The 144,179-nt window shown below is 36.7% G+C and overlaps 6 protein-coding genes across 7 annotated transcripts in view; 3 read left to right on the top strand and 3 right to left on the bottom strand.

The window, feature by feature from the left end:
* LOC306872723 (uncharacterized protein) overlaps positions 1-2,359 on the top strand; it is a 2,388-nt gene extending 29 nt beyond the window's left edge. The window contains exons 1-6 of one of the 2 annotated variants that reach the window (XM_079421477.1): positions 1-47; positions 228-578; positions 745-774; positions 939-1,091; positions 1,230-1,267; positions 1,681-2,359. The exon at positions 1-47 is cut by the window's left edge and continues 29 nt beyond it. In XM_079421477.1, coding sequence (XP_079277603.1) covers positions 5-47; positions 228-578; positions 745-774; positions 939-1,091; positions 1,230-1,267; positions 1,681-1,788 — 723 coding nt within the window. In that variant the 5' untranslated portion in view covers positions 1-4 and the 3' untranslated portion in view covers positions 1,789-2,359. Of the gene's footprint in view, positions 48-227; positions 579-657; positions 775-938; positions 1,092-1,229; positions 1,268-1,680 lie in introns of both variants that reach the window. The other variant, XM_079421476.1, reaches the window with a different exon arrangement.
* A 149-nt stretch (positions 2,360-2,508) lies between these two features.
* Positions 2,509-5,245, top strand: LOC306872829 (uncharacterized protein). The gene is made up of 6 exons (XM_079421694.1): positions 2,509-2,666; positions 2,840-3,190; positions 3,363-3,410; positions 3,510-3,653; positions 3,777-3,829; positions 4,964-5,245. Exons 1-6 carry the CDS (start codon positions 2,624-2,626, stop codon positions 5,069-5,071), a joined length of 747 nt encoding a protein of 248 aa, XP_079277820.1. The 5' UTR covers positions 2,509-2,623; the 3' UTR covers positions 5,072-5,245.
* Positions 5,246-31,214: 25,969 nt separating this feature from the next.
* LOC306869747 (sodium- and chloride-dependent glycine transporter 2-like) lies at positions 31,215-40,034 on the bottom strand (the record flags this gene model as incomplete). The annotated part of the gene is made up of 16 exons (XM_079416644.1): positions 31,215-31,373; positions 32,189-32,356; positions 32,487-32,587; positions 32,784-32,883; positions 33,178-33,309; positions 33,426-33,538; positions 33,729-33,853; positions 34,114-34,217; positions 34,340-34,474; positions 35,798-35,930; positions 36,034-36,181; positions 37,300-37,473; positions 37,627-37,758; positions 38,213-38,357; positions 39,402-39,836; positions 39,972-40,034. 16 exons carry the CDS (start codon positions 40,032-40,034, stop codon positions 31,215-31,217), a joined length of 2,367 nt encoding a protein of 788 aa, XP_079272770.1.
* Positions 40,035-43,077: 3,043 nt separating this feature from the next.
* LOC306887395 (protein arginine N-methyltransferase 3-like) lies at positions 43,078-102,639 on the bottom strand. Its single transcript, XM_079445081.1, has 16 exons — positions 102,362-102,639; positions 102,024-102,144; positions 99,758-99,840; positions 99,631-99,680; positions 99,445-99,550; positions 98,901-99,057; positions 96,921-97,065; positions 94,960-95,025; positions 94,311-94,432; positions 90,151-90,250; positions 72,581-72,659; positions 63,789-63,976; positions 61,039-61,125; positions 52,289-52,339; positions 50,666-50,753; positions 43,078-43,569 (listed from the first exon to the last, which is right to left on the bottom strand). Exons 1-16 carry the CDS (start codon positions 102,627-102,629, stop codon positions 43,460-43,462), a joined length of 1,821 nt encoding a protein of 606 aa, XP_079301207.1. The 5' UTR covers positions 102,630-102,639; the 3' UTR covers positions 43,078-43,459.
* Positions 102,640-103,742: 1,103 nt separating this feature from the next.
* On the bottom strand, positions 103,743-124,300 carry LOC306869739 (oxidoreductase HTATIP2-like; the record flags this gene model as incomplete). The annotated part of the gene is made up of 4 exons (XM_079416634.1): positions 103,743-103,959; positions 104,517-104,539; positions 104,582-104,719; positions 124,214-124,300. The coding sequence occupies 4 exons, from the start codon at positions 124,298-124,300 to the stop codon at positions 103,743-103,745; spliced, it is 465 nt and encodes a 154-aa protein (XP_079272760.1).
* A 15,800-nt stretch (positions 124,301-140,100) lies between these two features.
* On the top strand, positions 140,101-142,618 carry LOC306872715 (homeobox protein DBX1-A-like; the record flags this gene model as incomplete). The annotated part of the gene is made up of 4 exons (XM_079421469.1): positions 140,101-140,449; positions 140,541-140,642; positions 141,910-142,112; positions 142,328-142,618. 4 exons carry the CDS (start codon positions 140,101-140,103, stop codon positions 142,616-142,618), a joined length of 945 nt encoding a protein of 314 aa, XP_079277595.1.
* Between the last annotated feature and the right edge of the window lie 1,561 nt (positions 142,619-144,179).

Here is a 144,179-nt window from a genome sequence, read left to right as displayed (position 1 = left end):
AGAAATGTTACATATTTCAGCTGCAGCTTTATTGCTCTTTGAGACGGGTAAGAATATTTTTTATTTATTTTACTGTAAATTACAATTCTATGATTAGAGACACGTAATAAAATCGTTGTAGAGTTTAAAATGGGAAGATACAGATTAAAATGGGGAGACATTTTAACATAGAATATGTTGTTTTGTGGTGTGTTATGGTTTTATTTTTCTTGTTTAATGGCTTTCAGGTTTTCTCCAAGTTATGTTTTCAATAGCAACTATACAGGCTGATCCAGGAAAAAGTGTCACAATGTGGTGTCCACACAATATTCATGTTTCTGGAAATCTGTACTGGTTCAAACAAACAGATGGTGATGTGCCTATTACTATTGTGTCCATGTTATACACTGAAAGTCTTCAGAAGGTTGAGCCAAATTATTTCAACAATTTCACAAAAGACCACCTAGTCATGCATCAATTCAGCAAAAGCACCACCCTAACAATTAAGCATGTGGAAATTTGGGATTCTGGCTTCTACTTTTGTGGAGCTGGGGATTATGATATGAAATTTGGCAATGGAGCCAGACTTGAAGTGAAAGGTAATCTTTTTTATACTCTCTCACTATACTCTAATTTTATACTGCTTATAGCTCTTTTTTCTCACCTTGTTATTAAAAGCACATGTTGAAAAACAACTCAATTTGAAAACCACTGTAAATGCCACAATGGTAAATGACTTATCCTCACCAACTGTTTTCATATCAGAGAAAAATTACACAGGAACCTCAAAAAAGGGTATGTCATTTTACTTTCATTATCAAAATTAAAACTGCAGGGGTTTGATATATGAATGTTCTTGTTTAATCTATTAATTCAAATTATGGGGGGGAAAAATCATAAAATGTGTTCTTGGTGGCGTCACTTAAAATGTATTTGAAATGATATCCACTCTTTTACAGATCATGAGCAATCATCCGTGTCTATTGAGGAGTGTTCTGGAGACATCTATTTTAAACTGACCCTCCTATTTGGTGGAATAATTTTTTTTGCATGCATTGTTCCTCTTATTTTGGCGATTATCAGGGAACACAGAAAGCAGAAGCATAAAAAAGGTAAACTCTTTACACATGGTTAAAAAGATCAAGTTAAATCACAAATGTAGAACGAATATTTAAAAAAAGGCTTTAGAAATAATTGGAATTCTCTCAATATTTTAATAGCAACTGATTGTCTTTTTCTGTGCTTTGTAGCGGTCGCTGAATGTCAAGCACAACAGCTTAATGACAAGGTAAACTCCACAGACTTATATAACTCTAATGGCTAAGTAAAAACAATTTAAAAACAATCCCAGTTTCACCATATGAACACAAGCAAAGCTTTGTTTTCTTCCAGAGCGTGCTATATATATATTGTATTTTCAACAACATGTGTTATACTTTAAAAGCATTAAGCATAAATCTAATTCAATTTTTTTGTGTAGGTTTTGTGTTTGCGTGTGTGTGTTATTAATTATCATATTCACAATATTATTTCTAATTCTGTTTTGCTGTTAAGGATGTGAATGGTTGCATTTACTACTTTTTGCTGTATCATTTTTTTGGAGGCTATAGAAAAGGAAAACGGTACCCAAAGGCTATAGAATAAAATCAAAGACATGATCACCCGGATTAGAATCTTGAAATACATGTTTGTACTTTTCAGGAAAATGATTCAGTAGAATATGCTGCTGTGTATTTCTCAAACAAGAGACCCAAAACAGGAGGACGACATACTGAGGATACAACTGCTGTATACACTGATACTACCTGAAACATGAAACTTACTAAAACATATTATTAATTTATTAATTATGGTTTATTTTTAACAGCTAAATATTATCACTGTTTTACTTATTTTCAATTATTGAGGTGATCAGATATCTGTCTTTTCTATGCATTACTGTACATATTGGTTAAGTTTATTAACATTGCATTGTAATTTACTTGACTCCTCGTATTAATTTAATCTGAATCTAGTCCTAATCTGAGCCCTTGAATTTATATTCCAATCTTCAGTGTTTTAGGTTGCGTCTCAATTTGGATGTGGTCCTAAAGTGTCAAGCTAGCATGAATCTCACTTTCCCAAATACCAGTTTTGATCAGTCATAGACTGTAGAGTTTTAAGTTTGCTTGGTCACGACTAAATAGTTCTGCTAAATCACTTTCATACATTTGAAGTCAAACGGTTAGACAGAAAGATACGGTTCCAACTCAGTGTTGCATGCTCCTTTAAAGCCTGGGCCTTCAGAGGTTAAAGTTTAGTTTAAAGTTTAACTATTTGTGGGCCAGGTAAAATGTTTATCAATAATATAATTCAGGAAGGATCAATAAAAGACATATTCAAAGATACATTTGTCATTCTTGCTTCTAGTTCTTCGTAAAGCTACTTTGAAACAATTTATTGTCAAAAGTGCTATGGAGAAACTATGAGGTGCTAAAGCAGTAAAGAAAGCATCACAACATTATCAATATATCTGATCAATAATGAATCTTCTTATATTGAACTAGTCGCTCGTAAGCATAGGCCACACCCCCTCACATGAAAAAAGCACATTGATTTCCTCATCTTAATTTCCTCGTTGGTTCTAGTCTGATTCAGTACTGCAATGGGGCATATAATAATTTCAGCGCTGGTGATCTGTGGCACAGGTAAGCATTACTGCACTGTAATTACTTCACTCATGCATGATAGGAATGATTCATTCAAAACTGATTAGTAAACATTATGTTTAAGAGAGTTCTATACACAGCATTTCTTGTGTGTTAATGTTCTAAATATTATTATGTTTTAAAGTTATTTGTTATTCCTCTGTTGGATTTAGGTTTTCTCACAGCTAAAGCATCGCAGTCAACAAATATCACAGCTCAGTCAGGAGATAACGTGACTATTTGGTGTAAACACACCTCAAATATTGGAAAGTACATACACTGGTTCAAGCAAACAAACAGTGCTGTCCCTATTAGCATTGTATACAAGATGTTACCCTACGAGCTTGAAGTAAAGCCAACATATTTAAATGATTTTCAACCAGACCATCTTGTGATGTCTCTGAACAGCAAAAACACATACCTAAGAATTTTAAATGTGGAAATTTCTGATTCTGGTCTGTACTACTGTGGTTGGCAAAACTGGGTGATGACATTTGGTGATGGAACACAGCTAGACGTTAAAGGTAATCATTTTTCAACAGCACATTTGTTGAATAGCTTGCACACAATATGTACAGTAGAAAATCCTTATCCATCCTTATGATTTCCAAAATGCTTCTGTGATGTTGTGTGGATAAGAAGCGGTGTTGATTTGCTAAATGACTACTACATTTCAAGTTTTCATTTCTTATGCAGAGAGGAGTGATACACCACTGCAAAATGAAACAGAAATAACAAATGATGGTATTTATCATCTGCCTTTCTTTAATGCTTGTACTATTCATATACAATAATGCTTTTATGATGGTGTGTTAGAGTAAAATGTGATTTACTTTTTAACAGATCTGAAAAAGAGTCCGATTTCTACAAGAGACTGTTCTGAAAACATCTTTTATAAGCTGACCTTTATTTTTGGTGGTGTTATTGTTATTCTCATCATCGTCATTCTGCTCACCATGCTCATCAATAAGATACAGGACAGAAAAGGTAACAGTACATCTATTATTTTCAAAAGATTTACTTACATCGCTGTATGGATATCATTTGAAAACAACTGTGTAGTGAAATAATTGTAAATAATAAAAAAAACCCTCTTTTTTTTTTTTTTAGTTTCCGTTTCTGTTGCCGCAGATGCTGATCGCCATGAAAAACAACATCATGAGGTAAGCTAATTATTAGAATAAAAATGTCCATTCTCTGAATGTGGAATAAATACATTTGAATTTTTAACCAAACAGTAAAGTTTTTGGGGTTTTTTTTTACTGAGAATTAATGTAAGATCTGCAAGATGTATTGACAAAAATTATTGTACAGTTGAAATTAAAGACTGGGTCGACTGGTGTACAAAAAGATTATAAATACGCAAGTCTCTGCTATTGAAAGGAGTTACAGACAATGGCTGTAAAATAACTTTTCTAATATCAGTGTTTTTCAATATTATATTTATGCTGAAAATTCTTTAGTTGAAATAAAGTATGTGTTTTGAGATTGTTTTTCATACAGCCTGCGATCCTGCTTCACTTTTCTGTTTAGCTTTAACCATGTCTTTAAAAAGGACAGCATGGCTGAAATCTTTTTTGTGAGAACCCAGCTCTTGAGCAGAATATTGCTCTGTCTTGAGGAAATTTAATATGGTTAATTTTTAAAAGGAAAAATAAGGCAAAAAAAAAATTAAAAGTGATAAAATAAAGCTTGGGTAAAAAGTATCTTGCATTTTGTATGTATGGGGTACAAACAGCAACAATATCAGTTAATTTTTTTTTTTTTAAATCACATTTCCTCACTATTTCCTAACTGTCCCCAACATCATAATTAGCAATTAATTATAATTCTAACACCAGAGAATGTATTTGGATACAAATAAGTCTATAGATGTGTGTGTGTGTGTGTGTGTGTGTGTGCATGTGCATGTTTATGTGGTTTATGAGGACACAAATTTGTATAATGACATGGGTATGACAGAGGTATTACAATATGAAGGTGGTTTATGAGGACACTGCCTATGTCCCCATAATTCAAAAGGCTTAAAAAAAATACTAAATGGTGTTTTTTTGAACATCTAAAAATGCACAAAGTCTCCTGTGAGGGCTAAGTTTAGGTGTAGGGTTGGTGTAGGGCAATAGCACACACAGTTTGTTCAGTATAAAAACCATTACGCCTATGGAGAGTCCCCATAAACCACAAAAACCAACATCTGTGTGTGTGTGTGTGTGTGTGTGTGTGTGTGCGTGTGTGCGTGTGTGTTTTAATTAAAATAAATTAAAATGACGTTAAAATCATCTTTCAATCTGTTGCAGGAGCCTCATTCATCAGTTTATGCTGCTCTACAATTCTCAAAACACAAATCCAGAAGAGAAGCCAGAAATACAGAAGATACAGATTTTGTGTATTCTGCCACTAGATAGTCTAACAGTAGCACAGAGTCAAATATTGTAGCCTATACTCTAATGTTAAAAAGCCATATGATCACCAAGACTCTAATGTTGAAACACTATTACTAATGCCATACATTTCAAGTGAATATGAGCTCTGCAATGTTCAGTATTTTCAATGCAATAAAAGTTGTAAAGATCAAATGCATTTGAAGTTCTAAGAAGTTTAATTTATATCTGTTTAGGTTCTCTGTAATTAAGATATAAGCAGGCCCTTTGTCAAGAGGCAGGGGGTTGTGAATGACATCATTTCCTAAACAGACCCTGACAGGAAGAAGCTGTTCAGTGTAGAATGAGACGTGCTGAGGGGAATTTCAGCGGACCAGATTACAAAACTGTAAATATACACACCAAAACATAGCTGTACAAATTATTAAAACTATTATTAACTATGAACACATTTCACAAAAATGTACTTTGTGAGCAGCAGAAGTATAGCCTGACCTTTATGAATAAACTCGTGACAATTTAAAGAAAATGCACATTATTTAAATCTATTTTAAATGTGTGTAAACTGTTTTTTTTTTAAACACATAAAGGCTTTCTTAAATGTCTGCGTGCCAGTGTGCGCACATGAGAGCATAAGATTTTGACTGTTTTCCACCCACCAGACTGACCCCACGCTCATTTCTCAACCACACAAACACCATCACACTACATGCCTTTCACACTACTTTCCATAACCACAGAAAAAATACCCCTTGTTTTTATATGAGGTGTTAAGTCACAGATGACAAGGACTTAAAAAATGCACTTTTATTATGAAACAGCCATGAAAATAAACTTTAAATTTAAAATATTTATCCTTGTCAGAAATGAAAATTCCTAAATTCCCATATTTTTTATGCATATAGTAATTTTTAAATGATGGTACTGATGGCACTAATAAAAAAGAAGTGAAATTAAAAGCTAAATTCAAGACCATAGTATTTAAAAATGTATTTGTTGTCTTTAAAAGAATGTAATCGTTGTGTGCAGATGCTGCATTCTCTTAAATGGATGTCTTTTTTATTTTTGGAAAAAATAAAAAATAAATAAAAACAGACATTATAGAACAAACAAATGAATAAATGCACCTTTCAAAAGTAGAACTTTCCAGGCCAGGCTCATTAATAAATATAAATAAATAAAAACTTTACTCTTATTTAATATGATGCATGTGTACCACATGTTAGTTCCTTTCACACATTGACTAATGGTTTCGGAAACAGACTTATGCCATAAATACATATAAGTCAATGAATTTGTTGCACAGCGCTCAGGGTGCGGTCAACTTTTGTTTCTGAAAGTAACAGATTAAACAAGTGAACTTAAGCGTGCTTAGATCTCTGTGGGTAAAAGTTTCCATACATCATCTTAATGCAGTGAAACACAAGCATTAAAGCGAAGTGCAGACAGCTGTGATCTGGCTATATTTACCAAGCAACACTACATAAATCGTGATTATTCACTTTTATGCAACTCTTCAATATAAATCACCATGATTTTTTTTTTTTGCAGTGGTTCAAAATTTGACACATGCTAATTAGATATGGTACTTTAACCTGCTAACAGATAATTTAACTAGATGCTCTTTACCTGAAAGCGCAAGTAAGTTAAAACAAATGTGAAGTTCATTCCATCACATACAGTCAGGTCCATAAATATTGGGACATCGACACAATTCTAACATTTTTGGCTGTATACACCACCACAATGGATTTCAAATGCAACGAACAGATGGACAATGACCCAAAGCATACTGCAAAAGCAACCAAAGAGTTTTTGAAGGGAAAGAAGTGGACCGTTATGCAATGGCCAAGTCAATCACCTGACCTGAATCCGATTGAGCATGCATTTCACTTGCTGAAGACAAAACTGAAGGGAAAATGCCCCAAGAACAAGCAGGAACTGAAGACGGTTGCCGTAGAGGCCTGGCAGAGCATCACCAGGGATGAAACCCAGCGTCTAGTGATGTCTATGCGTTCTAGACTTCAGGCTGTAATTGACTGCAAAGGATTTGCAACCAAGTATTAAAAAGTGAAAGTTTGATTTATGATTATTATTCTGTCCCATTACTTTTGGTCCCTTAACAAGTGGGAGGCACATATGCAAACTGTTGTAATTCCTACACCGTTCACCTGATTTGGATGTAAATACCCTCAAATTAAAGCTGACAGTCTGCAGTTAAAGCACATCTAGTTCGTTTCATTTGAAATCCATTGTGGTGGTGTATAGAGCCAAAAATGTTAAAATTGTGTCGATGTCCCAATATTTATGGACCTGACTGTATTTCTCAAGCAAAAGATCTTGCCCATTTGTTATATCATATGTTAAAGGAGTCATATGATGTGATTTCAAGTTTTCCTTTCTCTTTGGAGTGTTACAAGCTGTTTGTGCATAGATAAGATCCCTGAAGTTGCAAAGACTAAAGTCTCAAAACCAAAGAGATATTCTTTATTAAAGTTAAGACTCTGCCATGCCCCCCTAAAACAGCGCATTCAAACACACCCCCACATGTCTACGTAACGATGTGGAAATATTTGCGTAATGCCGCCCAAATGTTCACGCAAGGAAAGAAGGCGTGGTTTCAGTAATCGCAGTAGTGTTGATGCAGCCAGGGAGAGGGAGACGCTGTGTGTTTCTATGTCAAAGCAAAAGCACTTTATTTGGCCTTCCGAAAGTAGATGCATTTAAGAGTCATTAAGATTACTTACAACAGAACAGCACAACCCAGATGTTGTCACAAGGCATTTTATGGACGAACGTTTCGTGAACCTAGGAAAGGAGGTAATTCTGACTTTGCTATGACAATCTGTCGCTTCTGAATCAGCGACTGTAAGTAGGCTACAGTGGGGCAAATAAGTATTTGATACACTGTCGATTTTTCAAGTTTTCCCACTTACAAAGAATGGAGAGATCTGTCATTTTCACCTCAACGACAGAATATAAAAAATAAAAAAAATCCAGAAAATCACATTGTATCACAGAAAATCACACTGCAGCAGGGATTTTGGCCCACTCCTCCATACAGGTCTTCTCCAGATCTTTCAGGTTTTGGGGCTATCGCTGGGCAACACGGAGTTTCAGCTCCCTCCATAGATTTTCTATTGGGTTCAGGTCTGGAGACTGGCTAGGCCACTCCAGGACCTTGAAATGCTTCTTACGGAGCCACTCCTTAGTTGCCCTTGCTGTGTGTTTGGGGTCATTGTCATGCTGGAAGACCCAGCCATGACCCATCTTCAATGCTCTTACTGAGGTAAGGAGGTTGTTGCCCAAAATCTCACGATACATAGCCCCATCCATCCTCCCCTCAATACGGTGCAGTCGTCCTGTTCCCGTTGCAGAAAAGCATGAAATGGTGTGATGTTTCCACCCCCATGTTTCACGGTTGGGATGGTGTTCTTGGGATTGTACTCATCCCTCTTCTTCCTCCAAACACGGCGAGTGGAGTTTATACCAAAAAGTTATATTTTGGTCTCATCTGACCACATGACCTTCTCCCATGCCTCCTCTGGATTATCCAGATGGTCTTTGTCAAACTTCAGACGGGTCTGGACATGTGCTGGCTTGAGCAGGGGGACCTTGCGCGCGCTGCAGGATTTTAATCCATGACGGTGTAGTGTGTTACTAATAGTAACCGTTGAGACTGTGGTCCCAGCTATCTTCAGGTCATTGAGCAGGTCCTCCCGTGTAGTTCTAGGCTGATCCCTCACCTTTCTCAGGATCATTGATACTCCACGAGGCGAGATCTTGCATGGAGCCCCAGTCCGAGGGAGATTGACAGTCATCTTGAATTTCTTCCATTTTCTAATAATTGTGCCAACAGTTGTTGCCTTCTCACCAAGCTGTTTGCCTATTGTCCTGTAGCCCATCCCAGCCTGGTGCAGGTCTACAATTTTGTTCCTAGTGTCCTTAGACAGCTCTTTGGTCTTGCCCATAGTGGAGAGGTTGGAGTCTGATTGACTGAGTGTGTGAACAGGTGTCTTTTACATAGGAGGGCTTCTTAAAGACAAACTAACAGGTCTGTGAGAGCCAGAATTCTTGCTGGTTGGTAGGTGATCAAATACTTATTTCATGCAATAAAATGGAAATTAATTATTCAAAAATCATACAATGCGATTTTCTTGATTTTTTTTTTTTATATTCTGTCTCTCACAGTTGAGGTGTACCTACAATGAAAATTACAGATCTCTCCATTCTTTGTAAGTGGGAAAACTTGAAAAATTGGCAGTGAATCAAATACTTATTTGCCTCACTGTATGTTATCAGTTTAAGTATTTGCTATTGACTGTTCAAATGCGAGTTTTGCGCGCGCGTGTGTGTGAGAGAGAGAGAGATAGAGACTGGGTCACATCACAGTGGAGTCAGCTTTCTTTCTGCCCATCAACAATTCAGCTGGACTGTTGCCATTTGCAAGTGGCGTTGAGCGATATGCAAGCAAGGCTTTGAACGGATCTGATGTTTTCCCCAGGAGCTTTTTGACCGTTTGTACTGCTCTTTCGGCTTCACCGTTCCGTTGAGGGTGCCGTGGGCTGCTTGATATGTGCTTCAAATCATACTCCCTCGAAAACTCCTGGAAGTCGGCACTGATGTACTGTGGCCCGTTGTCTGATATTAGAATCTCGGGCACACCATTTCGTGAAAACACAGCTTTTAGATGTTCTATTATGGCTGCTGAGGTGGTTGATGACAATTTTGCCATGTCTGTCTCTTGAATAGTAGTCGACAGTTAGAAGATATTTATGTCCTTTTAGTTCAAACAAGTCTGTAGCAGCTCTCTGCCATGGATAAGATGGGAAGTCTGAAGGTTGTAGTGGTTCTGCCGCCCTAGTGGAAGCTTTTCTACATTCATCACATTGCTGCACCACTGTTCGCAATTGTGAACTCAGGCCGGACCACCACACAGACTGTCTTGCTCTTTGGCGGCATTTCTCAAGTCCTTGGTGTGCCTGATGAATGTTTTTCAGAATTGATCTTTAGAGTGAGGCAGGGATTATCAACCTTGTTCCATGTAGAAGCTGTCATGAGTCCGGGCCCTGCGCTTCTCCCTGTCGCCACCAGAGGTCACCATCTCCCTTCCTCCCGGACTCATCTCACGTAATAACATACACCTGCCACATCACATACACCTGCTTAACCACACACACCTGTACACTGTACACCCGCAGCTGTTCCCCATTGCCACGGACTATATAGTCTCCCCTCTCCCACCACTCTGCCTGGGTTCGTTAATTGATGTTTGTATATGTATGGTAAAAGTGAGTTTCTAGTGTTGGTTTTTGGTCTGGGATACATGCACTGCGTTGCCGTTTGTATCCCAGTCATTTTCTGTATTGGTTTTTGTGCCGTGTTGGCCTTTTTGTTTCGATTAAAGCACCTCACCTGCACTTGGCCCCTGACCTCGTCTTTTCGCGACGCTCCTCTTAGCGTTCCGTGACAGAAGCAGTCCGTCGAGGATGGAAATCATTTCTCTTTCCAGCCAGAAAGGTCTGAGTTTGTCATCAGCCTGTACTGTTCTTGGCCACCCGTGTTCGTGGAACCTCATTATTTGGCTGCATAAAGAGTCTTTCTTTAACTCTTGTCGAATCTCCTCCAATCGACTCTTTGAAGCTGGAAAGGTTTCTCTTATTTGGGCAAGGTAGATATTTGTGTCTTCCATGAGAGCTGTTTCAGCATCTGTTGCATTGTCCGTACAGGGCATCCTGGACAGCGTGCGAGGAGTAACGAATTGTTTCCCTGGAACATGGTAGCAACTGAAACATTCTCATTCCCAGACAAGAGCCAGGGTCTCCTTCTCTATCTGGGCATACCTCTGCTCAGTTGGATTTAACGCTCTAGATGCGTATGCTATGGGTTTCCATGCATCACTGAACTTTTGACAGATCACTCCTCCCAGACCAAAAGACGTCGCATCTGCTGCGACTTTAGTGTCCTTGCTTGGATAGATGTCTTTCTCTATATTTTTTTTAATTTTTGGAAATGGTGGCAGAAAATACCCCTTTGACATCTAGAACATGCCTCCCTGGTCCCATCAGTGTTTTCCGTGTTTTCCTTAGGCCAGTGCTTTTATTTGCGGTTAGTAGTGTGAAGATTGATTCCGGTATCACTGTGACATCTGCCCCCATGTCCATTTTCACTTTTACTGGCTACTCCAAGATCTGAACAGTCGTGCACCAGTCTTGTGTATTTGAATCTATGGCTCCAAGGAAGGCTTGCCCTTTGTCTGAATCACAGTCCTCATTAACCTCATGAAGCACAGTCTTTGAATGGCATTGGCTCATATAATTGCCTGTTCTGGTGACGCACAGCATCTTTGGCTGGGCACAGATCATTTACATTATATGATGTTTTTCCACATCTTATGCAGTGTGATTTCTTTGATTTATCTTTACGTTTTTTTCTGGAAACTTGGCCAATTTCTTCCCTTTTCTGACTTATTTGGCTTTTTGGACGAATCCTGTCTGCATTTCTCTTTGTGTACTGCCTCTATTTTTAGGTCTTCATCCTCCTCCTGCCTAAGTTCAGCCTGCTGTTTTCTCACCGTTTCACTCCAATGTTAGGTTTGCATGCAGTTGAAGACGCTCTGACAGTTTGGTGTCTTTTAATCCGATGACAAATCTGTCTCTAATAAATTCATCTCTCAGAGTTTCAAAAGCACAGCGTTCTGATAATGAATACAGTGCAGTAATAAAATCATTAATTGGTTCATATGGCTCTTGCTTTCTGGAGTTAAACTTTGCTCTCTCTTATAGATCACATTTATCTTGCCAGTGAAGTATTCTTTGAATTTGTTCTGCACAGTTTCGTAGTTTCCACGCTGTTCTGTAGTCATGGCCAATCCACACGAAATGTCATCAACTTTGTCTCCCATACAGTAAATCAGTGTGTTAATTTGGTGCAAATCAGATGCTTGTGCCAGGTTGCTTGCAACTCTGAACCTTTCAAATCGTCTGAGCCATCTTTCAAAGTCATTTGGCTTATCAAATCTGACCGCCTGACCCATTTGAATTTACAATGACGAAACGGGTGCTGGTGATTCATCCATTTGCTTTTTGGGGGGGTTGGCGTTTTAATCAGTCTCTGAATTCATAATATGCTTCTGTGAACGCCTCACTGCCGAACCTCAGTTAAACTGATGCTGAGCCTGGGACTTATTACTGCGCTGTGGTCATGTGTGGAGAGATTCTGTTTGGAAATGTAAGTAGGCTTGAAACGGGAGGTGAGAAAAATGCATATGATAGATCAAATCCCATTTTAATTGCAATTTTAAATATTTTGACTTTTTTAATTTTAGAACCAATTTCTGAGTTCGTCTGGAATGACTTAAAGGTCCCAGTTTTGGTAGCAACAAATATCTTTTGGTTGGTGATCATAGCTATCCTTCTATGTAAGAGAGTACAAAAACGACAAAAAGCATTTTCTGGTAAGCTATTTTCATATCATATCAAGAATATTAACTGATAATCATATTGTATGATATCTTGATTATTAGAGCATTACCGACAGTGGTTTTAATGAAGATGAAATTAAATCCACCTTAATTTTAAAATTTTTCTATTGTAAAATATGATGAATTCTGATTTTATCATTGAGATATGATTGAGAGAAGTTTGATTATTTTGGAGCACACACTGCAAAATATACATGTACATATTAACATATCTAAAAGTGTAAATATTAAAATTGTATATACTTTTCAAATATATCTTTAAAAACACACTGATTACTGCAACTGAAAAGGTTCATAATCTTTCCAGACACCCAGCCATTGCAAACAACACATTCCTCATCTCCTGTACAATTTAAATAAACAATATTTCTATATTCATTATATTTTATGTTTTATTTATGTATGGAGTACATTGCTGTTGGTTTTATGGTGTAGAGGAGGAGTTGAGCTATGCAGTAGTACTTTTCTCTGGAAGAAACTCAAGCAGACACGAGACTGAAAGAAGCTCATACTCACACGTTGTATATTCCACTGCTAGATGCTCTAGTATTAAATAACAATTCTGTGATATAACATGATAAACTAATACTGTCCTATGTGTACTAGTTATATTTGATGTGTCCGAGTGTTATGAGTGCTAATAAAAAGAATGCCATTGTTTCACCAAAACGTGTGTCTTTTTTAGTATTTATAGTAATTTAAAAAGTAAAACATAAGGTAAAAGACATTTAAATCCATTGGTGGAAAAAACATTTTATGAAAAAGTCCTTTTAAGTTGTTGACAGCCTTATTCTTTCACTAAGAGATTTCTTATCTTATTGATCAGTGAACCAAAACTGATATATTGCAAAATATACAACAATATAATACTTGTATGCCTGGGGACAACATACAACAGGAGCTAAACATCTTCAGTGCTCATACCCCTAATAAAAAGAAATCTGCCCTTTTTGCTCATTGGCACATGTTATCACCTGAACCTATATATGCACATAAAACACTAAATAATAATAATAATACATGTCAAATGTAAGCAGTTTAAGCGAACCTTAGTTAAATTAAGGTTTATAACATAAATAACCCTATCTGAGCCAGCTGAAGCAGAGTTTCACCGGAGTGTACAGTTTGGCTATTCAACTCCCCCTGTTGTTGAGAATTGAAATTGCAAAGGTGAAGCAGTTAGTCTCAAAATGAAAATCAAGAACTGAAATGTTTTCAATCCAGCTTCATGTATACTAAATTTCAAGTTTGTACTAGAGGTCCTGAGATCAAGTGAGCATGAGACAACCTTTGGTGAACTTAGAAATCTGGTGTTACTGACAATTGGTGGCCAGTTAAGGAATCTTTCGGTGAGGCTGATACAATATTGATCAAACCAATAAATGATAGCATAACTTTTTACATTTATTGATAATTGAGCTCACATATACGCAACTTATCCCGTCTGCTGTTAATGCAGGTTTAGCAGATGGATACTGTGGGTTGTTTGAGCCTTATCTATTCAAGTTAGATGGTATTGAAGTTGCACGCACCGTTACAATAGCGGAAAATGGTCAAACTGTAGTGCGGCTCATGAATCCAACTAACAGCCCTTTTGTTTTGCAACCAGGTATGCAACTGGGGGAGTTCACTCCAATAAGCTCAGATGTTGTTGTTGAGAACTCTGATGTTGTATATAATGTGTGTACCCCTTCTACACAGGTGTCACCTCTTCAATTTGAAGTTCAAAAGGGGGGTCTCTCTGATTCTCAGGTGAACAAACTGCATTCATTGTTGCATGAGTCAAAAATGACCGCATTCATTGGAAAAATATGAAAATACAGAGAATTATTTTGTGTGTACGATCTACAAATCATTCACAATGCAGAAGAAGAGTGCATAGCAATAAGGGGGTGACACTCTACAATATCAAGAGTGCAAAATAGACACACTCCACCCACCCCCCAGACACACATATATCAGAATCAGAATTAGCTTTATTGCCAGGTATGTTTGCACATACGAGGAATTTGTTTTAGTGACAGTAGCTCCACAGTGCGACAATGACAGCAACAGGACAGGACATAGTAAAAAAAAATTAATTAAATTAAATTTAAAATAAAAATAAAATAATATACAAATATACAAAAATGGACAATGTGCCAAATAGCACAAACACAATATACAAAATAGACAATTCAGTATGTACAGGTATGGTAGGAGCAAATTTGAAATGTAATAAGTATGTGTGTAAAATAAACATAAAACATATGATAGTGTTGTATGCTTCATGTTTATTGATAAGAGTTCAAGTGTTCATGAGATGGATTGCCTAAGGGAAGAAACTGTTCATATGTCTGGTCATTCTGGCGCTCAGAGCTCTGTAGCATCGACCAGACGGTAACAGTTCAAAGAGGGAGTGTGCTGGGTGTGAGGGGTCCAGAGTGATTTTATCAGCCCTTTTGCTCACTCTGGATGAGTACAGTTCTTGGAGACTGGGGAGGGTTGTACCAATGATTCGCTCAGCAGTCCGGGCTACCCTCTGTAGTCTTCTGAGGTCAGATTTGGTAGCTGAGCTGAACCAGACAGTTATTGAAGTGCAGAGGATGGATTCAATGATGGCAGAGGAGAACTGTTTCAGCAAGTCCTGTGGCAGATTGAACTTCTTCAACTGGAGAAGGAAGTAAAACCTCTGCTGGGCCTTTTTCACAATAGAGTCAATGTGAATGTCCCACTTCATGTTCTCAGAAATTGTGGAGCCCAGGAACCTGAATGACTCCACTGCAGTCACAGTGCTGTTCATGATGGTGAGTGGGGGGAGAGCAAGGGGGTTTCTCCTGAAGTCCACGATCATCTCCACAGTTTTGAGTGTGTTGAGCTCCAGGTTGTTAAGACTGCACCAGACAGCCAGCTCCTTAACCTCCTGTCTGTAAGCAGACCCGTCACCATCCTGAATGAGGCCGATCAGTGTGGTGTCGTCTGCAAACTTCAGGAGCTTGACAGAGGGGTCTTTAGATGTTCAGTCGTTCGTGTAGAGGGAGAAGAGCAGTGGAGAGAGAACGCAGCCCTGAGGAGCTCCAGTGCTGATGGTACGGGTGCTGGATGTGTATTTTCCCAGCCTCACTAGCTGCTGCCTGTCTGTCAGGAAGCTGTTCTGTTGATCCACTGACAGACAGAGGTGGGGATGGAGAGCTGAGTTAGTTTGGGCAGGAGGAGGTCTGGAATGATAGTGTTAAAGGCCGAGCTGAAGTCCACAAACAGGATCCTCACATAAGTCCCTGGTCTGTCCAGGTGTTGCAGTGTGTAATGCAGTCCCATGTTGACTGCATCATCCACAGACCTGTTTGCTCTGTAGGCAAACTGCAGGGGGTCCAGTAAGGGTCCAGTGATGTCCTTCAGATAAGCCAAAACCAGTTTTTCAAATGATTTCATGACCACAGATGATAGAGCCACAGGTCTGTAGTCGTTTAGTCCTGTAATCTTGGGTTTCTTTGGGATGGGGATTATGGTGGAGCATTTGAAGCATGAGGGGACTTCACAAAGCTCCAGTGATCTGTTGGAAGATATGTGTGAAGATGGGGGCCAGCTGGTCAGCACATGATTTCAAGTCAAGTCAAGTCAAGTCACCTTTATTTATATAGCACTTTTAACAATGCAAGTTGTGTCAACTGCACAATATCAAAAAAGGAAAATAGTGTGTCAATAATGTAAAATGAGAAGATTAAAAAAAAGATTTTCAGTTAAAGGCATTTCATTATTGAATTCAGTGATGTCATCATCCAGCTCAGTTCAGTTTAAATAGTGTCTTTGCAATCAGGTCGACAATATCGCTGGAAATGAAGTGTCCCCAACTAAGAGGCGACAGCGGCAAGGAAACAAAACTCCATCGGTAACAGAATGGAGAAAAAAACCTTGGGAGAAACCAGGCTCAGTCGGGGGGCCAGTTCTCCTCCGGCCAAACGAACCAGCAGTTCCATTCCAACTGCAGCAAAATCAGATTGTAAAGGGCTCTACTGGTTCCAGTGGTCTTTCCCGATGGCTGTCTAAGTGGCGGGGTCCTCACTGGGGATCTGTCTCTGGCACTCATCTCGGTGTCCTGGTCTCCGCTGACGTTCAGGGCTGTAGAGGTCGTCTCTGGGTGCTGATCCACCATCTGATCTGGATACGGACTGGATCTGGTGACTGCAGTGACAATCTGGGCTGGATACGGACCGGATCGGGTGGCTACGGTGACTGGGGATATGTCCTCAGGGCTTATCCAGGTGTCCGGCCTCTGCCGACGATCAGGGCCACATACATCATCTCCCGGCACCGATCCACCATCTGATCCGGACACGGATTGAGAAACAGAATAGAAACAGACAAATATTAGCGTAGATGCCATTCTTCTTATGATGTAACGAGTACATCATGTTTTATGGGGAGTGTTCCCGGTTCCGGTTGATCTAATTAATGCAGCCTAACAATCCTTTAACGGATTTGAATAATAGAAGTCTATTAGTGTGTTATGTGTAAGCCAGGAGAAATGTGTCTTTAATCTAGATTTAAACTGACAGTGTGCCTGCCTCCTGAACAGTATTAGGTAGCTTGTTAATCTATACACTACCTTTAACCACCTAAGACCTGAGCTTTGGTTTGGCTTGCATTTAGTTCCCTTCCAGGAACTTCGAGCTGCGTCCGAAAACGCTATGGGGAACGCCATCACCGTTACCACGCTCTGAATCACCTGTGCAATCAGTCCAATGAAAGGGCGAGGCGTCACGGGCGGGGTGACGTCACGACCAGGAAGTATATAAGCACGTGCGGCGGAGCCCGCGTCAGCTTTTTGTCATTCAGCAAGCGCTCTGTGTGTTGTCAGTCCTATCTATTTGTGAGTCTTATTTAGTGTTGTCTGTCCTTAGAATAGCGACATGCCTAAAGCTAAGACTAAGACAGGGGCGATTTTGGATCGTGTTTCAGATCGTGTGTTACTCCCTGCCCACGTTTTATTACGAGTGGGGACACACAGTGCGTGGTCTGCCTGGGTGCGGAGCATGCGGCAGCGGCTCTCGAGGGACCTGAATGCCTGCATTGTGAGCGGCTCTCGCTGCGCACACTCCGCTCCAGAAGGGCTCTCTTTGAGGAGGGAGCCTTCGTGAGCACCCCACGTGGCGCTGGTCCCGCTTTTGCCGAGGTAGAGCGGCGGCTGCACTCGTGGGGCTCACAGGCTGATCTGGCTGGCGAGAGTGAGACGGGCATATCTCTATCTCCTCCCGTATCCACCAGATCTGGTGTCCTGTCTCTCGGGGAAGCGGTTCCTTCCTCCCGAGACGAGGACTCAGCGCTTCGTCTCTCTTCCTCCGAGGAGGTTGACGTGACGAGCGTTGACGAGGTTTCGCCGGCTCTCTCGTCCCAGTATGAGGAGCTCTTAGAGATGGTTACTCGGGCTGTGGCCAAACTCTTATGACATCTCTGAGCTCAGGAGGACTGCTGATCTTGCCCTCCGTGCCACCAAGGAGTCGGCCCGTGCTATGGTGGCGGCAGAGAGGCATCTATGGCTGACCCTGTCAGACATTAAGGAGAAAGACAGGGTCTGCCTTTTGGACGCCCCGCTTCAGCCTTCTGGCCTGTTCGGCGACGCAGTCAGCGCTGTTGTCGACAGGTTTCAGGAGGCTCGTAAGCAAGCGGAGGCTTTCCGGCGGTTCCTCCCCCGCCGCTCTCTAACTCTGGGGGCTGCTGGGCGGGAGCAGCCTCCTCCGCATACCAGCTCCTCACACAGGGCTGCGCAGAAACAGAGCGTCGCCTCTCGTGCTCCCCCGTGGCGGAGCCGAGAGCGGCGACGCTCTGCGGCGAGGGCTGCTAGGTCGAAGACAGACCTGAGGGATGTCTTGGCGGCCAAGCGGTCCTCGACGGAGAAGTCCTGATGGACGAGCCCCAGGACTACGGAGGGCAACCCCTACTGGGGTGGAGCGGCTTACACCGCGGTACTCGGTGACCGGCTCCCCTCGGTGCCCTCCGGGGACCTGTCTACCAACCCTGCCGTTGTTCCAGGGTAGACAGGTCCCCGGAGGGCACCGAGGGGAGCGGGTCCCAGTGAGTATTTTCCTCAGGTTTTTCCGCCTGTGATTTCAGCGGGCCTGAGGCACTCGCTTCATCCCCCAGATCATGCGTCTCCTGTCGGTGCACCGCAGCGAGGCAGCGGTCTGGCAGCTTCTCTGACACCAGAGGTCAGTCTCGAGAGACTGATTCCCTTAGTAGATCGTTTGGCAGCCTGGCAGCGACTGCCGAATGTGTCTCCTTGGGTCCTGCAAACCATAGCGAATGGATATCGCATTCAGTTCGACGGGTCATCCCCGCCGTTCAACGGGGTCGTTGTGACTGCAGTCCGCCCCGAGCAGGCTCTGGTACTGGAACAGGAAGTCGAGACTTTGCTGAGGAAGGAAGCCATCGAGTTGGTTCCTCCTCACGAAGTTCACATCGGCTTCTACAGCCGGTACTTCATTGTTCCGAAGAAGGATGGGGGGCTGAGGCCCATACTGGACTTGCGTCTGCTGAACCGCTCAGTCAGAAAACTGAAGTTCAAAATGCTCACTGTCAAGCAGGTCGTGTCACAAATCAGGTCCGAGGACTGATTTGTCACAATAGACCTCAAAGACGCCTATTTCTGTGTTTCCATTCTTCCCTCTCACAGGACGTTCCTGAGGTTCGCTTTTGGGGGCAAAGCGTACCAGTATCGGGTTCTTCCCTTCGGCCTAGCACTCTCACCCCGCACTTTCACCAAGTGTGTGGATGCGGCACTGGTCCCGTTGCGACTGCAGGGCATCCGCATGGTTGATCCTCGCTCAATCAGAGCGGTTGGCGGTTCGGCATCGAGATGTCGTTCTCACCCACATGAAAGACTTGGGGTTAAGACTAAATGCCAGCTCAGAGAACCACTTATCTAAGCGTGGTGTGGGATTCGACCACGATGCAGGCGCGGTTATCCCCTGCTCGGATCGAGTCGATCCTCGCGGCAGTCGAGAGAGTGCGAGAGGGCCAGCCATTCACTGTCAAGCGGTTTCAGAGGCTGCTTGGGCTTATGGCAGCTGCGTCCAACGTGATTCCGTTCGGCCTGCTGTACATGAGACCCCTACAGTGGTGGCTCAAGACCAGGGGGGTCTCCCTGAGGGGAAACTCGCTCCGCGCTGTCAAAGTGTCACGCCGTTGTGTCCGTGCCTTAGACATGTGGAGGGATCCTTGGTTCTTGCCCCAGGGCCCGGTGCTGGGAGCTCCTGGTCGCTGCATTTCGCTTGCGACAGACGCCTCCCTCACCGGTTGGGGTGCGGTCATGAGTGGCCATTTCATTTCGGTCTGTGAAATGGTCGCCACTTGACGTGGCATATCAACCAGCTAGAGATCCTAGCTGTGTTCCGTGCGCTCAAGCACTTCCTCCCGGACCTGAGAGGTCACCACGTGCTGGTCTGCACCGACAGCACGGCAGTGGTCTCTTATATCAACCACCAAGGAGGTCTGCGATCGCGCCCCTTGTACAAGCTGGCACACCAGACCCTTGTGTGGTCCCAGGGCAAGCTCCTATCACTGAGAGCTGTGCACGTTCCTGGGAATCTCAATGTGGGAGCGGACGTCCTGTCGAGACAGGGGCTGAGGCCCGGGGAATGGATGCTTCACCCCGAGGTGGTCAAGCAGATCTGGAAGGTTTTTGGCCAGGCACAGGTGGACCTGTTTGCGACTCGAGAGTCGGCTCAATGTCCCCTCTGGTTCTCTCTAGCTCCTCCAGCGCCTCTGGGACTGGATGCTATGGTACAGACCTGGCCGAGGCTTCGTCTGTACGCCTTCCCCCCGATCGCTCTGCTCCCGGGAGTTCTGGCGAGAGTGCGCCGGGACGAGGTCAGCCTACTGTTAGTAGCGCCGTTCTGGCCGGCTCAAGTATGGTTCTCGGACCTGATTTCTCTCCTCGACGGCACTCCGTGGAAAGTGCCCGTCAGGAGGGATCTCCTCTCACAGTTGTGGAAGCTGTGGGTATGGCCTCTGAGGGGGTGCAACTCATAGCTTCCGGTCTGTCAACCGAGGTTATCGAGACCATCCTCCAATCCAGAGCTCCCTCCACGAGGAAACTGTACGCCTTGAAGTGGAGGCTCTTCACTTCTTGGTGCGGGGACCGCCAGCTCGACCCAGTCAACTGCCCCACTCGCACAGTTCTGGAGTTCCTGCAGGCCCGCTTCTCCGCAGGGTTAACCCACTCCACGATCAAGGTCTACGTGGCAGCTATTTCGTCATACCATGCCCTTATCGATGGCCAGTCAGTGGGTAGACACCCCCTAGTTACACGTTTCCTCTGCGGTGCGCTGAGGCTGAGGCCGCCAGTATGCTCCCGCGTCCCTACGTGGGACCTGGCTGTGGTCCTGGAGGCTCTGTGCAAGGCACCCTTCGAGCCCATTGAGAAGATAACTGACAGGCTCCTCACCATCAAGACCGTCTTCTTGTTGGCCATCACTTCTCTGAGGAGAGTGGGTGACCTTCAGGCCCTGTCTACGGCCTCTATCGACTTTGCGCCCGGTATGGCGAAAGTATTCCTCAACCCTCGCGTAGGGTATGTACCCAAGGTTCCGACGGTCGTACCACAGCCGGTCATACTCCAGGCCTTCTGTCCTCCTCCCTTCAGGGAGCCTGACCAGGAGAAGCACAATTGTATGTGTCCAGTGCGAGCACTGGGCACGTACATCCACAGAGCTGCCCTGTGGAGGAAGTCGGACCAATTGCTCGTGTGCTTTGGTCCGCCTAAGAGGGGTCTTCCTGCTACGAAGCCCACTCTTAGTAGGTGGATAGAGGATGCCATCAATCTGGCATACGAGGTCTCTGAGCTTCCCCCGCCGTTGGGAATCAGAGCACACTCGACCCGAGGTGTGGCGGCCTCCAAGACCTTCTTGGCAGGTGTCCCGGTTCAGGACATCTGCAACGCTGCTGGGTGGTCCACGCCCCTGACATTTGCCAGGTTCTATAACCTGGACGTCCGAGCCACTCCAGGCTCCTCTGTCCTTTCGTCCTGACATCAGGCAGGGACTTGTCAGTCTGGCTGCGTTGGTATATCGTTCCCCATAGCGTTTTCGGACGCAGCTCGAAGTTCCTGGAAGGGAACGTACCAGGTTATGTATGTAATCCAGGTTCCCTGATGGGGACGAGAGCTGCGTCTCGTGGCCACAATTCTGGCATCCCTGCCAGCGCTTGCTTCATGACTTGAAGCTGACGCGGGCTCCATCGCACGTGCTTATATACTTCCTGGTCGTGACGTCACCCCGCCCGTGACACCTCGCCCTTTCATTGGACTGATTGCACAGGTGATTCAGAACGTGGTAACGCTGATGGCGTTCCCCATAGCGTTTTCGGACGCAGCTCTCGTTCCCTTCAGGGAACCTGGGTTACATACGTAACCTGGCACGATTTCTTCTAGCTATTTGGGCTTAGGAGGAACCAATAAATATAATAACCAAATATTATCTTTGAACATGAAGCTCTTTTTGAAAAAAATGATGTCCACGTATGTGGATACTGGGTCTGTACCAGAAAACAATCAATACACCATTGTGTAACAAAGTGCAAATCTCTTTCATTTACAGCCTGAGTACTGTGCCTGAACATTTTTCATTGTTACACCATATATAACATTTCAACTTCTTCAAATTCTTCCCAAACTACGTTTTCACATTTGTTGCTAACATTTTTACATTTTTCAACAAATAAAAATCAATGTAAAGTTGTTTATCAGACATGCAATTTATACTGTTGTAAACTATTGTAAATTTATGTTTTCTAACAAAAAGTGCAAAGAGGATAAGATCACCTTTTGCCACAGCACCAGGAGCCATGAAGATGGAGTTTAGATGTTCAAGATGTCAAAAAAAAAAAAAAAAAAACTTCCTGTAGTGTAAAATGCAAAATTGTGTGATCCTTCTGTCCAAGTTTTAATATGTAAATTAATATGTTTTTATTAAAAATTCTAGGCATTTCTTTTTAGCTGCTTTCCTAAAAGAAATGCCTAGAATCAACTATACTTTGATATCTATGATGACAATTCAAGAGAGTGCAGAATTCAGCCATCTAGCCTGTGCACTGAACAGAACTGTTGCATTTCAGCGATGACTAATCTGAATGCCTCTGATTGGACATTGCATTCAAAAACTCAGCGGAATAACATGTGATTGGTTATAATGCTAAATGCTTTAAAAAAGCATAGACATATGATACAGCATGAGCAGATTTAATTTAATGCTGCAATCAACACTTTTCATTTCATTTTCACTTTATTCACAACAACCGTAATATATTTATTTCAGCTATGGAATTTAATTTTTGTCCAGTTTGGTGGAATTTTTACCTCAAGTCCCTGTTCATTTTAGCCTGTGGCCAGGGGAAGGCTATAAACCTTGCCCAGTCTTACACAAATCTGCCTCTGCTGCTGTGAACCATCTTTGAGCCCATATTCTTTTCTCAAAAAAAACAAACCACGAATGAGCATTTAAGAGACGGCACAGAAAGATAAGATCAAAGCTGTCACATTTCAATTCATGTGAAGGAGTGTATGCGCACAGCACCTCAAACATGTCTAGATTATTATACTTCATATGTCTTGGCCTTAAACAGTGTAAGTACACACAGATTTTAACCTGTTATTCCTTTTAAATGTACTTTAATTACTATTACTATTAACTACAATAAAAAAAAAAAAAAAAAAAACTTATATTTTTAAAAGTGGTGATGATATTAAAAGACTCCTAGAGTTGAATAGGAACAAACTGTTACCATTTCAAATACTTAAAAGTTGATTCAGATTCATTTCAGGTGCATTTGCTGTGTTTTTACTGCATGTGTCTCAACCAGAATCAGCGTTGAGAGTTCAGCCTGGACACTCCACAACTCTTCACTGCTTCACACCAGACGAAGGACACTATAAAGCGTTCTGGTTAAAATTACAAAGCAGTTCTGCTCCAGACCTTGTGGCTTTGGCTGAATCAGACAAAACTGGCATAATAGCAGGAGAAAAATTCAGGACCCCTCAAAGTATAGATTAACATGGAACCAGCTCAGCTTCAATCTCTCAGTACTGAACACTGAGCAAACAGACATCGCTATGTACTACTGTGAGATTATTATTTATAATAGGATGTTTTTTGGAAATGGAACAAGACTGATGTTTGAAGAGCATTTAAATGGTAAGCATTGATATTGGGATGGACCCAGCATTATTTAATGCACCTTAAGTGTGAGAAGAAATACTTTGCAAATAGTCTTAGTTTCATGATTTTGTTACTTTCAGATATTGCGTTATACATTGTGACGTATTATAATATGAAATTTTGTTTATAGGAACGGAAATATTTAAGGAAAAGAAAGACCGCTGCGGTAGGTCCACTTTGATATTCATTAGAAGATAAATAAGATCTCAATTAATATAGCTGAATAGCAAAGAGACTAAAAAGGATGAAATCAAATATTTTAAAACATTCAAAAATGTGTTTTACACACTGAAAATAACTAGTGCAAGATTCACTTTGAAATTATTTTCACTCAGAAATTGCTAGTAAATTTCACAAATAATTACAAGGAAATGGCAAATAGCACATTGAATTAAACATCATATTTTGAAGTAGAATTACTTAGTATTAATTAGAATGACTTAATTAGTATTTTCTTAAACATATTCCAATTTGTTTTATTTACAATTTTGAAAAAAATATATATATATAATTTACAGTGTACTTTTACAGTTGTTGTAATAATTTAAAAGAATAATGGTAACATTATTAATCTTAATAATAATTACAATATTTACTCATTTCGCATTAATTTAAATTCAGTGTTGTTAATTAGTTAAAGCATGTATAGCATGAACAATTAACTTTTTTATTAAACTAATATTAACACAGTATTTGTAGTAACATAGTAATTGTATGTTTATTAAACTAACGTTAACATAGATTAATAAAGTAAAACTTTTTTTATTAAATTGTTTGTTAATGCTAGCAAATGCAACTCGTGTTAACAAATGAGTCATTAATTTAAGATAATGTCAACATACTCTGTATTTCATCTTATAGGGAAACAGTCTGACTATGTTCGACCAACACTGATGACAATCATTGTGGCGTCGATACTTCTCAACGTCATTCTGTGTTACATCTTAAAGAAACATAGAGCAGGTAATATTTATTTGCTGCCTATACTGGTATTTTCAAAGTATGCCCAGTCATTGTTTTTCTAGTCTCACTTTTGTCCATTTTTTGCAGGCATGTCACAAATGTCAGAAGTTTTTAACATATTCTGCATGATTTGGTGCTTTAAAATATTTAATAGCTGTTCAATGTCATAATCTATCTTTTAATTTTTTTGTTTTGTTTTGTTTTAGTCAAAAACGGAGGTGAACTATGCATTATATTAACTATTAACTATTAACATTTGCTCACAATCAGAGGAAAACTAAACAGAGATCGAAAGAAGATCAAGAGCCCCAGGTAATATATGGAGCTTTGAGACATCAAGAGAATTAGTGGATTTGAAATGATCATTTAAAATAACTTAATCTTGCATGGAAATGACCTACAATATAACTAATTGTTAGAATTTTTTTTCTAACAATTAAAATGCTATATGCCAGTTTTGACCTGTATAATTTGTGCAGTGTAGTAAATATGCAGTTTACTAGAACAATCTGCAATGTCATGCCCATATTTCTGTTGTTTAATGCATAAGTGACATAAAGGATTAAATGTAACTAGTTTTTCGATCGAGTTCTTGTGTGCTAATGTTTCACATGCATGAAAAACACTCAAGAGCAGGAGGGTAAAGTACACTGAAAAAAATGGGTGTAGGATTTACTTTGAAACAATTTTCACACACAAACTGCCACTAATTTTCACAAATAATTAGAAAGTACACATTGAATTAAATGAGACATTTTGAAATAGAATGACTGAAATAGCATTTTCTTTTAAAACATACTCTGTTTTATTAACAACTTTGAAAAAAGAAAAATGCAGACACTTCTGTTAATATTTTTTCTTGATATGATATTTCTTTTCTTTTTTTTTTGTCTGTTTTATATCCCCCAGTGTGAAGCTTGTGTAGGTTTGTACAGTATGTGTGCACATGTGTTTTTGAACAAAATATTACTCAAAACACCTCAGGCATATAAGAACACAACTGGAGTTGAAAACATTAACATTTATTTATTGATTAAGAGGTTATACATTTTATGATAAATATGGTCTTTTATTGTATTATTGGCAAAGATACTATGATTCAAATTGCATTTCTATACATAAATACAAAATCTGAGGTAGGGCCTCAAGGATTAATGACATTTAAAATAAATTATGCCTTTTCATATATGTTTATTTTCTCATTTTTATATGTTTTGCTTTTCTATGTCTGGCACAGGATTCAAAATCTAGATATTTTTCATATTTATATTCTACAATTCAACTCAAATGATGCCATGATCTGTTAGAGGTACATATCTGTATCCATAGGCAGATTTCCCTCATGTAAAACACACAGAAATATATGACATTACCCAAGTAATAAGAAATTTTACCTATGCTCTGATAGGTCCACAGTAAAGTGCCAAATGACACGACATACATTACAATATAGACTGACCACATAATGACTGATTGGAAGCTACTCTGTATCATTATTCTGAAACACACATAATAGTTTATTACCAGAGGACATCTATAAGGCCAAAGGTTACCTGAAGATGTCATATAACATATTGACACACATCAATAATGACCACTAAATGAAGGATGAGTGGCAGTATCACAGAGTAATATATTTCATTTCTTCATATAGGCTATTTGTATATATATATATATATATATATATATATATATATATATATATATATATACGTATATATATATATAAGAATATATGTTCTCTTTTAAGCTTTTTTTTCAGAACCCTTTGAGAAGTTCTTCTTTGGTTGCCTACTGCCCAGTGTCGCCCTGTAGGTAGGAAGAGGTGATAAACTCAGCTGCAGCTGCTAAGCGAGGGACACATTCGAGAAAAGGAGTGTAAAGGGAAAGCATACATGGACAAATAACCCACAGCAACACAAACAGCACATGCAAGACTGTTACCTATTATTTTTTTCCCATAGAATATTTGTTACATGAAAGGGCTTGTAACAATAGCTTTCGGACAGACGTACAGCAACACAAGGACTAACAGAAACTCCAGAACCTTAAATATTACAACAATCGCAGCAGCCGTCTACTATTTGTGTGCTTTGTATACTGTTTGTTGTGCTACATAACCCAGAGCTTCTATTCCAGTAAAATGAGCTCTTGCAGATAAAACAATGCAATGAATAGAAAAACCTCAAACTGACTGTCAGGCTGCATTTGACCATATCTGGATGGTTGGATAAGTATAAATCTAAACATTAAGTACTGCATATTATTCCACACATTCAAACACACATATACTACACATAGAGTAAGATTAAACATGTATCAGAAAAAGCATCTCTTTTGTGACGCTAATATACTGAGGAATACCTTTTTTCTTTTTATGTTTTATAAATGCTTTATATTCAAGGTTATTAGTCTAGTATCTGCATATTACATAGCTTTTGAAACCTTATCATGCCCAGGCAAAGTCTCAGTGTTATTACTTGCATTGCGTGGGCAGTGTGGCTCTTTTTACTAACTAAATCATATCCACAGTACTAATCATTTAGGTATACATTCTGAACTAAAAAAATAAAAGTAGTACTTTTTTTTAAATCTAGGCTTTTTTATCACTGTGGTGGTCGAGAATAACCACTTATTTTTACGTGACATTTACTCAAAAGTGCTTTTTGTAGTGCTGCGACTGATCAGCACAACAACTAACCAATATATAATGTATATATATATATATATATATATATATATGTATATGTATATATAATAATTCTAATTTACTCAACTCTAAATAACATAAAACTGCTGCCTAAAGCAATACTATGAAAGTATTTAATCTGTAACCATATTTACAGTCCAGAAGCTGGAAATGATATATAAGGATTCAAATGATCAACATATGGCATAATATTCTGAAAATGTCCACTTTCATAAATCGTATAGAGAATCGGTTATATGTAGGGCTGCACGATAATGGTTAAACGGTTCATTTCTTTTATATACAGTGCCCTCCAAAAGTATTGGAACAGTAAAGACAAAATTGCTCTGTTGGCTGTGGAGTCAAGACGTTTACAAATATGATTAAAAGATGAATATGAGACAAAACTACAGAATGTCACATTTTATTATTGGGTGATTCAACACATAGATGTTTTACCAGCTAAGAAGTTCAGCACTTTTAGAGTTTCATCCCTCTATCTGATGTGAGCATAAGTATTGGGACAGTTGCCTCACAGGTCTTTCTAAGTGATCAGCTGTGTCTTGTTGCATTAATTCTTCAGATATTAAAAGCAGGGAATGTGTCGTATTAGTTATATCCATTACTTCTTGCATTCGATGATGACACACACAAACCAGGATGAAGATGAGGGAGCTGACTTTGAGAGAAAAGCAAGCAATTTGGATGCTAAAAGAAAAGAGGAAGTCAATTAGAGCTCTAGCAAAAACAAAGGGCATGGAGAAATCAAGAGTTGGAAACCACCAGCAACCAACTACGACCTGATCGGCTGAGAAAATAACAGTAGTTGATGACAGACAAATCATAAAAGCTGTGAAAATGAATCCTAAAAGACATGTCTGTAAAATCACCAACAACTTCCTGAAAGCTGGGGTGATGCTCTGACAATTTACTGTCCTCAGGAGACTTTGACACAGAATTACAGATGCTACACAGCAAGATGCAAACCTCTGACCAGCACCAAAAATAGAAAGGCAATATTAGAGTTTGCAAAAAAGCATAAAGGTGAGCCAGAATAGTTTTGGAACTGTGTTTATGGACCGATGGGACAAAGATGAACCTTTATCTAAGTGATGGGAAAGCAAAAATGTGGAGAAAAAAAGGAACTGCAAAGATCCCAAGCATACAGCCTCATCTGTAAAGCATGGTGGAGGTGGTGTCATGGCATGGGCATGCATGGCTGTCTCTGGAACAGGCCCTCGCAACTTTACTGATGACTTAATGCATGACGACAGTAGCAGAATGAATTTGGAAGGGTACAAAACCATCTTGCCTACCAATATTCAAGAAAATGCCACCAGATTCATTGGGAAGTGCTTCATATTGCATCAGGACAATGGCCCAAACACCCTGTCAGTTCAGTCAAGGAATTTATAAGGGCAAAGAAATGGAAAGTCTTAGATTGCTCAAGTCAATCTCCAGATTTAAATCCGACTGAACATGAATTTCACCAGCTGGAGAGGAGAGTAAAGGCAGAAACTCCCCAAAACAAGCAACAATTGGAATTGGCTGCATTAAAGGCTGGGAAAAGCATTTCAAAGGATGAGACCAAGAGTCTGGTGATGTCTATGGGTCACAGATTCACTGCTGTGATTGTGCGCAAGGGATCTGCAACTAAATAATAGCTTTTAATCTTTTATATCTGCCTTATGTTCAACTGTCCCAATACTTATGCTCACATCAATGAGTGGGATGAACTCTAAAAGTGCTGTTCTTTTTATTTGGTAAAACATGTATGTGTTGAAACTGCTAATAATAAAATGTGACATTCTGTAGTTTTGTCTCATATTCATCTTTTAATCATATTTGCAAATGTCTTGACTCCACAGCCAACAGAGCAATTTTGTCTTTACTGTTCCAATACTTATGGAGGGCACTGTGTATATATATTTTTAATTTCATCCGAAATATTGCACTTTCACATAAACACAAAATAAGAGAAAGTCAACTCACATGGTTTGCTCGCAGATTCAATTGGTTAGGAAGATTAAAGGGATAGTTCACCCAAAAATGAAAATTCTGTAATCATTTACTCACTCAAGTAGTTCTAAACCTGTACAAATGTCTTTGTACTGTTGAACTCAAAGGAAGATATTCTGAAGAATGTGGGAAACAGAGCAATTCTGGGGCACCATTGACTTCCATAGTATGTATTTTTAAGTTGTTTTCCTACTATGGAAGTCAATGGTGCCCCAAAACAGCCTTGTTACAAACTTTCTTCAAAATATCTTCCTTTGTGTTCGGCAGAATAAAGAAATTCATACAGGTTTAGAACTACTTGAGGGTGAGTAAATGATGACAGGATTTTCATTTTTGGGTGAACTATCCCTTTAAGTAAACCATGTATCGATTTATGAAAAAAATACTCTGATTGGGGTATTTAACCTCTTGAAATCTGGCAACAGCAACCATGAACGGAAGCTTGTTACTTGTGCAAGATAATGCAAATGCTAAATTAAATAGAAAGCGAGCAATTATCACAGGCGATTATGCTTAATAAATCGAGAGAAGCAGAAATCATGATCACGATTAAAATACGACTCATTGTGCAGCCCTAGTTGTATGTGAATCACATCAAGTTTCCACAAATATGTTCAATTCTAATCCAACATCTAATAAGGTTGATGGAATTGAGTAATACCTGAGACCCTGTTTCATGAAAGCGAACAGACAAACAGATGAAAAACATTTTAAAAAAGGAATGTGGTCCCCAAGCACAGGATTTCAGATGAAAACATTTTTTTTTCTAATCAACATATCCTCTGCAAGCAATTGTTAAAAATATTGTGTAAACTAGTTGAAGTTTCTAAAATATACAGTTTTTATGAGACGATTGGTTTGCCACACATACCACACTCCTTGTTTTTCCTCTATTTTTCTTTTGTGCACTCCACTATAACTGCGTACTGCATAAGAATAGGAGGATTCAAAAAGTCTATGAACAGATCACGACACAAACTCCAAAGCATACTCTATAATATTAGTATACATACATAACTGCTAGTTGGCTGTTGAGTACTACTCTAAACAACATTGAAAGGTATTATTACAGTTTTGCATGGCTATGTTTTCTTGAAGACAGGGATGGATCTATACAACTGGAGCCTACACTATGAGTTTGGCTTCTATAACATTGTAGCTTATAATTCACAGAGACTGAAATGTGCTCACTTCCCTCCATAATGTAGTACGATTGGTTTAATTAGCACTATACTATGCGGTATTTTATAAACAGAGGAAGTCTGAGGCACAAGGTATGGCTATAAGTGGAGAGCGATAATACAATACCAGAAAAGAGTTTGAGTTCACTGTGCACTACTCAGCAGTTTATCTCATTATGTTTGCTACATTTAAGAGATGACAAGCAAATGGACAAGAAATATAAATGTTATTCTCTTCATTATTTTCTTTTTAACATCAGCAGTCACTTTGAAATGAAAAAAATAATCAAAAACAACCACTGCATGATGCACGATCAGTCAAATATTGCCTCAACAGTTGCAACTGCATCATTATATTGCCTCTGAGAAAAAGGTTCCGCTGGGATCGGTGTATCAGAATGTGTGCGAAAGACTCACGCTCAGACTGACTACGAATAATTATTCAGAAAACTAAAAATTCATAGGGAGTTGTCTGTGCTTTCCACCTGAAAAACCCCTCTAAGTGTCAGAAGAGGGGGAATATGGCTGAAAGAGAACGCCATGGAAAAGAGGGGAGATTGAATAGGGAAAGAGTTTGACGTGAGTGCAGGTCTCACCCTCAGAGGCCTCGGGGAGTTTCACACTCACAGGGAATTGAGGAGGATTATTGATATTGGGCTGATAGCTGGAAATCTTTGGGGGGAAGTTTGAGGCCAAGGGAGTTGGTGCCCAGAGGGTCGATCATGTTCTTGTAGCGTTCCCCGCGGTGTTTCATCAGGAATGGACCCCAGTCGGGTTGAGGAGAGCACACCAACTTCAGACGCTGCAGAGAACGAGAAGGGGCATCTAAATTGTATGCTGGGTGCTTGGTTTGCATCCTACATATTGATTAATTTATTATGTTTGTTTGATCTTTTTCAAAAATAAAATTTAATAGAATTAAGTCTCACTTTGATTCGTTATTTTGATGTTAACATTGTTCATGTGTATAAAACATGCTGTTTTATTATCCATGAGATTTCGATAATTATTTATAATTATTATGCATGCAAAAATTGCGTTCTTACCAGGGTTATTTGTTATACTAAAAATAAAAATAAAACCATAAAATACATTTTTAATTACTTGCAATAAATATTAACTGAAATAAAATACAACTTCTAAAAATTTCTAATTTTCTAAAAAAAAACTAATTTCAGCTAGTTGCCAAGGAAATATTTCTTATTTTCATTCAGTTAAACTGAAATAAAAATGAATAAACTATACAGACATATAATTAAAAAAAAACACTAAACTAAAAAAATGGACAAAAACAGTACAATTTCTAAACTTTAACTACAATGAAAACAAAACATTTAAAAGTAAAAACTAATTCAAAATATTAGTAAAACTATAATAGTATCTCAATGAAATGAAATTACACTGGCTCTCACACCACAGGACTTGATACAATGAACAAACAATAGCATAAAGTGATTAAAATATGGGAAAACTTTGGGGGGAAAAAAGAGGAAAGGACCTGAAATTAAACACTTTTCCTAAAATGTTAATAAACTAGCCATCTACTTATAGAAAAGCAATACTGAACATTTTTTAGTAACACTGAAATAGAAAACAACCCAAACATCTCTCACTTACTTCAATTAACGATCCAGGTGCAAGGTGCATCTTAATAACAAACATGATAGGAATCCATATGACAGAACAGATGACCATAAGCCAGCCCATAACCATAGACCAGGTCGGATAAGTGTAATCCTCATATGTCATCACCTTCCAATTGTACAGACTAAGTGCCAAGATAAACTAGAGAGACAGAGAGAGACGAAGGGTCAGTGGCAGCAATAACCAAAACTAATCGTGCGGATGAATTCGTGCATGCAACTACACTGCATGTGTGTCAAGAATGGTCATATAAGGTATAAGGTGAACATACTGTGAGAATAGTTGGTGTGACAAAGGCCCAGCAGATTCTCCAAAACTTGTTTGGCTGGAACCCAATCATCATCTCAATGTCCTCACAGAACCGTTGTAGTCCTGCACCACAAATACAGGAAGGAAGAAAGTCAATTGGGCATTAAGATTTTAGTACTTGAACCTATTCATTGTTGCCTGCTTGTTTAATTATTTTAAATTTTCTTTTTCAATACCTAAAAATCGGATCCCTGCTGTGCACTAAAATAAATGACTGGAGTAAGTCTAAAGATAAATGATCATAATTTTGTAAACTCACCATAAATGTATGACACTCCAATCAGTTCAAATATGGCAATGATGACCAGAGAATAAGAGGCTGCATAAGTGTCCACCAGCTGAAGCATGTACATTCCACTCTGTGCATGAAAACACACACACACACACACACACGCACACATATGCACATTTAAAATAACAATAAATTAGACCTAATCTAAAAATCACCCAGTGAATCACTTTAATTAAAAAAACATACAAACAAACTAACATTAATTCCAGACCTTTCCAATTATCTGCTTCAGGAATTCCATTCCAGTCTATTTACTTTCCTGTTTACTTGTTTTTTGTATTGTTTACCAGAGAGCTGCTTTAATTAAAGTGTACTATATAGGTAAAGTTCTTGCAGATGGGAATAAGAGTAAATGTCCTACCTCAGTGATCATGGGGAAACCCAGCACAAAAAAGGACAAACAGCAAATCAAAGTGAATTGAGGCTTGTGTTTGCGCAGGTACTTGGGGAACTCATCAGAAACAGATGTCACTATAGTTTCTATGGTGGCAAACTGGAGAAGAATAAACGTGTGAAAGAAAAGCCATTTAGTTATTGATTGCATTTTATTCTGTGATCACATTACAACTGAAGAAAACTGTAAATCATACAATTTATGATTTCCATTACCATAGTATCCAGGCCAAGTGTAAGCAGCATGAGGAAGAAGATGATGGCCCAGAATGGTGACAAGGGCAACCTAGTCAGAGCCTCTGGATAGACCACAAAAGCAATCCCTGGACCTACACAAAAAAAGAACATACTTACAGACCAGACAGTTCAAATGACTTTTAGGTCAGAGGAAAGTGAAAACAATGACGATATGATGAGTTTTGCATATTTAGAAAAAAAAAAAAGAACACAGCAACCAGACATCTGATCATAGTTAATCATAGCTCACCAGCCACAAACACATGCATTCATACTACCTACCTTCATCTGCCACACTTTCAATTGGGACTTTGAGCTCATGAGCCATGAAGCCAATAACTGAAAAAATGACAAAACCAGCAAAAATACTTGTGGCACTGTTAGTACACGCCACAATGAGAGTATCCCTGAAAAACAAAGAGACAGAGCACACTGTGTAATCTTACATCATAAATAATCAACCATAATGCATACTTTGAACAAATGTGTCTACTGAATGTGTACAATGTGTAATCTTTTGTGACATTATACATGTCTTTACTGTCACTTTTGACCAACATATCCAGAAAAAAACTATTAATGACTTTCAAATAAATTAAAAAATAATATATCTTACTGACCCTAACATTTAAACAGTAGTGTATTCTAAAGTGACAGAGCTGGCTACCTGTAACAGTTGTTATGGAACTTATTGTAGGACGAGAGGGTTATAAGACCACCCCATGCTGCAGACAGAGAGAAGAAAATCTGTGTAGCAGCATCCTTCCACACCTAAAGTGAAAAAGAGCAAAAGAAAGAAAGAAAGACCAATGGAGGAGAGAAATAAGAAGCATTCTGGAAAGGATATGTACCATCAAATATAATAAATAAAAATGCACCATTCTTTTTATTACCTTGGCATCACTGAGTTTTTCCCATTTGGGTGTTATGAAGTAAAGGATCCCAGAACCAGCTCCGGGCAGAGTGACTCCTCGGAACAAGAGGATGACCAACACCACATAGGGGAACGTGGCAGTGAAATACACCACCTGAAAACAAGGTACATGTACATCACAACTATGTAGGTACAAACAATGTGTTTGTGAAATATAAAAGACTTTTACTGACCAAAATTCAGAAAGTAAAACACATATACAATATTTCGACAATCTTTTGCTTTTCTTACAAGCTTAGAAATCATTATTAACCTACACTCTAAAAAATGGTGCTAAATAGCACTAAAAGTGGTTATTTGGCTTATAATCATAGGGGAACCACTTTTGGTGCTGTATAGCACCATATCTTGGTGCTTCAGTGGTTCTTCAGCAGTTCTTCGCCGGTTCTTTGGCATGACTGAGGTGCTATATAGCACCTCTACCATATACAGAACCTGTTAAGCTCCTGTATGGTTCTTCAGTGGTTCTTTGGGGTGATTAAGGTGCTATATAGCACCACTGTCATACAAAGAACCTGTTAAGCCCCTTTAAAGGTTCATTATGAGCCAAGGAACCACTGTTGGTGCTGTTTAGCACCATTTTTGTTGAAGAAATACAATGCAATATGGCACCTCTTATGGTTCTACATAGTACCATTTGACAAAGGTGCTGTGTAGCACCTTTAAAGATATGGTGCTATATAGCACCAAACGTGGTTCCCCATATGATTACGAGCCAAGAACCGCTTTTAGTGCTATATAGCACCATTTTTTTTCTTTTAGAGTGTATCTAATATTTCGTAAGCCAAATTAGTAAACACACATTTACTCTGCGATACTGGGAATATTTCTATTTAGCTGCTAATCACTTACAGTTTTGTCTGATGTTCCTGCCAAATGATAATAATGTCACAAAGGCTTACTTTTAACCTATTCTATTTGAGGAAAACTTTCCAAGAAAGAAACTCTGCTAATAAATATAATAAATTACCAAACCTGACTTTAGAAGCATAATTACTTGTCTTGACACCCACATTCACCAATACAACATCCAGAACTTCAATAACATAATATGTTTATGTAAAACACTTGTATTCAGCAAATAAGCCTTAAACTGATTAAAAGTGACAGAAAAACAATTATAATTTTTCAAAGATCTCTATTGCAAATAAACATTGTTCTTTTTCATTTTCAATTAATCAAAGGATTCTTAAAAATGTGTGATTTTAAGAAAAACTATAAGCAGCACAACTGTTTACAATAAATATTTCTTGAGCAACATATCAGCATATTAGAATGATTCAGTGACACTGAAGACTGAAATAAGGAAGTCATCTGAATGAAGTAATCTTTTCACTGGTCCCGAATGAGGCCTGCTGTGCTTCTACAGTACATAGAGGAGAAATAAGGAGAGAAAATAGTCAACCTGTGTTCTTACCTTCCCTGAGGACTTGATCCCTTTAGCCAAAGAGGCATAAACAATAAGCCAGGCCAGAAACAGACAAGCAGCCAAAGGCCAACGGATATCACCTGGGTATTCAATACCCTTGGAAATATGCAACACATTATACCTGTCAAGAAATCAGGGCGATTAGTATCCAGTTCATCTGAAAAATTACACACAGAACACCTCTAAATACTCAGACAGACGGATAGACAGAAAAGCACACTTACTTGAAATACTCCTCACTAGGGCTGACATAGGTTTTATTGTCCATTGTGATATTTAACAGTTTACTTAAATTCCCAACAGCATTTGCAGATAAACAGAATGTGGTATTCTTGACTGATGTGATGTTTCTGTCCCTTAGTATACAGGAGTCTGGCCAGAAGAAACAATGACAACTTGGAGTGAACGTGGAAGAAAGTTCCTGTTTTCCATCGTCATTCACTGCCTAATTGAAAAACAGTCTTAAACCAAATCAAGTCAACAGAATTAATCAAACGACGCACAAATAGGCCTACACAGTTCACACACAACTGTAATACTGTACAATACTGTACAATGTCTTCGATTCATGCAAATTTTGTGGCGCTACTCAAACACAGTGAATGTGATTTCACCAAATACAACATGTTCCTGGATCAACATCCTTGTTGATCCTGGAACAACATTCCAATCAACCAATCAGAATGAATTAAGGGATAACTTTTGAGGAAATGTCAGTTTTAGGCTTACAATTAGGGTTAGGTGCTTCTACACGCTTGTTAATCAACTATCATTTCTCTCTGACTTCAGGAATAAATTATGGGTAGGTTTAGGGGTAGGGATTGGATTAAGTCTATATTTTTGGACAGCAATGTTGATCCAGGAACATGTGGATGACAAAACCTATTCAAACAGGCCACGAGGTGGCAATGCATCTCACTGCAGCACTGCACCAACTCTTACAGTAAATTTGTCAAGCAAGCAGATTTTCTGCTGAATTCACCAAAAGCACGACATTGAGAAAAGCGTTTTAAAACGAATTAAAACGTAAAAATGTCAGAAAATTAAATTAAACGCATAATGAAACACCAGAAATTTTATTCAAATTAGATTTTAAGCAAAACTCATTCTGATAAGCTTAGCAAACAGCATTTATTTCACTAATCACACTTTTCAATTTGACACATTTCTAAATAAAATAAAAACACAAAATCTATTCATATTGCATGATGGTACTAAAATGAAAAAGCACTTGATTTTACAGTTTCTGTAGCTGACAAAAAAAATCTGTAAAGTCATCAAAAAAGAACTTTTGACGCAATTTGGGAGAGATTAAAAAAAGCAGGATGACACTGACTAACCTAAATTGAGTGGTAGACTACTTAATTCCTGAAATACAGGTTGCGCATTGCGCATTTTAGTTAGAAAAAAAGGGGTGCTGGGGGGTGGACTCACAGGGAGAGAGAGAGAGAGAGAGAGAGAGAGAGAGAGAGAGAGACGCTCATCATTACCCAAAAGCAGCATGTCTTTGTCTTTGCACTCGACGGTGTTCCAGTCATTTTTACAGGTGGCCCATGGCAGTGTCTCCTTCAACGAAGCGAACAGGTAGTACAATGTCCAGCACATAATAATATTATAGTATATGGCTATCAAGACAGATATTATCAACATGGCAATCCCGCAACCTATAATAACGAAATGAAACCAGATAATAGAAATTACACTTAAAGCAGTCGGAAAGTCGATTACCAGTTCACTGGAAACACTAATATGACACATTAGCACAAACAAACATTGCTCATAAGGGAGCATCAATTAATAAAGTATCGTCAGTTTACCTTGTAGAGCTGGGATCGCTTTCCATACTGACACCGGGCCTTGGCTGGCGAACTGACCCAAAGACACCTCCAACAAAAATATAGGAATACCGGCGAGGCCTAACATGATCAGGTAAGGTATCAAAAACGCACCTATAAGAGAGAACAGCTGCTATTGAAAAAGTCATGACTCAGGAGTCTTAAATAAAATAAAATAAACCAACAATGAGCATATTAAAGTTGTAATTTTAGATTTTCTTATATTTTTAATTAAAATAAACATATAATATATAACAATACTATTATTTTATAATATTATAATAAGATAGGCTAATGAATAATAAACACAATACAATAACACATATACACTATTAATGTGTACAAATAATACCTAATAATAATCGTTCGTTGCCCTTATAATTCGCACATTAAAATAAAATCTGTGCAATTATAAAACGAATTTTTAGTTTTGTAACAGAAAATAAAATCGCCTCTAACGAAAGTTTATATGTGTGTTTACTACGCATTGACAACTCATTTTCGATAAAAATCGGTCTGTAGTAAACTAAAATATTTCCTAATATGATACCCCTTGATTGTTTCTCACCTCCACCATTCTGGAAAGCAAGATATGGGAACCTCCACACATTCCCCAAACCCACGGCATACCCCACCATGGACAGAATAAAATCCAGTTTGTTGGACCAGTTGCCCCGGGCCTTATTCTCATCTCCTTCGTCATCATCCTCCTCCTGGAAGAACAGTCCACTAAGTATTTATGATCAGATATTGGTTACTATACACATTTTAATAGATATTCCATTTTTCACGGCAATCATCAGATTATGGGTCAATATAATTAAAGAGGCATCAACATTAAAAAAAAAAAAAAAAAAAAAAAATGTTCCCCCCAATTTTTTTGCCTCGTTTCCGCGACCTGGGAATAAAGGGGTCGGCCTAGGCTCTAATGAAACACCCCAAAGGGAATTGTACCATAAGCAGATTCTTATGTAACACATGATCCTGCAACACAACCAGTCTCTGAGGACAATAAACCTCACATACATGCAGAGCTCATACTCATTTCCAATCATAAAGCAACAGATTTCACTTTTGAGAGACTACAGAACAATGTCCTTTTGTCCGAAACACTTTTATGACTAATATAAGAGCCTTATATCACAAATGACGTCTTTGGTTTTTACTCCTGAAGCACATTGCATAACATAACCGAAACTACACCGTTATTTTACTCAGTGAAAGGTTCGAAGGTCTTAAATTAGACTACATATTTATATAAGTACATATGTGTTTTAAACATTTCAGTAACGGTAAAAATCCTACGAAAAACTAAAAGTTAGTCACAGCGCATTTTCGCCAAAGACTCCAGCGAATAGATTTTGTCTGAGAGGTAACCATAGCAACAGCACGCCGCTACAAATAACCGTCACTACTCATCGCTAAGCTTAAATTCAGATATCACAATAAAACACTATATATTTTTAAAGGATAATAGTGCTTGTGACGGCGCCAAATTACATTTTCGTTTGAGTGAGACGAACCTCTAGAAACTTCAACCTTATCCTCATCATTTTATATTTTTTTTTACAAACGTAAGTGGGTCAAATAAAGGTCTCGCGAGCTAAATTCAAACTGTAACGGTCGTAACGGACGAAGCTGCAGCTGGATCCCTTTGCTACGGCACTTCAAATATCTAGCTTTTGTTTTTGCTCAAGACTCTCCCCGTTTGAAAGCTTTAGGGGTGATTGAAATGAAACGTTCCGGCACGCACTTACCCCGGTCACGGTGCCAGGCAGAACAGATGTATTGCCATCTGTGCCCAGGATGATGGTGGTCTGGCTCATGGGGGTCCAGTCACCGGTGGTGTTGTTATGCTCCGCCGCGATCCTCACAGCACTTTGATTGTTAGACATGAAGTCCGGCGTGGCTTTACCGGTCGAACCATCCATACCGACGGAAGAATTAACGGGAGCAAACGTGGGTCCAGGCGCGGCGTTTTTAAACGTCCCGTATGCTTTATTGGCTTCCATTTCGCACGGTTTATTTTCCGAAGGACAAAAAGTTTTCCGTTCGTTTACAGGCGGCGGTTGGGGCACCGGGTTCCCGTTCTCCGGTTTGTTAGTAGTTGTAGCTCCAGCCGCTCCCCCAGACGGCTGGGGCGGGATACTGTTTGACGGTTGTCTCAACATTTCCCCGTGCTCAGAAAAATCCTGCAACGTTAAATACACATTAGACAGGATCAGTATAATTAACGCAGCCTAATAATTAACTGCTATTTCACACCAAGTGACCCAGCAGAAACCTACCCAAAAATGTTCACTTCTGCTATTTATTTTCTGCTAGACCGTTTCTGGACATGTCTGCTCCACTTCTTTGATTTTCAGCTGTTTGCTTCTTGCTTTTACCATTTGAGAAAGATTCTTTAATTTTACGCCTCATTTACCTCCTGTCATTCAACCCCGGCACATCCCCTGGTTTTATGGGCAATAGACAAGCTGCCGGGCTCGGCCGAGGCTTCCCCCGCTGCGGCAGGCACCAGTCCCGGTGTAAGTGTGCAAACATGGAACATTACACCAACAATTACATCGCACCATAGGAGACCACTGTCCTAAAACCCTTTAAAATGTGCTCAAATATTCTGCTTTTCTAAATAATAAAAGAAAGAAAAAATAAAATAAATAGGCTGTCATATGAATACTAGCTCTTACTACCAAGGTTATACATTTGTAATTATTTATTTTTAACGTGATATACATAACTAATTCCTTCCGTTGAAAAGGTGTAAAAACGCATGCTATAAAGTTTCAGCACCGTGGATAGCGACACTTCGTTTATTAGTGCACTTACAAATAATACTTTTCTCCCCCCAAGACTGCTCTAAATCAGTAAACTGTTCACAGCAAAAACACGTAAAGCGTAAAGTAATGAATGTGCTGTACTTACCATTTGTGCAGAGTCAACAAATGTGGGTTAATAGCAGAAAACGGCTGGAAAGACGGCAGGCAGACTGAGTTTGGCTGTGCAAAGTGCAAAGCTTTCTATATCTCCGTGGGAATGATCGGGTTTGCGTCAGTGCATGGCAAGGTACCCTTCGCATGACATTTTCTTGATAATAGGGCTTTAATAAATCATTGGCCTTCAATTCTGATTTTTAAAGGGGCGACAAGCGAAGACTTGAGCTCGTGACACACACAAGGCAGCGCGAGACTATGTTTGGGGACGGACTGGCTCGTGACTGATTAATAAACTTGTCCCTCAGGACTATGTAAAGATGTTCATCTGACGCACGGAGAACATTCTGCAGACGCAGGCATCGTGGAGACTGCATAGTCCTATACATACAGATAAATCTAATGACTTTTCATCATGCAATATTATTAAAAACAGATAACAGGCCCATTTTAAGTTTTCTAATTACATCTTATCAAGTTTAGGTTACTTACATCCAATGCACAGACCTGCATCAAGCCTGGCTTTTTTATTTAGATAAGGCCATGGAAATATGATATTTGAACGAAGTTGCTTATATTTTACATGAATGACTATGTCTGCAACCAAACAGTTGAAAATTATGAAACACTACTATAAAAACTTTTATAGCATATTTTCTATAGTATTTGAGTAATGGATCTCATGCTTCATAGGTCACACGTCATGAGTCACCGGCACACATTGTTGAAGTGAAAAGTGGGCGAGGTTTTCAGAGGAGTGGAGGCACTCATTTGTTAAACTTTTACGCAAGACAAAGGAGTAATTTTCTATTTTTAGCTTCGATGTAACCACACTGCATTGAGCATTCAAGCATCATGCCCCGGAGTAGCCTACCATTTCATTTATTTTTTCAACAGAGAAGCACTGAATTGAATATAGCATCTTTATGAATAATAATTATTATTGGGAAGAATAACTTGCATGAATAACTTGAAGACACTATATACAATATATATATATAGATATATATACACTATAGACAATATATAGAATAACAGATAATATATAGCCTAGGCTATTTAAATCGATTCATATTTGACTGTAATGAGCTGTTAAAGATTATATTTTAACGGCTTTTGATTAAAGTTATTATAAAGTGCCCAACCAGTTAAACAAGTAATATAATAACATCGGTAAGTTATTATTCAGTCTTCGGTCTTGATATCCCTCTATACATGCACACTGCTGCAGTGGCCATCATAAATCTGCGGCCGCCTGTGATAAGCCTCATACGGCTGGATTAGCTCTTCGCTCTGGGTTTAATTGCTTTGTCAACAGAGAATAATTGTAATTGATTTCTGCTTCTCTTTCCGTGTCACCTTTATACGTGCTCTTTAAAACGCGTTAAAGAGAAACACGGCACGCCTGGAGTAGAGAGAGCCAACAAAAATATGCAGTCTTTCAGTGGTCTACAACCAGCTAACCATTTACCTAATGAACAATTCAGTTTCTAAGGCTGTTTATTACAGTTTCAAATTTGTAATTGTCTTGTGTCGAATACAATTTTTATATCTTGGCATTTTCCGAACTTGTTTTTGCTTTGCTAAAAATGACACAATGGGTCTAATAAGAGATAAATTACGTTGAAACTAAGTATGCTAGTTCTCTCCACTTTCTTTCACCCTGTAATTAATTGCATAAAATAAGATTGTGCATCAGCCGATGGTCATTTGACTTGTTAGTATTTGTTGTTAAAACAGCACAAAACGTGCCGGTAAGATATGGAATATTAAAGGCCCTTAAATGAAATGTTTCTCCAACGATTATCAGTTTCTCTTCTGTGGACATTTTTAAAATTGAACGCTACTGTATTAATAAAAGATGGTTTCATATTAGCATGATTGATTTTTTTAAGACCTGGGTCAGTCTCGCACCCCTACTCTAAAGCGTGCACGTGCACGTTAAGGGCAAGACTGCAAGTGTGGATACTGGAACATCTAGAAGTGCCATATATTAAAAAGAAAAATCATATCTGAGGCAAAACTGTCACGTCTCTTTAAAAAAAAACACACACAAAAAACTGTTTTGTTATGTCATGCCTATATTATCAGCTTTTTCCACACAAAAGCAGTTTATTTAGCGTGAGGCATCACTGACTGCTATTCCAACAAGGTTTTGTTGGCCGCCAAGTGCACGTTTTTAAGCTAATTAAGCTAATATTTGAGGCTCCCCCTAGTGGACAGGTTCTGTTCTTACACGAATCCCTGAAAACTTTATTCTGATTGGACAATTGTGGCATTCAGGTGATATTTCTTTATGACAGTTGTCAATGTAACTGAGTGCTTAAAGGCAACCAATCTTATAAAATATTGTCGTAATTAATTTGTCTGCTATCACTATGTGAATGCTCGGTCTTCATTGGCTAAGTTTCTAGACTTATGCAAATTGACGTCATTGTGTGATTGAGTAAGATAACTTGACCTCTAATCTTTGTGAAACAAAAAGCACTCAGGAGGCTTTAGTGTTACATTTATGGTAAATATAAAACCTTTTTATAAAAGAACATAGAAACCGAGTAGGCTACTTAGATTTCATGGTAGCTTTTACTTTATTCGCTCAAGTAGGAAATGAGATTTCTTCCACTGCTTTACATGAAAAGTCAAAGTGGCCCAAATATATGGGCATTATGAGGTTTAAAACAAAGACTGACTTTCATTAGTTGCCCAAGTTGTTGACAAAGATTGGAGTGTATGGTCCTGTTGTTTGTTACAGAGAGAACAACATTCACTCTATATACAACTCATGAATGATTAACATTTGATAGAAACACTTTTAATAGAATGTTTCAGTTATTAAACACTGCATTGTTCAAACTGTGTGTTTCCCCCCTAATAAAACTTCTTCACTGGAGACTGTAGGTTTGCTTCCGGCCTGCGATGTCAAGTGTGATCAGCAGCGCTCTGGGGTCCTTTCTGTTCTTATGCACTGCGATTTGACCTGGAAGTTCCTCTCCTGCACAAAGAAAAATAAAGAGTGGAAAACAGGATTTGACACAGATCAATCTCCATGGTGACATGCCTTCACACCAGCTAGAAATGTAAGATATTTTAGCTTTCCTGGCATGCATTTACATGCAAGAGTAAATATTCACTTTTTATTACCATATAGCTCAGCCACAACTGACACTTTTCTGTCAAAACTCGGAGCTGTGTATTACCAAAAGTGGGAATATCTACTGCCTCTCATTGAACAAAACTGAAACTAGCTGAGAAGAGAAAGATGTGATTAAAATGCATGCAGGAGGATGACATGCAGCTTGGATCCAGATGGCAGAGAAAGCTGCTTCTCGCTATAGTACGACTACAGTAGGAATACAGGCGGCACGGTTTATCGGCAAGGCCTGAAGACAATGACGATGATTACACCAGATAATCACTTTGATTAACTTCACGCTTCACTGCCAGACGTAAATAAATGTTTACCCATTTGGCAAACAAGCCCTCCACCCCCCATCATTTCTTTCTTTGCTGCAGGTTACATGAGATAAAAATATGCTGACATGAGGAGATAGGGAGAAGTCAGATGTGACCGTCACAGTGCGCTGCAACTGTCACATTGGTTTTCTTGAACCTTTTACTGTCAAATGATCCCCTTAAAAGAACATTAAAAATTTATCTTTTCGCAATTCACTTTTCCTTAACCCAAAAAAAGTTATTTTTGGATACAAGTACAAGACTGCTGAGGCCTGTTCACACCAAGGACGAAAATTATAAAGTTTAAAGAATCCTTCTAATTCTATGAGAATAGGGAAGTCTATAGCACAACTATAATGATAACACCACAGAGGAATATATGGAAGCTTCAGCATGCGCTTACAAGGTTAGGGACCAAGAAAGGTACTTATCACTGATCTATAATAGAGAATATTTATATAGATCAGTGGTTCTTATACAGAACCAATTCTGCTTTCTGAAAAATACCAGAACTGTGCAAAATTCATAACTTTCGGTTTTAAAAATAATGCACTGGGAGCATTACCAGAACGCAGAAAACACGGATGAAATTGTCAGAAGTCAGAAAGAACTTTATTGGCAAGTACTGTATGTTTGCACATACAAGGAATTTGTACACATGTATACACATGTATAAATAAACAAAATTGACTATTTTTTGCGGTCATAAAAATGTAATTGACTGAATAGAAATGGAATAGTTTAATAGTTAATGGAATCGGAATTGGAATCATAGGCAGAACCGGAACTGTATAATTTCTTACAATTCCCAACCCTACGTGCTTATAATACACAGAACATTATTTATGTGAATGCTAATGTAGTTATCGTTATCATTCTTGGTGTGAACGGGGCCTTTAGAAACTACTTGGCAAACAAATCATGCACTAATGCATCAGGAATAGAAATCATCAAAAGGTTTGTTCAATAGCAAAAAAGCACAAATAAAAAGCTGAAGCCTAATTTTTTTGTAAAACAATTGATCTAGCAAGAAATCCTTTAATTAAACTCAGCTGTGCAGTGAAAACTTGACAGATCGCATATTGCCTACCAAAAGTAAAAAGCACGAACAGTGGGTTTTCTCTTGACCAGTATGAGCACAAATGATAGAAAGATCTATTAAACTTCAGCGCCCTGCAGAAAATGGCTGTGTGCATCACACTGGTGTGTGTCTGCACTTCATAACAAACACTTGCCCAGTTACTGCCAATGGGCTTTGATACACAGAGGTCTGTAGAGAGAACCAAGAGACAGAGAGTGAAATTACTTGACCCTACAATTCCTGGTTAAATCTCAGAGTAAAGCAGTTTGGAATATAGTTACTGCAAGATTTTATTCTGAGTCTACAGAGACGAGGAAAAGATTGGCGATCTGTGTGAAAGAAGCTGTTGGTGCACGTTAATTAAATGAGGGAGACAAGGCTGCTTCCAGAGCCGTCGTACATCACCGTGCCATTTGCATTAAACATGCCAATGCAACCAAGGGTGACGGAGGCTTAAACAAGAAATGAATGAGACAACGTAAAACATCTTGATGTATTCCTTGATAATGTGACTGCTAATCAACAAGCTGGTGTGTATATGTACAGAACAAGCATCATAGTCTACGCTACATATTAATTTAAAGGAATGGTTCAACTAAAAAATCATCCAAGATGTAGATGGGTTTGTTTCTGCTTCTGAACAGATTTGGAGAAATTTCCTCTTGAAGTGAATGGGTGCCGTCAGAAGAAGAGTCCAAACAGCTGATAAATACATCACAATGATCCACACCACTCCAGTCCATTAATTAATATCTTGTGTAGAAAAAAGCTGCACGTTTGTAATAACATTTTTAGCTTAAACTTTTACTAGGCTGCTATCCATAATATTGCTTTCTCCAGTGAAAAATTCATCTAGTCTGAATCAGAAGAGAAATATGCACAAATCAAGTTTCTGTTTACAAGAAAGAACAGTCCAAAACAGTTCTAAACAAATATGTGACCCTGGACCACAAAACCAGTCATAAGGGTCAATTTTTCGAAAATTGAGATTTATACATCATCCAAAAGCTGAATAAATAAGCTTTCCATTGATTTATGGTTTGCTATGATAGGACAATATTTGGCTGAGATACAACTATTTGAAAATCTTTAATTTGAGGGTGCAAAAAACCCCCGAAATACTGAGAAAATTGCCTTTAAATTTATCCAAATGAAGTTCTTAGCAATGCATATTACTAATAAAAAATTAAAAGTTTGGATAAATTTACAGTAGGAAATTTACAAAATATCTTCATGGAACATGATCTTTATTTAATGTCCTAATGATTTTTGACATAAAAGAAAAATCTATAATTTTGACCCATACAATGTATTTTTGGCTATTGCTACAAATATACCCCAGCGACTTAAGACTGGTTTTGAGGTCCAGGGTCTCGTATGTCAGTGGATTTTGATGTGAAAAGTCGACAGGGGACGGAGGTTTTCACTGGAGGAAGCGTTATTATGGATAATAGACTATTATGGATTATAATATAGAAGCAAATGTGCAACTTTTGACGTTAATTGATGAACTGGAGTCATGTGGATTACTTGTGGATTATTGTGATGTTTTTATCAGCTGTTTGGACTCTCATTCTGATGGCACCCATTCACTGCAGAACAAATTGGTGAGCAACTGATGTAATGATACATTTCTTCTGCACAACACAAATTGTTTTTGTCCATATAATGCAAGTCAGTGGGGTCCAAAACAAAACTGGACCTTAAAAAAACAAAACAAATCTGATACAGATTTGGAGTTAAATGATGACAGAATTTTCATTATTGGGTGAACTATTTAACCCTTTTGCAAGCAGTTTTCAGGAAAAAAAAGCCTTCCCAAACACTGCAGCACAAGATACAAAAGCTGCATTATAAAACTTCTCTCTCGCTCTGCAGCGGATAACCTCATAAATCTGCGGCCCCTGTAAAGGAGATGCATAAAACAGGCCTTCGGAATCACCAGCTCACCACGGTGCCCCCGTCTATCAAATAATCCCACCTCCCCCTAAAGGAACTTTGCTCTGACACCTCAAGGATCTTTTCACACTGCAGACGGACTGCACTTCCTATGAGTTTAAACTACTTTAAAGTACTACACAAAGCATTGGATGGTTGATTCAATAAGCAGCCTTGTTCTTCAAGTCTATTACCAATATATTGGCTTTTGAACACTTATTTGGAGAGCAGACGTGACGTGCAATACACTTTCTACCCTCAAAATGTCCCAAGACCACTCAACACAGGGTGACCTCTTTCAATCGAGCTCAATGGTTGGTTGCATGACAAATGAAGCTTTAAGGAAATGTTCTCATCTTTTCCTTTTAATGATCAGCAAAACCAACTAAATCGTGACAAATGAAGGATGCCTTGATTGATGTGACAGCATCTGAAGGCGTTTCTGAGGGCGTTTTGCATTTCCGTTGAATATTCTACCTCCCCTCTCATCACATCGCTGAAAAGTAATTAGCCTACTAAACTAACACAAACAGGAGAAGAATCCACGCAACCTGAGCGTGAGTGGACAGGAATGCATTTTCCTTCTAACAATCATTTTTCTCTCGATTTCTTTTATGCAAATGACAGCTTGGCGATATACAATACAAAACACATTACTGTTATTGTTTGGAAACGAAATCCAATTTAAATTCACAAGTTACAAATCACGTATTAAATAAAGTGAGAAGAATGTCAAATGTAATTCCTAATATTATTTGAAAAGATTCATATTTTTGTCAGACACATTACAGGAAAGTGTGGTTCTTATGTTTTCATTTTAATCAATAAAAATGAATCATGACATATAAAGTTTCAGTTTTTTTTAAAGGTGCCAAATTAAGTTAAAAAATAACATTTAGATGTGTGTTTCAAGTTTTGCATCATCTGTGAACGACTCCTTACTCATGCTCACAGTAAGTGCGGTTTTGGCAGGTCATGATTAAATGCATTCTTTTTTTTATAATAACTGTACTCAATCAATAAGATATACTACTTTAACACATACATGCAACTAAAAAATGAGTATAAACTGAACAAGGGAAAAATTACTAATTTCACAAAAAGAAGAGACATAAATAGTTACCAGAGCAGACAAAAAAAGTACTGTGGCAATATATTGTACATTGATATATATACACTTGTGGTTTTGGGATTTTTTTTTTTTTTTTTTCGCAGTTACCGCAGTTTTTATTTTTTACTCACCAAGTCTATAATATTATGAAATATAATTATAATTTAAAATAACTTTTATATTTTCATTCACACAGACACACACACGCATATATGTATATATATATATATATATATATATATATATTCTTTTTTGTGATTGCAAAGTTTGAATTTTCAGCAGGTGACTTTGCTGTTTTGTATTACTGATTTGATGCTTAAGAAACATTTCTTATTAGAAATGTTTAAAACAGTTGTGCTGCTAATATTCTTTTTTAATTATTATTATTTAATTTTAAAAAAAAAAACATTGTGTAAGCCGATATAATTTTTTGCCGTATTCTTTGACGAATATTTTCTATCAACCTAATGTATTTGCTAAATAAAAGTATTAATAAAAATAAAAAAAACTGACCCCAAACATCTGAACAGTGATGTACCATGGTACTGAATGATAAAATACCATTTTATAATTTTGTAATTCTTATAGGATGTTAAACAAATCTATACATGGTACTCTAAAGTATAATCATGGTACATGCCCAACAACACTTGTTTCCCCCAAACATGTTTGTCTTATACAATTTTTTCCCTTATCTTTTCAGTACACACATTTGTACATATGGTTTTGACAAACAGCAAAGCAAACAGAAAACGAAAACTCTAAACCCATATGGTGCCAATCCAGAGGCAACAGACTTATCACAGAGATAGGTGAGTGTGCATTACTGCAAAATGGTCAAATATGCCATACAATATAATCGCACAACTGTGCCTTCTGATTACAAGCTGACGCTGGTATCAGCAATGCAGAAGTAGCATTAGCAGACCTTCAAGTGGACGGCACCCTTATCATTGAACAGCTCCTGCAGGGACTGTCCGTGGTAATGCCCGTGGACAGCTACAGTCATTTATAATAGTGTGCTGTATCAGAGAAACTGGCTAAAGCACCTTCATCCATCTACGCATCAGATGACATTTCTCCGATTCCCATTATGATAAGACACACTTCATCTGTTAGCACGGCCGGGACGCTGTCTCGCCATCTACGGACATACAGAGCCTTGATCTAAGTGGAGATGGCCTGCGTTGCTCTTATACCTAAACATGAGGCAATGTGATTTTTTATAAAGACTTTCAGATTCTGATTCACTTCCCTCTCATCAGTTATATTGTTTCCTTCCCATTATTTGCTTCTTTTAAACAATAGAATGCTGATATGCTTGCACTTTTGCATTAGCCAGTTAAAAATAAGTAATATAAAGATAAATCAATATTAAAATAATATAACACAGAAATGTACATATAAATGAATCAAGTTTCTGGCTGATATTAATGATGTTGTGTTATGGTGTTTTTACACTTGAATCCTCTTTACAGGAACCAAACCATTTTATATGGGCAAAAAGCACTACTATTATTATATTTGTATTATTTGTCAATTAATATAACCGTAGCACCATTACAATTACATTAATGTTATTATTAATAAGTGGCATAACTAAAAGCAAAAGCCTTTTAAAACTTAAAATATAACACATATAAAACTTTTTTACATTTTATAATTTAAAACAATCCGTAATAAACAAATAATTATTTATTTAAAAGTTTTTAATTATATATATATATATATATATATATATATATATATATATATATATATATATATATATATATATATATATATATATATATATATGATTCTATTTAAACAGCTTTAAATAAAAAAAAAAATGAAAAGAAAATTTCTGTTTAATTTTCTAATATTTAATCTTCAGTGGTGACACTAATTGTCATATAACAACAAAATAAATCTCTTATCCGTTTGCATTGTTAAATGCTTTGTAAGCATATTTAAAAATGGGTTAATTGGTAAAAATGCTTAGGGCTCACAATAAATCAATGGATTATTGGTTCTATGTAAAAATACCATGTAATCAGATCACACACGACCTCAATTGGCCATATGATTTTGTGTTAGAACAACATAAAACATGGGGATCACAAAAACAATGCCCCTAAATAAATCAGTCTACAAACCTGATGTGTTGTGTCATCTCAAAACCCTGTTGGAATGATTCTCAAGACACAATATATATCATCATGTATATACAGAACAAACTGCATGGTTTATGTGGACGGGCTCTAGAACTGCTCAATCATGAGTCTATCTCTCAATGACTGACGGATAACCTGTGTCACCGTCTAAGAATCAATTGTCAGAGTAAAGAAAGATAAGATACACCTCCCTGTGACACACATCTTTTTTGGTGTTTTAAAGAAAGGTGATGGCTGCATATGTACTAGCCAGATCTCATCACAGTTTAAAGACAGACACAAGTACATGCAAACACTGGTGTGAAGACAGGTAAAACAAATAGGAAGCATGTGTGAATGAGGTACAAACCGGTTTTGACAGGGATGGGGCTTTCTAGTAAGAACACCGTCTGTTTCCAGTGAGTCTTAGTGCAGTCTGGAGCAGTGGAGAACATGACCTAAATTAAAACACAGCTGTATTAAAAACCAGTTTATGTTAAGATAAACAGGAAAATGCTCTTGCCCTGCTTGACTTAAATGACTAATAAGAAAGAAAACTGATTGATTCTGTAAGTGAATAAGTGGAAATACTCAGTTTTGGTGTCAAACTTGATGACTAAAGAGGATTCATGCAAATAAATATTTACAAATAATATTTGTGTAATTTTTATTTTTTTTTCATTACAAAAATATTTACACCTAAAAGTCAAAGGAGATGTTTTATTCTACATAGTCATGGCGACTGCCATGATGAGATCACATGACCAAACAATACTCACTTCATCCCAGTATTTTTGCCATGGAATATAGAATAAAAAAGGTAACTATAACCTTAATTCTGACTTTTTCTAGCAATTCTAAATTATATCTAAAATCTAAGATACATTTAAAAAAAAATAAAAAATTCTCGCAATTGCAAGATATAAACCCCAAATTGTGGGATATTAAGTAAAAATTGTAAGACAAACTCCCAATGTTGAAAAAAATGTCTGAATTGTCAGATAGTCACAATTACCTTTTTAATTTTTATTTTAACAAATAAAACAGAATAGCGAGACATTTAGTTCTATGAAGAAAATCTAAATTGTGAGATGCAAACTCAGGTCTGTATGGTGAAATCTAAACTCACAACTGAGAAAAGAGAATAATTGTGAGAGTAAAGTCGAAATTCACTTTATTATTTATAAAAACAACAACAACAACAACAGAATTGCAAGATGTAAAGTCTGAATTATGAGGAAAAACGTCTGAATGCAGGATGTAAATTTGCAGGTATAACTTTTTAACTTGTGATTGTTAGATAAAACTTGCACATTGTGGGATATTAAGTCAGAATTATAAGAACTCACAAGTGTAAAAGATAAAAGATAAAAAGTCTCAATTACCTTTATTTTTTACACCGGAATATTGGAAATAAGCTTCCATACATCCAGGTCAATAGGTGGCAGTATAACGTTCAATGAAAAAAATGTAGTGCAAATTATTGCATTACAAATTCATTACAAGGTGACAACAGAGAATTAATTTAGGGAAACTGAATTAGAGAGAAGTGTGAAGACAGAAAATGGGCCAAAATAAAATGCAAAATAAAATTTCCCATGTCAGAAAACAAAATAATTGCTCCTTTAAACTGAATGAAGCCAAAGCAAACATAATTGCTGTGGTTAACCACCAGATCATTAACACAAATTCAGATGCTGCAGTTCAAACAATGTGTTCAAACATCAAAAACAGGACAAAAAGACAAGACCCCTCCACATCCTCCTGCTTAAACTCCCATTATCAGAACCCAGCGCACGATCACTCTCCCAGTGCCTGATGGGTTTAGCTTATTTCATTGCCTGTTCCAGCTGGCCACTGGAGGAAGGCAAATGCTTATTTCAGCATTTAGGTATGAGAGGCTGGCGATTGAATTGCGATTGCCTCGGGCCTAAAAGACGGCAAGGCGTGACCGCAATTGCTCGCTGTTAAACAGCACAGCACTATTGCTTACCTTGTTTCCACAGCTCTTGTCGAAGAAAATGTCAAAATAGCCCACGATGGCCTGGAATGAAATATGAGAGAGAGGTTAGAACATGACATTTTCGTAAACGCACATGTTCGGGCCAGCAGGAAGTAATTAGCAAAACAGGGTAAAAACGTTGACAAGTCATTAAAAAAAAGCACAGTGTTGTGGAAACGCTCCATCTAAAATGATCATCTTTTTATTTAATAAAGTCTAGTGATGAATAATAATCCTTTTTGTTTGTTTTTGTGGTAATGCACACAGTGTGTAAAATACCCAATATTATGGAAATGAAAACTACCCTTTTTGTCCCAACCTGCCCCCAATGACAGTGGAGCAACTCTATCAATCTCAGGAGCATACTTGTAGTGGCAATGATGCAGAACTAATAGCTTTTAATCCTGACGCAGCTGACAACACGAGGGTCTGCTCGCTCACACAAAGAGCGCAATCAATGAGAAGAGAAAGAGAGAGAGAGAGAGAGTACACCGATAAAGAGAAAACAGGGCATAAAGAGAGAGGTAAGCAAGACAACAATGGAAAAAAAGAGTGGGAAGGAAAAGAAGTTTAAGCAAGATGTTTACTGCAGCTGCTCTTTTCTTTAACCAAATCTGGAGAAATTTCAACTTGAATTAAAATTAAATTAAAAAAAAACAAACAAACAAAAAATCTGACACACCTTACAAATTTACTAAATATCTTAAAATGACTAATCATTTTAAACCTGCTTTATTAGATTAATTTAAATTAAATTATAAACTAGCTTTCTGTTCCAGGCTGCTTTAGTGAATCTAAATGTGACAAACAGACTTCGAAAAACAGGGCAGAAATAGAGATGTAAGCATGGCAATGGCACAATGAACAGGGAAACACTAAAAAGAGCGGGAAGAAAAAGTAGCAGTGATTAAATTTGAAATAAGATGGGGTTTTTTATATTTCATTAACTACATTGGGAGTAGCATTTTCAGTTTTCACTCTTTTGAAATTAAATTTTGTTTATAAAGCATCCTTGATAAATACTATAAAACAAAATAAATGTTGCACACAACTTACAAAATACCTTAAAACTTTTGACTTATTAAATCATACATTATTTTAAAGTTACTTCATTAAGTTAAATTAGACATTTTTAAAAACGTATAATCTTTCTGTCCAATTCACTATTTATAGGAAACGACAGTTGAGATCTAGAGATGTTACCAATAGAAAAATAAAACAAAATAGCCATTTAAAGATCTACCCACAACGCACAATTTACAAAATATCTTAAAATAACTGGTGAAATCACGCATTATTTTAAAGTTGCTTTATTAAGGTAAATTACATAAATTAACTTTTTGTCCCAGACTGCTTTGGTAGATCTTAAATATGTAGACAGTCACTGAATCAGAATTATTTTACACTCTTAAAAATAAAGGTTCAATGGGTTTTATCTGCAGTGATGACCATTTTGGGTTCCCCAAAGAACCTTTCAGTGAATAGTTCTTAAAAGAACCATTTTTTTCTTAGTGTGAAGAACATTTTAATAATCTGAATACTATAAAGAACCTTTTGTGCAATAGAAAGATTCCATGGATGTTAAAGGATCTTCACGGAACCACAGAAGCCAGTAAAGATCCTTTATTCTTAGGAGTGTACAACAAACAATTCTCATATCCAAGCAAATCACTTTTTATCGGAAATGACAGTTAAGATCAAGAGACATCACTGAAGGTGTGATAGAAAAAAAAGTCAGGTCAGTGTAATTATGGATTGTAATGAACATTATCAGACATTATGTGGAGCAATAATTACCAAATCAGGGCTAATTGCTCATTGAATGCGTTAGGAAGAGAGGATTTGCGAGTCATTTGGCACGCCAGAGATGAACTTTGTCATCGCTGATGACAACAGCTCATAAATATGATTGATTGGGGACAAACAATTCATAACTTTCTCTTTTGATGACTCACATTGTTTCCAAGTACAATATTTCCCATATGCAACTGTTCGCAATTAGCAAAACACGGAAAGGAGTAATTTATATTTCTGAAGTATATATTTAGTCATGAAATGTGTAAATTGAGGAGGATTTCCCTGAATGAAAGGTTGAGCTGTGTCACGGCACACACTTTCTCACAGATGGACACACACACACACACACACACACACACACACACACACAGAAAACAGAGCGCAGTCACCCTGTGAACTCCCAGGGGACACTGCAGTGATAATGTGAGCCATTCTGCCTGAAGTATCCTAGGGACCTTGTGGGGAGAAATACAGCTCTGGCTTAATGCCTGTGTCTCTCTCTCTCTCACTCTCCCTCCCCAGAACACCCAACTATTAATCCTCCTCTTCTTCTGTTAAAATAGCTTCTCAAATACATTTTACTTTCACTTACAGTCTTCCTATAATTTTCTATAATTAATCATAATTATAAAAAAAAAAAAAAAATAATTATGTTTTAAATTTTTTTTCCCTTATTTTGAGTCATTTATTTAAAACAAAAATTTCTGCATCTCCAAACTGCTTTCCTTTAAACGGGTTCATCCTTTTTGTCAGCGTAAATTGCCCAGAAATGTCAACAGAAACCGAGACCCGACAAAAGAGGACTGAAAGCACGGGGGTCAGAGCCAAATAACTCCCTGCCAGAAATAAAACAAAATAAAACCACCCCCGTTAACGCACCGGGGCGGAGTGAAAGAGCAGACACAATAGCTCGAGTTGCGTGGGGAAAAGGGGGACAAATGGTGGAAACGGAGGCTTTTTATTCTCATCAAAGTGTTCAGCCTTCACACCCGGGGAATGTCGGAGATAAGTGATGGGTGCGAGCTGTTTCCCGGCCCAGGTGGCGGCACACGGTGCCGCTCAGCGAGGCTACCTGGAGAACAGGTCGGGGGAAAATTAATAATTATCATCATCGCTAACACCAACGGGGAGCAATTCATCATCAAGCCCTTTCCAGCGCTATCATGTCGGAGCAGAGCGTGGTGCAGCCAGATACAATTATGCGGCGAGCTGCGGAGGAGGGAGAGCTAATGCGCTTTTGATGGGGTTTATTCACGCGTGCAAGGCGTCACACTCGACCACCTCGAGCTCTCTACCCAACCCCCCCCCCCCCCTTCTCCACCCGGTGTCTCCCCTTATTCTGTGCACAACACACACCAATGCCAACGAAACTCCCATTCCTGTTATTCTGCTTTTCCCTCAGAGTTTGACGTTCTGCCGCACTGGAAACAAATATACAGGGTTTAATTAGAGGGGAAGGACATTAATGCAGGAACACTCACAGTCGCCTACATAAAGTCAACCGGAGTACAGAGAGAGGCAGAAATGCTGTAGAAAAGTGGTAGCCTATCATTAGTTAAAACAGAACAAATATAGCCTTTCTTGCTTCTCTTAGGAGATGATGACAACACCTTTTGTCTTAAAACATAACTTCATACTGTTTTAGGTAATTTGTAGAAATAAGTAGCTAAAATTGAGCCTCCCATTATATTCAAAACTGTTAATGAACAATGGAAGAATCGCTGGTTATTCAAGGTTTTATTCGTCATATAAACAATTATACAGAGTATAACCAGCAGTGAAATGTATAATGGTGCTATATGCTCTCCATTTACATTTTCTGATCTAAAAATGTATAATAAAAACATTTGAACTAAAATAGATAGTCCAGACAATAAATGTACTGTAAAATCCAGGACTGGATTAGCCATATGGGCGCTTGGGCACATGCACACCTTCCTTTAGCTTGGTAAAATCAACGGTGCATGCTTTAACACTGATGTGGTGAGTGGGTTTGTACACTACTGACTCTAGTTTGACACTCTGCTGGAACTAGTGTTATTAAAATAGCCTCACATTAGAGTAATTATAAGTCTCCCTCACATAGCAAAGCACAGTCATCCATGCAACAGAATAATTTATGAGCACATTACAATGCAAAACAACTGTATGCATCATGTACATGATTATTTATGACCCCGGACCACAACAATTTGAAATTTGAATTTGAATTTAAAACCAGTCATAATTGACGTATGGTTTGTTATGATAGGACAATATTTGGCTGAAATACAACTATTTGAAAATCTGGAATCTGAGGGTGCAAAAAAAAATCTAAATATTGAGGAAAATCACCTTTAAAGTTGTCCAATTTAAGTTCTTAGCAATGCATATTACTAATCAAAAATTAAGTTTTGATATATTTACAGAAGGAAACTTACAAAATATCTTCATGTAACATGATCTTTACTTAATATCCTAATGATTTTTGGCATAAAAGAAAAATCTATAATTTTGACCCATAGAATGTATTGTTGGCTATTGCTACAAATATACCCCAGCGACTTAAGACTGGTTTTGTGCTCCAGGGTCACATTTGTGTACATGATACATCACACATGTCATTTGGGATGGCAAGGACATGGTTAAACTTGATTCTACAGCCACTTTTCCAAAAACATAGTATCTTTCTCCAAAAATCTTTGTTTCTGAAACATTTCTCTCAATTATATTTTAGGCCATCCTGCACATAGTGTTCTGTTAAAACAAGTGGGTTTTATCATGTCAGTAAAAGTCTTAATGTGGCCCCCAGAGAGGCAGCAACAAAAATAGAGTAAGAATTGCACAATTGTTTGTACTCAAACTTCACTTCCCTGCTGATAAACTATCAAGCATATACAGTATAGCCTCTTTTTGATTACTTTGGCGTATTTTTAATTATAAGAAAGTAAAAAATAGGCTTGATTAGATTCAGAGTTTAATTAGGCAAGTCACTTTAAATGAATGCATTTGCTGGATTACTACTACTTTACGACAACTACTGGAGGTCAAGAACAAAGAGTAACTTGTATGTACAAAGGAAGTTTTATTTGCATAAATTGAACATTTACTGTACCACACTGATGATCTATACTGAAACTCTACTGATTTGATTTCACCTAATGGGTCTCAGCAGCTCCCTAGTCCAGGGATTTGGGATATCTAAAGATGTCCCATTGTCAACATTCACTGGAAATGTCGAGTCAGAAATGCAGAAAAGTCATCAGAAATGCAGGATGAGCGCATTTCAAGATGTCACTGCGCTTTTTAACAGAAATAATATGCATGATGCTTACAATGAATCATAACAGATGGATAATGGAAAGGGTGAGTAATACAGTGATGTTGTTAATAACTAACGTTTTATTGCACAACCACCTACACTTTCATTTAAAAGATTTGTAAATGTTTTTCAAAGACACTTTTGCCCAACAAGGCTGCATTTATTTGATCAAAAATACACTAAAATCAGTAATAATGTGAAATAATACTGCAATTTAAAATAATTGTCTTCTACTCTAACATATTTTCAAATGTAATGGCAAAGCTGAATTTTCAGCATCTCCAGTCTTCAGTGTCACATCTTCAGAAATCAATCTAATATACTGATTTGGTGCTCAAGAATCATTTCTTATTATTATCAACATTAAAATCAGTTGTGCTGCTTATATTTTTGTGGAAACTGATACTTTTTGTTTTTGCTAGATTCTTGAATAGAAGTTCAAAAGTACATCAAAACAGCATTAATTTGACATTTTAATATTTAATAACACTGTAAAGTTGCACCATTTAAACATCCAATCATAACTTCCAATTATAAGTTAGGCACATTTTTAAAAGAATTTAGGATTTGCTAATTACAGCTAATACTTACACTCCTAATAACTAACTTCTACCCATTCCTGTCTCCACTGACATTTTACAAATATGGAGAAAACAAGTATTATGCCTCTTTACCCCCCACCCCCCACACCCCACACACACACATACTGTATGATCATTACCAGTATTGTTCTTGTCACAGCTTGATGTAACGAAGTGTCCTTAAGGCAAATCACCACTGACGCAAACATTATGCACAACCATGAACATTTTATACCTAATATACAAACTCAAGGACATCAATGTTAGCTGCCTTTTTCTAACAAACATATTATCTTGAAAGGAACAGTTCACACAGAAATGAATTTACTAATTCTCATGTTGGTCTAAACCTGTATGATGTTATTTTTTAATGAAGCACAAAAGAAGAAACTCTCATGAATGTTTTCACTGCTCTGCTGCCTACAACATAGGCTGTTCAAGGTCCAATAAAACCAAAAAACACTAAAGAAATAGTACAGATGACCTTTTTAAAAGCATAAGGCACTGGTTCTTGCATGTATAAAATTGCTGCATTGCACCAGATCAATTAAGCTTAATTGACATTGTATTCTACAAATGAAGATTAATTTTAGTGACTATTGACACAAAGCTATTGTACGGTTTCAAAGGACTTACTGTTCAAAAGTTTGAGGTTAGTAAGTTTTTGAAAGAATTCTCTTATGCTTACCAAATCTGCATTTATTCGATCAAAAATACAGTAAAACATTTGTGAAATATTAAACAGTTATAGTGAAATATAACTCTATAAAAATTTGCATTATGTTATTTACATATGAATTATAATAAAAAACTTTTCTTTTTAATATATATAAAAATTTATTTGTGACACAAAGCTGAATTTTCAGCATCATTACTCAAATTTTTAGTGTCACATGATCCTTCAGAAATCATTCTAATATGCTAAATTTCTGCTCAAGAAATGTTTAGCTGCTTAATATTTTTGTGAAAACCGATAATTTTTTCAGGATTCTTTAATGAATTAAAAGTTCGAAGGAACGGCATTTATTTATACAGTCTTTACGGTCACTTTTGATCAGTTTAATGCACTCTTATGTCATTTGAACATAAGTTTTGTCATATGACATATTTTGAAATACCCTAAAGCTGCTTGATATAACGGGCATAACAAAAATATAAATTCTCTTAAAGCAAACTTATCCATCCACACATGAAATAATGTGTATTGTGAAACTGATCCTGAATTTGAAATATAATTTCAGATAGTTTTATTCAGATTTATTCTTAATTTTAATTCCAAGAAAGGAACTAAAGTAAACAAGCAGCACAGCTTACCCACTAACTACTACTTTGGCCAAAAGTGAGCTTAAAGATACATATTGAATTTATTAAATAAATCTGACACATTTAGGAGTGATAATTATTTTTCTGGTGAGAGTTGAAAGAGAACGCAGTGGAGATACTGAGAGAGAGAGTAAAGAGAGACTGTCGTCCCTGTGGACAACGTGAGCCGAGGACCAGTGCAACTGTAAGAGCGAGCGTTATTTGTCTTCCGCCGGCCGAGCACGAGAGCGCAGAGTAGCGCTGTTCATTTAATGCAAGGTTAGGCAGCCTGATGTGATGAATGGACTGTCGGCAGGAGAATAAATCCATGCACTCAGTCATGGGGATGACAGCATTTTACCTCCGTTTTTGGGGTTCCTCCATAATTACATGACAAAGCAGTGCAAAATATGGTGCTGAATCCCATCTATGACTATAAATGGAATTTTCCTCATTAAATTCAAGGATATATAAAAAACGGCAAATTGCTTGTACATGCCTTCTATCTAAAAATAGAAGTTTTTAAACAGGGAGGAAATCGGGATGTGCTTTTCCATTACTGGAGAGCGGCAGAAAAATTAGATGATGTTTACAAACTCCATTAAATCCAGAGTAACTCGGAGAGGGGAAGGGAGATAATAATGCAGTATTGATTAATCCATAAAAGCTATAACAAAGAAGCAGGAACAATAATGCTGGGACAAAACTGGGAGACAAAAAAAAAAAAAGACACTTGAAATTTCAGTTGATTTTTGGCCCGTCTCTCACCAAATCTCATTCTTTCCCTGACAAACACACACACATACTCTCTCTCACCAGAAAATACACCATGACGAACTAGCACACACAATATAGCTAGAAAGAAAGGAACATATTGTCTTGAAAGGAATAGTTCACACAGAAATGGATTTACTCACCCTCATGTTGTTCTAAACCTGTATAATGTTATTTTTTCAATGAAGCACAAAAGAAGAAACTCTCAAGAATGTTCATGCTGCTCTGCTTCCTACAACAGGCTGTTCAAGATGCAATAAAACCAAAAAACACTCTATAAAAATAGTCCAAATGACTCGTTAAAACCAAAAGGCATTAGTTCTCGCATGTGTCATAAATGACTGTATGGCACCAGCTTGATTAAGATGAATCGACAACTGTATTTTTCAAATGATGTATATTAAAAAGATGAATTTCAATGACTATTGACAAAAATATATTGTATGGCTTCAGAGGAATATAGCCTACTTTGAATATATACTACCATTCAAAAAGTTAGGTGTTGGTAAGATTTTGTTGAAAGAAGTCTCTTATGCTCACCAAAGCAGCATTTGTTTGATTAAACTATAATCTACTTTTTTTCAGAAGTTTTATGGCATTTTTTTGGAGCTTGACAGACATGACAACAATGAAAAGTTCCTGAAACAGAGCATGACAATTCTACATTTACACAAGGGTGAGTAAATAATGACAGATTTTTGTATCAGATGTTCCTTTAATAACCTCCCACCTTATTTGATCTCACACATGGAGACATGCGGTTGAATTTAGGCCATGACAAAGTAAACCTTTCACTGCCTTCGCCTGTAAAAAAAACTTGTCTGTCCATCAAACCAGACTGATGTCTGAGCTCCCTGACCCATCCCAGCCAATCAAATGGCCAATCCATCTTCCCACCCCTAATTAATCTTCACACCTGACAACCTTGATTAGCTCTGAAGATTGAAGTGTGTGCAAGAGTTGTGTTAGAAGTTGGATCTACTCACTGTACAGAAGGTGCTGGCCGTTATCTTCAGACTGAAGTCTACAGTGAACTCCAGCTCAGACACAGTCACAGAGCCACAGTCAACAGTCTAGAGAGGGAAACACACACACACACACAAAACGTTTTCAAACATAATGTTGCTGAATAAAAAGTTGGGAGCAGTAGAGGTAAAAAATATATTTGTTTCATAAAAAACATTATGGCCATCCCATTACATTTTACATAATTATGAAACCCTACAGTCAACTTTGTCGTTTGCTTCAAGGAACAGTTCATCCAAAAATGAAAATTTGCTGAAAATGAATTCACCCTCAAGCCATCCTAGATGTAGATGAGTTTGTTTCTTTATCGGAACAGATTTTAAAAAATGTAGCATTACAACTTGCTCACTAATGGATCCTCTGCAGTGAATGGGTGCCGTCAGAATGAGAGTCCAAACAGATCATGACTCCAGTCCATTAATTAACATTGAGAAGTGAAAAGCTGCATGTTTGTAATAAATCCAAAATCATTCCAAAATTGATAATAATGCTTCCTCCAGTGAAAATGTCCACTTACATCAAAATCCACCGATATAGTTGTTTAGAACTGGCATCGCATTTTGGATGGCCTGAGGGTGAGTAAATTTTAACAAATTTTTATTTTTGTTCAACTATTCCTTACAGCGAATGAATGTTAAACATTCATGTAAGGGACAGTTAAACCTGGATTTCAATTTTTTTATTAATAATAAATCGTTGAATTTAAAATTATTACATGTATATCTGCATGATAAAATGATAAAAAAGAAGGGAATGTGGCAAGTTTAAGAGGAAGATTATTAAACGTTGTAAGAGAATTCCACGCTAGAGTGTGTTAATTTAATGGAACTCTGACCACCGTTAAATGGCGTTATTGGGGTGGGTCAGTGAGATAATGGAAGTAAGATGTGCAATGTTTCTGCACAGACAGGAAAAGATTGATTTGTGCATTGAATTTTCATCATTGCTTATGTCTGAACCATTTTATGATCAAGGTCAGGGAATATAATGAAATTCAGTTCCCAAGGTTGAACGTGGGTAAAAATGTATACATTTTTCTGATAAGAAACGGTATACTGCAAATGAAAGTAATCGCAAAAAAAAATATATATATATTACACTTGTGTTCAGTCTAGTCAAAACATGTACAGTATCTACTAGTTAATCACATAAACTAATGCTAGCATATAGCTTTCTTGGAAACATAAAATATCAGATTCATTCATGATATCTTCCTCTTAAATATTTTTTGAAACAAAACTTTAAGATAGTGATATACTTGACACTAAAGCATGTAAATAAGGAAAAACTCCATTAAGCAGCATTAAACAAACACAGCATTAAGCATGTGTGTGTGTGTTTGTAAGTGGACCAAGGCCATGACAGTGGTAAGTAATGAAATTTACTAAAGAGGATGTTAAACAAGTATTAGAATAATCAATCAGCCATTCTGTCACAGACACTCTCTGAGGCTTTACTTCCTCTCTCACGTCTCTCACTCACAATCTGTCATTTTCTTCATCTTCTGCCTTGATCCTACCTACATTCCTTCCGCTCCTCCCTCATCTCAAAGCAAGGCCACAACACAGAAAATTGCCTTTCTGTCCAGCCCAGACTCAATTAATTAGGGATTCAGGTGATTTAATGATTTGCACCAAATCCAATAAGACAGAAACCATTATATAGTTAAAAAGAGGGGATTAGTAACACGATTAGTCAAATGTGTAGGGATAGTTCACCCAAATATGAAAGCATCATGGTATAAATCATCATCCACTTTTGTTTTATGAAAAAGAGCAGCTTGGACATTTTCCAAAAACTCCTTGTTGGTGTTCAATGGAAATTCAGAAAGGTTTCAAATAACATAAGGATCAGTAAATTATGACAATTTTCATTTTTGGGTAAACTATCATTTTAATATCTAGAATTAAGATACACTGTCACTACCATTCAAAAGTTTGGGCTCGGTTTTATTTTTTTTTAAGTTTCTGAAAGTCGTCTCTTGTGCTCACTCAGGCTGCATTTATTGGATCCAAAATACTGTAAAAACAGTAATATTGTGAAATATTATTACAATTTTAAATAACCGTTTACTATTTTAATATATTTTAGAATGTAATTTATTCCTGTGATGCAAAGCTGAATTTCCAGCAGCCATTGCTCCAGGCTTCAGTGTCTCGTGATTCTTCAGAAATCATTTTAACATGCTGATTTGGTACTCAAGGGATATTTATTATTATCAAATGTAGAAAAAAATTGCCCACCTTAATATTTTTGTGGAAACTATGATACATTTTCATTCCGGATTCTTTGAGGACTAGAAAGTTCAAAAGAACAGCATTTGTTTAAAATAGAAATAATAAATGTCTTTAATGTCACAATTTAATGCATGCTTGTGAATAAAAGTATTAATTTCTTAAAAAAAAAAAAAACAGATCCAAAACTTTTGAACAGTAGTGTATGGAGCCCTACTCATCTAGACTTCGGTGCTGTGAAATTATTTTAAATAAATATATACATTTACATTTTCTTGCATGGTTTTATCCAATTTGATTTGAGGAACATCATAAGCACAAAAGACAATATGTTTTACCTGAAGACACATTATTAAATCTTGATAGATGACACATTGCTTCGCTCCCCAAGGGGAGATTCAGAATTAACTAATCATTTCGCTGATAATTCCCTTCAGAATTTTCTAGAAAAACCCTACTATGGTCTCTCATCTTACCTCGATCACTGCAGGCTCTGAAATGACCGTCTCAGGCTTCAACACCTCCACTACCGCCTCTGGTATCACAGCCTTCTTCATACATGCCATCTTGAAGCCATACACATCTTCCCAGAATGCAATGCGGTCACTGTGTTTCTCAGTGTCCCCCACCGCCGCCAGGCTGATATTGCAGCGGTCTGGATAGACTGAGAAGAAAGATGATACATGAAAGTGAGCAAAAGACATAAACTGCAGGGCTTACACATGATATATGTACAAAATCAAATGAAGCCCTCGTGAGTCAATACTTCACATGACAACAACATTCATTTAACAGACACATTCTTATCCAAAGTGACTCGCGGTACATATTTTACTACAGTCATCCCGAATTGAGCTGCTGAATCGCACCTTCTGGGGTTTGAACCCACAAGCTTTGGCGTACCGGTCCACAACTTCAACCACTAAGCCATGTCACATCCATTAAAAGATTTATGTGCAGCTTTTCAGATCTCTGGTGGAGTGGTTCACTCATATGATCTTGACATATCTGAGCCATACTGCTCCCAGGGATGCTGGTTCAAGTCCATTAAACTCGAAATGACTTCAATTAAATGTCCTACATTTGTAAACTTTGACTGCATATTAACCTGTTGTCATTAAATATACAGTTTGAATGCACCACAATTATGACAAGGCATAAGGAAGATTAATGCAACAATCAAAACACTTTACAAACAAGTACAATTTAACAGTAAATGTGTTCAAGATACACAGATGAAAAGCCAACCAAACTAAAGACCATTTAAATTAAAGCTGAATCAGGATAACAACTAAAAACAAAAAATATAACTAGTTTATGTAATTGAAAGCTAAAGCATAACAGACGGCTGGTCACTGTGTGGGCGTATTAGACCTCATCCTTTACACAAATGTGCAATAATGAGCACATCTATCATGAAATGGTAAACCACAGCCTTGACGGTCTTTTTCAGTAATGTTTCAGTCGTTTCCAGCACTCGTAAATGTCCCTGTGTGAAGATGGTAATGGTTACCATGCACATGCTTCTGGCAAAAAAAAAAAAAATTCAGCTGATGGTCATAATCGTAAAAACTCTGCATTCATCAGTTCTTAATGTCTATTACGTTTGGCCATCATGCACAAACTCAAAGCTGCTGTGCATTTATTTCACATTCCAGGAGAAAGCAGATGCCACTAATATCTATAGGAGATCATGAAAGTGCGAATCCTTGTTTTCCTTTTTAATCATTTCAACTGTATGAGTATTGGAGGAGATCAGGGTAATTGTGACACTAAATAAATTATTACAAATTACAAACAAGCTACACGTTTATGCTGTATGCATGATAACATTCTCTCTGTGCTTGAGAAAAAGGAAGTGATTGCATCAATGACAAATGGTTGTAGCACTAGTTAAAAAAAGTAGTAGTTATTTTATCTATTAACAGCCAAACAATTAATTAAATAAAGAGAATTGAACTCTTTTTAAAGAATTATAATTTAGGTCCCAACTAAATGCATAAATATTTCTGTCAGCTAAAAAAAAAAACAAATAGTATCATATAAAGGTATACACAATATTAATAAAAAAGCTATAAACTCTATTAACTAAAAAAATGCATTAAAATGTAAATATGAATTTAATTTTGAGTGAAAGAGTTAAAGTGACTTACCTGGTTAAACAAAGCTAAAAATAATAGAGTAAGTAATATTTTGTAAAGAAATGAATACCCTTATTAAAAGGAACACTCCACTTTTTTTGGAAATAGGCTCATTTTCCAACATCCCTAGAGTAATACAGATGTGTATTACCGTTTTTGAATCCATTCAGCCGATCGCGGGGTCTGGCGGTCCCAAAATTAGCATAGCTTAGCATAAATCATTGAATCCGATTAGACCATTAGCATCTCATTATAAAATGACTAAAGAGTTTCGATATTTTTCCTATTTAAAACTTGACTCTTCTGTAGTTGCATCGTGTACTAAGACTGGCGGAAAATGAAAAGTTGTGATTTTCTAGGCTGATATGGCTAGGAACTATGCTCTCATTCCGGCGTAATAATCAAGGAATTTTGCTGCCGTACCACGGGTGCAGCAGGCGCAATGATATTACGCAGCGCCTGAAAGAAGTCCCCATCTAGGTAACTTTCAAAGTCACCGGCACTATGTTTGTGTAGTAGAAATAGCACATCATGAATATAAGTTTGAAAATGCATACTGACAGTACGCATTCTATATCTTGCAGTCATGCATTGTAATGATTGCAGAAATCACTTACTCTAGCGACAGCTGTCCGTCAGGTCCACTCGGCATGGGACGTTTTTTCCAGTTTATTTTGTCAAACCGGAAAAAAAATTCGACCACTGCAGGATGCAGCATTACTAAGAGGTCCTCGGATGTTGCGATACATACCACTTCCTCATCAGGTAGATCAACCCTTGCCATCGATGGCAACACCTGGTCCCACTCGCTACAGCACAGGCACTCACTTTCGGTCGGCATGGGCTGGCAAGCCCCACACTTGCACCACCAGTTCGAATCAGCTCTCCGCCTCTCTTCTGCCATAGACTGTTCAGCTACACTTTCCAAACTTTCCTGTCTTTCATGCTGTAAAAGTTCGTCTTCTGTGTATTCAGGTTCAAACAGATATGGTTCAGGTTCTGTACCAAAGGAAATGTTTTCTAAATCGTCTCTTACTAATGTCTCCATGGTTGCAAGGCACGCTCCCTGTGCAAACAGGTGGTCACGTTATACTATTAGCAGGCGCTGCGTAATATCATTGCGCCTGCTGCACCCGTGGTACGGCAGCAAAATTCCTTGATTATTACGCCGGAATGACAGTATAGTTCCTAGACATATCAGCCTAGAAAATCACAACTTTGCATTTTCCGCCAGTCTTAGTACACGATGCAACTACAGAAGAGTCGAGTTTTAAATAGAAAAAATATCGAAACTCTTTAGTCATTTTATAATGAGATGCTAATGGTCTAATCGGATTCAATGATTTATGCTAAGCTATGCTAATTTTGGGACCGCCAGACCCCGCGATCGGCTGAATGGATTCAAAAACGGTAAAACACATCTGTATTACTCTAGGGATGTTGGAAAATGAGCCTATTTCCAAAAAAAGTGGAGTGTTCCTTTAATACTTTTACTCAGTAATGGATGCACAAAATAATAATGTAAATATTTTATTATATCTTTTCATGTGACAACACTGAAGAAATGACACTTTGCTACAATATAAAGTAGTGAGTGTACAGCTTGTATAACAGTGTAAATTTGCTGTCCCCGCAAAATAACTCAACACACAGCCATTAATGTCTAAACCGCTGGCCACAAAAGTGAGTACACCCCTAAGTGAAAATGTCCAAATTGGGCCCAATTAGCCATTTTCTCTCCCCGGTGTCATGTGGCTCGTTAGTGTTACAAGGTCTCATGTGCAAATGGGGAGCAGGTGTGTTAAATTTGGTGTTATCACTCTCACTCTCTCATACTGGTCGTTCAACATGGCACCTCATGGCAAAGAACTCTCTGAGGATCTGAAAAAAATTATTGTTGCTCTACATAAAGATGGTGTAGGCTATAAGAAGATTGCCAAGACCCTGAAACTGAGCTGCAGCACGGTGGCCAAGACCATACAGCGGTTTAACAGGACAGGTTCCACTCAGAACAGGCCTCGCCATGATCGACCAAAGAAGTTGAGTGCACGTGCTCAGCGTCATATCCAGAGGTTGTGTTTGGGAAATAGACGTATGAGTGCTGCCAGCATTGCTGCAGAGGTAGATGGGGTGGGGGGTCAGCCTGTCAGTTCTCAGACCATACACCGCACACTGCATTAAATTGGTCTGCATGGCTGTTGTCCCAGGAGGAAGCCTCTTCTAAAGATGATGCACAAGAAAGCCCACAAACAGTTTGCTGAAGACAAGCAGACTAAGGACATGGATTACTGGAACCATGTCCTGTGGTCTGATGAGACCAAGATAAACTTATTTGATTCAGATGGTGTCTAGCATGTGTGGCGGCAACCAGGTGAGGAGTACAAAGACAAGTGTGTCTTGCCTACATTCAAGCATGGTGGTGGGAGTGTCATGGTCTGGGGCTGCCGGCACTGGGGAGCTACAGTTCATTGAGGGAACCATGAATGCCAACATGTACTGTGACATAATGAAGCAGAGACTGGGCTGCAGGGCAGTATTCCAACATGATAACGACCCCAAACACACCTACAAGACAACCACTGCCTTGCTAAAGAAGCTGATGGTAAAGATGATGGACTGGCCAAGCATGCTTCCAGACCTAAACCCTATTGAGCATCTGTGGGGCATCCTCAAACAGAAGGTGGAAGAGCGCAAGGTCTCTAACATCCAACAGCTCTGTGATGTCGTCATGGAGGAGTGGAAGAGGTCTCCAGTGGCAACCTGTGAAGCTCTGATGAACTCCATGCCCAAGAGGGTTAAGGCAGTGCTGGAAAATAATGGTGGCCCCACAAAATATTGACACTTTGGGCCCAATTTGGACATTTTCACTTAGGGGTGTACTCACTTTTGTGGCCAGCGGTTTAGACATTAATGGCTGTGTGTTGAGTTATTTTGAGGGGACAGCAAATTTACACTGTTATACAAGCTGTACACTCACTACTTTACATTGTAGGAAAGTGTCATTTCTTCAGTGTTGTTACATGAAAAGGTATAATAAAATATTGACAAAAATGTGAGGGGTGTACTCACTTCTGTGATATAGTATATTTCAAATAAATGCTGTTCTTTAACTTTTTTTAATTTGTCAAAGAGTGCTAAAAAGACATTTTCACAACAATATTGTGAATGAAACTGTTTTCAACATTTATAATGATCTGAAATATTTCTTAAGCATTAAATCAGCTTATTAGAATGATTTCTGAAGGATCATGTGACAATAAAGACTGGAGAAACGATGCTGAAAATTCAGCATGGTATCACAGGAATAAATTACATTTATAATTCTATTAAAAATTAAAATTCTTATTTTCAATTCTAATAATATTTCGCAATATTAATGTTTTTACTGTATTTTTGATCAAATAAATGCAGCCTCGGTGATCACACTTTATTTTTGTTTCAAAAATAAAACAAAAAAATCATGAATGGTATGTGAAATGTAATATTTTATAATATTACATTTTCTATTTGATGATATTACATAATAGAACACAGACAAGGAAAACTTACTTTTTTGTAATTAGATGTTATAGGTTCAGCAGTGAGACCTATACAAAACCAAAAACAGCTTTTTCAGATCGGACAGTACCATTAACTCTGTCCAAGACAAGCTCCAAGAGACAGAAATCCATGATGAACTCTATCTCACTAACTTTGTCTGACCTATAATCAAGGGTTAAGGGTGCACATTCACTCTCACATGCCATAATAAAGTGTGTGCCATCAAAATCTCGTCACCCATGTGACAGGGTCGTGACTGGCGAGTTATAACCTCCAGCCCATTCCTTAAAGCCTTCGCTGTGACCCTGCGTGACACAACACACACGCACACACCTGGAATGGATTTGTCACCTCATTTTCTCTGATTAGTAGAGCTATGAGTGATTGTCTTGGGAGATGCAGGTGAGCGCTGATTGGGTGCTACACGGGACCGTCCCGCACCTGAGCAGGGAGCAGAGGCTAGAGAGAGAGAGAGAGAGAGAGAGAGAGACGAGGGGGAGGCAGTGTCCCAAGATTCATGGCTTTGACATCTGCGTCCTTCTCGACTCGGTGCTCATGGCCCGTTTGTCAAGCATCCCCCCTCCGGTTCCTCTTGAGGTCAGCCGTGAAGAAGAAGAGAGTAGTGGGAACAGGGGGTGGAAAAAAAAGCATCCAGTGACAAGAGATCGAAAACGCGGGCCACGCCACGGAGATGAAAGAAGAGAGAGAGGGAGAAACGAGGTTATAGTGGCAGGGGAAAGTAATGTTGATCTGACACTAAGCAGAGCTGCCACATGATGGGCCATTATATCAATCTGCTTCACACCAGGTATACATGGCTGCGGGCTTTCTGAATGAGCGGAAAAATAGAAACATGCTGCCTCACTGGACGACACAGTGCAGCTCAGCCTTTGCCTCTCCGTTTCTGGATTTCCTAGCAGATATATGGATTTAAAATGTTCAACATTTGTTTTCCTGGAAAAATGTGGATGGTTTATCCTACATGCAACATATTTTTGAGACAAAAATAAAATATAAATAAATATAATATAAATATAAAATGACAATGTACCTCCCCCTAATACAACATGCGTTTATTGCAAGTTTAAAGAGTTCATGGCTGTGACGTAAATAAAACCTATTGCCTTTTTTTTAATTTCCTGCTAAAATAGAAAATATGATAACACAGGAACGAAAAGTAGTCTTGCAAGCAATTTCTTGTAGTGCAGCTAACTATTTTATTTAAATAAGTCACAACAGTCTGGAAAAGTCTTGAAGTAGTTTAAAAACTTGAAATCATCTTTATAATACTTAAACTGTCAAAAATATTTAAATAATAAAAATATTCAGCAAAAATATTAAATACAACGTTGCTATTAATGAAAATTAAATTTACATAAATTAGCTATTATATAGAAATGATCCAAATATTAGAGTAATGAAAATGCTGCCATCACAGGAATAAATGACACATTAATACAATTTAAAATTTGAACAAAATTTCTATTTTAATTTATTTTAAAATTTCACAATATTAGTGTCTTACTGTATTTTGTATCAATTAATGAATCTATCTATCTATCTATCTATCTATCTATCTATCTATCTATCTATCTATCTATCTATCTAGACAGACAGTATAGAATCAAGAGTCTTTAAGTAGTTTAAATACTTTACAGGATCTTTAAAATTCTTAAATTACTATCTCTAATTACTAAATTTTTTAAGAAATTAATCCATTTATTAAGTAAGAATATAATGTATACTATTACAAACGATTTATATTTCAAAATAAATACTATTCTTTTGTAAAAATGTATCATGATTTCCACAAAAATATCAATGTTGAAAACAGCTGTGCTGCATAAAACTAATATGAAATGTTTCTTGAGCAACAAATCAGCATATTAGCATGATTTCTAAAGGATCATGTGACACTGAAGACTGGGGTAAATTACATTTTAAAATACATTAAAATAGAAAACAGCTATTTAAAATTGTAACAATAATATTTCACTTTTACTGTATTTTGATCAAATAAAAACATCTATATCTCTATATAAATACATACTACTTAGGATCAATTATTTGGAGCTCCTTGAAAAGTGCAAAAAGAACCGTTAGTAGAATAAAAAAAGACTGGAGTCATTAAGTGGAATCATAATCATAACTAGAACCGTTAAATTCCCAACCCTACCCATCCTCAATCCCATGATGCCGTAAAGATCAGGAGAGTGTAACATCTCCTGTGTCAGGATCCTTGAAGTTATAATTCATCCAGTCAGCGTGTGCACAGTGCTGTGTACCACGAACCTCCTCAGCATCTGTTCACTTAAACCTCCACAGTGGACAAGAAAATGACGCAGAGCCACAAGACTCGTGCAGAACATCAACTTCCACTCTATCCACGACCTTTGGCAGACTTTAGTTTCCCGAACAATGAAAGAAAAACATGTTTGTTTTATGGTATCTCGAAGGTGACTGCCCAAGGACTGTTTAGCTATTCAGCACTTAGTTTAATTTATGTTTTATTGACGCAAATCAATATGTAGTAAAAGGCAGAGTAGCATGCAGGGTGTGAGATAAGAAACACCTGGAAAACACACAGAGCATTATGCTGTAAAGTACGCAAGTGTGAAAGGTAATTCTACAAAACTGTCATGGTGGCACGACTTTTACAAATATAAAAGGCCTAAACTGCACTAAACTATAGTTAACTACTAAGTTATATCATAGATAGATAGATAGATAGATAGATAGATAGATAGATAGATAGATAGATAGATAGATAGATAGATAGATAGATAGATAGATAGATAGATAGATAGATAGATAGATAGATAGATAGATAGATAGATAGATAGATAGATAGATAGATGTAGCAAAAATACTATTTACTATATTTGTGATGATTAATCTAAATTTTAAAAATCTTGAATTACCTGATTAACAAAAGTTTTGCTGCAATAAATGCTATTTAAAAATATCTATATTTTTGTAAAAAACATGTAACAATATTCAGGACATCAAAGGTTTGTTTTGATGCCACCTTTTTGAAACCAATGTAAAATATACTTACAGTACATAAAATAAATAATATAAAAATAATCTTTAATATGTAAAAAAAACCCCAGACCAACTAATGCCATCCATGAATATTTATTAATTATATATAGAATCCTGAAAAATATATCATTCCTATATTTGTTTTTTTATTTGTTTTTTTTATTTATTTATTAAGGCACATTAATACGTCTCCACGTTTTCACTGGTCATGGTCAGGATAAAAGGGGAGGCAAAACAATGTTCAACACTACACCATTTTCATAATAACACCTCCTTAAAATGTCCCTGCAGGGGAAACAAACACACAAGCTGACTCATCTTTCATCGTTTCGGACAGCCCTGATTCAGCCTGTATGAAATTCTCCTATTAAAATAAATTAAGTCTGTTTGATAGCCCTTGAAAATAAAAGCCCACTATGAGAGATGGGCTCACTGTGTTCCATCAGTAAAAAACTATAGGTAGGTCTGGCCAAGGACCTCCCAGATACCCCTAATCTCACAATGAGAAGGTAAAAAGGCTGAAACATGTGCATGTGACTTACCCAAACCATCTTCTGCAAGGTACCGATCCCTGGCGTACAGCACAGAGTCCAGCATTGACTCAAACAGCAGGAAGTAGCCCTATAAATGACCAAATTTGGGGTTAAACTTTTTAATATTTAAAGATACACATATAGAAGGCCAGAGATTGCATTCAGGTACACTGTAAAAAATCATTGTGATTTTAGCAGTAAAAGACTATAAAAGTGTTACAGTAAAAACCAACTGGTAACTGGTTAACAGTAAGTTCCTGTACTATATACGGTGAATAATTGTAATAGATCTAACCTTTCATTTAATGTAATTTTAACGTAAAATTTTGTTTTTTGGAAGTGAAAAAGAACAAGTCACTGTATAATGATCCATCACATTTGATATTTGAAATAACTGTTTCTTTAGTTTTTCTTATCAGTTTTATCTTACATCTAATGTTGTTAAATTAATGTTTATTGCATTATTTTAGTATCATGTTACCATGATGGTGTTTAGTCTTTGTGTGAATGACACTATGCACCTTTTATATATTAGTATTTAGCTTCTCAGCTTGTGGAAAAGCTGCTTATGATAAGGAATAGTACAGCAATGGTACAAAACAGATATTAGTACTTCAGTAAGTTGGTATATTAACATTATATCAATTAATAAAATGTGCAGGGCTTTTTTTTTTTGTACTGTAAACGTAAGTTAAATCTGTAAAACCTAAAATGTTGCTACCATATTATTATGCTAAATGTCAGTTTTCTTTTTCTTCTTTTTTTTTTTTTATAGTGTACATGTAATATTGCAGCATTGAAATACGTTCACAAGCATTTTACAACTTAATGCTTTAGACCTGCATGATACCTGAAGTTATAAAATCTTGCAGTTTATCGAGGAGAGATTTAAAATATTTGTTTTTAACAATGTGTACATATATGTACATTTAAAACAAATGCTAAAAAACTATTTATAGATAACTTTTGTTTTTATTATTTTATGTTTAGAATAAATATATTTTAAGTTACAATTTGTTAATACATTTATTTATTTATCAAGTCATCATTCAAAGTGTTGATGAACCTTAGTTTTCAAGTAAAAATCTGATTTATTGGGATTACATGAATTTAACATGTTCTCATTTCAATACTGAATGATGTTCAATGGGATAAAATTACTATTTTATTTGAAATTGTTTTTGTGATATTCTTGCTAAAATTAAATATGAAAATAGGATAGAAACAAGCTCTTTTGACTTGGGACAGTAAGCAACTACCTAGAACTGCCTATCAACCACCCATGAGCAAACTCCGCTAGCAACATCTTTCAAATAGCTCTCACACATTTCCAAACAAGCATCCACAAACACAGCCAAACCGATATCAATCACGAGACCTCTGGATTTATGAGACCTTCACACTGCACCCTGTTTAAACCTATGCATGGCATTCACTGCACTGACCCCTCACTGACACCGGTTTTGCACGAGTAGTTGACACGTCACCTTCTGAATTATTCTATTACCGCTCAACTGCAGCTCGACCGCATCTCACTGGCCTCAATCTGGACAGCGGCACAGACAGCCATGAGTGAAACAAGGCTACTTCATGCTTGCATGACAGAAGGCATAATCAATTACAGAAGACAGACATGATGGATGTACCTAGAATTCTTCATCAACGTGGTCTTCTGCTGTTTAGTTGGTGCAAAGGTTGCATGGAAGTCAAAGCGAATAAGAACAACAAGATGTTCTTTATCACCAAAGTGTACATGCGTCTTGCATAATGTGTATATTAGTGAGGAAACAATGCACATAAAACACTTTCCTCTAGAAATTTAGTTCTGGTATATTGGTTCAAAAAAATAAATAATGCTAAGTTTCCTCTCATGATGTTGTATTGAGAAGTCTGTTGCTGTAAAAGGTCACATAGGCACTTCTGTGCTCGTAGGCTGAGGTCAATTGACCCAGCACCCTTAAAAGCCACGCTGTGACAGCGACTGTACTGGATCTCTCTGGGTCGTTTTTAAACAGACTTAGCATTAGAGTGATGGCTAAGCTTGTCCATGGTGTAATTTAGAACCCAATTTCACAGGCGGCTGCCTCCGCTGCAGTGTGAGAGAGAGAGAGAGAGAGACAATAAGGGGAGATGTCGTATACACATTATCATTCATAATACTGGGGTCAGCAAGATTTTTTTCAATAAACTGATACTTTTATTCAGCAAAAGATGCATTAAATTATCAAAAAATTTCAGTAAAGACTTTTTTAAATTCTGTTCTTTTGAATCTTCTAATATATAAAATCATTCTAAAAAAAAGTTTTCAGATTTCCATGAAAAAATTTAAGCAGCACAACAGTATCGTTTTCAACACTGATAATAAGGTTGATTTGTTTTCTTCAAATATGTGACCCTGGACAACAAAACCAGTCATAAGTCACACGGGTATATTTGTAGCAATAGCCAAAAATACACTGTATGGGTCATATTTATCGTTTTTTTTTTAATGCCAAAAATCATTAGGATATTAAGTAAAGATCATGTTCCATGAAGATATTTTGTCAATTTCCTACCGTAAATATATCAAAACTTAATTTTTGATTAGTAATATGCATTGCTAAGGACTTCATTTGGACAACTTTAATGGCGATTTTTTTTTGCACCCTCAGATTTTCAAATAGATGTATCTCAGCCAAATGTCCTATCCTAACAAACCATACATCAATCTTATACATCAACTTTCAGATGATGTATCTATCTATCTCCAAGCTACTACAATAAGTAGCTACATATAACTACATTAAAGCTATAAGGGAAAATATTTTTAGAATAGCTGTAGTTATTTTAAATATAATCTATACCAGAACTAAAAACTAGAATAAATAGAAATGTTTATACCAAAAAAAAGAAGAAAAAAGTAAATGCCACTGTAGCATTTGAACATGCTACACACTATTTATTAAATAAAAGTACTTGTTACTAGAGCTACAATGTTTTGAATGCAGTTGAGATTCTATTATAGCATATACAGTCATAAGATTTTCTGCTTTCAGATAGAAGCACCCCAACACTGCTCTGTAATCCTAAAATCAAGTTATTTTTCTTTTCTCCCACCAAGCATTTAAACATTTATTAGTAGTGAAAGAATTAATCTGTGGAAGTGTAACAGACGCAGGCAAGTGTGCTGGTGCGTGTAAACCTCACTCCCTTGAACTCAAAGAAGTGGCGCTCTAGCGACTGACGCTAGAGGCCGTGGCCTTTAGCCTCCTCGTTAGAGCGCCCGCCTCCCGCACCGGAGACCGCGGTTCGAATCCCGCTCGGAGCGAGGCGAAGTAGAACCGGTTACACAATTGCCAGCCTCCTTCATGGTGTGAGGATCCATTGTTCCAATTATTGTTTCCTGAAAAATAGCCTAAACACTGCTTTCTGAAACATTTTTTTTTAAGAAATACTTTTATAAGCTGACATCCCACAACTTCTAGTCCAACAAGCAAAATGTGAGTATTACAGGAACATAATCTGTGCACAACTAGGTAAATACCACAGAGAGAAGATCCAATAACACACACTGGTGGTAAAGAGAGTCATTGTAACATTAATGGCTGAATGTGGCCAAAATGCAGATCGATTCATTAAGCCATGTGGAGCTGGGGCAGAATTACGTGAATGCAACTAATGAAATGCTAATGAAAATTGGACAGCAGCATTCATGCACATTTAAAAAATTGTCAGGTCAATTAAGCCAAGAGTCTGTTTTAGATCATGCTGCTGTAATTTGCTTCTTGTGAACATCAGAGAATTGTGTTCGTCTGGCCCAGAGTGGCCATCTCTGCTCTATAAACACCTGACATCAGCACTATTCAACCTCTGCCAACGTCATGAGCATTCAATGAACAATCCTCTCAATTACAGTACAACAATATCAATCCAGCTCCTAGGGGCTGTGTAATCTAGTTCTCACTCACTGAATTCCACAAATCCAAAGCCAGAGACACTAAACTGATAAATGTTTCAAACTACACAATATAATGAATTTAATGTCTGAATACTCAACTAATCATGTATATATAAATGCTGTCAAAGATGGTGCAGTCCGATGTTCTGAAATATATTTTTCAAAATATATACTGTATGTGTGTGCATTTATATATACATAATAAATATACACAGTATACACACATATATTATGTAAACAAAAACTTTTATTTTGGATGCGATTAATCGTTTGAAAGCACTAATATATATATATATACACACACACACATACACATATATACACACATATATATATATATATATATATATATATATATACATATATATATATATATATATATATATATACACACATATACGTATATATATATATATACATATATATATAGATATGTGTGTGTGTGTGTGTGTATATATATATATATATATATATATGTGTGTGTGTGTGTGTGTATATATATATATATATATATATGTGTGTGTGTGTGTGTGTGTGTGTGTGTGTGTGTGTGTGTGTGTATATATATATATATATATATATATATATATATATATATATATATATATATATATATATATGTGTGTATATATGTGTATGTGTGTGTTCAGCTGATGAAAAATGGGGGCAAAAACAAAAGTGTTGCGTTTATAATTTTGTTCAGTATATATATATATATATATAAATATATATATATATATATGGATATTTATGGCTTTTCATATATTTGGCAAAGTAACAGTAATATTGTGAAATATTATTACAAATATTACACTATTTAATATATTTCCAAAATATATTCTTCAGTGTCACATGATCCTTCAGAAATATGTTGATTTGATCAAAAAAAACAAACAAACAACAACAACCTGATCATCAGTGTTAGAACAATGTTCTTGTGCTGCTTTAATATTTTTGTAGACACTTTGTGGATACTTTTTTAGGATTGTTTTACCAATAGAAAGTTAAAAATAACTACCTTTTTATTATTTAACCCCATACGAACATTTTCTCATTAATTGCGCTGTGCCTTAAAGATCATGTCAGAGTAAGGAGGGCAAAGCTGTGTGCGTTCAGCCGAAAATAATAAGTTAAAGGGGACCTATTACGCAAAAATCACTTTTATAAGGTGTTTGAACACAGTTGTGTGGCCACAGAGTGTGAAAACAACCAGCCTATACTGTCAAAAATCCACCAACTCATTTTTTTTATAAAACCAATAAATCATAAACAGTCTCTCCAAACATTTCAGATTCTCCCTCTGTGCACGTCACTGAGGGGGAAAAGTCCCGCCCATTTGTTACACACTCTGCCCTATTAGCATAAATACAACCCTGAGTGAGAAGCTACTTTCTGCCATTACTGGAGATATATACAATGTCAGCACCAAAGAGGCTTTACAAGCGTTTTGTTTTGGGATGCACTAATGAACATAGGAGTCGCCATAACCTCCTCCCATCAGAGCCGAGGACACTGTGGTTAAATTTCATTTTCAAAGGAAATATCCCGGAAAAAACGGTAACGTCCCCTAAATGTTTAGGAATTAATACCAACGCTTCATGCACGAACGTCAGCTCCAGAAAAAGTATCACGCTTTGTTTTCCAAATTGCCTTTCTGAAAGAACTTCTTGTCACTCTGTAAGGCTTATTGCTAAAGCGATCATTGTCTCTTGTGTTTTCACTGATGCTGCCTTCAAGTGCTACCAGAATGATTGTGAATAGGAATGTGGTAGTTAAAAGTTGCATAATGCAATGTGAGTCGATCGCTTGAAGTTGTCCAGCTTATAATTAGAAGTGGGACTTCTAAAGTTTGTGATAGCATGAGACCAGCTATGTTGTTATTTTTATCCCGCCATGCTTCCTGTCTGTGTAATTCATAAACGCGAATTTATTATGCACAGTATAATCAGATGACTGACTTTGAACCCGAGTAGTTTTCTGTAAAGATAACAGGCTTGTATTAATAGTGGAATGTTTATTTGCAAAGGCTAGCACTGCTAATGCCGGAGCTGGAGCTCTTGAAGCTCCGCCCTCTACTCCAGGAGCAACAGCTCACTCGCGTTTAAAGCAACACACTCAAAACAGCGAGTTTTGGCTCACACCCTAAAAGTGGCAATTTTAACAAGCTATAAAAATTTATCTGTGGGGTATATTGAGCTAAAACTTCACATAAACACTCTGGGGACATCAGAGACTTGTAAAAAGGGGCATAATAGGTCCCCTTTAACATGACTACTTGATAATATTGCTAATTTATCAGTTATCATGTATAAAATGTAAATAATAATCAGTCTGAATTCTAATATTGGTGCATCCCTAATTAATACCAAAGTGTGCAATCTTGCTGATGCTTTATGAAAAATCCAGTCAGCTCTGTGTTACAGCTTGACGAGAGCACAAGACAAATAAAACCAACAGTCTGTGCTTAATTAAAAAGTTTCTACCTCTCCATCTAAAGGAAAAAATTAAAGGCAAACAAAAAGATGTGTTGTGTGCGGGCATCCATTAAAAGACATTAAGATAAATGACAATAACACTACACTAAACGCTTTTGTTAATAAAGCATAGTTTGTGAAATAAATCAAAACACTAGGGGCAAAACTGTTTGCTCGGTGTGGATCAAGTGTGAAAAAGCCTGATTTACATTTGAATGCAGACGAGTAGTAAATGTACCATATTGTGCAGGCATATTCAAATGAGGCAAGCCCCATATTTACACGATTCATTTTAGAGGGACAATAGATGCTTGAAAGCTTCATTGTCGGTTGGTGACAGACCCAGGTAAGCACTGTGGGAAACACAAGTTAAATATATCATGGTGTAACACAGAAGAAAAGGGAAACCATAATGGAGTCAAAATCTGGGAATATCAGGAAACGAACAATCCTTTTGCTAAAAGAGCAAGTTTCCTTCCAATTGACCTCAGCACAACATTCATTTATCTGTGCTTAATACATATTGCTTAAACAGCAAGAGTATCTTCAGAGTATGTGTATGTTTGTGTGTGTGTGTGTGTGTGTGTGTGTATGTGTGTGTGGGGTAGGCAGCTGTAGGCTGTGGGCGGAGTGAGTGATTGCAGCTGTCCTCTTCTGCGATAGGTAAGACTGCTATCAAGAGATAATGAGGCCCAAGATGGGATCTTCCATTAATTAAACTTGACCATCACCACACACAGTAGCTCATCACTTCCCAAATGTCCTAAATATCAAAATATACCTCAAATCAACCTTAAGTTCAAATTTCAAAACGCTATGTTAATTTCGGGGCACCGAACCAGATAAACGGCGACATGAACACGTCATTTAGGATGTTGGGATGATGTAAACAGCTGCTGAGCAAGTTAAAGTTTGTACTACTAACATTAACATCTGCAGTCTACCATATCAGTGTTGGGTGACTTTAGTTAAAAAGACACATTTACACAACGTCATGTCATTACAAACCAGTTCAACAGTTGGGTTCTGAAAGTAAAAACACATTTTCTCTATACGGGAAATAGATTATTTAAATAAGAAAACCTTTAAAAATAGACCTACCGTGAGCACCAAATTTGTTAATCGATGGTATATGCCTTTGTTTATGCCATCTGTTCGCATTATTCACATTGACTTGATTTTAAAATAATCTTAGTGGTGGAAAAACTACATTACCCATGATGCCATACAGACAATTCCACCAAGTTTCTGAGCCTTTGTGAGCAAATAGCACCAAATATACAGTCAGGTCCATAAATATTGGGACATCGACACAATTCTAACATCTATACACCACCACAATGCATTTCAAATTAAACGAACAAGATGTGCTTTAACTGCAGACTGTCAGTTTTAATTTGAGGGTATTTACATCCAAATCAGGTGAACGGTGTAGGAATTACAACAGTTTGCATATGTGCCTCCCACTTGTTAAGGGACCAAAAGTAATGGGACAATTGGCTTCTCAGCTGTTCCATGGCCAGGTGTGTGTTATTCCCTCATTATCCCAATTACAATGAGCAGATAAAAGGTCCAGAGTTCATTTCAAGTGTGCTATTTGCATTTGGAATCTGTTGCTGTCAACTGTCAAGATGAGATCCAAAGAGCTGTCACTATCAGTGAAGCAAGCCATCATTAGGCTGAAAAAAACAAAACAAACCCATCAGAGAGATAGCAAAAACATTAGGCGTGGCCAAAACAACTGTTTGGAACATTCTTAAAAAGAAGGAATGCACCGGTGAGCTCAGCAACACCAAAAGACCTGGAAGACCACGGAAAACAACTGTGGTGGATGACCGAAGAATTCTTTCCCTGGTGAAGAAAACACCCTTCACAACAGTTGGCCAGATCAAGAACACTCTCCAGGAGGTAGGTGTACTCTCTTTGGTGTGAGAGACCCGGGTTCGAATCCACTGTTAGACACCAATGTGTCCCTGAGCAAGACACTTAACCCCTAGTTGCTCCAGAGGCGTGCGACCTCTGAGATATATAGCAATTGTAAGTCGCTTTGGATAAAAGCGTCAGCTAAATGAATAAATGTAAATGTAAATGTATGTGTGTCAAAGTCAACAATCAAGAGAAGACTTCACCAGAGTGAATACAGAGGGTTCACCACAAGATGTAAACCATTGGTGAGCCTCAAAAACAGGAAGGCCAGATTAGAGTTTGCCAAACGACATCTAAAAAAGCCTTCACAGTTCTGGAACAACATCCTATGGACAGATGAGACCAAGATCAATTTGTACCAGAGTGATGGGAAGAGAGCAGTATGGAGAAGGAAAGGAACTGCTCATGATCCTAAGCATACCACCTCATCAGTGAAGCATGGTGGTGGTAGTGTCATGGCGTGGGCATGTATGGCCGCCAGTGGAACTGGTTCTCTTGTATTTATTGATGATGTGACTGCTGACAAAAGCAGCAGGATGAATTCTGAAGTGTTTCGGGCAATATTATCTGCTCATATTCAGCCAAATGCTTCAGAACTCACTGGATGGCGCTTCACAGTGCAGATGGACAATGACCCAAAGCATACTGCAAAAGCAATGAAAGAGTTTTTGAAGGGAAAGAAGTGGACCGTTATGCAATGGCCAAGTCAATCACCTGACCTGAATCCGATTGAGCATACATTTCACTTGCTGAAGACAAAACTGAAGGGAAAATGCCCCAAGAACAAGCAGGAACTGAAGACGGTTGCAGTAGAGGCCTGGCAGAGCATCACCAGGGATGAAACCCAGCGTCTAGTGATGTCTATGCGTTCCAGACTTCAGGCTGTAATTGACTGCAAAGGATTTGCAACCAGGTATTAAAAAGTGAAAGTTTGATTTATGATTATTATTCTGTCCCATTACTTTTGGTCCCTTAACAAGTGGGAGGCACATATGCAAACTGTTGTAATTCCTACACCGTTCACCTGATTTGGATGTAAATACCCTCAAATTAAAGCTGACAGTCTGCAGTTAAAGCACATCTTGTTCGTTTCATTTGAAATCCATTGTGGTGTATAGAGCCAAAAATGTTAGAATTGTGTCGATGTCCCAATATTTATGGACCTGACTGTATTGTTTCAAATACATTGTTGCTATAGATATAATCAACAACTTTAAAGGGGTCATATGATGCGATTTCTTGTTTTCCTTTTCTTTAGTGTGTTATGTAGCTGTTTGTGCATGTATATGATCTACAGAGTTACAAAGCTCAAAGTCTACCACAAAAGGATTTATTCTATCTAAAAGAGAAGGCTGATCCAGACCAGGCTAAAACGCCTCATTAAAACACGCCCCACATGTCTATGTCACGATGTGGAAATATTTGTGTAATGCTGCCAAAATGTGAAGAGTGGTTTCAGTAATGCAGTAGTGTTGATGCAGCCATGTCAGGGAGACGCTGTGTGTTTCTATGCGAAAGCAAAAGCACTTTATTTGGCCTTTTGAAAGTAGATGCAATTAGGATCGTTAAGATTTGTTTACAAAAGAACAGCACAACCCAAATGTTCAAATTTGTGCCATTGTGTGGCTATGCACGAAGGCTATTTCCAAAAAAAAAAAAAAAAAGGATCAGTTCTGACTTTGCGGTGACAATCTGGCACTTCTGAATCAGCGACTGTAAGTATGTTTTGTTATTAGTTTAAAGGGGTCATCGGATGCCCATTTTACACAAGTTGATATGATTCTTTATGGTCTTAATGAAAAGTCTATAACATACTTTGGTTAAAATTTCTCAATGGTAGTGTAAAAAACACCTTCTTTACCCTGTCAAAATCAGCTTTGTTTTCAGTACGCTGATCTAGTCCATAAATGCTAGTGAGCTCTGCTGACTCCGCCCCTCTTTTCCGTGGAGTGACGAGATCATAGATTTGTGTAGATTCCCTATTCGACTGCTCCAAATATGTTGACGCGACAGCCAACTCGCATTCACCATAATAATCAATGAATATTCAAAGATATACAAGTGTATAACTTGCTGTTGTAGACACACACAGTCAATGCGCCCAAAGATTCGCAGACCGTTCCAAAAAATGCCGGATGGCTTACGTATCGCGGCCCATAGAAACATTCAATAATGAGGTATCTAGGTATATACATTTCTATGGCTCACTCTAAACTTAGCCGCGAAACTGGCTAACTAGCACATTATTAGGAAAGGCATTTGCAAATATTCATAAAAGCCCTTATACGCACTTCTTCTGCAGATAAAGCTGGATCACGAATGATTCGCACGAACATAGAAGCATTTAGGCAGATTGGGATCGGTGCATTCCCTTCAAAGCGAAAGTAATGTTAATCCTCTGCCTCTTCAGAGGCTCAGATGTGCGGAGTAAATGACGACTGCTTTGTTCATTATTACATCCAACAACTAAACACTTCAATCGCTTAATCGGAGACATCTTGTCTTCCCATGCACCGGAGTCGGACAGCTCTGTTCACTCAGGGCAGGTCTAAGGTAAGACGGTCTTGTCAATCAACTATCGTGGGAGTGGTCTGTGCAGAACTACGTCATTCTGACAGGAACCTCAGAACAGCCTGATTTGAGAGAGGGGATTTTAAAATAAGGATTTAAAAAAAAAAAACAGTGGGTGGATTTTTATCATTATAGGATGGATGTGTACATCATGTGTAGAGAGGGTTACATCACAGTGGAATCAGCTTTCTTAATCGTGGCTTTTGTACTGCAAATACACTGTCTGGCAAGCAACTCTGTTCTCCTCTCCTGCTTGTACTGATGGTAAAACTAAGGACATTATTGACTGTCTTTACATTTACTTTGAAAGCTAAAGCTCACGATTATGGAAAGGGGCGTTACATTTCCGACGGCATGCTTGTGGTGTTCAGCCAATCATAATGCACCGTGTCAGCTGGCCAATCAGAGCAGATTGCGCTTGTCGGAAGGAGGGGCTTTGTAGAAAACGACGCGTTTGAGAGAGGCGGGGCATAGAGGACTTACAATAATGTACAGTATTTGAAAATGAATGTGTTTTTGAACATTAAAGCATGTCAATATATTCGGTTACACCAAACACACAAAATAATTATCTTCAAAAAAGCATCATATGACCCTTTAAATTAATAGTTTTATATTTTACCATGTTTTTAATTTGATTATGTTATTCATTTCATGGGGTTTCATGGGATTGTAGTTCTATGAGGTGATTCACCTTGTAGCTGGTTGGTTTGGTTCATAGCTTATAATGCTTAAGAGGAGACTTTTTTTAAATCTCTATGGGGAAAATGAATGAAAAAATACTTCTGGAACCAGCACTGCTGAAAGTGGGCAGGCACTAATGAACTCCATTTCTTTCCTTCTTTCTTTAGTGAAAATTTAAATAAAATATTCAAATAGCACTGTATCCCATTGACTTTCATTGTATGAACAAAAAACATAGACTTTTTTTTTTTCTTTTCAAAATATCTTCTTTATGGAAGCCCATTTACGCCACTGAATGAAAAATAAAAAAGGTAATTGCGAGTTTTTATCTCGCAATTCTGACTTTTTTTCTCAGAATTGAGAGATATAAACTCCCAATTGCGAGAAATAAATAGAGATATAAACTCGCAATTCTGTCTTTATAACTTTATAACAATTCTGAGTTTATATCCCGGAATTCTGAGAAAAAAAATGAGAATGGCCAGTTTATATCTCGCAATTCTGACTTCATTTTTCACAATTGCAAGTTTATTTATCACAATTCTGAGAAAAGAACAGTCAGAACTGTGAGATGTAAAGTCGAAATTGCGAGAAAAATGTTATTCCCTTTGCAATTCCCTTTTTTATTTTTTATTCAGTGGCGGAAATGGGCTTCCATACTTCTTTTATCTTCCTCTGAGGAAAGAAAGAATAATGGTTTGGAATGACATGAAGGTGAGTAAATGATAACATAATTTCCATTTTTGACCAGGGCTTGTATTAATCATTACCATGACTTTCACACGACAGCTGCTCTACAGAAAACCACCATGAACTTATTACATGGACAATCCTCCTGGAGCAGCCTGGGGTTAAGTGCCTTGCTCAAGGGCGCAGTGGTGATAGCTCAAGGCCTGCCCCTTGAGAGGTTCAAACCTGCAACCTTTTGTTCAACTGCCCTGATCTTTAACCACTAGGCTAATGCCAGAGAATTTTGAAGGCATCTACACAAGACCTTTGTCCCCATCACTGAAGGACACATATCGTTAGTTTCCTTTATCTGCTAGTATTTATGACATCTGGCTTGCTGAAAACACACAATATATGCCCAATGTGAAGTGATCTACAATCTGCTAAAGAATTAAATAATTGTAAGAAGTGTTAACAATATCTCAGTGTCATCCACCTTTTTTAAACTTTTGTCATGGTGAACCTGAATAAATCTAAATTCATTAAACCTTCAAGCAGAGTAGAGGTTGTACATATGTTTTGAGGTAACAAATTAAAATGAGTTGAAATTAATATAAAAAAATAAATAAATTTAAAAAACTGATTACAGAAGACAAAGTCTTGAAAATCCTTTAACCTTCTGGTGCTCCTCATTTGGGAGTCACACTTGTGATCTTCATGGTCAAAAGTGACCGGACACCTCAAATTTTATTAGATTTTTTACAACACTGCTTGAAATATAGTACAGAAGTCATGTGGACTATTTCTATGATGATTTTAATGGTGAATAAAAAAATATGGGGTTTGAATGACAAATAGTGACAGAATCATAATTTTTGGGTAAACTATCCCTCAAAGGTCATATACACCAGCAGACAATCGTAAAGCAGATCTTTTTAACTGTTTTGTCAGATTATTTCAAGAGCTGCAAAACATATTAAAGCTTCCCTCAACTGCCTGATCCAGCATCCTCACTCTTCTTAGGTGTAACCGACCGAGGACTGAAAAGCCATAGCATATGATGTGATGGATCATCCTGTGACAAGCTTTATTTAGCCTTCTCCTAATTCACTTCTCGTCTACTCCACCTAGCCAGTGGCAGAAACCATCCCTCTCTTTCTTTTTGCCCCTTAATCTAATCCAGTCTGTTTGTTTTGCTGGGTGTTAAAGTACAGATCAATTGTGTGAGTTATGAAATGACATTACGGCGGCTCAGACCAGTCTCTCCCTGCCAGATGACATCTCTGAAAATTACCCCGTCTGATTTATCGTTTCGTTCTCGCACTTACACGTACACATCCAAACTCAAGACAGCCGAAAAGTAGGACAGACTACCACCTGGGAGAAACTTTCTTTGACACTCAATAATACAGAAAATAAAGAGGATGAGACTTTTCGGACAATAGGTGCACCAATGTGAGTTTCCATGAGCCAATTTCTACACTATGGCATTCATTAGCTGTAACATTTAATTGAAAAAGTGACAAAAGGTGTTTTTTTTCATGGTAATTGGCACTCTGTTTAATGCAGAATAAAGGCAAGCATGTGAAAGCAAAAGATTACCAATGCAAACTTGCTTGTGCATGACACGGTCACATTCAATACTGCAAGAACACAGTGTTGCATTCTCAGCATTGCCACAGAGGGCGCTATTGCAGGCGTTAGCATTTTTATGGTCACAATATTTATGATCCGCTTTCTCTTTCAGGTTATGGTGAAGCAACAGTTTAAGGAAAATCTTGCTGACTTGGTTCATGTTTAAAATCAGCTACCTTAAACACACGTGTTACAAATCTGAAAAAAAAAATAATAATTATTGCCCCTTTGCAGGGTTTTGCTCCTTTGACTAAAACTATAAAAAAAATATTTACATGAAATAGAAAAAAAAACATTCATTTAAAAAAACATTAAACTTGTTTTCTCTAAATGATCAAGGCAATATTTCACATTATAATTTAACAGCATTAAAAAATTATAATAATTAAAAAAGACAAAAACACAGAACAAAATTGCCATGATTTTAACTAAAATTACATTTAAAAAAAGTAAAAACTAATTCAAAATATTAATAAAAACTGTAAGAGTACCTGAATTATACTAAAATAACTTTTAAAACAACACTAAAACACCACATTAAAAAAAGCATAAACGTGAAAACCTTTTCTAGAAGCCAGGCACTGAATTCTACACAAAGTTCACGTAAAATATATAAATCATTATGAAAAAATATATTGTTAACAATTGTAAATTTAACATGGTCAATAAAGCAAGGTCATCATTTTTTTGTTTGTTTGTTTTTTCACCTGCTCAACGAATTTTTAATTTTCACTGCAAAAATCTGCCCCCCCCCCCCTCGAAAAAAAATAAAAAATACCATTAAAAATACAATTTCATTGCTGTAAAAAGCAAAAAAAAGAGTACATTTTACAAGAAAACACAACTTCAGTCTTTCCACTTCAAAACTTCATGTTTAATTCAATGTGTTACTTGCAGTTTCTTTGTAAGTATTTGTGAAATTTACTCCTTTACAATTTCTGAGTGAAAACTGTTTCCAACTAAATCCTACACCATTTTTTTTCATTGCTTATCTTGTACTTTACTTTTATGGTCTGTTCTAGAAGCTTTTATGGATCAATGTAAAGCAATACTTTGCTCACGACCATTTGACCCGATTCAGCATCTAATCCTTTTGGATAGACAAGCACGTCAAAGTTAGACCAGGGTGACTGCATTTTCCTGTGGACATGTGTCTCCTACAACTCTGTGTAATAAGGTAATTGTAAAACTATTGTTCCATAACATTTTGAAAAATTATTTTCAGAAAACGGTTGTACGCTCCCCTGCTTTCACAAGGAAATGGTGGCAACGAACAAACACTTCAGACATTTTCGGAATGAAATGGACGACATTGCACAGATGATGAAGGGCAGGATTTTTACACCATTTAGCAAGCCAGAGTTGTAATCATAAAATAATGTGCTCCAGTGACCCAAATCTCAGGTTACTTTGTCAGAAGCACTGCACACACACATACAAACACAGGTACATACTGGAAAATCACACAAACGCTTGGCGCTGCCTCAGGCACTGAGTTTGTTGAATTATAGCCTCAACATGCAAACAAAAGGGGACGAAATCTAACACATTTATTATTTCACAATTAACCTGCAAGCGATAAAAAAAACTCAGAGACAGCAGAAAATCGCATGCAGGTCAAATTCGCATGGGAATTCCTGGAAGTTTCCAAATTTAGAGAAAAATTCTCCAATGTCCTTTTTTTGAGCCTGTGGCTAGGTGGCTCGAGTTATGACCTACTTTTCCCCTTTCCTGCTGGACTACAAATTAAGGGAGCTTAAACAAGGAGAGCAGTACAATACAAGCTTTTATCGCGTTCCTCACTGTCAAATCCATAATACAACAATTTTGCTAGGATAGAAATCAAAGCAATTATCCACAGGATGCCATGCATTGCAGTCATTTTAACATTATTTTGAAGGGAGTCAAGCACAGCATGAAATGTCCTCATTTTTCAAGCAGCAGCAATAGCAATATGACAAAAGACATAATTTTTATAAATAATTTATCACCAAGAATAATCACAAATATAGCTGCAAGCAGCGATGATGGGCCCAAGCCGTCAGTGCATACGCCACCCCGGTGGCATCAATAAAACGGTGCCCAGCGAGCACACACATTACAGTAACCCTCTGGCAGTTTGGTTTTAAGGGATACGGCAATTAAAGGGTTAATCCAAACCATCAACTCTGTGAAACACACACACACACAGAACAACATATAAAACTTTAAATTCTGTGAAAATATATTTCAAGAAATTTATATATTTATTTAGGTTCCAACGTGCGTGCCAATTTTCAAGAGTTTGAGCACGTTAAGGCCCCCAAAAGTGCCCGAATAGTTGAAATAAAAAATAAAAATAATAATCCTTAGGGGAACAATAGGGCCCTGCGCCTTAGTGGCTTGGGCCCTAATAATCCTTAGGGGAACAATAGGGCCCTGCGCCTTACTGGCTTGGGCCCTAATAATAATCCTTAGGGGAACAATAGAGCCCTGCGCCTTACTGGCTTGGGCCCTAATAAACAATTCTTCCGCCAAGGAATAATAAGTAGAACTTAACTAATATGCTGACTACATTGGCTATTTAGAAATGTTTGGTCAGATTTAAAGGGGCAGTTCAACCAAAAATGAAAATGCTGTCATCATTTACTCACCAGTATCATTTCAAACCAGTATCAGTTTCTTTCTTCAGTGGAATGTAAAGAAGATATTTGAGAAACGTTTTATGTTCGACAAAAGAATGAAAGTCATACATGATTGAAACAACATGAGGGTGAGTAAATGTTTTAAATTTTTGGGTGAACTATGCCTTTAAGACTCTGAACTATATGGTTTCAAATTTAATATTTTTCACTTTGATAGCACTCTTTAGAGTTTTTTTCAAAAGCGCCCATGAGGTTGTTTGCATTAGTGGAGAAATATCTGTTTAGAACGGTTTTTGCTTGTAAAGGGTGCTTAATCTGTGCATATTTCTCTCCTCGTTCAGATGACATGACTTTTTCACTGGAGAAAGCAATATTATGGATAAAGTCAATCTTAATTATGGATTTGTTTATTACAAACACAACTTTTTGCTTCACACTGATTACTTGTGGATTAATGTGATGTTTTTATCAGCTGTTTGGATTCTCATTCTGACGGCACCCATTCACTGCAGAGGATCCATTGGTGAGCAAGTGATGTAATGCTAAATTTCTCCAAATCTGTAACAATGAGAAAAACTACGTGTCTATGATGGCCTGAGGGAGAATCAATTTTCAGCAAACTACTCCTTTAACACGTGTCTCTTAAAGTTTTTCTTCTCATACTAGTCGTCAGTCATGTCTGAATGAGTGATTCCCTGGCTTCTAAAATGAGCATGAAAGTTATGCCATTATGGATTATGCCTGCAATATATCATGTATCAATAAACAATACATCATCTCAGCTTTTTCATTTTCCAACACCTGGGCAGGTTTTGAAAAGGGAAATGACTGGGCAGAAGACGACGACGCTGACACACAAATCCTTTGTGTCTAATTTTGGGTCAAACCCAACTATAATTGTTGCAAATACAGTCTTTTATTGGCAAAGCTAGCCATTTTGCTTCAATGAGCAGTACATTCCATTGCAAAAAAAATTGTACGCATAATTAATCTCTTCTCCTCTCTGGAAAGCATATTAATATTTACAAACTGAAAAATGCACAAAAAACATCCACTCACCATCCACTCTGAAATGATGATGTCCACTTTATCCACAGGAAGGTCAATTTCCTCTATTCTGCCCTTGATCAACGTGATGGTGTCTTCAAGTTTATTTGATCTAGAGAAAGCAAAAATAAACTTATTATCTAACACTTATAGTAGATGTCGGTATACGGATTATATTAACTAAAATTCAATTAAATTTGTACATTATAAATTGTACATTATTTTTATTTTTTGTTGCAAGTGTTCCATTGAATAAAATAAACTAAAATAATTTAGAAAATGAATAAATAAATGATAAATTATAAAATGCATGTTACTAGATTTGAACACCTCGTCTGAGACAATGAATGTTAATTATGCTAATTTGGCCGGGAGTCAATCTCCTCAAAGACAGCTGCTAATTAATCCAAATTACACACACCACAGCGGACTCACCAGGACAACAACACTAACGGTCCCAATTTGATAGCACCTCCTCCCATGACCTTTTGCACTAAGGGTCAGCAAACTACCGTTCACCTGAGTGTTTGTGTAAGTGTGTAAACGTGCATGAATACCCCCCATCCCCCCTTATTTAAATGATCGTTCCCATTTTGACCGGTAACCCTCAGCATCAATCTCTCTAAATACTCCATTATCATGACAGCTAATGTTACTAGGGACAGAGTCATTACTCAAGGCTGCGGAGCGCATTTCTGCCCAACCGATCCTTATCTCTGCACCTTCGCGCTATCACACTCTTCCAGAATCCCATTGTAGCGCTCCCTCTATCCGCCCCTCCTTCAGCGGACTGTCTTGAGCTAGGAAGCACTAATCTCATTACTGGGTTAATTTAGAGGACAGTGTCAGCTACAGGGGGAGAAAGAGGAGGAGGGGGATTTGGGATGCTTTAATACTTCCCTCCACTGGATGGTACTTGGTTTAGGAAATGTGATCCAATTGATCCAGAATTGATCCTCTGGGACTAATGATTGGATTTAAGTTGTAAAGTGATGATGGCAGACTGGATTATCCACCAAATCACCATCGTGGCTGGTGTTAAAAGGTGTAATCTAGCGAATAAATACCTAAATTGTAGATATCATGTGGGGATTATCTGGATTTCTGCTGTAAATGCTCCTAAAACATTAATAAAGACACTTACGGAACAAAAAGCCAGGGCAACATTTCACACAATACAAGTGGAACACAAATTTTTCATTTGATTCTAGATGATTCTTGATTTAGAATGACTTCTAGATCACAGACAAGCAGATTATAACATGCATTTATCAAGGATACTTTATTGTTTTTGCCCATTAAATATCCAGACGTTCTTCAAAAAGAATATTTAGTATATATATTATTTATCCTAAAAGAATTTATCATTAAGTCCAAGATGAAATTGTGTAATGCACCTGCATTACAGAAATAGTCCATATTAAATATCCAAGAATGTACAAGTTATCGATTCATCCCTCAGAATAAATAAATAAATAAATAAATAAATGGTGCGGATTTACTTTGAAACAATTTTCACTCAGAAATTGAAATAATAACTATAATAAAAATAATAAACATACTGATTGTGACATTTTTAGATAAAAAAAACTGAAAATATTATGTTGTTGTAAAAAATAGTTCTAAAAATCTGTTTTATTTACAAATTATTATAGTCAATTTTATACAGTGTAAAGTAAAAAAAAAGTTGCTTCAATAAATAATGTAAACATTTTATTCAATTACAAGTATGTCAAAAAAAAAAAAAACTGGAATGGAAACAGTTTCCACTTAAAATTTGCTAGTAAATTTTACAAACAATTACAAAGAAACGGCAAGTAACACATGGAACTAAACATTACATTTTGAAGTAGAAGAACTGCCTAGTGTTTTATTGTAAAACGTACTCCAGTCATTTTTTTGCCACTGTTTTAATTACTTCTTTGAAAAATCACTTATTACATTCTTGGCTCTTTCATGATAAAATGCTTGTGATTGCCCTCATTTTTAGTCACTTAATTATTCAATGTAATAGTAAATAATCCTTATTACTCCATTGTGCATGCTTTTGTCAAAGTGTTTGTTTAATTCCTTTATATTGCTTTTTTATGTATATATTTTGCATTCAATTAAAAATTAAATTGAGATACTTCATTCTCGCCTCTATAAAGCTGCATAAAGCATCATGCATGTCAGAAAACCCCCTCTGTAAAACCAATACAGACTCAGGCGGCATGTAGGAGGCTTCGGCCCAACAGCGGCCTAGCGAGCTGTAAAATTAAACTTCATTTTCCTTTCATTCTCCTGCCTGCTTCGACTCCTCAGACTTACATAATAACAATAACCATAATCAAAAAAATCTCCCAGAGACACCACATGTGGTGAACACATCTCAGAACCACCAAATAAAACTATATTCCTTCTTCTGGATGAAATAGAAGTGCCTTCAGAGGTGATACATGAGGTCATTTTAATGGGCAGATAGGTCATAAAAGGAAGCAGATAGGGTAGGCTGGAGTCCATTTGTATGTTTAGCGTGCGTGTGAGACACAGGGCCGGGATGGAAGCAGGGGAGATTGGAGGTCGACTGGGTGGAGGTAAATGACAGGCCTTTAGGAATGTGACCGCAGCCTGTAAACACATTGAAGTCAAGCACTGAGACAAATAAAAAGAGGACTAGTTTGGGGATGAGATTGCAAGGTAATAAAGCTCGCTGGCCCAGGTTTGGTGTGAGAGTGTTTCTCGGGCCAGTTGACAAAACTGCCACTTCCCCTTTTAGGTCAATTCTGCACTGTCACAAAAAATTGCATTAATTGATGGATGTAATCTTGTACATCCATTTTTATGACTTAGGCCTATACGTTTGGTTTTCTATGGTGTATTCCAAATCGTGTTTGCAAATTCTGCTGATTTGTCAACAACATGTTGTTGTATAGCTGGCTAACATATATCAAACTTGCCAAAACTGTAAAATTTACTTGTGGTAGACTTGTAAACATAATTAAGAACGTTTTGAAAACTAAAGCTAATCAGTAATGGCTCAGTATGCCATAGTTTTCCAGCAAAAATGGGTTTATGCATAATAAAGTGGGTTTATGAATGATTTATACACACACACACACACACACACACACACACACACACACACATATATACATACTTAAGACACCAGTCTTAAGTCGCTGGGGTATATTTGTAGCAATAGCCAAAAATACATTGTAGGGGTCAAAATTATTGATTTTCCTTTAATACCCAAAATCATTAGGACATTAAGTAAAGATCATTTTTCATGAAGATATTTTGTAAATTTCATACCGTAAATATATCAAAACTTAATTTTTGATTAGTAATATGCATTGCTAAGAACTTCATTTGGACAACTTTAAAGGCAATTTTGTCAATATTTAGATTTTTTTTGCACCCTCAGATTCCAGATTTTCAAATAGTTGTATCTCAGTCAAATATTATCCTATCATAAATCACAAACCATACATCAATGGAAAGCTTATTTATTCAGCTTTCAGATTATGTATAAATCTCAATTTCGAAAAATTGACCCTTATGACTGGTTTTGTGGTCCAGTGTCAAACATGTTAAAATAGTAAAACTGACTTGAGACAGTCAGTAATAATGTGCTAAAAATGCAAAGCCTCCATTTCAACAAAAATCAGTAATTGCATCATATGCCACTGTTTCCAGCAACTTATGAATTTGTCTTATGTTATGTTACAAAACTTTGGGGTAAAAATATAAAAAGTAATAAATAATAAATTAAAAATGCATTCTAAAACATTTCATGAAAATTTTTTTATAAAATAAAATATTTCACGCAACTCTATAAAAACATGATGCAAAAAATTTTTTAGTTGTGGTTGGGCCAGTAAAAATGTTGATAAAAACCAGAAGAAGAAAGAAAAAAAAAAAAAACTGAAAAACTCTTATTGTTAAGCCCAGCAAATACAGGTGAAAGGAAGCTGGATTGATGGGAAGATGGGAAGAAGTGGATGGAATAATGCGGAAAACACTTTGGAGATGTTCAGGAACCACCAAAGAGGAACACACGATGGTTTTATTTTCCAAAAGGAGCAATACTATACCTAGTTTTTATTAAAAAACAAGTAAACGTATCCCAAGAGGGCCCTTCTTATATATTCAAAGAACCTTTTCATTACTTGAGTGCAATGTTGACTCACCTGACAATGTCCATGGCCTGGTAAATGATCTCAGATTGGTCGACAGCAATGACCTTCCTGGCTCCCGCTTTGGCGGCGAACATGGAGAGGATTCCCGTACCACATCCCACATCAAGCACCACCTGCGGGTTAAAGGAGCACTGCGTAACCTTTCCGCGCTATGCCAGCTTGTCTGTGCCATCTTAAGCGTGCAGATGTGTAATAATGGCACCCGAGGCATTTATCATGCTGACAGGGTCTAACTCTTATTTGCCAAAGTCCACTGGCTGGACCACGATGGCCGAGATAAGCCTCTCGTTGTCTACCCCCACTTCACCTTTTTCTTTCCAGCTCAGCGCGTCACCTCGGGATCCATGTTCAACCGTGGCCGGCTAAAGCTGATCTAGCCAATGTCAGCGCAAAATTAATGGTTTGTATATGAGCTGTGGTGTATGTTGTGTGTGTGTGTGTGTGTGTGCGCGTTGAAGCACCATTATCCTGTTATCAGCCCACTGCAGTTGACACATAAGAACCCCCCTTTAAAAAAAAATACTGCAGCTTGGTATAATGCGAGGGTTTCTTATATCAGCCCTGTCAACGCAATCATTACTCCGTCGTAGCTTTTTCTACAACACCTAAAATTTGCCGAAGTGCCGAAGCCCATACTCACCTTGTCCTTGAAGACGTCCATGTTGCGGTACATGAAGTCTCGATAGCTCTCAGTGCGCACCTTGTCCTGTCGAAAAATGAGACAACCAAAGTCCTAAGTAATGACACAGTGTCACCATTCTACTTTCCATTAAGAAGACAGAGCGCACCCATCCCAGTGCGAGAGAAATCGCTGAACACGATCCAATCATTCAGAGAAAAAATTGAATTTTAACACCTTATACACAGTTAAAGCTGACAGTCAAGGAGCACGCTGGAAATCAAATTAACAATCGTTAAGCAGCATGAAAAAAAAAAATCTAATTTTTAACAGAGTCCAGATTGAATTAGACAGCAATTCAAAGGATGTGTGACTGGTAATGATTTTTCTTTCTTTTTTTTCTTTTTTGAAGGGACGAGGTTGCTGTTGTTGGGAGTGGAGATGAAAAATTTTATGAAACTGACCCTGACACTTCTTGCTTTGCCAGCAGAATTCCAGCCAGAAATGGCTAATTAACCTGCCAGTCAGACTAAGTACCACCCAGATCATACATGATGCCGGAAGCTATTTACAATCCAGACCAGAGGCATTACATTTATATTGGTTTAAACCAGGACATGTTAAAAATAATAATAACTTAAAAAAAAAAAATGACAGCCTCTTTTTTGTAAGGTTAAAATTTCAGCTTGATTTTTTATTATTTTTTTTCCTGAACATTTTTTGTTCAAACTGCTGGACAAAAGTTTGGAATAATTATGTTTTTATTTTCAAGTTTTTGAAAGAAAGCTGCATTTATTTGATCAAAAATACAATAAAAATAATATTGTGTAATATTATTACAATTTATATTTTAAAATGTAATTTATTCCTGTAATAGCAAATCTGAATTTTCAGCAGCCATTACTTCAGTATTCAGCATCTCATAGTCCTTTAGAAATCTAATATGGAGTTTTTGCTGCTGCTTACTATGTGAAAACCAAGATGCATACCATTTAAAAGTTTGGGGTAAAGAAAGAAAGAAAGAAAGAATAAAAAATAAAATAAACCAATTAAACTGATAAAAAGTAACGGTAAAGACATTTATAATGTTACAAATATTTCTATTTCAATCAGAGAATCTTAAAAAATTTATTACTGCTTCCACAAAAATATTAAGCAGCTAAAACAGTTTTCAACAATGATCATAAGAACCATTGTTATTAATTTTGTATCAATAATAACTAATAATAACATAATATGATAACTGACAAACAAATCAGCATATTAGATAGATTTTTCAGAATTTCTGTTTATCCAGTAGGATCTGATTTGATTCTTATCCATACTTAATCCATTAAAAATGTTTTCAAAATATGGCAAAAATTCCATTAGCATTCCTGCAGGATTTGATGTTCTGAAGGGAAAACATTAAAAATCGGTGGGTTTTTTTAACAATGAAACTTATTTGAGTGCCCCTTCTGATGCAGAAAAAAAAAGAGAAGACGGAAAAGTTCACTTAACTTTCCTTACATGGAAAGTTTAGCATTAGTTAAAGGGTTAAAGATCGCGGCATCTGACTCATGACGGTAAACGGCATCATTTTTCGGTGGACAGTTAAAGGCGTCAGCGCTTGCGTTGCACCATACAGCTCGCCTCTCCTCTGCAGAGTTTCGACTCTGACGCAAACCGCCGTTTAATGTAAGCTGGAGGAGGCACCAATCACTGGCCCTCTCCAGGACATACTGCAGTATGAGAGCTGATGATCCAAACGCTCCTCACTTGAACCTCCCCTACTGCAGTTACAGCACTCAAACAATGGCATCCTAACAATAAATCTGGAAAACTGCAATGTGGGAAAATAAATAATGGCGAATGAAAATATGCTGCATACAGCGAACCATTGCATCTTTTTTTTAAGTAGTTTGCACAAAGTGTGAGTTGCCTGTGACCTTCTACCTAAGCAAATAAGGCCGCAGATATATGTTAGATGGGGACAGACCTACCTTCAGCATCTCCTCATGGATGCTGTAATGCCCATAAGAGCTAAAGTAGGCCTCGTCTTCATCTTCTCTCAACTCAGCAATGGCCCCTGAGCGTGAAGGGCCACGACTTGTGTCTGCATTCAGCACTAGACCTTGTGCCAACAATCTGGGGCAATGAAAACAACACACACACACACACACACACACACACATATATATATACAGGACAAGACAGGGGAAGGCTTGGTCAGTCCACCAGCACACGTGCACGTGCATGTGAGCGCTCGCTCAAAATCTTAACCACTGCAGTGGAATTTTACCCCATCTCTAACTTCTATTGCCCCGCCTCTTTTTTTGCACCTCTATCCACTTCAGTGAGTGTGTTTGAAACTGAACTCTATGCTGTACTCTGCTGGACCCACTTATACATTACACATCTATTGGAGTTGCACAGCTTAAACTCAGAGTGAGCTGTTCTTTCAAATAAGTCAAGACTGAGGGTAATGTATCATATATATATATATATATATATATATATATAAAATTGTAATAATATATAATGTTGTAATATAATTTACTTTAAAAAAATGTTTGTGGACAGTTTTAAATGAACTACCACTGAACAAAAAGTGGATTTGGTTCTTTTCATCAGCCTATGAATTTTAAACTAATTTTCAAGCATCTTTGTGAGAATTTGTGACATACTGTAACAACAGTTGATACTGTAGTTAAATAACTTGGTCATCAGTTTGCAAAAACAAAAGAGAATGTGTGTGCACTGTGCAGTAAAGCTCTCATATTACAAGTCTGTGAGAAAGTGTATTGCATAATTTAAAGACTGAAATGTGAAATTCATATTAGTTATGCAGTATGCCACATATCCAGTCCACAGAGCTTGCATTTAAAGTTGTATTTAAAGGGATAGTTCACCTAAAATGTAATATTCTGCATTCATTTAAACCTTTCTTTTATCTGCAGAACACAAAAGAAAATATTTTGCACTAAACCCTATTGACTTGTCACTGTATGGACCAAAAAAAAAAAATCTAAACATCATCTTTTTGTGCCTTATTAATGACAGAATTTTCATTTTTGGATGAACTATCCATTTAACCCATTTCTTTCTTTTTTTCAAATTCAAATTCCTTTAGGGTAATTCACTGATGGAAAAACGAGGTTTTAATAAAAACTGTCTGTCTATGCAGGAAAATAAATTTTTTAAATCTGTGATACATGACTCGAGAAACAGGAAAAAAAGTGCTGTGGCAAAAAAAGTATAACATAACTTGACTCCATGTAAATATCTGTGTCATAACATCACATGACTCCATGTAAATATCACCATATCAATAAGCTATTCATAATTTTTCTCTACCTCATATTGCTGCCATTTAAATACCCTGTACAACTTTTTTGCACATTATTTTTGCACATTCCTCTTATTACTATTTAAGTCAACAGCATACTGACCTGCACATTTATATTTATATTTTTTATCTTATCTTTTATTTTATTCTTTTATTTTATTTTTTCTACTTTTCTTCTCTTAATATTTGTATACTTTATAATTGCACTGTCCTTGGAGCGGACCTGACCTACATTTCACTGCTGGTTATACTCTTTATAATTGTGTATGTGACAAATAAAACTCTTGAATCTTGAAGTAAACTTCAACACCCATAATGCACTGGGTTCAATCTGACTATCCACTAGTAGGAATACAAAAATCTGAAGTTTTCTCAAAAGCCCTGGAACTGTCAAAAGTCTGCTGGATGATGTGTTTTTTGAACTTCATACTATCGGGTAAGGCATGTTTAAGATGGCAAAAGCAATATTGTGTGATTTTTGCAATCAAACTAAAGATGAGTGATTGAACAAAAGAGGCTACTGTTGCATAAATATTATTCAACAAGTTGAATAATGCTATTTTGCTTATACTTCGAGGAAAAAATAGCACTAAAAAGCTGAACCACAGTGATACAATGCTGAGGTTATACTGACTTGAGTTTGTGCAGATCATCCATGGCCCGGGCCAGAGCTTCCTCAGCTCTCTGAGCTCTGTCTTCAGCCTGTCTGGCTCTCTGAAGCAGAAGAGACACCTGATCACCAGCCGCAGGGCTCAACGTCACAGCTGCAGCCTCGCTCAACTCTTCAACATCTGACAGAAAGCAAGCCAGTATCATAAATGTGTTTCAAACATGTAAGAAAGATTACCACATTCCCAAAAGTTATAAAGTTAGTAAGTTTTTTAAATATTCCTATTCAGCAATGATGCATTAAATTAATCAAAAGTGGCAGTAATATTTACAATATTAGAAATTAAATAAATTTTATGAATTTTCTATTTTTGAAATAATCCTGAAAAAAAAACGAAATCACTTTGAATTTCAGCAGCACAATATTGATCATTATAAGAAATGTTTCTTGAGCAGCAAACAAGCAAATTAGAATGATTTCTGAAGGATCATGTGACTATGGATCATGTAAAATAGAAAACAGCAGGAATTTGTCCCGATAAATGAAACAAAAACAATGATTCTCATACCTATCTGCAATAATGGGTCATCTGGTAAAGCTGGTTTCATATATTCATCACTGTCCCATGGCAATGGGCCATTTGAAGACAGTAGCAAACTCTCTACAGAACATTTCTACAAAACACACACAGCTTAGTCAGGCATCGAGTCATCTTAACACATACATTTGAACTGTGTGTTAAATAGATACTTACTGTAGTTCTAATGTAGTTTATCATCTTTATGTAGCCATAGTCATCAAGCCCTAAAGAGAAATCAAACCAGATTTGTATTTCGAGACATCAGACATCACTCTGAGCAGTCCTTGTTTGGAAAACTTACTGTGTTTTTGGACAAGATCTGGAATATCCACACCATGATCTGCCTTACAGTGTTGTACTGTTTCAGACACAGAGGTGAGAGTCCTGTTTAAAGTGAGACACAGGTACTTGAGTACAAAACAACCCTTTGTTCTTAAAGGATCAGTTCAACCAAAAGAGGTGTGCCCCAAGGTTCAATACTAGCACCACTTATTTTTCTATTTAAGATAATAACTTACTGTTAATTTTCAATAAGTGTAGTGTTCAACTTTATGCTGATGACACCGTCATATATGTATCTAATTCGGATATTTTACATATTCAGTTATCTCTTCAGTATTATTTTAATATTTTACAAGACTGGCTTTTGGAAAATAAATTAGTGCTTAATAAAACTAAGTCTTATATTATGATGTTTGGTTCTAGACAGAAACTTAAATCCAAAAGTTGGTCCTGTGCTATATTATGTAAAGACAGCACTTCTCTGCATAAAGTTGATATTATTAAATATCTTGGAGTATGGGTTGATTCTGAACTTTCATTTAAATCACATATGAATCATATCTTACATAAAAAAAATTTTGGTATTAGTACTTTACATCGATCTAGAAATTGTTTTTCAGACAGTGTTTGTAAGAAACTTGCCTCTCAACTTATACATCCAATTCTTGATTATTGTGATGTTGTTTATCAGACTGCAGCCAAATTAGATCTTGCTCTTCTTAACACAGCATACAATAGACTTTGCAGATTTGTTTTGGGGTGTTCTTTTTATACTCATCACTGTATAATGTATGATGCACTTCAGTGGCCATCTTTGCACACCAGACGACATATTCACTGGCTTCAATTTATATTTAAATGTGTTCATTTTAAATATCCTAGTTATTTACAACAATACTGTGTACCTTTTTCTTTAAATTATCAAGGTAGGCATTCTGTTCAGCGCTATTTTTTTGTTCCTCTTGTCAAAAAATCATTGGTAAAAGAGCTGTCATGTTTAAAGGTCCAATAGACTGGAACAATTTACCTGCTGATATTCGATCTATTACATCCTTTAAGATGTTTAAGTAAACTCTGTTATCATAGTTTACTTTGGATTCTACAGGTTATTTTTGAAGATGGTATTTTTTTTTTTTTTGCGCCTTATGTTGTTATCAGATACACTGATCGGTATATTTTGTATTATGTTTTGTTTCATATTTGTTACTAGTTATTTTTTAATGTTGTGGTGCTTTTTTCCCAATTAATGTTTGTGTTTTGTTGTTTGGTGTTATGGATGTAATGTTAATTTTGTGTTTTGTTTTGTTTTTTTGTTACTATGTTGTGATTATGATACATTGTGGGACCCCCTCGAAAACGAGATGGTACATCTCAAGGGGTTAATCCTAATAAATAAATTCAAATTCAAAAATACAAATTCTGAGGTTTTTTACATTTTTCAGAACACAGATTTGGAAAAAAAGAAGTACATATACACCTAGACTCCTGATCTGCTTGTACAAATTAAGTTTCCTGTTCAGCTCAGACACACAAAATCAAAGCCTTACTCAATTTTGCAACTTTTAAATAAATAAATAATCGAAGTTCAGAACAAGGTTATTTACTGTAAACTAAATGTATAAAATAGTTTAAAATGATTAAAAGATTGTTGGTAATGGAAATAAAACTGAAATCAAATAAAAATACTTAACCCAACTAAAACATTGCTGAAGAAATATTGCATTGGCAACTAATAAAAAATATGTTTAAGTCGAAGCATTGAAATTGCTAAGTGGAAATAAAAACTAAAACTGTAATAAAAAAAATATACTAAAAATGAAACAACTTCAAACAAAACTATAATGGCATTGTTTCATATATCCATCCTTGTGACATCCATGAGTTCAAAAAGAGTTTGTATTTATGATGTATTTCTCTGCATTTTTCTTCTTCTAGCTTCACTGCACTATTGCTGCATTTAATCTAACTTAAATTAAAATGTTAAAATATTTCTCTTTAGGTTATACATCTAACATTACACTAACAGTGTGTAGAAAAAGACAATGATTGGTAACAATTTCATATATTTTAATAGTTTCCTCTGTGAAAACATAGAAGCAAATTATTTAAGTTTATAAATAACATGCTACATTTTTTCACATACAAGTAAACATTAAAATATATTGCTGTCTATATTTGCAGGTTTCTGACAATACAACACTGATACAAACATGTGCAGATCACTTCGTCATCTTTCAGTTTTCTTTCTGGGAGCCTCAGCATGAGTGTTTTCCACTGAATGTTACCTGTCACAGAGTAAACACGGGACTGTTATGTGTTCAGATCCCTCCTCCATCGACTGCCATTGCTCTTCATCACTGTCAGACAGCTCGGGTACATCTTCACACACCTCACAGTCAGCATCTCCTACAGCGCAGGATACAATAACAAAATCCATAACACCTTCTAAACAACCGATTATGTCAAATACTAATAAAAATAAGTGTTACGCCATTAATTACACCATTTAAAAACTGCAGTAGATGTTCGCTGAGATTAAAATACACTATCCAACTCGCTAGAATAACGCAGTTTAAATCGCATCATAGGTTAAAGCAAATATATGCATCACATGCACGTGTACCTGTGTACGCTGCCATGTTGTAGTCTCTAGAGTTCGAGATTTTCTCATCCGGGTCATTCTTATTTTGGTAACTCTCTTTTGTCGCCATGTGAGGTCGTTGTTTAACCGTGTGCCTTGTGCCGTTAAATACCTCAGTGTCATCCTTCGTGTATATTGAATTTGTGCAAAACATCAAAAAGTCGTTCATGCAGGTGCAGCCCATTATCTTAGAATAACGCACTAGGCCTAACGTTACCTGACTCACTATAATTAGCCTGTTGTCGCACATGAAAAAATACTGTAGTGTTTTTGAACCATACTGTAGTAAAAGTGTATTATACTGTGTATATTATAGTATTTACAACACTTGCTACAGCATACTGTAGTATTAACTATAGTGAAGTGATAAACTGTAATAAATGCTGTTTTAATACAGTAATCTGTAGTGTATTGTAGTATAATATACCCTATAGTTGTAGAAAACTTAGTGCAGTATTGGGTGAAGTCATTTGTTTATATAACTATAGTTGTTATATTACCACAAAAACTAAAGTACTTTACTATAGCATGGTTAAAAAAAACTATACATTTTTGGTCATTTGCTGTCTTTGGATCATTTTAAAAATGATATGTAACTGTTTTTAAGTGTCTTTAGTCTGTTTGTGTTGTAATATTTTGTGATGAAACTGATGTATTGCTGGCCATTTTGGCCAGGACACTCCTGCGAAAGAGATTTTTAATCTCAGAGTCTCTCCTGGTTAAATAAAGGTTAAATAAATAGTATTTACTATAAATCACTATTGCATTTTTGTCATACTATTTATATTGTATGGCTAGTGTGTGAATTAGTATTTTCACTTTTCTGTGTGGAATTTATTTACAAAGCTAAATTGTAATTGAATTTTTAAAGGATGAGTTGGATAAGAAAGAAAGCAAGAGTCAAGCACACATGTGAACTCTTCCAATGCCAAAGCATTACAGAATCATAAAGTTTGAATACAACATTTATATATGTTATAGCTGCCAAGTTGAAAAATGTATATTCTGCATGCAGTTGAACTGTATAGCTGCTGTGCATTATAAAGTTTAATACAGCAAATAAATACTTTTGTCTTTAAGTTGAGACTGTTTTATTCCACTTTTCAGATATCACACACAAAATAATATTATATACACAATAGTTGTCAAGTATGAATATAATTGATTTTTCCTGAGTAATATAAAATTACATAACAAAAACAGCACCAGAACCCAAAATAAAACATACAGAAACACAGCACATATTAAATTAGGCAGTCAAGCAGTACTATATTTTATGCAGTAAAACAATATTTTGGCTTATCCTGCTGAAGAATCACACCAGAATTGCACTTAAGTATAAAGAAATGTGAGAATAAAAGTCTTATTTTTTGTCTCCAATTTTTCCAAGATTGCATATGGCGTTGTTTTCAAGAATTTCCACTTTCTTCTCTCCATCTTTAAGTGTGTTGGCAACCATAGCCCTGGTCAGTGGTGTGATGGGAATAGGCATTGTAGGGAAAATAGAGGAGAATGCATCAAGAAATTTCTGGGCCACCAACTCGGCTGGCCTGCTCTCCTCTCTGTCCACTAAGAGCACCCTAGAAAAAAAACAATCACATATGAAATTATGATTTAGAAATAACTGAAAAATTAGACATGCACAACACAAAGATTAATGACCTCAAACTATATGCAGAGTATAAGAAATCACAACAGATTTTATTCCTCGATTCAGTATTTTTAGAACAATAAATGGTTAGAGAGTCGGACTCGTAATCCAAAGGTTGCTGGTTCGAGTCTCATGCCGGCAGGGATTGTAGGTGAGGGGAGTGAATGTCCAGCGCTCTCTCCACCCTCAATACCACGACTGAGGTGTCCTTGAGCAAGGCACCGAACCCCCAACTGCTCCCCGGGTGCTGCAGCATAAATGGCTGCCCACTGCTCCGGGTGTGTGTTCGCGGTGTGTGTGTGTTCACTGCTGTGTGTGTGTGTGTTCACGGTGTGTGTGTGTGTGTGTTCACTGCTGTGTGTGTGCACGTTGGATGGGTTAAATGCAGAGCACGAATTCCGAGTATGGGTCACCATACTTGACCGTATGTCACTTCACTTCACTTATATATCAGTGTTAGACTGGCTTGAATGACATGAACATTACAAGCTTCTTTGCACTTCTTTGCTCTGTAAATCAAATACGCATATCATTTTAACAAGTTATAATACCTTAGTTTTCGGGTAGAGAAAGCTGCTGGTGTTGTCTGCACCTTTGGAGGATTCGAGGTGAAAATGTGAGCAACCTCCTGCTTTGGCAAGTTCTGCAGACTTGAGTACATAGTCATGATCCACCCGCACAAACCCTTCCTGTAAGCCCATACAAAAGGTTATGTTTTTTAGTATGCAATTAACAAACTTTACCACAAAAAAATGAACATGAAATGTAAACTTGCAAAGGGTTCCCCACAAATGCATCGTTTACCAAAAACAGAAAGTGATCTTTTAAAAATGTTCATCAGCTGCTAAAGTGTTCTTTACTTGCATTGCCAATTACAGTTTTACTTTGCATTTATTTTATGTCCCACCATGAAAAACATTCTTATTATATAAATCTTGATTTTAATTGATCTTAATAACTTGTAATTTAATTGTAATTTTGAAACAGAGCAATGGACAATCAAACTTGCCAACAACGCTTCAGTTCAGTTTCACTTTCCCTAAAAACTCACAAAAATGTCATAACTCCTCCTATATTTTCTCCTGGATATGGAACAGAAAAAAATATATATACAGTATATTGTTAGAGTTAAATGTGAAGCGTTAAATGTAAGAATGTAAATAGTTAAATTAAACATAGGTTAGGGTTAAATTAAGATAAATGTATTATGTCAATTATACTCAGTCAACATTTCAAATGAGATAAAAGTATGCAATTCTTATACATTAGGTTAATATATCAGTAAATACATTTACAGTCCAAGAACTGATGGTGGCATCTATTTTATTTTATTTATTTATTTTATTTTTTGTGAAATTTTTATCTATGGCAAATGTTATATTTTTCATAACACATATTTATCTCATATTTTCACATTTGCAGTCCATATGTCATAATTGCAACTTCATACAATTACACCTTTGAATATACCATTATTACTATTTATTGACTCAATCAACATTTAAAATTGAGATAAAAGTATGTAAACTACACATAAAGTTCATATTTCAGTAAATAAAACCAGTTATTTAGTCCGAGAACTGAAAGTTAAAATAACCAGCATCTAATTCTTTTTTTTCTGACAAATTTATTTTGTTTTTCATGTTACGTATTAATCTCATATTTTCATATTTATATTTAATCTCACAATTGCAGCTTTATTTCTCACTTGCCTTTGTTAACTTGTTAAATGTTAAACTTTATCACACAATTAAGGTGTTTTTCTTTCTCTTTTGTTTACTTGAGACTGAGTAGAGAGACAGAAATAAAAGAGTTATTTTGTCCTAATTAAAAACATTTTGCAAACTGTATTTTAACAAAATAATTCATATTTCAATTGATAATTATTCTTAAAAAAAAAATATGTTGTCACATCATAGATTAATGAAGTAGTTTTGTTCTACACGACGCATTGCCTCATTTGGACCTTTTTTTTTTCTTAAGAAAACTGTATGCCAAAATTCTACTCACTTTATCACTCTGTCCTGAAAACAGGCCATTTCTACAATGACCAATGGCACCTGTAACCATAAGCGCTCATGTGTGATGCCTTATTCTCACCAGGAGGTGTCAGTGTAAACCCAAGATCTCTGAACTCTGCTTTTCCCCTTGCTTAATACTTGGGGGCCCTGGATTCAGAAGATGGGCTCTTGCCTGCCACTAATCTAACACTGGTGCTTTTGATGATGAAATACATTCAATAACAGTTATCTCTTTCTGTTTAATGTTTCATTTGTGCTTAATTCCTGTAAAGCTGTGGAAAGGCTTTCAAACTAAAAAGTACAATTCACAAATGAACATATTTTACCAATATCACCAGAGGAAAGCATGATTAAAGTCTTCAAATGGAGCAAAACTGCACTATACTGTATCATTAAACATATCAAAGTTGTGAATTAAACCGTTTCCTCTACGGCCAATGAGACCACACCATATGCTCCAATCCTTTAAAGCAGATTTTATTGTCCAACTGTTTAAATTCCACCTCTTGTTCAAACGTTTGTTGGCCGCTGGTATGAATAGACCCATATGTCAGCTGACAATCCTCTTTCAGATGTTACTGAACAAATGCAGTGGAGATTTATAGAAGGCTATTGATATCAGCTTTCATTATTCCTTCTTTAAAATGATTAGGGAAACTGAAAATAGTTCTTTCTTAAGGACAGAAGAATGTTTTTGCAGTCCAATAAACCATATTTTAATACATGCAGCCACAGAGTTTGTTCTTGGACTACTCTTGTAGAATTAAATGACTGTAAAGCTCAAGTAGGAAGTGTTATTCAGAAAGCAACCCACAGTGCATCTGGATCTGCCCATGCAATGAAAGAATTTTCCCTGCTGATTTTTTAACTTTAAGCCTCACTCTGAAAAGCTGCTATTTTTCTATTATTGAGCTTAAACCAATCTCATCGAGGAGAGGGAAGAATTAAAAAATACGTCATGAATGAATCCACATCCCCCTTGCCGCTTAAGACAAAAGGCTTCGATCTTGCTGTCCTGTCGGTAACAGGGCGACCGCGGTGAGCCGGCGGAGTATAGTCTGTTAATTACCACTGAGTGGAATCAAAAAGGCTTCCTATTGTCCCGTCTTAGGTCTGTGGCAGCCTGCGGAGGAGAGATTGCTTTGTGTAGGCCGCTGTCATACACACATGTTGAGTCATTGTGGCCTGACTTCGATCGGATGAACGTATGCAGGAAATGCGATCGAGGCCATGATGAGGTTCAGAGGAGGGTTTTCATTCACAGCGTCATTAAAAACACTTTTTAAAACCATACTGGTAAATGTCAAAACAGCTTGATATGTGTTGTGAATTCTTGAAGTCATGCATTTGACTTGTAATTCTAACTCAGCAAAACCAGATCTTTAACTACACTTCGCAATCAATAATTCTAAGAAACAGAAGGCGGATAAACACTAGTAACGTAAGCGCATGTAAGTGCATTCAACTTTTTAATATCTTTTGACTGATGACTGTCTTTACAGGTGGCACATTCAAAAAGGTTATATAAAGCCAGTAGTGCCAACCATATGAATGAATAAATAAATAAATGAGACTTAACAAAAAACGCATGAATAAAGTAATGAATAAGGCAGTTACACAAACAAACAAATAAATGAATGAGTGAATAAGACAGTTAAAGAAATGAATGAGTGAATAAACGAATGAATAGTACACAAACTTCTAAATGACTTTTTTTTTTATGAAAAATAAATAAACAAATAAATAACTAATGAATGAATAAGACTGTTACAATGAAAACAAATGAATCAATAATTAATTAATTAATTATTGTAAAATCAAGCTTATTGATTTTAAATGTTTTGTTTTTAAATTTTTTAAAAAACTAGAATTACATTTTAAATTTAATTTTTAATTTTTAAAAATTAGAATTTAAAGTAAAATGTATTTAAATCACGAAAGAAAGTTTGAATGTCTATCATACGGTTGGTTCCAAAAAGACCTTTCATGAATGAATGAATGAATGACAAAGTAGGTCTAAAGGTACATTTTGGCATGCTTTGTTCTTAAATAAATATTTTTTATTTTTTAATTATTTAAATTTATGTAAAATGTGTTATACCATGGGTTCTAAAGGTTTATCACGAGTAAATATATAACCAGCAAAACTATTTGAGTGAAAAGTGAATATATATATATATATATATATAAATACATATATATATATATATATACATATGTGTGTGTGTGTGTGTGTGTGTGTGTATATTTGGTATCTCTGTTGCTTTATTGACAGCAGCGCTTAAAAACCTGAATAGTGAAATTAGTGACCTAAATATTTCATATTCATGTTGTACTACAACATTTGTTTAAAATGTTTTGAACCCCTAAAACCTAGTTTACTTCTAGGTTTCATTTAGATTCTCTCAAACTATTTAATGTAGCATTTTCACAGCAAAAGTATTAAGACTCCAAATGATTATTTTAACCATCAGATCTTTAAGTTAAAAAATGGATGCCTAAACCAGAATTCACAGAACCAGGATGCCCCACTGCAGTGCAATATGTCCCATATCCTGGCCAATTGAAACCTGCCCGCTGACACAGAGGGCTTAGCCAGCAGAGCCACTGACTCTTGAGTGTGATGCTAATGATGGCCATTAATGGAGCCTGACAGCACAATCTGCTCCTCATTGTAGCACCTTTGCAGGATCTGCAGCTTGCAAGGGGCCAAAGAGGAGGCGGCGGCTCGGGACGTCAGGGCAAATCAAGTGGCAAGTAGTTGACGGGGAGGTTTCACGAACTGAACCGGGGAGCTACCACAGAGGGACTGCGGATTGCAGGCCGATCCCAGCTGATCCCCGGGTGAGGATTAGCTTAATTAGAGCAAAATAACCTTTACAGTCAAAAGCAACTGTCAGTTACTGTCGAAAAAGCACTATCCAATAATGTGGGCTTAATTCTTCAGTGGTCCCAGAGGTGAAGGAATCACAGGCTTCACAATCCCAGAGCTGAACAGGAGTGACATCATTAGACTTGACCGTTTGCCTAATCTTAACAGCGGCTGGACTAACGCCCTGTGACTCATGTCAGAACAAGGTCTGGAAGGCATTTTATTATATTTGCCAGTTTTTGTTTATTTATTTGAAGAATGTTGTGTTTTACATCATATTTTGACATGACGAGAGTAATCAGAATGTAATCAGAATAGGTAGTGAGTGTTTTGTATTTTTAATTTTGCACAATCTTTAATTGATGTCATTTAAATGAGAATGAGATGCACCTGCATCTCATTATTCGATTCCATTCTATCATCTATAGCACAACTGTACATACAATTTATTTATTTTTCAATTTTTTCAAATTTTTATATTTACATGTGTATTTTTTATTCTCATCTTATTTTTATTGTCTCTGTGTACTGGAAGCTTATGTCACTAAAACAAATGACTTGTATGCGCAAGCATACTTGACAATAAAGCTCTTTCTGATTCTGATTGTGATAAATGTATTTATATTTATATAGAAACTTTAATTCTAAAACAAATTTATTTTATTTCATTACATTATTATAATAAATTACAATACATTTATAAAAATACATTTATTGTATTATATATTATTATAATATTACAAGAATTTATATATATATATATATATATACACACACACACACACACGTATTTATCTGCTTCCATGTAGTGTATATTACTGTATATTTCCTTGCAATGTATTATAATAAATATTAAACAATGTATGTACTGTTTAAACATTTTTAATAATGCTTGTAATAATAAACATGAATATGCATATTAAATACTTTCTATATTATTTAAATATTAAATTAATTATATATATATAATTAAATAAATTATTACATTTGTTTTAAAAGTTTTTAAAGTTTTTAAATAGAAATTAGTTCATATTTATTTATTTATTACAATTTTATATTACAAGCAATACGTGGTTAAAAAAAAAAAAAAGAAGTCACTTATTCATCCATTTTTAATGTGGACATCATTTAGGTTTGGGGGAAAAAATGGCTCTTTTGCACAGTTTTGTGCATAACTAATTGCATAACTAAACAACTTCATCATTACTCCTTCGTCTCAGACTGAGTCTCTGTGCTGGCAGAGTGGCCGATCCAGGCTTAGTATCAATGCAGCTCAGCTCGGCTTTGTGGCCCAAATGCCATCAGCTAAGCTGGTCTCAGACCTGCTTTGACCAGGCTTCCTGCCAACTCATCCAAAACAATGGCGTAATTAAATGAGCAAACAGATTAGAGCAGCCCGGCACAGAGGGAGATGGGAGTGTAGATGAGGCCCCTGCCAGGCCACAGCAGGTTCAGTTAATTCTTGGAAATGCAGAATAATACATATGCATAACATGCAAATGCATCTCACAGGAATCAATAGATCTGATGTGCCAGTGACATAATCTGGATCAATAATGAGGGAATGAATGCTCAGTATCCAAAATAATCTATTTGTTAAACACTCACCATCTGAGATACAATAAAAATGATGGTTCTTTCACTGTTATTTGCAGCATCCTAGCAAAAGCTGTGTATAGTTCTTTGAAGAAAAGTTGTTCATGTTACAACAGATCTTTGGTTTTGTTACTGAAGGAAAAATGAAGCTCCTCGATCTCAGAAAAAAATTACTGGAGCTGTCCATGGTACATATTAATACCTGAAGTGTACATACAGTATGTGGCCCTGGACCACAAAACCAGTCATAAGGGTAATTTTTTTGAAATTGAGATTTATACATCATATGAAAGCTGAATAAATAAGCTTTCCATTGATGTATGGTTTGTTAGGATATGAATATATTTGGTTGAGATACAACTATTTGAAACTCTGGAATCTGAGGGTGCAAAAAAAAAAATCTAAATATTGAGAAAATCGCCTTTAAAGTTGTCCAAATGAAGTTCTTAGCAATGCATATTACTACACAAAAAAATAAGTTTTAATATATTTACGGTAGGATATTAACTAAATATCTTTATGGAACATAATCTTTTTCTCAGTCGCTGTGGTTCAGATCAGAAATGAAATTTTCAAAACTACTTGTTCAACCTCCACATCACTTGTGCACATCATAAGAGCAGTTTCTCATTCTTTTGAACAAATTGCGATTGCTTTGGTACATTCATTCAACTGATTATGTACATTTGACTGCAGTTTCCTACATTTTCAGTTGATAATATCATGTTGCTCAATATGTATTATATAGTTCACTGTGCAATAGCCTTTCCCCTCAAAACATCTAGTCATTAGTTCATCGTATAAGTCATTAGATGCAAAATGGTTGATCTAGTTTTTTTCATAAACTGTCAAGCATATTTTCTACACATTTCTATTAGACTTTTTGTTAATTTGCCATGAATTGTGCAAGTGAATCTTGACTTTCACTAATGAAGAGAATATAGATCAACCAATTATAAGCAGTTCTCTGAAATAGCTCAAAGGTGCATCTCATGAACCTTCAATTGGAAAGCATATATGGACAGAGGACAACACAAAAGTTACAAATTCTGACGATGGATGAACATCCAGAAAACGATCAGGGTCAACAGACAAGAGGAAGAAGAGGAGTAAGGCTACATGGAAGTGTACAGAAGCAAAACAGAGGAAGAGGAAGAAGAGGCCAAGGACATAGGCGCATATCAGATGAAATAAGGGCCACTATTGTGGACCATGTTGTCAATCATGGCCTTACAATGGCTAAAGGGTGCAGCTAAATATTGGGAGATCGACCATATCTTCAATAATTCAAACATTTCTATGCATACATAAGAAGTCCCTTCTGCATTTCAGAACAGTAACTGTCATCCATATAGTTTACATTAGATAATACTAACAGAGTGCACTGTTACATTGACAACATGACTAAGCATTTTGATTATCTTGTTTGTGAGCAATGACAAAAGGACTTTTTATTCTGATGGCACTGATATGTTCATTGACATAAATACTTTTGAGAGATGAACTAACGATTTTGACTAAGGTACAGGCTTTTGCAGGTAATCCATTGTGTGGTGCTGTTTGTACAAATAGTTTTGAGAAATGTACATACTTCTTCGCAAATATTAAGGATGATTCGAGAAATGCACCAAAGCGACTGAGAAAAACTGTAATATCCTAATGACTTTTGGCATTAAAGAAAAATTTATAATTTTGACCCATACAATGTATTTTTGGCTATTGCTACAAATATACCCATGTGACTTATGATTTGTGGTTCAGGGTCACATATCAGTATCTTCATGGTACATATTACCTGTAGTACCTTTCAAAAGCACCAGTGCATGAGTGACAGCTTCAGTACATTTTTCGTGTAGACTCTAGGTTCTTTAAAACACAATGAATAGATGCTTTTTACATGAACTATACAAATTCAAATGAAAATTTTCTTTAATTGAATCAGGTTCTAAAACATACAGAAAACTTGACTTTAAAAACACAACTCAGATAAACAGACAGACAGACCGACAGATAGAGAGATTGGAGATTCCCAGATTTTCCCAAGAGAAAAAGTAAGCACCTTTTGTTTTCTATCAGATGCTATAATAAGAGAAAGCTTCTTATATCGGATATCTATGTTTGATTTAGGTTTTCTCCATCAGTTCTGTTTGCAGACTTCAAATCTCCCTTTTGTCGTGCGTCTGGACTATCCTAATGACTTCTTTGAACTGCCGATGTTCTCTGAGGTTCAGCTTTGTGTGAAACTCAACCTCTCGTCTGGAAACATGCTAAGTCGCTAACCTCTACACTCGTTCCCACATCAGCCACGACTGATTTGAGTAAGAATGGTTTCTCAGTTTTACTTACAAAATTGATATTGTGCCAAAATTCATTCTAAACAAACCTCATGAGCATGAGCATTTACAAAACAAGATCGTATCCAACAAAAGGTGGAATCAGCATCTTCTAGGTCTTCATTGGCCTCTCAGCAGGACTTTGGCTTTAAGAGCCTCATTAAGATGATTCAAAGTAGCCCAGATTGTGGACTCTGAACCAAGCGGGGGATCATATCAGACCCACCACAGCACTGAGATTTCTCCCTGCCAAAGAGAAAACACAACTACAAATGGCCAAGCTGCTAGCACAATGCCACCGTGAAAGGAACCAAATTAGCTGGAGGCTAACAACAATTTACCAACACCTGTATTAGTGTGCTAGCTCTGCAGGGTGCTGAGCTGAACAAGCACTAATCCCTATAAACCCTACAGTACTCCTCCTACCAAATCAGCATTTGCATATTCTCCATTTATTGGTTGATGAGGAAGGTTTGCAGGGATTGGGCTCGTTTCATTCCTCCACACTCTCACTCTCGCTGCCTGGGTGGTTCGATGATTATCTCCAGGCCGTGTTAGTGAGAGCGTGTGTTAGAGATTAGCAGGCATTAGAAGATTCTCTCACCCCCGTGACTGAACCTAATTGGAGAGGTGGAGAAGATGGGCGAGTCATTAGGCCCGAGATGTTTGCTTAGGTGTCGACCGACTGTGATGTTCAGTCTCACGATGGTTTCTGTTCTCCGTTTCTTTTCAGAACGGATGATAGAGAAATGCCGAAACAAGAATGGGATGGGAACTCTTTTGCAAATCTTATCCGGATTGATCCGAATCAGATGAAAAGAGGATGATGTTGGGCTGCTGGGGGAAAAATTGGGCTATTTGGTCTCTTTTGGATGATGGAAAAAAATAGGTGTATGAGTTCATCTGGCATACACTTTTGACCACAGTATTTACTGTATAACTCAAAAGTTGGAGGAAAAACATGCACATAATAGCATTATAGAAGTGTAATGGCCATAGAGAGTTTTTTGTGATTTCAGTAATCTGTAAGACCTGGTGCATCCTTACTTGAGACTGAACCTCCAACCTTTACATTGTTCCTATCAATGTCAGAAGAATACAGAAGAAATATCACATACAGTTCTTAAAGGGATAGTTCACTCAAAATGACAATTCAGTCATCATCTTCTCATCCCGATGTTATTCCAAACAAAATTGTTGTCTTCTGTGGACGACCATAGGATAAAGAATGTTCTTTCCTATATGGTGAAGTGAATGGGGACTGGGACTGGGGACAGCTCCAAAAAGTACCATATAACCATCATCAAAGTAGTAGTTGTGCCATGCATGATGGACAGACTGAAAAACAAAGTCACAGACAGTTAATAAGTTATTCAAGTTACACAAAAGGGTTTTGAAAGACATGATGTTGCGTGAATAACAGAATACACCACGCTCTCACTAATATGTAAAGGTACTAATATGTACCTTTAAGGTATTAATATGCACATTTTAGGGGTGAATAAGGTACAAAGGTGTACCTTTTGAAAAGGCACTGCCCAAGTAATAGCTTTTTCTGAGAGTGCAGAGAATATAAATAGTCTGTATTTACTAAACACTGATTTATTATTATTACTTTGATCTTCATTGAGTTCCATTTTAAAAATGGGGGAAAAAAATTAGATATTTTTCTAAATATTTTAATATTATTATTATTATTATTATTCCACAGAGGAAAGAAAGCCATTCAGGTTTGGACCAACTAATCTAATACAAAGAAAATAAAAGGCTTACTGTTGAACAATTACCGGGTTTTATTCTGTAAAGAAATTAAAAATTTTATTCAGCATGGATGCATTAAATTGACCAAAAGTGACAGTAAAACATTTATAATCTTACAAAAGACTTTATAAATAATGCTTCTCTTCTGAACTTTCTATTAATAAAAAATGTTGAAAAAGCAGCAAAACTATTTTCAATATTGATAATAATACAAAATGTTCCTGATTACAAAATAAGCATATTAGAATGATTTTAAGAAATTAAGCTTTGTGCCACAGGAATAAATTATATTTTAACACATTAAAATAGAAAACAATTATTTTAAATTGTAATAATATTTCACAATAATCCTTTTTTACTGTATATTATCATTTTATGGGGAGCACGAGAAACTTGCAAAAACATAAAAAAATGTTACTGATCCTAAAAGGGTATTCTGTATATAAGAAATCTAATCTATGCATGTGTACGGTAAGAAAACATGATGACTTTATGTAAGATATGACAGTGGTAAGCTCAAGATTTCCTTTTTCACTTATATCATCTGGACATTAATATGTTGCCAGCTAATAAAAGTGAAAATGGTCTGTCCTCATTCTTTCATCTCTCATGTGCTGTCTGCAGTGTTGACATCAGTGTCCCAAACCTTGAGCCACTGCTGGCAAGATCTGCATCCTCACAGGAGCTCAGAAGGCCCGACAGTGCGGTTTAGTCAGATGTCAATGGCTATTCCCACAGGCTGCAACCCTGTCAGATACCCCTCTGTGCCAATTAGTCAAGAGAAAGGACGAAAGACAGTAACAGGCATGGGAGGGGGAGTGCAGCAGAAGCTGCGCTGCTGGTGCACTAAAGCCCACCGGTGCAGGGGCTAATGGCTAATCAGAGAGGGACTTACTCTCCTCAGAATAGCTGGATTTGCTAAGTCCTTTTGGGGATAGCTGTCCTGAGAGACCGCAAATGTGGAACATGGTGAGATGCTAAATGGTGTTTTGACAGGCCAAGTAAACATGTTATGTACGCTATTATTAAACTATAAAAGTTGTTGCAAACTGTATGTTTTTAAGTTCTGAGAATGTTTCACATGGTTTCCAAAAATAATAAAAAAAATGTAAGAATGTGTATAATGTGCAGAAACATGTCTTGTGTAAATGTTCAATGTTTGGTGTATAAAACAGGTCCGGTCCACCCGTATACTGTATGCCACGTTTGACAGTGGTCCTCAACTGGTGGGCTGCAGCCCATAAACTGGATTGCAGGTCGATTAGGGTCATGAGCAGCAGGGGAAAAATACTAATATTATAATATTATAGTCAAAAAAATGCATATTGTTAGGCCTACACAGTTGAAGGTAATATTAATATGTTGTATTATAATTTTTTGTTCAGTACTTTGCCACCACTTGATGGCCAAAATAAATTCTGGTTCCTGAACTAAAACTAGCTGACAACGACGATATAATTTACACTACCATTCAAAATTTGACTGCTAATATTTTTTTTTTTTTTTTTTAAGTCTCTTGTGCTCACCAAGGTTGTTATTTGATCACAAATATAGTATTTAATTTTTTTAAATAATGAATAATAAGAAATTAAATAACAAAAATACAGCATTTTTACCATTTTTACCATTTTCTATTTTCAAATTTAATCTTGTGGAAACCAGGACACATTTTTTTCAGCATCCTTTGATGACTAGAAAGTTCAAAAGAACTGCATTTATTTTAAATACAAATTTTGTTTGACAATTTAAAAGTCTTTACTGTCATATATGATCAATTTAATGCATCCTTGCAAAATGTTATAAAAATTGACTAATCCCAAGAACAGTAGCGTAGTTGTATAAGTAAATACATTAATAAAATACATAATACATAATATAGATAAACAGAAGGATTAGGTATCAAATTGGTTGGCTACTAGCAAAACAGGCCTAAATACGCCTCCAATAAAAACAATTGCTTTTAAGGTCCAATTCTTGCCATTAACAAAGCATTAACTATGACTTTTGCCTAATTTGCTGCTTATTAATAGTTATTAAGGTTTGTTAAGTTTAGGTACTGGGTGGATTAGGGATGTAGAATATGGTTATGCAGAATATGTGCTTTATAAGTACTAATAAACAGCCAATATAATAGGCATGATAATAAGCAACTAGTTAATTGTGAAAAAAAATTACCAAACAATTACTGAAATAAAATGAATTTAAATCAAATAAAACATTAAAAAAAAAAACATTAAAAAAGGAAACATAAAAAAACATGGTCATTAGAAACCACTCATAAAATGAATATGATTCAGAGTCAGATTGGGATACATTTAATCCCCTTTGAAGCAGAGGTGAGATGATGTCGAGCAAATAAAGGGTGTTGATTATAACCTGTCATGACAAGGAAACACTAACCGTGACGGATGACCCATAAGGACACACACACTCACACACACACACACACACACACACACAGACTTTAAACAGTCCTCTGATCTCAGCGTTATTGATCGTTTCATTATGTCTTTTTGCTTTTTCCGTGACGGCCATTCAATCTTCGCTGTCATCTTCTGTTGAACCCTGCGCTCAGGGAGGAGCAGGATGGAAAGTGATGGGTAAAAATGGGAAAGAGAGCAGTCGTGGGGAGCGGGACACCGTCTGTCGCTGCCATCGTGGTTGTGAACGAGTGTGTATATAAAATGGGTAGAGCAGGTGGTGTGACTAAGCAGAGCCTGGCGCAAATGGGCTGTGCGTATATGTGTGTGTGTGTGTGTGTGTGTGTGTGTGTGTGTGTGTGAAGCGATGAGACGGGGGTGTCACCTCTTGCTCTTCCGAATAGAGAGGCCCTACACACCCACCCAACTGTTTGCCATTCAGAAGTGTCCACCTCTTTTTTTTTTGCCTCTCTCTTTTCTTTTAGTCCTCCCTTTCTTGCCTTCATAATGCATTGTTAACAAAACAGTTTACCAGGCTTGGCTGGTACATTATCCAGCGGGCCTCTGGAGACGCTGTGATTTAGGCAAATGGATTCAGAGAGAGGTGTGGCCGTGGCGTCTTAACAAAATGCCACATGAGTCGAGACTGAATCTTCTCTCTTCTGCCCTATTTAGTCTCATCCATACATTAAATAGCAATTAGGCTCTGTATGTGTGCAGTGTGCTGAAGGGAGAAGAGCCGCTATGATCTCACTGCATATGCATGAATGAGCCATACTCATCACCTCACATGATCTCCTCTGAGCATTATGAGACCTATACTTGGCTTTCATAGAGGGCAGAGGTGGATCATGTCTTTAAATACCAATTTCTACGGTTCAGCCCAGTGTATAAAGTTAAAAATAATGTCTTAGAGAGTCAATGAGATGGTGAGGTAGTAGAAGTTGACTGCCCTGTCTGATAAAATTCAAAGACTTTTCTTTTAATCCAGTGCTACATTAATTCTTTAAATCATATACTACAAAGGTTTATCATTTAAAAAGAGAGGGATCAATAAAATATTTTTTTATGATTTCTCTATTTACATAACAGATGTTTACATATTTTTCACAAAACAAGAAAATAATTAATGTACAGAAATAATGGAATATATGTAAATATCAGTTATGTGGAATAGCTTTTGTCAGTACTAATATATATATATATATATACACACACACACACACACACACATACATATATATATATATTTTTTATTTTTTTTTTCTCTCAAAAATATCAGATGTGTGTGTTTATGTATGTGTTTGTATATATGTATAATATATGTACTTTTTTTAGAATATAATATATATATACAGGTACATCTCAAAAAATTAGAATATCGTGAAAAAGGTCAATATTTGTTGTCACTCATTTCAGAAAGTGAAACCCATATATTATATAGATTCATTACACATAGATATTTCAAGCCTTTATTTCTTGAAATTTTGATGATTATGGCTTACAGATAATGAAAACCCAAAATTCAGTGTCTCAGAAAATTAGAATATTACATAAGATCAATAAAAAAAGGATATTTTAAACTGAAATGTCAGGCTTCTGAAAAGTATGTTCATTTCTATGTGCTCAATACTTGGCTGAGCCTCCTTTTGCATGAATTACTGCAATGCGGCGTGGCATGGAGGTGATCAGTTTGTGGCCCTGCTGAGTTGGTATGGAAGCCCAGGTTGCTTTGATAGCGGCCTTCAGGTCATCTGCATTGTTGGGTCTGGTGTCTCTCATCTTCCTCTTGACAGTACCCCATAGATTCTGTATGGGGTTCAGGTCAGGCGAGTTTGCTGGCCAATCAAGCACAGTAACACCATGGTCATTGAACCAGCTTTTGGTACCTTTGGCAGTGTGGGCAGGTGCCAAGTCCTGCTGGAAAATGAAATCAGCATCTCCATAAAGCTTGTCAGGAGAAGGAAGCATGAGTGCTCTAAAATTTCCTGGTAGATGGCTGCGTTGACTGTGGACTTTAGAAAACACAGTGGACTTCAGTCTGCTGCCATCAGGGAGGAGACTGCGGAGTCTCCAGGCGAGGACCAGCAGACTGAAGGACAGCTTCATACATCAGGCTGTCAGGAAGCTGAACTCCCTCACGTCCTTGCCCCCCCCCCCCCTTTACCCCATGCAACACTGAAAACTGATACTCTTCTTGCACTACACATATATCTGCACAGTTTTGTTTTATTTAACTGATTTGCACTCTATCTATTCTGCCTAATGTGCCTTATGCCACTTTATTTATCTCCTTTTTTTATTTTTCTACAATGTCTTCAGACTGATAAGTTCCTCTTGCACTATATATATTCACTCTATACATATACACATATATCTGCACAGTTTTGTTTTATTTAACTGGTTTGCACTCCATGTGCCTTATGCCACTTTATCTATCTCTTTCTTTATTTTTCTACAATGTCCTCATTTGTATGTCTGTATAGTTGTATGTACATATGTTTAAACTGTATTTATCCGTATTTGAACGTCTACTGTCAGTGTCTTAAATGTTAACTGTATGCACCAAGGGTCTGAGAGTAACGCAATTTCAATTCTCTGTATGTATGTGCCGTACATGTGGAAGAATTGACAATAAAGCAGACTTGACTTGACTTGACTTGACCAACACCAGCAGATGACATGGCAGCCCAAATCATCACTGACTGTGGAAACTTCACTCTGGACTTCAAGCAACATGGATTCTGTGCCTCTCCACTCTTCCTCCAGACTCTGGGACCTTGATTTCCAAATGAAATGCGAAATTTACTTTAATCTGAAAAGAGGACTTTGGACCACTGAGCAACAATCCAGTTCTTTTTCTCCACAGCCCAGGCAAGACGCTTCTGACGTTGTCTCTGGTTCAGAAGTGGCTTGGTAGCCCTTTTCCTGAAGACGTCTGAGCGTGGTGACTCTTGATGCACTGACTCCAGCTTCAGTCCACTCCTTGTGAAGCTCTCCCAAGTGTTTGAATCAGCTTTTCTTGACAGTATTCTCAAGCTTGCAGCCATCCCTGTTGCTTGTGTACCTTTTCCTACCCAAATTCTTCCTTCCAGTCAACTTTGCATTTAATATGCTTTGATACAGCACTCTGTAAACAGCCACACCTTTCAGTAATGACCTTCTTATGCAAAAACCACCCTTGTGGAGGGTGTCAATGTTCGACTTCTGGATCATTGCCAAGTCAGCAGTCTTCCCCATTATTGTGGTTTCAAAGAACAAGAGGTACCTGGAATTTATTCTGTAGGGATGGTCATTTATTGAAACTCAAATGTAAATAGTCTAATATTTTGAGATACTGATTTTTGACTTTCATGAGCTGTAAGCTCTAATCATCAAAATTAAAACAAAAAACTTTTGAAATGTTTTACTTTACATGTAATGAATCTAAAAAATTAACTTTTTGAAATAAGTTACAATAAAAAATAAACTTTTTCACGATATTCAAATTTTTTTAGATGTACCTGTATATATATATATATATATATATATATACACACACACACACACACACACACATACATATATACATATTGTTTTTCTGTATACGGTGTTTTTCTCAAACACATGTTGGACACAATTATTGGCACCCCTAGAAATTCTTATGCGTAAAATATTTCTGAAGTATATTCCCATTCATATTCAAAATTTTGAGCATTCCAGGGTGATTATGAAAATGAAATTACCCAGCCATGGCTTCCTGTTTCAGAGCAATATAAATAGGAGGGAAAACAAAGCCCTAATTCCCTTAATCATCCATCACAATGAGAAAAACCAAACAATATATTTCTGATGTGCAGCAAAAGATAATTGAGCTTCACAAATTAGTAAAGTGGCCTTAAGAAAAGAGCTAGAGCAGTGAAAATTCCCATTTCCACCATCAGGGCAATAATTAAGAATTTCCAATCAACATAAAATGTTACGAAACTGCCTGGAAGAGGACATGTGTCTATATCGTCCTAATGCACGGTGAGGAGGAGTGTTTGAGTGGCTAAAGACTCTCCAAGGAGGACCAAAGCTGGAGAATTGCAGATAATAGTTGAGTCTCGGGGTCAGAAAACCTTAAAAAAAAGTCAAACAGCCCCTATATCCCCACATATTGTTTGGGAGGGTTTCAAGAAAAATTCTCCTCGCTCACCCAAAAACAAACTCCAGCATATTCAGTTATCAGACACGACTGGAGCTTCAAATGGGACTGGCTTCTATGGTCAGATGAAACTAAAAAAATGAGCTTTTTAGCAGCAAACACTCAAGATGGGTTTGGTGAACACAGGGATAAAAAGTACCCCATGTGTACAATGAAATATACTGCTGTATTTTTGATGTTGTAGGCCTATATTTCTGCTGGAGGTCCTGGACATCTTGTTTAGACACATGGCATCATGGATTCTATCAAATACCAACAGATAAAAAAAATCAATAAGTGACTGACTCTGTTAGAAATCTTATAATGGGCCATGTTTGGATCTTCCAACCGTACAATAATCCAAACACAAACCTCAAAAACAACACAAAAATTGGTCACTGAGCACAAAAACAAGCTTCTGCTGGCCATTCCAGTCCTCTGACCTGAATCCTGTAGAAAATGAGTGAGGCGAACTGAAGAAAAGAAGCACCACCAACATGGAGCTGTGAATCTGAAGGATCTGGAGTGATTCTGGATGAAGGAATGGTCTCTGATCTCTTGTCAGGTGTTCTCTAACCTCATCAGGCATTATAGGAGAACATTTAGAGCTGTTCAACTGGCAAATGGAGGTTTCAAAAAGTATTGAATAAAAGGGGGCCGTTAATTGTGGCCAATGTGTATTAGAGAAAAACATTTATTTCATAATGATATTTCCCCCCATAATAAATTCTTATTATCCAATGAAAGGTTAAACTTTTGTGAATTTTTTAAATAAAGGATCAAAAGGATTAACAATGCAGATTAATTTTCACAGCCTTCTTTGATCATATTTACCAAGGGTGCCGATATTTTTGACCATGACTGTATATATATATATATATATATATATATATATATATATATATATATATATATATATATATATATACATATATATGTGTATTCAAAAATATCAGATGTGTGTGTGTGTGTGTGTGTGTGTGTATGTGTGTGTATATATCTATATCTATATCTATATATATATATATACACGCATATATTCTCAAAAATATCAATAAATAAATAAATAAATAAAATATTAAATTAATTTCAGTCAGGCTTTAGATCAGGTCATAGTACTATTACAGCAGCTATGCTGGTTACAAATGATATTGTTAAATATCTAGATAGTAAACAACATTGTGCAGCATTATTTGTAGATCTTTCTAAAGCATTTGACTCTGTAGATCATAAACTTTTATTACAGAGATTAAGTTGTATAGGTTTTAGTGAAATGACTCTAAATTGGTTCAATAATTATCTAACAGAAAGATCTCAATGTGTCTCAGTCGAAAACTTTATTTCAAATGAATTAAAAATAATAAAAGGTGTTCCACAGGGTTCGATTTTAGCCCCAGTTTTATTTTCTATTTATATTAATGACATTGGTTGTGGGATAACCTCAGCTAGAATTCATTTATATGCTGATGACACAATTATATATACAGTAGCACATTCGGTGAATCAAGCCATTGAGCTCTTGCAAGAATCTTTTCAGTTATTGCAATTATCATTATCCAACTTAAAACTGGTTTTAAACTCAAAGAAAACAAAATACATGCTTTTCACTCGTAATTTTAACTTTACTAGGAGAATCTATTGAAAGAGTAAATTGTTATAAATACTTGGGTATATGGTTGGATGACAAACTAGGATTTCAGATACATATCGAAACACTTTTAAAAAAGCTTAGATTAAAGTTGGGTTTTCTTTTTCGTTTAAAGAAATGTTTTCCTTTTAAAGCAAGAAAGAGAATTATGCAGAGTTGTTTCCTTTCAGTATTAGATTATGGTGATGTGATCTATATGCATGCAAGTTTATCTTCACTTAAAAAGTTGGACTATGTATATCATGCTGCTTTACGTTTTGTGACGAGTGCCTCTTCACGCACCCATCATTGTATATTGTATGAACTGGTGGGATGGTCCTCTTTGTTTCAAAGAAGGAAAGTGCACATGTTGCTGTTTATTGTCAAGGCATTGTTGGGAAAATTACCTACTTATATTTGCAGTCTTTTATCTTTTTACACTTGTAACTACAGTACTAGATCCTCTGCTAAACTTCTTTTAAATGTTCCAAGAGTACATTCTGAGTTAGGCAAAACTGCCTTCTCTTATTTTGCTCCTTCGTTATGGAACGAGCTGCAGAGTATTATTATGCTGGAATCACTTCCCTCTGTAAATATTTTAAAAAAACCTTTTATGGTCTACTCTGAAGGAAACATGTACTTGCTATAAGTAAATTACATATTTGTAATCAGCTGGATATAGGGCAAATGATTTTGTTTGTTTTATGTTTTTGAAATTGTTTTATTGTGAAACTTTTTGTGCTGCCATTTTTGGCCAGGACTCCCTGGAAGAAGAGATTTTGTATCTCAATGGGACTTTCCTGGTTAAATAAAGGTAAAATAAAAAATAAAAATCAGATTGGACAATTTTAAAAAAAATTGTAATAATAGTAATTTGAAAAAAATATTATATTTACATTGATTGGCCTAAACAATGATTACACAAATATATATATTTATATATTTGTGTAATCATTATGTAATCAAAACAGACAAATCTTCATAGACACTGCCAAAAGTCAAAACCTGTTACCCTAAGGAGCTATTTCTGCCCAATCTGAGCCTTAAAAATGTTGAATCAGTCACATTTAATTATTTCTGACCATGTCCAAACCCGTAATTTAGATGTTACCACATCATTTAAGTTAACTGTCAAAGATTTGTTGGTTACTTAAGTAAAAGTAAACAGTCCGAGTTCTTAAGACAAACATGTGCCGCTGATGCTTATAAAACCGGGCCTGTGGTGTACAAAGATGTCATAAAAAGTCTTTTAAAATCACAGGCACAATATAAAAGCCTTGAATGCCTCCAGCCGAGCTGCCACCCTTGGCGGACGCACTTCACCGTAGTCACCGTGCTTTCCATGTCAGCGTGACCTTTACAATGTCATCTCTCTCTGAAGATCTCACTGTGAGGGGTGGCGACGTGGAAAGGGCCAGACCTAAAGGCCGGTGCCGACCCGAGGTGAAAACGGGCATCTTGTCCTGATAAATCATGGCGTAATGAGCCCTTCATTGTGCCTGGCATTGTGCTCCAGCACTCCCGCAGTCTGCCACCTTTTGCCTGTTAAACTGACAGGAATAATGAACTGGCTGCTTTGAACTGGCCTCACATTATTGACTGGTTGCACACAGCAGATGTCTCCGGCTAAAGCAACTGGTAAATGCATATTAGGTTAACAAAAGGGGCCTTTGCTTTTAGGGGGTGGGAGGTGCGGCCACTGGGGGTGTGTTAAAGTTTTTTTGCAGGGGGTGCTGGGGAGATCAGGGCGTAGGTGCAGTCAACAGACAGACAGGGAGCTTCATTTTAAAACAATTCATTTGTCAAAGTGGCTATTCAGCCTGGGCTCTGCTTTGTGCGGTTGAAGCATTTGTGGGTGTGTACCGGGCTAAAAGCGGGGCCGGCTCGATGACTGAAGAGATCGAATGAGATGCCAGCACGCAGAACATATGCTAATCAGCAAACTTTAGCTTTTCCTGCATTTTGTGAGAACAGCAATTTGCTCCCCTATAAATTAGAAAGACTGATACAACAGCAAAACCCTCTTGCTGGTTTAAAAGGGGGCACTTTCTAGGCAGGATTTATATTATCATGGGCACAAATCACTGCTGAGATGTGTTTTTTTTTCAACTAAATACGACCTCAAAAGCATTCACTCATTTGTCGGTCTACTACTACACTAAACAAAGATAAAAAAAAAAGAAAATTAGTCTTTCACTTGAAAATTTCACATTCAGTTAAATATTTTACTTGTTGTTTCTTTGTAATTATTGCACAATTTCAGATTGAAAATTGTTTTAAAATAAATCATACGCCAATTTGTCTCTGTGTATCTCTGAGTTATTTTAGTATCAAAGATATACTATAGTTTTTGCTTATATTTTGAATTAGCATATTTCATTATATTTTGAATTTATTTTTCTATCTCATAATTTAAAATAGACAATCAAATTAACACATTTTTATTAGTTTTTCTTTTTTTAAATAAGTTTGTATCTTAGTTTTAGTTTTCGTTATTTTAGTGCATCAAACAAAACTAAATGAAAATGAACAAATATATATTTTTTTGTATTTTATATTATATTTAAATTTATTTTATATTATTTCAGTTAACATTTATTTTATTTAAAGTAACAAAAATGTGATTTTAGTTTTAGTTTAGTTAAATAAAATAGCCCAGGTGTACAGGAAATATCATCAAGAAATATGCACTACTGAAATGTTATATTTAAACATCCATTTTTAATAACATACTAAGTAATTAATTGAATTCTCTTCAAATTATATATCAGTTTTCTTCTACATAAATTAAATTCCTAGTATTTTAATAGTTTACTCTACTCTAAAGTCATGCATAGTTTACCTGTATATATGTCCCAGTGACCATGTGCTAGTCCATTTAGACAAAGAACAAAAATATGCATTACATCCCAAAACATAGTCATGTGAGCTCAGGTAAATACATTTTAAATTCAAGGATATTAAAAACTTACCTTAAAACCAATCAAATTAAGAATTGTTTTACAGTAAGTGAAAACACATGGAATGACTCTGTATTCATGTGTTTTCACATGAATCGCTAAATGCAATTCTGTATCAGTGCTGATCTTTTTGACATGTGCTAAACTATCAATCTGTGTGCATGCACTGGTCCTATACAGAAAAATACAAAGACAGGATGGCAAAAAAGCCATAAGCATTTTTGTAAAAATCATATTCATTACAATTACATTCACTATCGTCCTAATAATGACTATAACCTATCATTACTACATATCATTATCATTAATATGATTTTGAACACAGAGGCTGAAAGCGCTAGCGTTTGCGTGGAGAAAGCTTGATTTAAAGCGTGACCGTTGTAATGGTGCTGTAATAGGCCGTGACTAAACACGCTCACGGGTACCAGCTCAGACACACAGAGAGGCACATTGCAGCGAGAGGGCTATGGCAGGCCAGCGCTGATTAGCATATAATTGCTGCCATTGTATTTGACATGGAGAATTAAGAACCAGCTTGGTGGCAAGATGTCCATTCGTCCCAATAACAGGGGACACGGCATATGGTGAACAGACTGAGGAGACTAGACCGCAAAAATATACACTGAGAGTTGTTTACAACTGATCTGGGTCTTAAAAATCACTTTGTTGGATAAATGCAATGGATTCAAATTGAGTCTGTCCTATTAACTGATGTTTTATGTTCCCTGACTAAACAATTTACATTCAGTTATGCAAAGGTATGACTACAATTGTTCATTCAGTTCAATAAAGTACATATACATTGAATGTATAAATTATTAAATGACATAAAAGTAATGATTATAAACTATAAGGATGGTCAGGTAACAAAAGTGTATTTAAACTGATGTGTTTTATTCGAAATAAATTATGTCTAAATCAATAAGGCCATATTAGTTTGCCTCAAAAAAAGTTCTTTTTAAGTTTCAGGTTAATGTCTTAAAGATAAAAACAGGCACTTTTGACACATTTCACAATTGAATTAATTATTTTAGCATTGGTGAAAATTTGTAAAAAAATGCACATAAATAAGTTTTGTTCAATGAACCAGAACTGTGAACTCTGAGCTCTTCAGATCGCAAACCATGAATTTGAGATTATAAATATTTGATAAGATTATAACTATCTGCTTCTTGAGACGATATAAATGATAATTCAGCCCCCTCCCCTCACACACACACTTTTCAACAGTTTCTTTTAAATTCTAAATCTCTTTTAAATCGCACATTTCTTTCTTTCGCTCTTGTCTCTGTGACTCTTTTCGGTGACCCGACTCAAAGGGAGAGAAGCTATGTCTTTCCCCCTTTTACGTTCCTCTCATGCGACAGCTGAGCGAGTGAGAGTGTGGAAAAAAGAGAAAGAGAAAGAGAGGGAAAGAGAAATACAGCCCGGCACTGAATGACCTGACCATTGGTGACAAAGCAGGATTGGTCACGCTGGCTTGTGAGTAATGGGGCAAAGAGAAATGCTGTGTGTGTGTGTGTGTGTGTGTGTGTAGCTGGTGGTGTGTAATGATTCGCTTGCTTTGGTTCAGTCTCAACACCAGATGTAACACAACTAAGAGGAATCAAGCCGTATGCACAGGTGTATTAAACTTTCTCTCATGCTGTCTTTGAATAATTGTAATATTATCAAGGAAACATTTCATGGGATGCCTTATGTATGCAAACATAATCAAGAACTAGATGCACAATAGTATGTTTAGCAGTCTGATGAAGAGCTCATATTTATGAAACAATATGATGATTACATCTTTCAGCATCATTCAGACATTGAAGTATACCCAAAATGCACAAGCAATAACTGTAAAAACTAAGCAAATGAGTCATTTAATATGCAGAAAATTGGATAATACTCACAAAACAGTAGTTTGCGAAGCCATCAAACAAGTGGACTACAATTCAAAAGATTGGGGTAGGCAAGATATGTATTGTTTTTTAAATAAGTCTCTGATGTTCACCAAGGCTATTTATTTTTTATATTTAAATATTTTTTAAATATTATTACAATTTAAAACAGATGGTTCCTATTTGAATTGAATATATATTCAATATATTTTAGAATCTAATTTATTTCTGTAATACAAAGCTGAATTTTCAGCATCATCACTCCAGTCTTCAGTTCACATGATCCCTCAGAAATCATTCTAATATGCTGATTTGTTGCTCAAGAAAATGTTATTATTATTATCAATGTTTGAAACTTTTTTTTAAGACTTCAGAGTTCAAAAGTTCAGCACTCAAGATACACTGATGTGTCTATATCATAGCCAAAATATATTATTGTATTTATACTTTGAAGCCGATAATCAATACACCAATATTATATATCAATTTACATGTTGTTTAACTCTTGTATAACTTTCCAGATCTCCGCATGCTTGATATGACACCAAACATCAAGTACGGTCGAAAACAATCTGACACAATCATTTGAACAAATGTAGGCCAGCTGTGAACAACATACAAACTAATGGTCAACTTTCATTTATACAAGTTAAATAGAAAATATAAATGTCACAAATATAATAAAGAATAAAGAAACCAAATGCCTGTGTGCAATAGATAAAATATGACAGGTACTGAAAAAGGCCATTTTATTTGTGTTTAGGTACTAGAAATAATGTGGGGTCCAATGATCATTTGACTATAATTTATTAGCTTAAATATTTTACTTATAAGGCCAACACCAAAGTTATTCATGCACACTAGCAATCACCACTAGTCAATCACCAAAAAAATCTAGTTTATCGTGTTCAAAATGAACTAAAAGGATACGACTTTGACTTGTAGGAAAGAGAGAAAAGTGTTATGCTGCACATGAGTAACAGCTTATTTTGATGAATTTAGGCTATATTTAGTAGTGAGCATATATGTGTATTGTATAAATGTGAGGGAGGTCACATTCTCCACGGACATCCTTTAAGATGAGCAGCACATAGCAGGATTGTTATTCTCTCTCTTTGTCCTCAGCGGCTCCACAAGGCTTGAGGAAGGCACATGAGGGCCTGTCACAGGTAGAACATAATAGGGATGGCTCCTCTAAAATAACCCTTGCCTCCATGCTTGATTGCCCCCTTATTGACACTCACTCTCAAGTCCACAATAGCGGTCCACAGACACTGCTGAATAGACTTACTCCTGACGGCCCGCCTCCAGGCCACTCTCGCCCTAATCCAATCCCCCAACCTGCACCAAAGATGTCCCAGAAACCCCTTGTTCGTCTGTGGATTTGAGTCGTTGAGGATTGAGTCTATCTGACTTATGAACGTAAAGTAATGCAATAACACTGAGACATGCACACAAATTGCGGTAGATTAAGAAAATGTCAGAAAAAAAATTAAGTTTAAAAGGACGTTCTGTGACCAACTTTGTTGTTAAAATCATCATGTACAGTAAAACCATTGGCAGTTTGATTACAAATGTACATGTTGTCACATTCTTTACTTGCATAATGATGTTGGCTATCAGTATATATGTTTGTTCGTCCAAGTGATTTTATATTTGGCACGTCACATTCTTTACTTGCATAGTACAAAAAAACATTTATAATAATACAAGAGATGATCATAAAACAAACAGAGGAAATGTAGCATGAACAATGCATTTGTAATACTTTACTTAAAGCCTTTATATATAATGCATTATAAAAGTAGTTTTAATGCATGAATTATGCCTGGTAATGCATCTTATAATGCATTGTACTGTATGATCTAATGAATAATTGCAACCACATATTATGTTGTAAATTTATTGTTACACCTTTAGAAAGCTGAGAAAGAAAAACAAAACTTCAAATATTATAATGCATTTTTAACTTTGGAGAAAAGATATAATGCATTAAAATGTACATTATAAAACCTTTATAATGCATTATACATAAAAACTTACATAAAATGTTACCAATGTATTTTTTAAATTTCAATTCTCAACACGGAGCTAGAGATTTAGGTCATTTCTATCACTGAATTTTTTTTTTTTGCATTGGTAATATGAGGAAAAAAGAAAACTTCAAAGTTATCAAGTTTTTAGGTGAAGCAAAATGTATCAGCATAATGTTGCTTGTATGCACTCAATTCATGTAAGTTGCATCTGTCCTAAACTCAGGCTCTTGGAATTTTCAATTAGAAGAAGAGCCAAGAAGAACTTTAGCATTGTCTGTGCTGAATAAAACTTAGATTACCCAATTTCAAATCCACTTCAGCACGCTTGTGCCGCACTAAAGCCTGTGAAAGTGCACATAGAGGTAATGACGGGCCTTAATTAGAAACTTCAATTTCCCATCATGCTCCTCTCCTGCAGATTAACCCCTGAACAATTCCAATCAACAACTTCAGTCTGATGAGGGTCACAATTGACTTGCATGCTGGAAAGCCTCTACTCACACTCCTGGTGTCAATGGAGGGATCCTATTAGATACAATGACGGTGTGCTTTATAATGGGACACAAGCCAATTTTAAAGCCGTCTGCTTTGTCTAATCAGGACCGGCTCACTGTCATTAGTTTCCACTCTGTGTGGAAGAATGAGCGGAGTCAGCTGAAGACTCCTCAGGGCTCTATGTCAGTCTAATGAACTGAGGCTCTTTGTGGCTCTGTTGGGTTTATTATTGGGTTCAGAGACCAGGGAAAAAAGAGAGTGCTTCAAGAAGAAGGGTTGGCGGGCCCTTAAAACCCCTTCATTGCTGCTGTTTACATAAGATCACAACACAATCTTGCTACTATTACTGCTAGAAGTCGCTGGACAAAAACAGCTCAGTTTATTAAATGACCGTTCTGGTTCTATGTTGGTTTTGTTGATCATTTCATGTTTCTATATTCAGAATTAAATCTTAAAAATATTTTTTGTTAATAAGCATGATTTATAATACACACCTTTTCATGGTATATGTGGGTGTTTCTTCAACTGTTGCACTTTTGAACCTCTGTACGTTGTTCAACAGTGTATATGCAAACATCACTGGATGATTCTGTCTTTTGTTCTGTCAATTAATAAAAGTTCCCACTATACTGTCAATACTGCTCAAAAGTTTCAGGTTGGTTACATTTTTTATGTTTGTGTGAGAAGTATCTTAGGCTCACCAAGACTGCATATATTCATTCAAAAATACAGTAAAAACAGTAATATTGTGAAATATTATTAAAATTACTGTTTTCTATTCAAAAGTATTTTAAAACGCAATTTTTTCCTGTGATGCAAAGCTGAATTTTCCCCATCATTGCTCTAGTCTTGTCAATGTCACGTGAAAAAACTCTTTCTGACCCCAAACATTTGAACAGTAGTGTGTTTTTAAATATGATCAAAGAAGGCTGTGAAAATTAATCTGCATTGTTAATCCTTTTGATCTTTTATTTAAAGAATTCACAAAAATCTAACCTTTCATTAGATAAGAATAAAAAGGGGGGAAATATCATTATAAAATAAATGTTTTTCTCAAATACACGTTGGACACAATTAATGGCACCCCTAGAAATTCTTATGAGTAAAATAAATATATTCCAATTCATATTCACAATTTTGAGCACTCCAGGGTGATTATGAACATGAAATTATCCAGCCATGGCTTTCACAGAAATATAAATAGGAGGGAAAACAAAGCCCAAATTCCCTTAATCATCCATCACAATGAGAAAAACCAAACAATATATTTCTGATGTGCAGCAAAAGATAATTGAGCTGCACAAATTAGTGAAGTGGCTTTAAGAAAAGAGCTAGCGCAGTGAACATTTCCATTTCCACCATCAGGGCAATAATTAAGAATTTCCAATCAACAGAAAATGTTACGAATCTGCCTGGAAGAGGACATGTGTCTATATCGTCCCAATGCACGGTGAGGAGGAGAGTTTGAGTGGCTAAAGACTCTCCAAGGAGGACCAAAGCTGGAGAATTGCAGATAATAGTTGAGTCTCGGGGTCAGAAAACCTTTAAAAAAAAAGTCAAACAGCCCCTACATCACCACATGTTGTTTGGGAGGGTTTCAAGAAAAATTCTCCTCACTCACCCAAAAACAAACTCCAGCATATTCAGTTATCAGACACGACTGGAGCTTCGAATGGGACTGGCTTCTATGGTCAGATGAAACTAAAAAATGAGCTTTTTAGCAGCAAACACTCAAGATGGGTTTGGTGAACACAGGGATAAAAAGTACCCCATGTGTACAATGAAATATACTGCTGTATTTGTGATGTTGTGGGCCTATATTTCTGCTGGAGGTCCTGGACATCTTGTTTAGACACATGGCATCATGGATTCTATCAAATACCAACAGATAAAAAAAATCAATAAGTGACTGACTCTGTTAGAAATCTTATAATGGGCCATGTTTGGATCTTCCAACCGTACAATAATCCAAACACAAACCTCAAAAACAACACAAAAATGGGTCACTGGGCACAAAATCAAGCTTCTGCTGGCCATTCCAGTCCTCTGACCTGAACCCTGTAGAAAATGAGTGAGGCGAACTGAAGAAAAGAAGCACCGTCATGGAGCTGTGAATCTGAAGGATCTGGAGTGATTCTGGATGAAGGAATGGTCTCTGATCTCTTGTCAGGTGTTCTCTAACCTCATCAGGCATTATAGGAGAACATTTAGAGCTGTTCAACTGGCAAATGGAGGTTTCAAAAAGTATTGAATAAAAGGGTGTCGTTAATTGTGTCCAACGTGTATTTGAGAAAAACATTTATTTCATAATGATATTTCCCCCATTTTAAATTCTTATTATCCAATGAAAGGTTAAATTTCTGTGATTTTTTTTTTAATAAAGGATCAAAAGGATTATTTACCAAGGGTGCCGGTATTTTTGGCCATGACTGTATATATATATATATATATATATATATATATATATATATTTTTTTTTTTTTTTAATTCAGTTGTGATGTGTTCTTCATATAACAAAAATAAAATAAAATAAAATAAACCTCTGTGAGAAAGTTGAAAAAACACCCATATGCTGTATGCAGCATCTGATGCAGATTGTGTGCTGCTTATGCTGTGTAAAGACAACATAAATGCAAATATCTGTCAAACTTCAAAAAAATCTGCATTAAATCAAATAAATATAAGTGAAAAGAAACACAAAGCTCACTTCATGTGCTTTGAAGCACATACGCAAGTCTGCATTAAGAAAATCATTTTAAAAAATACTATCAGAACTGCAAACTAAAAGTCCTCAAAGTGCAAGTTTACAAAGTTTACAAAGGCAAAGTCTGTAGTGTGAGCGTAGCAGGTTGTTCTTGTGTAGCACCATTCATCTACACAGAGAGGCTGTTCTCAAGCCTCTCGGTAAATGTGTGAGAACATGCAATAGCCTCAGACGTATTAGAGAATAATTACACTTGCGCACTTATGCACTGCCATTCAGGCAGGCCGGACAATAATTCAGGGATTAGAGATGTCAGTGCCACGGGCATCTTCAGAGAAATCAGAGGCATCAGGCTCACATTCTTATGCAAAAGCAGGGAAGTGTTTGGATACTTTGATACAACCCCAGAGTCCCCCCCCCCACCCCACACACACAGCCTTCAAAAATCTGTTCAATGAGGCCGAGTTCACAAAGAAGAGGGAGACAGATGCTCTGCTGAAAGAATCATAGAAATATCATGAGAAAATCATTACTATTACTATCAATCATTCTTAGGGCTTTTTAGCATAGATTAGCATGTTTATTTCATACTTATCATTTGAATGCTGGTTATTTTGCCAGAAGTCATATAGTTTAACGTGAAGAAATATTGTTTGCATGGCTTTGGTAAACAGAGTAATGTTTCTAACAGATGATTACATCATGATGTGGTGTAACAGTGCGATGAGAACACTGGATACAGCTCATAAAGTTAACTAAGTTTGCCTCAAAGACTGAACGGTCAGCTTGCCTGTCTCAGATCAGGGCCGCTCCCTCTCTTTTGCTTCCAAACTTCTGTGCATTTCAAGCTCCATGAAATCTCCTTCCCTGTATGTTTAGAGATGCCAATGGGAAAGTATTTGGGGTGAGCTGAGGTCCAGGAAAAGGACACATGTTGATCTGGAAAAGAAAACAGCAGCACTGACCTTTTGAAACTCCATTGATTATTCCAACTAATGAAGGTGCTTGGATGAAGGTGGATTGAAAAAAGCTCTGAAAAGGGCATATTGGACCTACTAATGAGAGCAGATATGTCAGAAAGCGGACAATTAAAAATATGTATGGAGTGGGTAACAATAAGTATCTACAATATACCTATCTATATTTATTTCTCAAGCCGTGTTGGGTGTAACTAGTTACTAAGTAATTAGTTACTGTAATTGAATTACTTTTCCTTTGAAAAAGTAAAGTAAGGGATTACTCTTATTTATCTGTAATTTATTTATTGTTACTTCTTATGTAATTTAACTTAATACTGTGTATAGACTGTAGAACATTTAATACTTGTTCTATCACATACTTTGGTTGAGTTAATAAGCACTTTATTGTCCAATTCTCATTATTAACTAGTTGGTTATTAGCATAAACATTACTGGGATATTGGCTGTTTATTATTACTCTTAAAAAACAAAATTTATTCTACATCCTTAATCCTACCCAATTCTTAAACGTAACAAGTACGTTACTAAGTATTAATAAGCAGTAATTAGGAGTATATTGAGGCAAAAGTCATAATTAATAGTTAGTTAATAGTGAGAATTGGACTCTAATCTAAAGTGTGACCAAAATAATTTATGTAGTTATCTATTATTTATTTGAAAAAATTAAAAGCATTTCATATCTATCCTTGTAGCATTTACTTGTCGAGGTTGAAATAGGATTTAGAAAGTAATTAGTAATAAGTACTTAAATACTTTTTGGAGAGAGTAATTTGTACAGTAATCTAATTACACTGTTGAAGATGTAATTAGTAACTAGTTATTAATTACTTTTTTAGAGTAACTTACCCAACACTGATCTCAAGTGACATTATTCCAGTTGTGTCAAAAATGTCTGACTTTAGGCCAGGTACACTTAAACCCAAAGAACATGAAAAAAGTTTTATTTCTTTTTGTATTTTTTAAGATAATAAGTTTATACCCCATTTATGCAGTGATATGTGTGTTATGATAAAACTTGATTAGCTCAGTATAGAAACTAGAAGTCATGGAAACTGACAATACTTTAGAGTCATGGTATACTGTTAGAAGATTTCTAGTACAAAAAGATTAAAAAGATAACTTTCAAACTTTGTAACTTTATAACTATGTCGGAAACCAGAAAACTAGCTTGTGCAAATACAGTATCTTGGAAATGCAAGACCAAAAATTATGGAAATTATGCAATTGCGAAAAAAGTTGCAATTACTTTTTTTTTTTATTCTGTGGCGGCAAAAAAAGCAAGATATAAACTCAGAATTCAAAGAAAAAAAAGTCAAAACAGAAACTTGGAATTGTGTGAAAAAAGTCAGAATTCCAATCTCAATTCCCAGCACTATCAAACAGTATACATAAGGAATATCACACATAATGTGTACAATGATACCTAAAAATATATATATATTCTGAGTTTCTCTCTTTTTTGTGGTATAAAATTGTGATAAAAAACGTCTGAATTGTGATATAAAAAGTCAAACTTATTTTTTTTATTGTGTGGTTGAAATGGACTTAAAAACTAAATATCTACAAAAAGATTCACCTTTTTTATTACACTTTAAACATAGGTCTACCTTTCTTTGGTAATCAGTGACGTCTTGTAACCCTTGAATCACTGAAGCCAATGACTAAAGCCATGCGTAACAAGATCAGTCAATATAAACTTCTGTCAGTGCACATGACCAGTTTCATGAACATGAATGACTGTTGTGCTTTAAAGCAGGCAGAGCTTTGGTCACACTGGGGTCCTGCCATTAGGGGGCTGCCCACTGCTGTGCCCGAGTGCAAATCAATCAGAGCTCATTATTACTGTTTGCCTGACTAAAGTACCTGCGTATGAATCCAATGCTGTGCGATGACCGAAGGGTTCATTACGGCTCACAGCGTTTAACCTGAAATCACCCGTATGCTGGTTCAAAAGTTCATATCCTCTTCCATACAAAAAAACAAAAAAAAAAAACAAGACACTGATCATTTGAAAATAGCTTTTCTTCTTTTGGTGGCACAGGTAAATAAGAGTTGACGGCGCATAAGAAAAGAAGATCAGAAGCTTGCTACTTGTAAAATATGCTGTCTTCAAAATTCACTGATGGAATTTCTGAGCTATTTCTGAGCGAAAATCCTACACCAACAATTTTTCAGTGAAGATAGATAGATAGATAGATAGATAGATAGATAGATAGATAGATAGATAGATAGATAGATAGATAGATATTCTTTAGAACATGCAAAGTTCTGTACTATTAAGCAGGTATAACTTGAAAGGATAATCAAGCACACATTTAAAAAAAAAAAAAACACTGAAAAGGCAACGCTTTCTTGCTGTAATGCTAATGCATCCAAACGCTCAGTGAGAATTATATGTGAATTAAATGAGGCTTTCTGGGTTTTTCCTCTAGAAGGAAAAGCAGGGGAGATTAAGGCACCGTGGCCAGCCAGCGATCTGCGGCTCTGACAAAACACACACTGACATAAGTACCCACACTTGCTCAAAATCCGATTAAATGTGTCAGCGCAGACCAGGCAACAGGCAGAGTCCCTCTGTCCTTCTCTTAAATGACTTTACATTTCTCCTGGGCCTCATTCATACAGACGCATACACACTAACATTACCACCTACCTGGACACAGTTCACAAGTTAAAATCGGAAACTGTTTGAGAGGTTTGAAATGTATTTGGCAGACGCTGCCTTTTGTGCATTCATTAAAACTTCAGTAATTCTGCTGGGACGGAAGCATCATTAGTGGAGAATAAAATATTAATTTCTGTATCAGCAGAAACCACAAGCATTAAATAAAGTGATTATTATAAAGCACTACATTTATATCTCACACAAATTCTACACTGGAGCACATCAGACTCTTACGCACTGAAAAAAATACAGTTTTCGCTCAGAAATTGCTAGTAAATTTCACAATTGATTACAAAGAAATGGCAAGTAACACTGAATTAAATGTGACATTTTGAAGTGGAAATACTGAAATAGTACTTCTTTGTAAAACGTTGCAAATCCAATAATCTTAGTTTTATTTACAATCATTTATGTCTTGTGATGAGACCTTTTTCAGTCCAAAAAAAAAAAAAAACCTGCTGTAGCCACTTAACACATTACAAACAGTGTTTCTGAATTGTTCAAATTTATGTTGAGTTGCATAATGTAAAAAAAAAAAAAAAAAAAAAATCAAAGTCATGCTTTATCAGGAACATTTTGTCATCAACGAGCAATTAAATTTGCATTCAGTCATGGACAAAAGTTATGCACAAAAGATCTGTTTCAGGGAGTGCCTAAGCTGTCAGTGAAATTTTAAAAACTGGCCTGTAGAACAGTGCATTGCCAGGCTTGTTCCTGTTTTTGAGTCTGGAGAACAATAACTCCATGTAAAGAGGATTATAACAGCACCTGTTACGCAGCCAGCCAAATAAGAGGGACATCTGAATTTAATAGTCTCAGAAAAATTGTCTCTGCCGTCCCAGTCCTTTCTTCATCCAAACCTGCAGACACGTCGAACGGTGACAACCAATGGAGGGTTCAAGACTGAAGGCCAAAGAAAAAAACGTCAATCCCTGCTGTGACCAAACGCGGGTTGGCTGCCTGACATATCAAAGAACAGGTGGACCGAGACCAGGCGTACTAAAGGCTTTGTTCAATAGATTTGTGGTTTGTGTAGGGTTATGTTAAATGCCGAGTTAATATCGATTTAATGCTTGTCAGCTGTTCTATATATTTTTTGGCAATGCAAATCCTCTGAATGCTTAGAAAGATGCGGAAAAAAATCATGCTTTGGAAGAAATGGCCTGCTATATCATCTGATTATTTGCAATATATGAAGCTTGTATGGAATGTAACTTCAAATTTTAATTTCAAAGAACTGAAATTCTATTCATCCAGCTATAGTTAAAAAATTTAAAGAACTAATGCACTTAAGAAGCACAAAAAATGGAAGACTTCCTGTTTGTCCAATCCAATGTTTAACTAATAAAATGGAGTAAACACTTAACACCTGCCAGATCCAACACCCAGTAAAACTATCCCAAAGGAACCCTTCATGCATGTGTAATATATTTACTCAGCCCTTCTCTTAACTAGGCAACATTGACACCAGATAATGCACAAGATAATCTATTTAGTATATTGTTGTGAAATAAGGGAACGGTGTAAAGAATAGACGGCACCGTAGCTGCTCCCTTCAACAGTGTCTGCACTTAAGTCGAGGTGTTCCGGAGGGGGATAATATCTTGCAAATGTGCATTTAATGGGTTTAATCAAATCCCACCAGCTGTTTTTAGCCTTTGCTAAAAGGGGAAAAAAATGTGCCAAGCTTCCACAGCTATTAGAAATTAGCTTCGGTCATCGAGACTAAGCCATGTTTCCAGCTAACCATCTGCTAGTCTGCAACAATAGAAGGATTTTCCTAAGCAAAGAAATATGGAGTTATAAAAAAAAATTAAACATAATGGAAAAAAGCTTTGTTTTGTTAATTTGCCTCATTACTTTTGCTTAAGGTGCATATCTTACAGAATGTGTTTGTGTTTGTGTGTGTGTGTGTGTGTGTGCATGTTTATGTGGTTTATGAGGACACAAATTTGTATAATGACATGGGTATGACAGAGGTATTACAATATGAAGGTGGTTTATGAGGACACTGCCTATGTCCCCGTAATTCAAAAGGCTTAAAAAACATACTAAATGGTGTTTTTTTGAACATCTAAAAATGCACAAAGTCTCCTGTGAGGGCTAAGTTTAGGTGTAGGGTTGGTGTAGGGCAATAGCACACACAGTTTGTTCAGTATAAAAACCATTACGCCTATGGAGAGTCCCCATAAATCACAAAAACCAACATAAATCTCTGTCACTGCGCAGTAGCGTGTGTTGTTGTTGTTTAAACTATATTATTTAATTATTGTCACTTTTTATAATATTAAGTTTGTATTTATTAACTGATAGGACCAGTCCTAAAATACGAAGCTTTGAGTCATGCGTTCACGAGCATCACTTGCGTGTGTCCAGTCTCTCATATCGGTTAAATACGAGTTTAAATGCACCTCTTACGCATGCGTTTCAAATCTCATATGCACTTTTATTCAAGCGGTTAAACTGGCAGAATAAGCCTCGTCGTCTATAGAAACAGAGATCGGTGTGTTTTTGTGTCAGAGATCTTTGTGAGAGCAAAAGAAAGCGAGGCGCGAGCAGCTGAGGGTGACAGTTCACGGTTCAAACGGAGCTGCACACGTCTCGCGAGCGTGTGTAAAGTGAGGCCCCGGCAAAAGTGAATGAAGACTTGCCCGGTTTAAAACACGGGGGATATATATCGAACACATCTGTCATGGCGATTCAACCACAAATCCATTTAAAGCTGTACTCCGTGACAGAGCCCAGATTGGATTTCAGTAGAGGTATACAGCATACAGCATAAATGATTATTAAATGGGGGTTTAATCAGGAGGTTCTAAACAGCTAAAGGAACAGCATAAAACAGGATAAGAACCGTGCATATAATACAGGCAATACGCATATATAGTTTGAGGGGCATTAACCTATTTTATTTAGATTTTACACAAGGTTTCCAAAAAATAAAAACGTGTTTCAGACCCTATCAATTCTAGGCCTATTTCAAAAATGCATTAGGCCTATATTCAGCCTATATTTAGTCACTGCTATGCATCCGAAAACAATGTTCACATTTAAAAACAAAAAAATAAAAATAAATTGGCCTAATAATAATTACGCTGTATTCACAATGTGTGTCGTAAATTAAAAATACATTTGCAAACGAGTAGCCCATATTTACGACACTAAATGCATAAGAAATATCGCTTGTGCTTTAAATAAATAAATAAATAGGTGTCGATATGCAAAATTTATGACCACATCTTCTTTGTTAAGCGGAATGCCCTGGCCATTCAAATCTTATGAAGTCTAATCCAATCATAAATTGCTCTGTCGGACCAATCAGGCACCTCCGAGGCATCATTCAATGGGACTCAAGCGGAGGACTTTATTGAGTCTCATTGTTGTGGCTGTCAGTCCTCAAAGGACCCTTACAGGGGCCTAGATATAAAGGACCCCTTCCCAAACGGAGACGTCCAGAAGAAAATCGCCTCTTGTTCAGTTCAGAGCTTGGCAGAAGAGACATTTCTAATCCTAACAGGAGTCTAATTTCGCATTAAAATAGCCGGGACAATGATGATCTCTAGTGTTATTGCACCACCTGCAATATATTCAGCATTTATGCGTCCAGCAGCATCGTTGCATTCACCTTTCCCGGCTCACCCGAGCTTTCTGGTGGAGGACCTCCTGCGTATCAACAGACCGAGCGGTTACCTGAACCAAGACGCGCACTCGCCATGCGCCTCGCCTCCCACGTCAACGCCTCTTTCTATCCCGGATAACTCCAGGCTATTGGACAGAGTCAGCCCCAGTATCACGGAAAAACATGGATCTTGGTCCCCAAAAACGTCAGTGTCTAGCAAAGATCCAACTTACCTCAAGTTTGGGGTGAGTGCCATCTTGGCACCATCACCAAAGAAAGGTGAGTGTTTAAAATAAACCTAATATTTATATTAATAATGACAAAATCTAAGTTAATACAGCACTAACTTCTGTATGCGTTTCTGTTTTAGCCACATCTCCACCGTCGGTTCACGGCATGCATCCTAAAGGATTCTCGGTGCCTTATTTTGATGGTTCATTCTGCCCTTTCGTCCGTTCCTCGTACCTCCCTGGTGAGTATTCAGATTGAAATGCTTGTACAATCCACTTCAGTGGTTTGAATACAGCCAACACTGTGAGTAGGGAGAGAGAGGCAAAATAATTAGAGTTTAGTTTAATTGATTGTCAACGTGAGGCTCTTCTCCGCTTTAAGTCCTCAAATTACTAGCGCTTTTGGCGCAGGTCTTTCCCACAGCGAGGCAGCATTTCGGCCTGCTGACTGCCAACAATGCCGTCAGCACCATGACCAATCTGGTCAGCTCCCTCCGGGGAAAACCACACACAAACCCGCCAAAGATAGACTTTTAACCAGCGACAGAGGGGCGTTTACCTGTCATGGACTAATTTACCCATTAGGAGCCATTGAGCGGTTTCAATATTCACACAAGACCACATAGAGTGTGACTGGTGCTTGTGGAAAGAGTTGCAAAAGAACAATATCGAGAGTTGTGCGTTTAGAATGGAGAGCGAGAAATCAGAAAAATCGACAAAATCGCCGACAAAAACCATTGAAAATGCAGCTGCAGTTGCCAAACAGCACCTTCAGCTGACTGCGCGCCAGACACACTTCGGTTTGGACGTGCTCTACACAGGATACTTTTCAACGGGCTATTTAAAATACGAGCTTTTGAGGCATTAAATGTCTACGGTCCATTCTTTTATCGGCGCCAAATAATAATAGAGCACGACTCTTTTCACCGCGCGCGCTGAATACCTGAACAAAACAACTTGAGCGCTCTCAATTGCTTTTCGTGTTCATTTAATGAAAATGATTTGAGGGCAAAAAACGCGGTCCCCGGTCATCAGTATTCCGGCATGCAGTTGCGTTCGGTTTGAAAGTGTAAATCTCCTTTTTGTGGCAATAATATATGGCCTTAGCTGTCTGTCCGGAGTCTTTTCTCAGCCAGTTCATTACTGCACAATTACCGTTCACGGTATATTAACTCCTCTGTCCTGCACTGGGAGGCTCGTAGAAAAGGATACTCTGCCTTTTTACCATACCAATGCAGCGTGGATCCGGCCCATGTGCTAATTAGTCACCTCGTGCCATTTCACTCAAAACATTTCAAGAGAATACATTCAAAATAATGATTATAATGAAGAAAAGATTTCTTTCTCCCACTCTAGATTGACCCTGGGAAAAGCAACACCCAATTGCCCTTAGTAACGCAACCTTAACTTTTACTCTCCTGGGCGAAAAACGAAATGCAACTCTTTGACACAGTTGTGAATGTGTGCATGAATGCAGTATTTACCTTATCTACTTGTCTCTTGTAACAGTTCCTTCATCGGTTGTACCCATTCCTGGAACTTTTTCCTGGCCTCTTGCTGCGAGAGGGAAGCCCAGAAGAGGGATGCTCCGCCGGGCAGTGTTTTCTGATGTGCAGCGCAAAGCTCTGGAGAAAATGTTCCAAAAGCAAAAATACATCAGCAAGCCAGACAGGAAAAAACTTGCAGGGAAACTCGGCCTAAACGATTCACAGGTGACTATACGGGCGGAAAAGTATTATACTAATAATTCTAGCCTATAATTATATCAAAACAATGTTTTAGAGAAATATATTATTTAGGCTGCATTTAAATAGCTGAAATAATTTACTCTTTTAGATTTATGTTAATTGTTTATCGAGGCAAAATGTTATTGTTTCATTCTGCTTTATTAAAATTAAATAATTAACAATAAAATCTCTTTAAACAGGTCAAAATCTGGTTCCAGAACCGGAGAATGAAATGGAGAAACTCCAAGGAGAGGGAGCTGCTGTCTTCCGGAGGTTGCCGAGAACAAACCCTGCCGACCAAAACAAATCCTCACCCAGATCTCAGCGACGTGGGTAAAAAGTCTTCTGAGGATGAGGAAGATGAAGACGACGCTTGCGCGAGGCCTAGGCCTGCATCACATTTCTGCCTCTCACCGACACGCATTGACTCCAGCGTTTCATTCAAACACTCAGACTTTTCTGAATCAGAGGATGAAATAACAGTTTCATAAGCGATTTTATCAGCTGTATAATGTCTGTATTCAAGCACAAGTGTACGCCATAACCATGGCATGGTTTTTACTGGCGTGTAATTTCGAATGAGTGTTTGTAGCAATTCTTTTCCACATCACTTTATATTGACTTATTTGAAAATTCTTCGCAAAATTATTTTGCTGTTTCGCACAGCTTTTTTTTTTGGGGGGGGGGGGGGGGGGGCTGTACAGTATTTTGTACAAATATTTTTGTATGGATATTTTATACCTACCAAGAATTTTGAGTTTTAGATTCTTTATTAAAGTTGTAGATGTATGTGTAATTTATACGAATTTCTCTTTGTGACACATTGTATGCATATGTATATGTTGAAAATGTTTTGTATTGTTTGCAAATAAATAGTAAATTTCATCATCTCTCTTTAGAGTGGTTGATTACGAATAATTAGGCCTATCAATAATTGCGTAAGGAAAACAAAGACCACGAAATAATACCCATGTTACATGTAGGTTTCAATAATCGAATGCAAACTCTAAATAAAGTAAAATCTCTGTTTATACTCACAGTTTTGTAGTGGGGGGAAAATGCATTACTTCGGTATAGATATAGGCCTATTGACCTCACTAGTACATTTTTTAATGCTTTTCCCCCGCAGTCTTAGTTTCGAATATCTTGACCTGAAGAACTAAATAACTAACAAATAAATAGTAGAAACCACCGGCCTCAATTTGACCACAAGCACAAACTTTAGCACAAGGGACCTTAATATAAATATTAGCCATGGAAGATATTTCTCTGCATTCAAAACATAAGCAAAAGTTTTTGAATGAATAAATAAATCTCAATTAAAAAGTCAGCATCAAACAGACAGAACACATTAAATCTGTTCTCTATTTGCCTATTTTTTTCAAAATAAATAATTAATAATTATAAATAATTAATAATTCTGTATATTATTTATATATATACAGAGATCTGAATCAGTTCATTTAAATAAACCTTCCGAACGAGCTGATTCACTAAAACGAATCCAACTTTGCTAACCTTTTTATTACTTCTGCCAGCACTGCTTTAAAACTGCTTGGGCAATAGCTACAATGTGTCATAAAAACAGCAATTATTTATATGATCTATACGCAACTTGTTGCAAAATATAGCTTCTTACTGAAAAAGCTAAATGTCTTTTAACCAGCCTTTCTTTACCAACTTATTCAGAAGTACCTGTTTGGTGGAACAGTCCTCAAAATCGTGGCCTGACATGTCTGTTTTTATAACCGCTGCACATTCCTCCTGATATTGACAGATTATGATAACATAACCTTACACTGCTGCTTATCTGCAAACATTGGACTCTGTAAGATAAATGTTTTCCTTAAGCAAATTTAAAAATGTAATTTTAAAAGTGATTTTTACTGATACTAATGCTTTTTACTATACTCAATTTCACATTGTAAGAACAAAGAAATAATAATTAAAGTGTCTTGAAGAATTCACACACCAGAATACAACCTAACTGATCAAGAATTTTAATTCTGAGCTATACAGAGCTCCCCATCCTACCAGTTCTGTTTTCAGTAT

This window comes from Barbus barbus, assembly GCF_936440315.1.
Source record: "Barbus barbus genome assembly, chromosome: 1".
In the NCBI taxonomy this organism is placed as follows: domain Eukaryota; kingdom Metazoa; phylum Chordata; class Actinopteri; order Cypriniformes; family Cyprinidae; genus Barbus; species Barbus barbus.
This window is presented reverse-complemented; position numbering and strand designations above follow the sequence as displayed.

Excerpts from the sequence above, each read along its gene's own strand:
- LOC306872829 (XM_079421694.1), top strand. The coding sequence starts at position 2,624 with ATGGGGCATATAATAATTTCAGCGCTGGTGATCTGTGGCACAG. Across the intron at positions 3,191-3,362 it reads AACACAGCTAGACGTTAAAG|AGAGGAGTGATACACCACTG; the intron begins GTAATCATTTTT and ends TTTCTTATGCAG. Across the intron at positions 3,830-4,963 it reads ATGAAAAACAACATCATGAG|GAGCCTCATTCATCAGTTTA; the intron begins GTAAGCTAATTA and ends AATCTGTTGCAG.
- LOC306887395 (XM_079445081.1), bottom strand. The coding sequence starts at position 102,629 with ATGTGCGACAACAGGCTAATTATAGTGAGTCAGGTAACGTTAGGCCTA. Across the intron at positions 99,551-99,630 it reads TAAACTACATTAGAACTACA|AAATGTTCTGTAGAGAGTTT; the intron begins GTAAGTATCTAT and ends TGTGTTTTGTAG. Across the intron at positions 95,026-96,920 it reads TCCATGAGGAGATGCTGAAG|GACAAGGTGCGCACTGAGAG; the intron begins GTAGGTCTGTCC and ends ATTTTTCGACAG.